The 128,270-nt window shown below is 37.7% G+C and overlaps 1 protein-coding gene across 8 annotated transcripts; it reads left to right on the top strand.

Moving 5' to 3' along the window:
* Positions 1-6,862: 6,862 nt before the first annotated feature.
* YAP1 (Yes1 associated transcriptional regulator) lies at positions 6,863-115,289 on the top strand. 8 transcript variants are annotated; one of them, XM_082844290.1, is made up of 9 exons: positions 6,863-7,607; positions 10,435-10,685; positions 56,207-56,322; positions 77,505-77,618; positions 92,972-93,153; positions 96,032-96,079; positions 106,008-106,138; positions 109,539-109,651; positions 111,482-115,289. In XM_082844290.1, exons 1-9 carry the CDS (start codon positions 7,284-7,286, stop codon positions 111,718-111,720), a joined length of 1,518 nt encoding a protein of 505 aa, XP_082700416.1. In that variant the 5' UTR covers positions 6,863-7,283; the 3' UTR covers positions 111,721-115,289. The 8 variants fall into 8 exon arrangements, with proteins under 8 accessions (XP_082700416.1, XP_082700414.1, XP_082700415.1 ...); XM_082844288.1 differs by having other exon boundaries at positions 92,972-93,165; XM_082844289.1 differs by having other exon boundaries at positions 77,505-77,624.
* The last annotated feature ends 12,981 nt before the right edge of the window (positions 115,290-128,270 follow it).

Raw genomic sequence — 128,270 nt, 5'->3', positions numbered from 1 at the left:
GATTGAGCAATTTACTCATGCCCCCAACCCTTTCTGGATGGTGTCATACCTTTGACGTATTGTTTATTAGTTTAGGCAACCAGCTCACATGGATAGGAACCGGGAGTATAATTGCTCATAAATATTTTTTCTGCTATCAGAGAAAAGTGTCCACTATACAACCAGTGTCAGAAAAACCCATTGAAATGAGTGAAAAGTTGGCATTATAAATTTTACAAAGAAGTATTGTCACATGCTGTGGCTTATCTCTTTTCTAATCCCAGCTCCCCAGCTCCCTACCCCAACTGATACTGTGTAACTAAACAGGGGTGAACATGACTTGGGTTTTTTAAGTAATTACTTGCATATAGATGTCCATTTTTAAAGTGCTTTAAGATGGCCTGTTCTCTAAAATTGGTAAACAAATGACACTTTGTCTTTCTTATTTGGTTAGGCTTATCATAGCTGAAACCTAGGGGAAAAAAACCTCAGTCTAACACCGCTTATTGTCACATACCTCAAAATAATGGGTTCCAAATTAATGAAGTTCCCCAGGCGTTGCAGCATATACCTTTAGTTGAGTATATAGCTTTGCAGTGACCTGCCTTTAAACACCTGTGTGCTAAATCCCTTTTCCAATTCTGCTTATATCTGTTCAATAATAAGATCAGTAATTTGTACTATTTAAGAAGTGGGTAGCTTACAGCTCTAAAGTAGAGGTAGGGCTACAAGATTTGGGAATCCCTTCTATCCACAACTAGACTGAAACAGTGTTCAAAACCAGCCAGGCTCCTGATCATCATCATATCCACTTATTGTTCACAGTTGTTTCTTGCTATTGTAGAAGAATCTCCTTCAAACCAGAGACTTATCTCATAATTATTGATTAGTGTCTAATGTGGAACACACATAACAATCAACAAAGGCTGTGGCGATAAACATTTTATATTTGAGTATTTAGAACATGAATTAGAATAAAAGAATAATGTCAGGACTATGTTAATTCACAAATACACACAAACTATCTTCTAAATATTAAAGTGGAGAACTCTGAAATAATGTCTCTGAGTTGAATAATGAAGTACTGTCAGGTCAAGCAGAACTTTCTTCAGCAAGCTGTTCCTTAATTTCTCTTCATGCAATTATACCAAGTCAACTGTATCTTGGGCCTTCTTAATCCTCATGATGCAATAATAAAAACTTATTCATACTTATTTAATGTTTGTTATTCTATGAAATAAGCATCATTATACCAATTACTACCAATGCCTGGCACATAATCAGCACTCTACAAGTACTTACACAAATGTTTCATCTCAATTTCATCCACTCCTATAGTTAGCAGACAGTAGGAAGATCCAGAAACAGAAGGGAATAAGCAGAAGCTTTGAGGCTATTGAAGCCATGAGTGAACAGAAATCACGAGGAAGAGTTGGAAGAAAGAGTTCTCCAGTCTTAGACAAAAGAGAAGCTGAGTCCCAGTCCTGGGACACTATGATAGGGAATTTACAAATAGACAGTGATGGATTCTGCAGGATTAGGACATCCCCACCAGTAAGGTTAGGGCTACAATGAACCCCGAGCAAGGTATAATGCTCCATGACGCCAAGCTCCAGGTGCTAGGGCTGTTTCTTTCTCCCTTAAGAATTCTTAAGTTAGACCCTCATTAACTGAGGTAACCTATGTCCCTTGCAGTATGAAAACCCCTAAAAAGTATATTGTCCAGTAAAATTTTCCCAAACATCTCCTCCTTAGGGACAAAAGACTTTGTCTCTTTACAGTTTGAATTTGACTTCCCCAAAATCAAGCCAGGTTTGTCCTTGACATTTAACACTAAGACTTCATAATCCTAAACCAACACTTATTAGTCAATAGAAATAAAATATTCCTTAGATGACAGAGTTCCTTTTCCCTCTTATCTTTCTATATGTATACATTTGTCAATAACCCTTCTGAATTATCTGAAATTATATGTAATGTACCTGATCACATGTAATGTACATTTGTCCCCAGGAGTTTGAGCTCTGGAATAGAAACTGTAGATTCAAATTCAGCTCTACCATCTACTAGCAGCACAACTTTGGGCAAGTTGTTTAACCTGTTTGTGCCTCGATTTTCTCATCTAGAAGAGGTTGCTTTCAATTTTAATTTTTAATTTTAAAGAGTTGTTATAAAGATTAAATGACCTAGCACATTGTCTGGCATAATGTTACTGTTACTTTCATTCCATCAAGAACATTTGAAAATTCAAGCAAATTCATTAGCATTTATTAAATTTTGTAAGTCTTAGAGGTATATGCTATAGAAACATCTGTCCTGTGGAGACTGAATTTTCAAAATTGGAATCGTGGCAGCAAACCCATATCTTTACTTTTGAGTTCTGGGATCCCTCCTTACCTCTCCCCCCTACTTCTTTTCTATATTTATTGAGCATCTATTGTTAAGCATTGCTGGCATAAGAATAAAGAGATGGAAGATATTGTTGTAGAAGCATCCAGAGTGGTGTTGGGGACACAGAAACATAAAAAAATTAAAACTATGGTAAACGCCATGATGGAAGTGGTGGGTGGATTCTGTGAGATTCCAGAGGAGAAGCCTCTCACCTACTGTGGGGTAGAGACCAGTAAGAAGGGGAGAGCCAAGGAGGACTTCCCATTAGAGAAGTCTTGCAATTTTAGTACCAAGGGAAATCAGGTGAAAAGAAGAGTAAAGGAGTTCCAAACAGCAAGAATAGCATCTGCAGAGGCCAAAGGGTGAGAGGGAAAACGGCTTATTCAAGGAACCACAAAGGCCTGGAAAACAGAACTTATATAAGTGAGTCTATACCATGGTAAGGGAGTCTTGAATATATCACACCATGATCAGACTTGCACATTGGAAAAGTCACTCTGAATCAGAATAGATGTCTGATGGAACCATGTAAAACTAGAAGCAGGGACATGATTTGGGAAGCTCTGCAGAAAGTGATGGGAAGTGAAGTCAAAGTGGAATAGACCTGGAGTTGGGCAGCAGACTTTCAAAGATGTGAAAGAAAATTAACACATGTTATCAACTGGTTGGATGTAAGTGATGGTGAGAGGGTGGTGATGAAGAGGACACTCAATTTTCTGGCTTGAACAAGTGGGTGGATCCTGACGCCATTAACTGAGATGGTAAATCAGAAAGAGGATGTGGCTTGGGAAGGTGTGTGTGGTAGAAGGTGGAGGAGCGTAGTGGTAAAGATTTCAGTTTTAGGTATGTTGGGTCAAAGGGTAAATGAACAAAAGGTGAAGAAGTGAAGAATAGGCATGTGGACTGCTCTTTCCAAAGATGTACCTGTGGAGGGAGGGGCTTGTGAAGTCATATACATGTTTCTGAAGGTTCGGGGAAGACTTCTAGGGCTTTTGTGTATGGTGGCCTCCATTTCTCTGTGCAATTGGAGGTGATGTGATTTTCTGAAGGGCAGGGCGATGATGAATAAACATGATGAGAAGAGTGGTAAAGTTTAGAATATCATATGAGTGAGAAGCTGACTCTGGACACAAGGAAACATGGTTAGAGACTATAAATATGGAGGGGTTACTAGCCTGTGAGATTACCTCCATTTGTCCCCAGGAACCAGGGTGTCAGCTAGGCTTTCCGGAGGCTGGGAGTGGGAGAGGGCTGGATACTTCCTCTTTTCAAGCCCCCAGTATATTCAAGCATGCTGGGATGCCAGGAGTGGGTTACAAAATCAGAGTATGTTTCAAATGCTTTCACTTAGCAAATTAATAACTTTAACACACAATCATTACAGTGCAATATAATTGTGCTATTCATTAATTACAGAATTTACTTAAAATATTAATTTATAATGCATTGCAGACAGTGTCATTTGGTAACAGGACAAAGTTTAAAGTTCTACAGCGAATGCTTTCTTGTAATCATGTAGGTATATCTGTGGGATGATAGTATAACTTCATTTGGACAAACTGTCAAAAGTTTTGATTGAAGCTTTTAATGAATGTGGGATCCAGGCCCCCATAAGCCTTAGGTGTTAGAATGGAAAAGACAGATGACTGGATTAATCCAGTTTAATAGATCCAGTTCATTCAAATACATGGGGCAATAGAATTGAGGGCACAGATGATTATGAGAGGCTGAAGCAATGAGTTATGATTTCTAAACTGAATTGGGAAGGAAGTGAAAACAGGAGTGATAGGTTCGTAGAAGAGAGAGAAGTTAATAATAAATGAGGTGTGAGTAATTAAGGGAATAGTATAACATAGTTTGATTTCACAACTGGAGTATTTCTGGATGATGATGGGGTGTGGACAGATAAAGTAGAGAAGAGGGGCCATTGTAGTTGAGAAGGCAAGTCATTGTAAGACTAGTGTTTTCAGATAGTGATCTACATGGACTTGAAAATGATCCAGGATAACCTGGGTCTTTGTATGAAGAAGGCAACTCCGTACCTCAAGGTGCCTTGGATTGATAATTGCTCTAAAAGTGGGGCTGGAGAGGAAGAGAGGGGACGAAGGATTGAATCTATGTTATCTTTATCCCTTACTAACCTGTGACTGAAATTTTGTAGATCAGGAATATTCAATTACAAAATCTTGGTTGATGCTACAGAGGTGCTTACAGAACATAACATCACTCCAGACAGCCTTTAAATCCACTTATCAAAGTAATTTTGTTCTCAGTTGAATGGCAGGTGAAACAATATTGAACAAAGCAACCTCTGCTGTACCCTAAGCCCTTTAATTATAGTGTTCATGGTAATAAATACTCTAGTGAAGGGACAGCTTCCATTACAATCCCAGGTTTTCAATAACTTTGGTTCTTAAAAAAATTTTTTTTTTCAGTTGGAAATTTTAATGCATAGTTTCTGCCCAAAGGCTTTGTTTGTGTGGATTGATTATTAGATGTGACAGGAAGGGACTGCCAACAGGGTCCCTGAGGTGGACTGCTGCAAAGGAGAGGCCATGTCACTACATGTGAAGTAATCTGTGAACACGGCAAAACAACGATAGCTGACGTTTATGTGGATCTCACCACACACCCAAAACTGCACTAAGTACTTGCTTTATGTCCATTGACTCATTTGTCTCAACATATGAAGTAGGTGTCATTACCTGACCCCAATATTAAAGAAATTAAAGAATAGGAAATAAGTAACTTGTCCGATGTCACAGAGCTAGTAAATTGTGGAACTGGGATCTGAACTCAGATCTCTGGAACTCCAGAACCTATAAATTTGTGGTTAAACGCACTTGACATTTGGAGATGGGGGTGAGGATAAATATAAAAAGCAGTCATGGGCATCATGGAGGCAGATCCCTTTCTTCAGATTAAAGTGTAATCCAGAGCAGTTGATTAGAATCTTGCCGTAAAATCTTGCGGCTCTTTCCCTGGCCTGCCCCACCACACCGAGTGATACAGATCCCTCTTCAGATTTATCCAGGGCATGTCCTGGCTGGAGGAAGAGTTTATTTTTTTGCTCAGGGGACCTTTCCTTGTTTAATCCTGTTTACACATCTGTTTCACTAGCGTTGCAGACAAAATCATTAAAACAGGAAGCTAGTTTTCTTTAGAATGAACTAATGGATTTAAAATCAGAGTGATGTTGCATAACCCTTTTAATATACGAAAAATACTGGGTTGCGTGAATGGCCGCATTGTATGGTATGGAATTATATCTCAGTAAAGCTGCTTTTTAAAAAATCAGAATGTATGAATTAAAAAACAAATTTTGGGGAATTCCCTGGCGGTCCAGTGGTTCCACTGCAGGGGGCACGGGTTCGCAAAAGGCGCCGTCAAACAAAAAAACAAAAAAAACCCAACAAATTTTCATTGCTTTTGAGCGATTTCAAGTGAACTCCTTGCGAAGATGACACTGCCACAAAGAGAACCAGGTGCCTGGGGTGAGCTCCTCACCCGTTCATTTCTTATTCGGTCAACTTTAAGAGAATCCACCCTTGTGCTAGGCACAGGGATAACAAAGAGAGGTAGGCTCCCATCCCCTCAAGGATGAAAGACAGGTACACCGAGGAATGCTTGCAACCGAAGTTAAACACTGAGTTTTTCCGTTGAGATTTTCAAGACTGTTTCAAGTCTGAGCACTAAAAAAGTTTTCACTTTTAAAAAAGGCAGTTTTTGGTTATTTAGTAAATCACACTGAGTCACAGATCTAGTCTTAAAGCTTCAAATTACAGAAATCGTTTATCCCTTTCAAGTGGGTTTTGAATATTGAGTGGAAAAAAAATCAAGTTAATGTTAAGAAAAAATGGACCCTTATTAAAATCAATGTCTGTTACGGGTACCATTTTAAATCCAACCTAGTTTGAGGATTTGAGCCCACACTGACACTCCAGTTGGTCAAGTCGGGCAAACGCGGGGAGGGTTTAAGTGGATTTATACGTCCCCTCCCAACTTCTTTCGGCCTTGGCTGTTTCGCATCTCGGGGCGAGCTGGAAACCTTTCAGCCTTTCCCGAGAACTGGCGGGGAAGGGGCCGGGCTGGGAGGGAGGACTTCCTGCGGCCAAGGGCGGCCGCGTTCGCCGCAGAGATCAGAGCTCCGACCCAGACCAGACCCAACGTTGGTCGTCGGGCCGGCCGCCCTCCCGGCGCGGATCGCCAGGCACTCTCCCCGCCGCGGCCGCCCCCAGGCCCCAGCCCCATGAAGCACTGTGGAGGCCCGGCCCGCTGGCGGGCTGGTCACGTGCGGCCGGGAGGGGCGTTGGAGGCCGGGAGTCTGCAGGAATGTAGTTAACTTGCAGGGGAAAGTTTCCCTCCGCGGCCGGCCGCGGATCCTGTGCGGGCGGGCGCGCAGAGGAAGGAAGAGCCGGGAGGAGGCGGAGCCGCGAGCGGCTCGGGCGGGCGGTTCTCTCAACTTTAGTTTTGGCGTCTGAGGCGAGTTTCTGTCTCAGTCGGGCGCAGCCGCCGCCGGGGAAAAGAAAGGGAGGAAGGAAGGAAGGAACAAGAAGAGGAAATAAGAGAGAAAGGGGGAGGGGAAAGGCAACTAGCTGTCCGGCATCCGTCAAGGGCGTGAAGGAAAAAAGTTCTCGGGCGCGCAGGTCCGGGTCTCTCGCAGCCCCTCCCGAAGCGCAGCCGCCAGACCAGTGGAGCCGGGGCGCAGGGCGGGGGCGGAGGCGCCGGGGCGGGGGATGCGGGGCCGCACCGCAGCCCCCCGGCGCTGAGAGCAAGGCGAGCGCCGCTCCCGCCGCCCAGCGCCGCCGGCCCGCCACCCTCGCCGGTTCTCCCATCTCGGCCCGTCGAGCCGGGGCGCCCGGGCGGAGCCCTTGCCCGCCTGGTTGGGGTGCGCGTCGGGGGAGGGAGAAACCATGGATCCCGGGCAGCAGCAGCCGCCGCCTCAGCCAGCCCCCCAGGGCCAAGGGCAGCCGCCCGCGCAGCCCCCCCAGGGGCAGGGCCCGCCGTCCGGGCCCGGGCAGCCGGCACCCCCGGGGTCCCAGGCGGCACCGCAGGCCCCCCCCGCCGGGCACCAGATCGTGCACGTCCGGGGGGACTCGGAGACCGACCTGGAGGCGCTTTTCAACGCCGTCATGAACCCCAAGACGGCCAACGTGCCCCAGACTGTGCCCATGAGGCTCCGGAAGCTGCCTGACTCCTTCTTCAAGCCTCCAGAGCCCAAGTCCCACTCCCGACAGGTAACCTGGCCGCCCCTCTCCCCACTTTCCCGTCGGGCGGGCCCCAGGCCCGGGGGCGCTCGGGAGCGGCGGCCGCGAGCCTTGGCCGCGGAGGGGGGTTCCGGGAGCGCTAGAGACGTGGGGATGGGGGCTCGCGGAGAGGCGGGGGGACTGGAGGCGCCCGCCGGCCGCGGCTACGGGCTCCCCACTCCTCCCGGAGTCCGGGGCCGAGATTTGTTTTTCCCCTTGTAGTTTCTCTCTGCGGTTGCAGCCCCGGGGGGCGTGCTTTTTCCTGCCTTTTCTTTCTTCCTGGGGTTCCCGGGAGGTTGGCGGGAGTGGCAGGGGAGGTGGGGAGGAAGGAAGGGGGTGGGGAGAGTCGGGCCCGGGCCGCGGTGGGCTTGCACAATGCGCGCGCCGCCGCGCTCCGCACCTTCGCTCCCTCCGCCGCCGCCGCCGCCGCCGCCGGGCCGGGGAGGGGGAGGGGGGCCTCTGGCATCTGTGTGTGGGTGAGCTGCCAGCGGCGGCCGAGTTTGTGAAGTTGAGCCCTGGGCCCCCTTTCCTTCGGGGCCTCTCGGTCCACTTCAGTCTCCTAGGGAGTCAAATAATTGTTCTCTTGTTTTCCAGTGTTGATTAGGGGTGGGGGTTGAACCAGTCCATTTAGTTTCTCGCTCTTTCTCCCCCTCCCCCTCCCAAAAGCATTTATTTTCTTCGCGGCCCCGGCGCTTTCTGAATACAGGATCCAGACTTTCCTGGAAGTTGTTTATGGAGTTAGTGCTTTCACCCCTGCCCTTACCTAGCGCCTTGGAAGTCAGGCAGGCTTACTCTTATCAAACTTAGTTGGTTCACGTGTTGGCTTCCCCGTTGGAGACTATTATTTACAGTTTGCCGAAATGCTTTTAAATTAGCCACATCTACACGTTGCGCAGGACCTGAGTTGAGCTTTACCGTGCTTTGGTTTTAACAGAAGCCTTTGATAACGCACTGCAGGTTGACTCATAGGCCGAGTCCTGCCTAGTTCAACTGTGATTAGAAGTTAATGTTTGGGAAGTGATGACTAATTCGAGGCTCGCCATTGCTCTTTAATTCTTATTGAGGATATGAACATGGCTGTTCCACATACACAACGTTCGATTACTTTGTCAACGTGATCCAACATTAAAGTGAAACTATTATGAAAGTGTTAACATTCTGACCTGTCCCAGAAGATTTGTTTAGTGTAGGTTTTTCTTCCTTTCCTTACTTTTTTAAAAAGAGCTTGCTTCAGGCTAAACTTCAGCATAGGAACTTTGTCCAGAAGTTAATTGGTTTTCCAAATACTGCGATGTAGTTAGTCCATTCGGCTGTAACTTGAGTGGGAAGAACAGTTATCGCCCCACTCCCATCGCCCCTCCTATTTGCAGCAGGCCTGTGGTGTGTTCTCCTGCCTCAGACCAAGGGGTTTTGGAACTCAGAAAAACTCACTTAACCTGCTGACAAAAACCTGGGTTAAGGAAGAGGAAGGAAAAACAATTTAGCAGCTTGCCCCAAATACTTCAATTTGTAAGAAGTAGACTTAGGTATGCTTTTTTCTCTTACCCCTGGAAATGAGTTTCTGGACTGATTATGGGTAAAAATGTGTTGGCATTGCACCCCACAGTCTACACGACTATGCTGTTAGTTAATATGTTTTGAAAGTATAATACCCATAGGAGATTGAATTCCCCATTTTGTGGCATCTATAAGCTGTAAAGAATTGCAACTAAAAGTTGCAATACTTATTTTTCTAGTAAATAATTGCACAGTAATTTATATCAGCAGTTTATGGATTCATACTATTCATAATCTATTGTAGTTTTGTTTTAATGCCTTTTTAATCCAAGTGTCGTGCATCTATAAATTTGACTTTTTATTTCTGCTAATGAGTCCTAATTCATTCTGATTGGAAACTCAGAATGTACATGATTTAACATCAAGGCATAGATGCATCTGCTGATTGCTTTTAGTCTTCCTTACTTGCCTATATGAATCTAGGAAATTCTAACTTTTTGATAAACCCTAACTCTTCAGTTAAGGAATTTAAATAACTGTACTAGATTATGAATACTACAAATGTGGGTTGTAAATACTATTGTTCACAAATTATTGGATATAAATTCATATACTCATTTTTCCATCATGAAAAAAAGCTATTTAACAAATGAGAAAACTTGAGGCTCAGAGATTATGATATTGTTCAGTGTCACACTAGACAGCTTGGACTGGAACCCAGAACTTTAGGGTCTGAGTTCAGGATTTTTTCTGCTACTACACAGTTGTAAATATGTTTGTAAATTCTTAAGTTATATTGTAATGGAATTGTTGGCATCTTTATCATCTAGGTACAAATATATGGCTGGGTTTTTATTTCATTCATTAGGAGGCTTTTAAGAATATTCGGATGTTTCTGGATCTTTTGTATTCCTCAAAAGTTGTATAAATTTTGATGGTTGCTTTATTGATGACATTTGTCCATGGTGAGAAAAAAATGACAACTGTTGTGTGTTTAGGGCTTGGCTTGGAAAAAACATTCACTATGTAAAACCTAGTTTAAAAAAAAAGAAAGAAAAAGAATCCATAGCTATATTCCTTGGGTTTTGTTTATACCTAGAACATTTTAGAACTTGGAAAAGCACCCACACTGCCTTGGCCTTCACGTAAACATTTAAAAGTATCCATCTGCAAACCTGTATTCCTCTGTGTCAAATATTAAATGTTGAAATGTGCCTTTGGATTTAGAATTTCATTGCAACCAAATATCTATCTAAGAAATCTAAAGGGACTCTCTTTGAAAACAAATTTTAAGAAATCTTTGTTTTAATATTCCTAATAGGCCAGTACTGATGCAGGCACTGCAGGGGCCCTGACTCCACAGCATGTTCGAGCTCATTCCTCTCCAGCTTCCCTGCAGCTGGGAGCCGTATCTCCTGGGACATTGACACCCACGGGAGTAGTCTCTGGCCCAGCAGCTACACCCACTGCTCAACACCTTAGACAGTCTTCTTTTGAGATACCTGATGACGTACCTCTGCCAGCGGGCTGGGAGATGGCAAAGACATCTTCTGGTCAGAGATACTTCTTAAAGTAAGTGAAAATAATGGTAGGAGATAATTTTCTGGTACAAAGATATAAAACGTCATTTATTTTTATATTGTACTTAATATTTATGTCAAGCTCAGTTATATCTTCCATAATTTTTTTTTCAGTTCAGTATGAGCTAAATACCTTCTGTAGGTAATGTTTTGAAAGCTTTATGGATTCCTGGTTCATAACCTTTTAATAATCTTTTATTTTGTGGCAATTTGGATGTTCTCCTTTTGAGTTTGTGCCAAATCTATTAACTAGCCTAGCTCAAAACTGAAAGGATACCATGAAGAATTTCAAATTGTGAGAGTTTTGGGGCTGGCATAGGTTTATGAGTATGTGCAGTACTACTTACCTTTTTCTACCATTTTACTGGTAGAAGAGAACTATAAAAATAAGGAGGAATTTCCTAGGAGTCTAATATTATAGTACTTTAGGTTGTGAGATGACAGACCCTTTAGCTGCAGTTTGATGTGATTTACCAGTTTGTTTTTCCCTCAAAGGGTAAAGAGAAATATGAATTTTCCCGCTTGATATACAAGCTCAGTGTCAAACTTCTTCGAACTAGCAGGCCTTCAAAACAGAATCTCTCTTCTCTGGGAAAACAAAAACAAAGCCATTGGGTTATTTGTTTTTATCAGCCTTATTTTTTTGTGTGTTTAAAAAAAAATGGCAAAATTTCATTGAAGCTGAAAAGATCAAAATAGAATTTCGTCCCTTCTTGTTTTGAAATTATAGGTAGGACCTTAATATTTTTATTTGGTGTGTTTGGAATAAGTATATACAAAATGTTTCCTAAAAGTAATTATTATAGACTGAAATTGATGTTTTCAAAAAGTTGCTTACTTAGTATTGTTTAATCATGTTGAGATAATAAAGTAAAAAACAGTCCAAGTTTTGATTGTGATCTGTCCTGACAGTCTACTCCTAAGGGAAATGTAACATTTATTCATTAGATCAGATAATACAATAATGATATTGTTTTGTTGTGTGTCTTAGTATTTTATATTGATTGTCTTTTGGGGCAGATTGTTACTTTGCAGTGTAAGATACAGTTTTGTGACAAGCTTATTTAGAAGAGCAGAGGAAAAAGTTTGATCTTAAAAAGTTTCTGCAGTTTTTTGCCCCTTTTCCTCCAACTTTTTCTTATATTTTAAATTCGTTTTCTGGTGTCCTGGTATCCATTTCAAAGGGTCAGGTTTCAACCAGAACAATAAAGGGCCTGAGACTGGAAAGTACACACAAGTCTGGCAGACTCATCTGCATGAGCAAGATTATTTGTTCTCAAGCAGACATCCAGAGTAAATGATTGAAAGAGCTACTAGCTGTGAGGGATGTGTCTTGAAGGGAAAGGAGTGGAAACAAACCAGGTTGTTAGGAAAAAGAAAGGCTGTACTTTTTTGAACCTCTCCCTGCTGGGTCACATGCTGACCTGGGGAGATTTTTAAACAGCTTAATAGCTGGCTTGCCTCTCTTCTTTGGTTGATGTTATAGCTAAAAGTCTATGATTAAACGGCAACATTTATGCTCCTCTTTTAGTCTTTTGTATCTTGTAATAATTGCTTCTAGGTGACATGGGCCTACATTTTTATTATTTTGAATGATCTTTTTGTTTTGACCTGAAATGTTCTATACTTTATTTTTTAGTTTTCAATGGTTCTTCCTTTGAGAAGTGTTTCTTTCAAAGATGGATTAATGAAGGGTATACACATACACACACCACACCACCCCAAGCACCCCACTCAAGTGAGCCTGTAGCAAAGGTAAACCAGGACAGAATGATACGAAAATTATGCCATATGGGTAATGATTACCATGGAAATGAAAAACTGGGAAGAAGAGAGATAAACATGATTATTCTTTAAGATTTTTGAGGGATTCTCACGTGGAAGTAAAAGTAGATTTATTATATGAGAAACATGAAGATTTTTGACACCATGGAATAATTTTCTCATATCAAACCTTCAGGAATAGAAATGTTTTCCCTGTTAGATGTGTCTTGGTCAGTAAAAGCAGGCAAAATCATTGATTATTTGGTACATGTCAGGAAATGTAGGGAAACAACTAGTTGTTGTCTTGCGACCTTAGATGAATGACTTTGAAGTCAGTTGGCCCATCCTATTGTTTCAAGGCAGCATAATTACTGAAGGATTATAGGTAGGCAACTATTGGGATTTTTAAAGCCCTGCCTAGGTCAGTGAGATTTTCCGAGGAAGACTTGTACCTTAGGTTGGCAAGTGATAAGGAGGAAGTATGGTACTGGCTACATTTATCAATGACACATATTCAAGTTCTGGTATGATTGTGAAGTATTTTTAAAAAGCTTAGTCTGTATATTGGGTATATTTGTTCTACTGAATTTACTGTTTAAAACTAATTTCTTCAACATTGTGTATTGAGCTTTATTTTAAAAGAATTCTTTTATTGCTCTGAGAATTATTGCTTTCTTCATCTGTCTTATAGTTTTCCTACAGGAAATAGTTCTTCAAGTAGTTGGTCAACAACTTCCTATTTCTTTATAAGCTGCTGAATAACTTCCTGAATTAGTATTCTATAATATTTCTTGTTACAAGGAGTGCTCTTACTTCTCAGATTTATTTTATTGACTCTGATGCCTTGCAACTATTACCACATACAAAGAACTTCTTGTGTAAAATGTACCATATAGGACCTTATAATTTGATTTTAGAAATCTCATCCAGTAATTTTAGAAGTGTGGAGATTTGTATTGTTTTAATAATCTTCTAATTTTTAAGAAGTCATTTTTGTTTCATTTCTACTATCTATCATTTTCTGAATAACTGGCCTCAGTGTTTTTAATCCTTGAAGATTCAAGGTTTCTTGTGGCTGGGATTTTATTAAAATTATTGAGTGTCTTGATTCACAGTTTAAAAAGGTATGTTTTTCAGAGATTTTTTGCATTCTGCAACATATAACTCAACCAATATTCCAACATTAAATGAACTTACCTTGCAGGTGTTATTAATTGCTACAAATGGTTTGATTCTTTTTCTATTGACCATGTATCTTGTTTCAGAAGTGAATGCTCCACTGCCCTAATTAAAGCTACTTCAGACATGTATCAATTAAAGGAGATGAATTAAACTGTTTCTTGTTATCGTAATTTGGTCTTGCTTCTTCTCCCAAACACTTGCCCAGCAGAAGACTATGAACACATACAGTGTATACATTGTTACCGTAATAAAGACTAGATGTTTTAAAAAGGAACAGTTTCATTGAGAGTAAGGCTGTTCTTTTTTTTGGTTTCTTGTTATATCAAATGTAACCCAAATGATTTCCCTTTAAGAATGAAGCGCTTGTAATATTGCCCTTAACTGTTGATTAAGCTGCCAAAAGAAAAAAATAACCATAAACAGTTGAAATTGCAATCACAAAACATTTCCCTAATATGTCAGTTATACTTCAGTTTTAAAAATCCGAAAGCAGAGTATTTCCCTATTTGAGGGAAGGACTGTCCCTTTCCATTTATCTTGCTGATTGAGGTTGAGTGGAGAAAGGAGATAAAAGTATGCCCTCAGCTTTCAGAAAAAATGCTTGCTTCTGCTTGGTGGGTGGGCACCCCGGGGAAGAATGGCCCATGGTGCCACAGTGATTTAGGTAGAAAAACGCTGGTGAAACTGTTGGATACGGTGGTAGAAAAAAAAAAAAAAAAACAGTTGGAAGATAGTGGATGTGACAGTAAATAGAACATAGAGATTATAGTTTATTTACTGGGGGAAATAATGAGTATTTTTAGAGTGAACTAAAAAAGTACTTAACCTTTATCAAACTAGATGTTTAATTTCAGCAAACTCAATTAGCTGCAAGATGGTAGGCAAATTTTCTTTAAAAAGTAACATTGAAAGCATATTTCTCCCCCAAAGCTTCATGTTAACTATAAAGAAAAAAGCCTAGGTAATATTCAAATAGTTGAAACTTTAAAAAGTTTTTGAAACCCTGAGATCAGTCTTCATTAGTAATGTAGAAAAATGTTTTACAGTATAGTTGGAAAAATAATGTAAATTAGCATCCCCAAATAGTAATGCTAGTATGACTCTGAAATGTATTTTATCTTAAGACTTTTGGGAAGAGGTAAACTCTAAATCTAACCTTTTAGTTGTCAAAATATTTAGTGAAGTTTAGGCTTAGGGCAAATCAAAGTGAAGTTGTTTTTAAAAATCAGTTAAGATTATTCAAACTTAATTTGCTACCTTCAGTAATAGCATAATTTAGCCATTAATTATGACTTCAAAGTTTAATAGTAGTTGAGTAGCATTGTGTAAAGGAGGGTCTTAAAGAGCTGTGTGGTTCAATAACTATGGTTACTAAGTGATGCACTTTTTACAAGAAAGGCTTCTGATTCGAGGATTGATCGGAACTTCAAGCCACGAAAGGGACGTTGCTGTTTTTATGAAGAATTGCTTCGTGGTTCTGCTCAAGTACTGTAGCACCAAGTTTCCTGGGAACAAGTACTGCTACTGTGGAAGCACTTCTATTTGCGTAGGGCTTCACCCCTTCTAAAAGCAAACAAAAGAAGTTTGGTATAAATCACAGTGGTCTTTTTTTATTCCCTTCTCTTTAATATTTTACACAAAAGTGGTCAGTAGTTTAATCCTTATTTGGCTTTTAGCATGAGAAGCATCATAATCTTTAACACATCAAATAATAAGATGTTGTTTCTCTGAATAATGTTGCAAATTAACAAAATAATGCAAATAGGCGTATCTAGTTAAAATATTGCTGTTTTCTTCCACCAGATATTTTCAGTGCTTTATTTGTGGTTAGTGCTGTTACTTACCTATTTTCACTTTAGTGTGCTTCTTTTTTTCTTCACAGTATAGTATTAGTCAATAGACTTTTCAGATTTTTCAGCTGGGTCTTGCTTTGCGGGTGGTGAGGGTACATTTTGTTAAAAGCTCCTTTCTTCCTCTTGCAATTTCTTACTTAACCCAAGGTGAGGAGATTTTTGATTATTTTTAAAGTAAGGTCTTTCTTTATCCAGTAAATATACGTTTTAGAGAATGAGCTTTTTGATACATGCATGAAAACTTACTATAGACTAGTTGATCTGGGCTTCAGAGTAAAAATGGCTTTCTTCAGAGTGCTACTTTGTGCTTTCACACAATTGAATGTGGATTTACGAAGTTCTTTGAAATGTAACTTCTCACATATCCTGAAGTGACTGTAGTATGAAGCAGGGTTTTGGGAAGGAGCTAAACCCTATCTAGGAGGTGGGGGTAAGAGGTGGATTTTTTTTTTCTGTACAAGCATGAATATGGGGTTCTTTTGTTTTATATTTATAAAAGTTCTTCCTTCCTTCGCTTCTTTCCCCATGTATCTGATTTTGTGGATTTTTAATAAGGTGTATTTTTTTAATTACAAAAGTAACACATGTTCATTAGAGAGAATTGGAAAATTCAGGAAAGGAGAAAGTTTGGGAGGAAGCACCTAGATTCTTCTGCCAAGGAGAGATGGTTGAACATACTTGTTTATATAGTCTTATCTATAAACATATATTTTGAAATTTAATTTTAGGGGAGTAACATATACATAGATTCAGAAAATCCCTTAGTGCTATTAGGGTTATAATGAAAAAGAGCAGTTTTAACTCACTTTTCTTTATCTATGGCTTACATTCTCCAGAGGTAAATATTTCCAGCTCCTTTGAGATTTTCCCCCCTTTTAAAAATTCCATATTTATAGAACATGTTACACTACCATTTAAATTTTTTTTTTTTTTTTGCTGTACGCGGGCCTCTCACTGTTGTGGCCTCTCCCGTTGCGGAGCACAGGCTCCAGACGCGCAGGCTCAGCGGCCATGGCTCACGGGCCCAGCCGCTCCGCGGCATGTGGGATCTTCCCAGACCGGGGCACGGACCTGTGTCCCCTGCATTGGCAGGCGGACTCTCAACCACTGCGCCACCAGGGAAGCCCTAAAATTCATTGTAAAGATTACATTGTTTGGAAACTCAGTCTTCAGTGTGAGTGGTGCCCTTTAAAGTTTTGCAGTATAGTTGCTCTAACTGTCCTTTGGTCCTAGGAAAGATTTCTTTTATTAGTTCCCGGATAATTTCTTCCAGTCTTTTTAATCTTTTCGCTGTTTCTGGAATTCCTGCTTGTCAGAATAACTCTTGAATTTTCTTATCTTTCCCGCCTTTTGTTATGCTTTCTGGGAGATTCCTTCAACTTTAGCTTTTAATTTTTCAGTTTTTTTTTTTCACCCCAAAAAGGTATTTATCGTTCTTAATTTCCAGGGAATCTTTTCTGAGTTCATTGTTCCTTTGTTATTTTTAATAACATGCTGTTCTTATTTCATGGATGTAGTAATATAATATCTCTCTAAGGATATTATAGTGGGTGTTTCTTTTTAAATTTTTTCTGCTTTCAGTGTCTTAAGTAGGCTTCACTGGAGAGTAATGTAACAGGAACCAACCAGGCCCTGAAGTTGTGGGAGGCCCTAAATGTCATTATCTTTGTTAGGTTCTCTTGTAGTGGTCAGTTTCTCCAGATAACAATCTGACAGTCCCCTCTCTAGAGAGCATTGCTGGTGGTAATGGGTGTTAAGATGGAGAGCCAGTGTTTTAGGGTTGAGAGGGTGGGGTTTCATCCTTGCTCTTGGCTGTGCCAGGTATGTGAATCCAGATCCTCTTAGTCTACTTCTCTGGAACATGAATTTCCCATTTCCTGCTTAGGCCAGGGAGGGGGTGTGCAATAGATTTTTAAAAGTTCTATGTAGGCTTGATTTTTGTGAATCCAATTTTGCAATTATTAGGTTGACTCTATAAAGTTGCCAGTTTTCTAAGCCCCAAACAGTAACTACTGCCAATTTCGTATTATTTGACTTAAATATTACAGGATCACTTTTTTTTAACTAGTTTTTTTTTTAAACATATTTATTCTTTGTTTGTTTATATATTTGGCTGCGCTGGGTCTTAGTTGTGGCGTGTGAACTCTTAGTTGCAGCGTGCCAACTCTTAGTAGAGGCATGTGGGATCTAGTTTCCTGACCAGGGATCAAACCCTGGGCCCCCTGCATTGGGAGCACAGAGTCTTAGCCAGTGGATCACCAGGGAAGTCCCTACAGGATCACTTTTAAATCAGTACTTAAATAAATGCTTTTACCAGGCAAATGATTACTTCAATGACATTGGTCTTCAGCATCGGTTTTGCTACTTTAAATCTTCATATGTTAGATTTTCTTAAAGGGGGGAACTGTGTACTTTGACACTGGGGTGCTTGGCATCCAGCAGTGTATGAATTTGTTCAGAGGGTTTGGATTCTGAAATAATGTGAAGGGGCAGAGAGACTGGAGACTTATTTCCTATTTGTACATAGAATAATGGAGCTGATCCTATCTGTTTTTATGTCATTTTCAAGTTTTTTGTCTAGTATACACAACTTTAAAAAGTTGGGCTTTAAAGTAAAATAGCCTTATGAAATCAGTACATCTGTTTTCTTTCATTCCTTCCTTTCAGCTGGTTTTCATCAATATAGATGGTAGGATAAAGAAAATATTTATGCATATCTAAGTTCATTAAATAGTTATTGGTATACTTATGTAGGTTAACCCCCAGAGGTGTATAACTTGGTTTTATCTTAGTTTAGGTTGTTGCTTTCCCTAGCAAGTGCTCTTTTGATAGCTCAGAAAAGTAACCTATGCTGTCTTCAGTAGGCCATTGTAGATGTCATAGAGTAATAGTAATAGAGTATTTTTTATATATAAACTAACCATGGCAATGTAAGTAGTTAGAATTTTATGAAAACTGGGTTTAGGTTAAAATGGATTCACTATAGGTAGTAACAGAGATGTGTTAGGACCCTTTGTTGTTGATCTCAAGTGAAATTTCTTCAGATCCACTTTTCCAGCAATCTCTTCCTTGAGTAGTTAAAAAGCAGTTACATATGGACATTTTTTTATAGAAGAGGAGGAAGCAAACCTTTTAAAATCTGCATAAAATCTTAATTGACCAATGCAAAATCAGACCAGAACACTCTAACATCAGAGAAGAGTGCTAAATGATACTGAAAAGGCGGATACCTGGGGGTTGTAAAAGGTATTAAGTTGAATGGGGTAGAGGAATGGAACAGAATTAACACAACTTAGTTAAACAAGTAAAGAAGTGTGTTAAAATAGCAAAGTACTAATGTTAGAAATGAGCTAAATGAGATTTCTGAGACCTTGCCTGGTACTAATCCTTACCAGTGATAGGGTCACAGTTAAGATTTACCAAGCTCTCCTGGCTAATTTTTTTTTTCTAAGATGGAAAAAAAAAAAATCTGTGGAAGAGTTGGCCAAAATACAGATGTTTCTGTTTTTCCGCTACACATGTTCAGACTGATACAGGTTATGTTTCTGAAATCGTGTAGTCTGGATGAGCTCCAGATGATGTAATAGGATCACTGTTAACCCCTCCCAGCCGGAGGGTGTGCAGACTTTCCTGTTAAGACTGGTACAAATCTCTTCTTGTGGGTGATACAATAATCACTGTTTCTAGACAATGATATGTGAAATTAATATTATTGTCCTCAAACACAATATTGTCCTTCAAACACAGAAGACAAAGCATGCCCTTTGTGTACCTGTCTATTCTTCAGTTTTCAGTTAATGCCCATCACACTACAGATAAGAACTTGCCCAGCTCCCTCTACTCCCTCAAACACAGGGTGATTTTGCTCAAAAAAGACCCACTTGGTTCTGGGTGGTGTGTGTTGGGTCACTTACATTAACGTGGCTGTGGTTTCTTTCACCCTGCTTATTCTTAGTTAGCTTCTTTGAATTCAGTATGTGTGCTTAGTGGTCTCTTCATTTCATAAACACTTAACCTCTTGGTTTTATGTAGCAGGCATTGTTTAAGGGTTCACTGAGTTCCCCTCTGTAGAGTTGGGACAATATTAATAATATATCAGTCTTGACAGACCAGGTGGGTCTCAAGACACCATTCATTGCAAGTCATCTTGTTTACCTTTTCATTGCTAACTATCTCTCAATGGAGAAGCTGTGGAGGCTAACTAACTATAAGCTCAATAAAGATAGATTTTGTCTTCTCTGTTCAGCCTTGTGTATGTAGCTCTTGATATATTTATTGGTAGATGATGTCCCTTAGGCTGCTCATTTATTTCAGTCTATTGGTTGATAGTCACCCTGATTGATGCCTATAGTCCCTGCTTAATTATTATTGCTGTGTAACTCCATGCTAAAAAGATGCTAGAGTATTTACTTGTGTATTTTTAAAGTTAATTTTGTAAGTTTGAGATTATTCTTAAACTCAAATAACTACAAGTATTAAAAAAGATAATTGTGGGACTTCCCTGGTGGCGCGGGGGTTAAGAATCCGCCTGCCAGTGCAGGGGACATGGGTTCGATCCCTGGTCGGAGAAGATCCCACATGCTGCAGAGCGACTAAGCCCGTGTGCCACAACTACTGAGCCTACACTCTGGAGCCGGTGAGCCACAACTACTGAGCCCGTGTGCTGCAACTACTGAAGCCCGCGTGCCTAGAGCCCGTGCTCCACAACAAGAGAAGCCACCGGAATGAGAAGCCCTCGCATCGCAACGAAGAGTAGCCCCCACTTGCCACAACTAGAGAAAGCCTGCACGCAGCAACAAAGACCCAATGCAGCCAAAAATAAATAAATTAATTTTTTAAAAAAGAAAGATAATTGCTTATTTTCAGGGTATAAATGAATAATAGTTCTACTTTAGGGTTACAGATTTGTTCCATGGACAGGGAATATTTGACTGCTTTAGAATTAAATGAATAAGAAATAAAATTATGTAGGTGTAAAAATGATACCAGTGAGTAGATTACTATGGGAATTCAGGGGAGAAGTAATGAGGTTGTGGCATTGGGACCTCGAAGAGACAGTACTCAAGTTATGCTTATAGAATTAGCATTTTCAGCTCAATGAATGTGGGGGCATAGGAGGTGGGGAAACAAAAGACAGCTGCAAAAAGATTTTCTGGTAACAGCCAAAGTGCTTGCCCTTCCCGTTTTGAATTATGTTTGCATCTAACATATTATGTAATGTTAATGTATTCTAATATAATATATTATACAATATATAAATTATATTTGCATTTACTTTCATCAAAATTAAGTTATTAATTGTGGTTAAATCTGCACTCTGACCTTGGGCATTTAAAAAAAACAATTCTAATATCAAAACACTTGAAAAACCACTAAATGGCATGGTTTTATTCACTGCTTGGGAAAAAACAAAGTTTTAAAAGTGAAGACCATCTATTACAGACCATCATTACATGAACATTGTCAAATATAGTTGTATCCCGTATGCATTTTTTAACTTTATTTTCATGTTACAGCCTATTTAAGATTTTTTTTTTTTTTGCTAATTTTTGACAGTATTATTTGTCAGGAAATGCTAGTTAAAAGGGATTGTTTTCATTTTTCTGGTACTTTTAAGTTTAGCTTAATGTTTATCTGTTTACCAAGTAAACTTTATTAGAATTCGCAAAATGAATATAAACCCTTTTCATTCCTTGATATTATTGCTGGACGAATTGAATTAATAGTAAAATATGCTGTAAAAAGGTACAATTTTTACTTTTTAAAGTTGGTAGGAAAGCTGCTGAAACATTTTCTTTCAGAGATTTAAAGAATTTTTTAAATTAAGCTTTAGAATTTGTTTTAGACAGGCAGAATCAGATAATTTAGTCCATTGTACATTACCAAAACCAAATAAACATTTGAGTGCATATTAATTTTATTAAAATAAATTGTAAAACAAATCTAATATTCTGCCTATCACTATTATAAGCTAAATTGTGTCTTTTAAAACACTCCTATTTTAAATTTATTAGTAAAACTTCTATGGGGCACAGAGCAGCCAGAATTCTTTACCTAAAACTCAGTTTAACATGGTTTTGGAAGGATGTTGGGAGTTTCAGGAATTCCAGTAATTAAGAATTGAGTATATTTGACAGCAACATATTAGACCATCAGGATTTCAGCTGTTTTATATTAAGCCACATGGAGGTCATTTGCTCTCACTGGTTGACTTACTAAACTGGGCTGCCATACAAAAAACCACGGACTGGGTTGCTTAAACTACCACCTAGTACTTCTCACAGTTGTGGAGGCTGTGGAGTCTAAGATCAAGTTAGGTTTCATTCTGAGGCTTGTCCTCTTGGCTTGTAGGTGGTTGCCCAGTTGGGCACAGAGGTTTCCTTATGTGTTGGTGGGAGCCTTCTAGGGGGATGAAGGCAGAAGCTGCAAAGCCTTCTGAGGCCATTGTATAATGTCACTTCTCCTACATTCTGTTGGTTGAAGCTAGTGACAAGGTCAGCTCAGATTCAGGGGCTTGGGAAGTAGACTGCCTCTTGATGGGAGGTACTGCAAAATATGGTGGCCATGTTTTTCAGCCTACCACACTTGGATTGGAAGTTTTTAAAAAATAATGTTCAAGATCGGTGAGTTATCACCTGAGGCCTGAAAGTCTCAGGGTAAAGCATGTCACTGGAAAACAGTTTATACCGTTAACATGTAAAATCTCATTTTTGGTGAATAATATAAGTTGGTAAGTGTTTCCTCTTGAGATGCCATCAAATCAGTCAAGTTATTTATAAACCATTCAGTAAGTTAGACAGAATATGGGCTTTTTGATTACATGTCAGCATTTATATTTAAGACCATGAATTCTAATTGACATCTAATTGTAACTCTCTTCTAAAACTTGACTCTGGTATTTTATTTTTAAAAACTGCCTTGTTTAAATTAACTTAGGCATGAACTCACATGGAAAATTGTAGCAGAAATGGAACCTGGATTTCCTGGTACCTACTTGTGTTTGATTTAAACACTACATTGCTGCTTTCTTTCCCTACTTGAATTCAAGTAAGAACAATCTTCATTGTTATTGCAAATAGATTTGAGTTTGTTAATTGACTGATCGTTGAATTTTTGTTGATTTACAGACTAGTAAGTTATCTGAATTATCAAGTTACATATATGTAAATATCTATAAACATAAGTAGTGCAGGAGGTATGAGTGCTCACAGTTACCTTAGAAGTTTATATTTATGGGGTTGCTGCTTCCCCAAAGTGTTTTCTGTGACCACACCACAAGTGTCTAGGTTTCCAGGTTGCTTATGAATGGACATGAAGGAGCACTGCTCCACTGGGAGTTAATAAAGACATTCTCAAACATTTAATTTCAAACTTAGTATATATCCCTTTTTCTAAAGGCCTATAAAAACAACAGTTCTTTTTCCTTTTCATGAAATTGCATGATTATAAAAACTGACTTAATCTCTTGTAATTTTTGTTACCTAAAAGTTGAATTTAAACAGTGGATCAGATTTCAGCACTGTGATTCATACTCCCAAAATGAGTAACCTGGTTAGCAGGATATTCCTACTTGTTCTCTTGAGGGTTGTTTTTTTTTTTTAGATGTCCATGGTTACTCCTCCATTTTTGGTAGTGGAGTTCTATTGGGTCTTTGAAGAGGCTTTACAAGAAAAAAGAGCAGCTATTTATGGAGCATTTCCTCAGGCCTGCAATTTGAAGCCATTACAGCAAAGTTGCTGAGCAAGTCGGTGATGACATGCCAGCAGTCACTAAGGCCCCCACCCTGCAGCCTGGGCAGAGTAAGAGTTCAGGACTGCTGCCGTGCGGAGTTTGCCCTCTTCAATTATTGTCAATTGCTTACTTTTTAAAGAGCAGGAAGGTTTCAAGCATTCTCAACCTACTTTCTTAACAGATTATTAAGGGACTATAGAACAGAAGCTAGTTTTTAAGTTTTCAGGAAATAGTTCAACATCCAAGAATAGAGTGACTCCTCCATCCCCCACTCCCTTTTAGTTAGTTAAAATCAGGTCACCTTATCAAATGCAGAACTTGTCCAGCAGTTTTGCTTAAGCTCACAGAAACAGATAACTATTACAGGAATTCCATGATAATGTATATAGCCTTTAGATCTGGAGTCTATGTTTGAGAGGAGTTTGATTTTCAAAGTTTAGGTAACTTTGTTGCCTACCTAACAACATTTCTCTATAGAGTTTTGTTTTTTTAATAGTGATAGAAAATAAAACAAAATGGTCTCATTGTGGGTTTTTGTCATCAAGGGATGAAATTGGATTGTCTAATTGTGGTTGGAAATTATGTTTGATTAGTTAACAGCAAATGATTAATTGAAAACCACTAAGCTTCAATCCACTCAGGGTAAAATTAGTAGCCGTTTTATCTTAAACAGGACACTTCTAATATGTGAATTTTGCAAACTTTCCACTCTTTGATGTCAAACTTTTAAAACTTAGTAGCTTGTCTGTATTATAGTCTGATGTCTTAAAATATTTAGACGTTGTTCCACAATTGTCTTCATCTTTTTAACAAAAAAAATGTATTTTCCACTGTTCTGGATTCAATTTCAGGAAAATTTTAAATGAGAAAAATCATTTTTAGCAATACCTATAATTTTAAGAAAGCATCAGTTGATAAAATCAGGAATTATGTTATAAGAATTGAAATCTGCTTTTAATTCAAATTCTTTAAAAGTACTGACATTTGGAACTATGATAATCTAGGACAGTGGACCCCAACCTTTTTGGCACCAGGGACTAGTTTCATGGAAGACAGTTTTTCCACGGACGGGGTTGGGGGCATGGTTCAGGCAGAAATGTGAGCGATGGGGAGCAATGAATGGGGAGCGGCAGATGAAGCTTCGCTTGCTCACTTGTCACTCACCTCCTGCTGTGCGGCCTGGTTCCTGACAGGCTGCAGACCAGTACCAGTACCTGGAGATTGGGGACCCCTGATCTAGGATATTTGAAATGGTTTTCTAGTCACAGACATTATCTATAAAAGGTGAGTTATTTCCTAACTTACTATGTCTCTACAACTCCCCTCAACCCCAACCCCTCCTCAAAACAACCCATGATAGTCAACAACATAGACTAAAAGGAAAAAGAGAACAGTATCGTTATAAGGTGACCTCCAAATTACTAGGCCTTTTAAAAATGGCACCCTAATCACTGAATAATCCTCTTGAATTTCACAATTAGATTGAGTGAAATAATGAGTTTCTTAATTGTGGTAGTTAAAATTGAGAGAAATTTCCTAGTTCTGTGACCTAAGTTGAGTTTTAGGACATTTCTATATTTTACTGAATGGTAGCTTTTGGGGAACTGCTTTTTGTATTTCTTTGCCCTCCGACCCCCTAGCCCTTTTCAAGGAACTTTATTTATTATTTATTTAAATATTGCCACACATTCCTTTTTTATTGATTGATTGATTGATTGGCTGCATCAGGTCTTAGTTACCGCACACGGGATCTTTTGTTGCGGTGCGCGGGCTTCTCTCTAGCTGTGGCATGCAGGCTCAGTAGTTGCTGCATGCAGGCTTAGTTGCCCCGCGACATGCGGGATCTTAGTTCCCTGACCAGAGATCAAACTGGCATCCCCTGCATTGCAAGATGGATTCTTAACCAATGGACCACCAGGGAAGTCCCCCAAGAACTATTTAAATGAAATACAAATTCCTTCAAGGTTCAGCTCAAGATGTTAATTAATTCCCCTAGAGTGTCTTCCTAGATTTTTCCTAGCCCCAAGTCTGCCTTGGAGTCCCCTCTTCTGGCCTCCCATGAACCTTTTTGCATCAGGAGTATGTTTTCACTTACAACCTGTTGATATTGTATCCCCCTGCACCTAGCATAGTGCCAGCACATACATACTAACCGCTCACCAGAAAATGTTGAGAATTGCTTTTCAGTGTCGTTCCCAGTCATTTTGGAAGCACTGACTTATTTTCATCTGTTTTGATGCCTTCAGAAAGCTTCAGCACCGTGCTTGGAGCTACGGAACATACAGATTGAGAACCAAGTGGTCCCTGTCTCATTTAGGAGGCAAGGTGTGTGAAATAAAAATGGTACAAGGAAATGTGTAGTTGACTGCTAAGCAATATGGTAAGCCCTGGGTAGTCTAGATTAGTAACCCAGAAAAAGAAGAGATTGTTGTGCTGAGTTGTTAGAGGTTTGTAGAAGAGTCTGGTCTTTGGTTGTATTTGAAGGATGGGATGGATAGGATTAGATAGAGAGGATTTTTTTCTATACTGAATATTGAGTCCTTTTTTGACTTTGCTTTATTTGTGAATGGTTTTGTAACTTGACAACATGTGATTTTAGTAAAATCCTATGTCTGGTAAAAAAAAATTTCCCTCTTGAATTTTAGTTACCTCGTTACTTGTCTCCCCCACTGGATATTACAAGGCCTAGTCGGTTCACCATCATGTCTCAAGCACTTAGCTTAGTGTCTGGCATATAATAAATGTTTAGTAATATGGCTGGGTGGCTAATTACCTACTCAGGAGCCTTGGTTTCCTCCTCTGTAAAATTACTGGATTGGAATATATGATTTCTAAGAACTTTTCCACTTCTAAGATGCTGTGAAAATCAATGAAAAAATTCACATAAATTCCCAATCTATATATAAATGTCAAATTCCTGATGTGATGTTGTATTTACAGTGCTTTACATTTAACATAAAGTATACTAAGTTTAATATATAAATACCACCATTAAGCAAAAACACTTAGTGATGTTGGCAGTAGGAGGGGTATATTTAAAGGAGGGGTTTTTGTTATTGTGACTTAACTGTAAAGGAAAATGAAAAGTAAAAGAGCTCTAACAGTGACGTTAAGGGATGTAGGTAGAAATTTAAGATGGAATTGGTATTTAGGGCCAAAGGAGTTAGAAAAGAATTAGAAAAGAGAGGGCTGACCTTTCTAGATAAAGAATCAGTGATTAGTTTGGGGGTATGGTTTTGTTAAGAACACAAACTGATTCTAAGAAATATTTTGTATGAGAAAATACTAACATCACTAATTGTTTATTATCTATTAAACTTAAAATAAATATTAGAAAAAAGAAATTCAAGATTTAAATCAGCTCTTTCTCATTTGTAACTACTCTGTAGCACAAAAACTGAGAGGCAGTCACTGTCTCTTAGAGCCAAAAAAAAAAAAGCCTTTAGCCTCTGAGAGAAGAGCCAATTTGTTTGTCAGAGTCACAGCATAGTAGTCCCAGACACTTGCCATATTTTCAGAATCTTTTCTTTATAGTCAGTTTTAATTTTCGACTGTTTTTTTTTAATTAATTAATTTTTTTTGGCTGTGTTGGGTCTTCATTTCTGTGCGAGGGCTTTCTCTAGTTGCGGCGAGTGGGGGCCACTCTTCATCGTGGTGCGCGGGCCTCTCACTGTTGCGGCCTCTCTTGTTATGGAGCACAGGCTCCAGACGCGCAGGCTCAGTAGTTGTGGCTCACCGGCCTAGTTGCCCCGCGACATGTGGGACCTTCCCAGCCCAGGGCTCGAACCCGTGTCCCCTGCATTGGCAGGCAGACTCTCAACCACTGCGCCACCAGGGAAGCCCCGGACTGTTTTGATTGTCAAATACAACTTAAAATTTTTTTTTTTAGCCCATCGTCAGCAGTGTTTTGATTTATTTGTTCCACTGTATGGAAGGATGTTAATATTTTGTGAGTAGGTTAGTGATCTATATTTATATTAAATTTCAAAGAAAAACAGTTACAGAAACTTCCTTTTGAGCATGCAAAAATTTTTTATATACTACATTTGATATTAGTGCTTTAAAGTTACATGCCTTCAGTACTTGCTGTGTGAATACTTAACAATGAATACTTACCATACTTTATCTCATTTAGTCCTCTCCATAATCCTGTAGGTGCTTCCTACTTTATAGATTGGGCCTCTGCCTTGAAGAGGTGAAGTAACTTACAGATTCACCTTTCGAGGCCTGTGTCATTCCATTGCGTGAGCTCTTTCTATTAAATCTCTTTACGATCATAAACGTTTTTTGTTTTTGTCCTACAATTTTTTTTTTGTAGACTGAGCTAAATCTACACTGTATTTATCACAGAGTTTCATTCAATATTTTATACTCATTTGGTGATGAGTAAACACTTGTTGAATTAAACTAGGATGTTTTAATTTCTTTACCATGTTCCTTAAAAGAAATGACACCAGAATGGATGAATTATCTACTCTTTCAGAAGCTTCCAGAGCGATTCTGATATATGATTCTACTTATTAAATAGTTGTTGAATTAATTGAAAAGACTTTTCAGATTGAACGTATTCTTATACACGTACAGTTGACCCTTCACATCCACAGGTTCCAGCATCCGAGGAATGAAAATTTTCAGAAAAAAATTTTTCAGAAAGTTGCAAAAACCAAATCTTGAATTTGCCATGCATCAGCAACTATTTACCTAGCATTTACATTGTGCTAGGTATTAATAAGCAATCTAGAGATGACTTAAAGTATACAGGAGGATGTGTGTAGGTTATATGCAAATATGATGCCATTTTAAATGAGACTTGAGCCTCCTCAGATTTTGGTATCTGAGGGGGTTCTGGAACCAGTCTCCTGAGGATACTGAGGGAGACTGTACTCTTTCATATCATTAAATACATACATCAATCTGTGAAATGAGTGGATCCTCATTTTACAGATGTTGAAGTTTAGCCACACTTTCTCCCCACCCCCCAGCTGCTGCTGATTTAAGGTCCCTTTATTAGTTTATGTGTTTGTGATAATGCATGCAAGAGTACTGCATAAACTGTAAAGGACCTTATAAATGTTGTCTTTTATTACCCAGCTTTGTTTATTGCTAAGAGCAGGTCACATGCTATAGATACTAAGGGAGAAGAGGTTACCTAGACACCTTGCATTATCTGAAAAACAGTGTTTTAGTTGAACAAATTACGTGTTAGTACTTACACATTGGATTAGAATTTGGTAAGGATTTGAGTTAGGCTCATGTTCCTCTGCCTTCATGTAATAACTGTGAAAAGAGTAGCAAATTCAAATTGACACTCATTTATTATAACTTTCTTAATGGAATTGTCCTAGTTGGAATTTCCCACATCTAGGGATGTTAAGCAATAGGATTCATTTCTTTTATAGTACCTGATTAAGATAAAGTGGCCTTTATTATAAAGACGTTTAAAGAATAAGCAAGTGTGTGATAGAGGGCATTCCAGCATTGGCAACCCAGTGTGAGAAGAGGCACAATGACCTTATGGATGCCTTCTGGCTCCAGACCTGTGATCAAGAGTTCATAACTAAAGCTGTTTGAATGCTGAAAATAATGATACCAGACAAACCTATTTAAATGAAAACTGAAAATTCATGGCATTATAAAAGATTATTTACACTCACACACATAGATAATTTTTTCCCAACTATGTGCAAAATTAGTTCAAGTTATATAGTTTTATCCTAGGGCTGAATTATTTACCTGGGAGTAAAATATTTGATTACATAATTTTAAGTAGGGGAAAAAATAGTTTTATTTAGGAAATTTACCTTGTGCCATATTAGGACCTCTAATGTTTAGATTAAGACACCTGGTGTATGAATTTTAAGTAAGGCTTATTGATTTTACTGGGATGCCTTTTTTTTTTTTTTTTTTTTTTTTTTGCTGTACGCGGGCCTCTCCCGTTGCGGAGCACAGGCTCCGGACGCGCAGGCTCAGTGGCCATGGCTCATGGGCCCAGCCGCTCCGCGGCATGTGGGATCTTCCCAGACCGGGGCACGAACCCGCGTCCCCGGCATCGGCACGCGGACTCTCAACCACTGCGCCACCAGGGACGCCCTGGGATGCCTGTTTTTAAAGTACAGAATAAGTTTCTGCTCTCAGGAATACAGCCTAGTGTTTCAAATGAGAGCTCATGTATTGCAACATTATTTATCTATTTTTGTAAAGGGCTGTTAATCACTTGGTGCCACCCTGTCTCAGTTGTGTGCTTGTGGATTGTCTACATGAAATAACTTGATACGGCCTCTCATTTCTGCAAAAGTTTTTCCTATATTTTTAGCCCACAACCCTAGTATAAATCTAAATTATTTAATAGAAAAATTTAAAGACCAGAAGCTTACTTTCAATAAATTTTTTATTGCAGATGTTGCCCTACCCTTTTTGGAACAGGGCAGTGTTAAAAGCAAATGTCAATATAGTTATGAAATATAATTCATTTATCCTACCTTTGACCAAAACACACGTACACACTCCCTCCCTCCCATCCTCCCTCCCTCTCTCTCCTCCTTTCCCTTTCTACTATTTCTAAGTTACAGTCTTTTGCTTAAAAGAAAGATTAGTGTGTTCATTTTATTTCCATATTATATTTCTAGATTTGAAGTTTTACTGGATACTTGGTTTTTGATGGAACTGTCATTTCGTTTAATCCCTCTTGAATTATTCTGCAGTAGTGTTAGCAAGAGTTGTAAACTGGAGTTCTTATTTGAAACGTGAAACTGTGACCTCTTGATCCAGAGGCCAGGAGTGTTGCCAACTGAACCAAACCCTGCTGTTTCCTAAGAATAGAAGTACTCTGCTTAATGATTGGAGTAGGACTCAGCGCTTACGGTGTTTTCCTATAATTGGTCAGAATCCCAAATACACATGTTGGTTTTGTATGTCTTTTGAGTGGACAAGCAAGTATTTCTTTGTAGGGAGGAGGAGAGGGAAAATGTGAGTAATTTCTTCAAAGAGTTTGGGAAGGAGTTCTAGTGTACCAGAAACACCACTGATACCTAAGACCTGTCTCAGCCGGGACCCCATAGAAGTTGTCTTCAAATGTGGAACGAAGTGTCCATTTTTATGTTAAATATAACCAACTTGAAAAGAAGCATGTAATACATGTATAATCTAAGTCTTTCACCTTGGAAAGTTAAGCCCTAGAAACCATAAATATTGAACTGAGAAAAAAAATTGAAGGTAAAGAAAGATTATTAGGAAGCATGAAGAAATAGGTTCATCTGTGAGTCATGAAATATTTGTAAACCGTTGACCATATTTGTTTGAACTGTTCAAAATCAAAGCACAGCAAGGCTTACAGGTCTTCAGTTGGTGGACAAGATTAATAATACTTCATAAATTAAGGGTTCTTACTCTCATGTCCAAGCTGCCTTATATGTATTTCTACTTTTCCTATTCTCCTGCTTACTCCTCTTGTTCTTTATGCTTTTCAAAATTTGTGGTGTTTTGATGCCTGAATATTTGGGAGTCTTTCAGGACAAAAGTGGTTGTGCAAAGCCATGGTCCACCAGAGAGACAGAGAAGAGAAGCCCTTTTCCCTGACCCAGGTAGTTAAGATAGGTCACTTAATCAAAAGTCAGTTAGGTTGAGTTAGTTGAGTCAGGTATGTCAAGGAATTAGTTTGGTTAGTTAAATTAGTTTAGTCACATATAAGTAATGCCCTTGTACAAATCAGTGGAACCACCGGCCTAGAGGTTAAGATTCATAGCCTGGCCCCAGATCTGCTTTCTAGACCCATCTCAATCTACCACCTCTTCTGCTCACCCTCTCCCCCTACCCATCACACACCACCAATCAGTAGCACTGCAGAGACCATGCTTGTTCATGCATTTGTAACTTTGCATGGCATGTTGCCACTATTTGGGCTGCTTACCCTTCTGGTCTCCCCAACTTCTCCTAATTATTATTTTATCATTTAAGACTCGGCTGCAGCTCAGATACTAGTGCAAATTTTTTGGTGTAGCTTGCATTGACAATATTTGAACCTTCCCATCTAAACTTCTGTAGCATTAACTTCACTCATTTTTATTCGTGTAGCATTCTTCAATTCTAGTATGTATATTTTTCACATTTTAACCTCTGAAATTAGGGTACTTCTTATAATTCATGGGATCCTAGGTTTGATTAAGTAAGGTACTTGTGTTCTGTTACATAGTACAGAGAATTGAGGTTCTGTGGTTGCCTCCGTTCTGAAACTTGTACCCTTTGTTGGGGCTGTATCTTTCATTTCTCTTCCAATATAACACCCAATAGTTGATGTTCAAATATTGTTCAACGAAATTGGCTTTTATCCATTCATTTGGTTTTTAATGTATTTAGGTGAATTTCAAGGCCATGATTTGTTCTAAATTATATCAGCAATAGTAACCGTAATGACTAGCATTTGTTGAGTGTTTATTATGTGCCAGGCATTGGTTGAAATCCTTTATATGGAGTAATTCAGTGAATTCTCACAACAATTCTTATTATCCCCATTTTATTAATGAGGAAACTAAGGCACACTTCAGGCAAGATTATATAGCTAATGGCTGTGTCAGCATTATAGCTCTGTCAGTCTGACACCAAAGGCCATACTCTTAACCATTACCCTATACTGAAATATAATCGAGTATTTAGCCAGGCACTATATGCTACGTGCTTTAGCTGCATTTCTCATATAATCCTCAACACAGACCCGTGAGGATTTATAATGTAATATAGTAGAACACTCCGTCTAGTCATCTCTAGATGTAAATTCTAGTCCCTGTTTTGGCACTGTAGAGAGATAAACAAGATAAAGTTATTTCTTACTGTTAAGGAGTGTACATACTAGAATACTGGCGTTAATAAAATGATCTCTCTAGGTCTCTTCACCTTTTGAAATTATTAAATTGCTGAAATAAATCCAGACCTGAAAGGAAATGAACTAACATTGAACACCTGCTACACTTAAAGAAGGTGGGCAACATTCCTATTTTACAAATGAAGAAAATACGGTTCAAAGAGATTAAGTAACTTGACCAACTGATTGAATAAGAAATACAGGCAGGGCTTCCCTGGTGGCACAGTGGTTGAGAGTCCGCCTGCCGATGCAGGGGACACGGGTTCGTGCCCCGGTCTGGGAGGATCCCACATGCCGCGGAGCGGCTGGGCCCGTGAGCCGTGGCCGCTGAGCCTGCGCGTCCGGAGCCTGTGCTCCGCAACGGGAGAGGGCACGACAGTGAGAGGCCCGCGTACTGCAAAAAAAAAAAAAAAGAAAAAAGAAATACAGGCAGAATTCAATTTTAGCATTGGATCTCTGACTCTGAGAATGACTTCTGAACAGGCAGAACATCTGTGGTGGTGTTTTATTTTTATTTTTCAGGTTTTTAGGAAGCTCTTTTTTCTCCACCATCCTTTTATTCCACCAAAGAATTATCCTAAAACTCACTCAACAGCTATTACCAAAAATTTTATAACCTGTATTTATATTTAATATTAGCCACATAGTATCTCTGCCAGCCATACCATGGACTTTAAAAACTGATTATTTAAAAAAAAAAAAAAAACTAAGAATGATAGTCATGAAAAGGAGAAGGAAAACATTTACATTTATGTTTTAGAAATTACGTGAGAATATTGTGGAATTTCAGCAAAATAAAGCTTTAGAAAAGTCTTATAAAAGCTTTTAAAGCATTCTTGTGAATTTTATAAGTCTGTACTAACTTTGGCTACCCTTGATTATTTAGAATAATTAAAATACCGTTCAGTCTGTATTGGGAAAAAATGAATTTTGAATGTTTTTAGTGTGTTTTAAACTCTAGCCCATTTCATAACATCTGAAAATAATAGAGCATGCTTAAACTTGGGAATCTTAGTATTTCTTAGTTGACTCCTAAGAGAGGGCAGCTTTGATCTCTAAAACTGCAAGTAATGTCTGACTTATCTGTAAATACCTGGTTTCAGGACTTTCTGGGAGCCTAAGAAGGCCGTTGGTTTCAAAGCTGACATAAGTGTACATTTATGACAGCCTGTGTTTCTGCAAAAGGAAAATAGGTTTAGATTTAATTTCTCTCTCTGAAAGAACTTGTATAATAGAAAAGAACTGAAAAAACAAGACCTGCAACTAAGACATGGTTTAGCAGTGGTTTATTCAGTTCAGTAAATCCCGTGTGCTCCCTGTGTACCACACACTGGCGATTTTAGAATGGCATTAATGTGCCAGGTTTAAGGATCCCATAAGAGTTAATGGTACCTACTCATTGTTGGTGTCAATTTTGGGATAGCTGTGCAACACTAGAACCATTTTAGAGTATTTAGTATTTGATATGCTTTTTAAAATACTATCTTACTGAATGTCTTTACTCATCTTCTGCCAGTTCCTGATCATTGTATAAATCCACTTTTAAAAACAAAAACAAATTACATTTTTTATTGCACAGGTAGTGGAGCTGTTTTGGAGTCAGAATTTGAAGGTGCTATAGGATGATAGAAAGAAGAGGCATGGTTTGTACAGAGAGATGGAATAAGATGAGCATGACCTGTGTGTGTGCTGGATAAGAAATTGACATTATATCTTCAAGAGAGAAAAGAAGCTGATGAGATATTGCCGGGGTGGGTTGTCAAATTAAGGGTTAAGCCAAGGGATAATGACAGGGGAAGCCAGGTTTATTGTTGTAAAAGAAGGGGAGAGAACAGATATGAATTGTGTTTAAGGGAAGCTGGCCTAGCAACTTGTATAGAAGGTGACCTGTGAGGCAGGGAGTCAAGTCTAAGTCTTTTAATTAAGATGGATGTGAAATGATTGGCCAAACTTGTTATTGCTGAGTATAGGAGGTTAAAAAGGGGAGCGGGGGCATGTAAATATTTAATATTGCTTTTGTGATCATGGAAAAGTGGGAAGAATTTGTTCGGGGAAGTTAAAATGATTGCTTTTGTTTGCAGTTATATAAAACATTAAATTTATTTCCTTCCTAACCCTTATTCTGTTGAGTATTAGGACTCTGGTTGGGGACTGAATCTTCCTTGTTCTGTACCCTATGTCACTCCCACATGATGGCTTTGCCTGTAATTGGTGCTCAGGAACCTTCATTGTCTAATTGCACAGATGAAAGAACGTATTTTACTGGGCGATATTGCAACACCAGGACAATCCTGTGGAGGGACATGAGGCTATCACTGCATACAACTTCTCAAGGCTAAATAAATAGGAAAAGCTGTCAGAAATGATGTAAGAAAATGGCCACGGGGCCAGCTGATTAGTGCCAGGGAGAACTCATGAATCTTGACACAATGAGACTGGAGAACACAAACTAGCTTTCTTTACATTTCAGTTTTTTAACTCCTGCTATTATTTGCTAAGAAAGAGATTGCAAGCAGTGTGCTCACTTCTTTCCAGAGAAATTAGAAGTGTCATTTTAGTGTCTTTTGTCTGTCATACAAGAAGTCTCAGGATGTTTTGATCTTTGGCCAACTGAAGTATTGCCAACCAGTATTTTGGGAACTTTAAAAATGATGGCTTAGTGCTCAATTATCTGTGTTGCAAATTGTTGAGATATAAAATTTAATGACAGATAACTTTAGTTATCAAGTTAAGCCTGAGTTAAACAATGTATTTGGTTATTTAATAGTTTCATCCAACTCTCTTTCTTCCTTTAGATTAACTCTTTCTCCCTTTAGATGACATCCTCGAGAGCAGAGGTTCTATCTTGCGGTATTTATTTTGTAGTTCCCACAGTGTCTATAGTTGTGCATGGCCTGCAGTAATTGAAAATACCTGTATACTGTATACTGGTCTGATGTATGCTTTAATCCTTGAAAAATTCTTACACATGCGTATTTTTTGTCCACGCTTCCTTATGAAAACATGTCTAAACAGTAGTTGTAATCAGTGTGAAATTTTGTTTTCTTCATTTTGATGAAATTATCAAACCATTTTTTCAATCTACATAGAGTATATTTATCACTTTTAATGGCTTTAGGATTCTATTAAGAGATGCTTATTACTTGATTTTGATGATTGTGTGGGAGTGTCACACACACCACTGTGTAGGGTGAGTGTACCCAGTCTTTCACCCTACACAGCTTAATATTCTACTTTGTCTTGTGCCCAAATCCACTGTTTTCAGAGTCAATTAAAATTATGCCTCTTGGGTATGAAACGAGCCTGAAACCTTTACCTGAAGGGAGCATATCTCATTGTTGATTGTCCACAAGGCTGGTCTTTCTGGTTTTGTGTCTACTTTTCTAATTTTGTGGCTAGAGCTCATTGTTTATAGCTCTACTTTAGTTCATCAAGAATTTCTGATGCCTTACTTGCTTGTCATACTTGTTTGTAGCTGTCAAAGGCTACTACCAATGCCAGTGGTATCAAGTGGATTTATGAAGTCAGTAGAGATTGCATAGAGATCTTGTTTTTCATGAATTTTTCCCTGTTTGCAAGTTTACTGAACTTCCTTTGAGGCAGTTCTTGGTAGACAGGATCGGAACTGTGGTTCATTACTACATTTAGAAGAATTTCACCAGGCCTTAGGTTGTGAAGGAAAAAGAAACGGCAAATAGTCTGCATGATTAATTTTTTACCTTAAAAATGTTTTTTTATAATTGTGGTATGTAACATACATACCATAAAATTTACCATTTTTAAGTACACAGTTCAGTGGTGTTTAAGTGCATTCACAATGTTATGCAGCCATCATCAATATCCATTTCCAGAATTTGTTCATCATCCCAAATAGAAACTCTGTACCTATTATGTTAAACAGTAGCTCTCCATTCTCCCCATGGTGGGTGGGAGTGCGGGAACCTTTACTCTGCATTCTGTCTCTATGAACTTGCCTTATAAGTAGAATAATACAATATTTGTCCTTTATTTTTTTTGTATGTTATGGCTGAATAATATTCCACTGTACGCGTACATCACATTTTGTTTATCCATTCATGTGTTGATGGACACTTGGGTTGTTTCTGCCTTTTGGCTGTTGTGAATAATGCTGCTTATGAACATTGATATACACATGTCTGCTTGAGTCCCTGCTTTCAGTTCTTTTGGGTGTATATCCAGAAGTGGAACTGCTGGATCATACGGTAATTTTATGTTTAATTATTTTTTGAGGAGCTGCCAAATGTTTTCACAGTGGTTGCACCAGTTTTACATTCACATCAGCAATGCACAAGGGTTCCTAATTGTTCCACATCCCTGCCAATACTTGTTTGCTGTTTTCTTGATAATAAGCATCATAATGGGTGTAAGGTAGTATTTCATTGTGGTTTGGGTTTGTATTTTCCTAATGGCTATGATAATGATGATGTTGAACATCTTTTCATGTGCTTATTGACCATTTGTATTTTTTCTTTGGAGAAATGTCTATTCATGTCCTTCCTTATCTTTTAAATTAAAGATAGTGTTCATGGTGAAAATTTTTGAACACTTATTTTATGTGTGTGTCATATGAGTTTAGAGCCCATAAAGATTCTTCAGGAAGTACATACTCTCATGTCTCAAACATCTGAATGGACATGTAGATACTAGCAGCGCTTTTTTGTATTTTGTATTGGGACAGGCTAGGTTATGCTGGGTAACAAATGACCCAAAAAATCTCAGTGTCTAAGGGCTTTATTTCTCACTCACAAGATATTTTTTGATTTGGTGCTTTCCAGGGTGCTTCCTTCTTAGTGGTGATTCAGGCATCCCAATATGTATCTCTCTTGTGACTGCCATTATGACGCATTGCCTTCATTGTTATCACACAAAGGGCAGAGAAACATGGAAAATTCATACATATTGCTCTATGCTTTGGCCTGAAACACGGAACTTAGCATAGCCTACTGGCAAGAACAAGTTACTAGATTGCTCCTCATTGTAAGGGGCATAGAAGCGTGGGGGAGCATTTGGGGATTTTTTTTTGGTGATCAATAAATGTATCTGCCACGTAGAGTTAATAGGGACTTATAAGTATTAAGATCATTAGTGTTTTCTAATAATCTCTCCTGCAATGGACATTGAACCATATCTGTTCTTATTAATAATATAGATGTTCTGTGTATATTCTAGAGGTATATAGCCATCCTTATCCTGGTGATTCATGTATTCCTAGATCTATTTTTAAAATTCTTCCATGTTTATGTGTATATATGTATATATGTGTATATACATGCACATATATGTATATATTTATATCCATTAGCCTAGTATTTGTTAAATGATAACATTTTAATATAACAGGTACAAAAAAGCTTAGCTGAATCAACATTATTGAACATATAAGGGACTCTTAGGAACTAGAGGTACTACAGAGTTGAATAGAACATGATCTTTATTCTTAAGTCTAGAGCAGTACTTCTCAACCAGGATAGGTTTTATCCCCTCTCTCCCATGGGGCATTTAGTAATGTCTGGAGACATATTTGATTGCTAGAGTCATGTTAAATCTTTTTCAGCCAGAGCGGTTTAACTAAAATCTACTCCAGCTCTTTTATTTAAGTGGACAAAAACCACACTTATGTGATTTAGCCTGTGTTTCCCCCCTCTTTGTGGAATGCTTTTCCAGCCTCATCAACAAGCTAGTTTTATAGATTTTTCAGCACTCAGGTCAGAGGTTATCTCCTCTGTGTGTCCTCTGTATCCCTAGGTTGGACCAAGAACCTTTCCACAAACACCATGAGCCTCCCTTTCTATCATTTTTTATTAAAATTTTATCTTAGTGGATCTTCCCCACTGAAAGGAGACTTTTCCAGGTCAGGGACCATGTCCTGTTCATTTGATGTCAGCAGTACCTTGACTTAGTAGTGTTCAGTAGGTGTTTAAAATGAACTGTAGTCCAGGCAGTATTGTTTGGCTTGGGTTTAGGTTTTGTTTGTTTTTGTTTTGTTTTGTTTTGTGGTATGAGAGAGGGTTGGGGTTGTGGAGAGAAAAGTTGCTTGACAGGAGACTTGAATTCTAGTTCTCCCTTTACCACCCACTTAGTGTCATGATCTCAGGCAGGTGGTTGAATGACCATCAGGAGTCTCAATTTTGTCATTTACAAAGTGAGGGAAAATTGGACTTACAAGAAGATCAAGAATAGTGCTCAACCTGTAAGCAGTGTATCACAGCCCACTTACCTGGAGGCCAGACAGCTGTGTGTCCAGGAGTAAACAGAAGAGGCCTTAGTGTAACTTCCAGACATTTTCCCTGTAATTTAAGGTAGGGGATTATAAATAGTAGTTAATAGTAAATTAATACCCAAAACTGAGAGTCCAAATAAAGAGGGCCTTGCACTTACCTGTGAAGTAACTTTTAGGGTACGCTTTCTTCTTTATCACTGACCTGGGTAAGGGAAGTGTATTATACTCAATCTGGTCACATTCAGTCTTCAGTAAGCACCTGGCTAATGAAGAACTCATAAGATGCTGATGAAATGGCTTTGTCCTGAATTGTTTTTCATCTTCTGAGTCATAGGCACCAAAGCAGTTGTAGATGCTTCTGCCAGTGACCTGGATGTTAGCAGTTGTTGGACAGGTAAGGCAGTGCCCACGTACCTTTCCACTCTGGCCTCTCTAGGCCAAGCTCCTTGATTTAAGAGATCAGTCTGAGTGTTGCCAAAGGAAACTATACTACTCTGTGAGTTAGAAAATCTGTGTAATAGTGCCATTGCACGCATTGAGTTAAATGACTCTCTTATCTGTCCATTTCCTCATCTATAAAATTAAACAAATTGGTCAGATGGGGCTTCCCTGGTGGCGCAGTGGTTGAGAGTCTGCCTGCCGATGCAGGGGACACGGGTTCGTGTCCCACATGCCACGGAGCGGCTGGGCCCATGAGCCATGGCCGCTGAGCCTGCGTGTCCGTAGCCTGTGCTCCGCAACGGGAGAGGCCACAACAGTGAGAGGCCCACGTACCGAAAAAAAAAAAAAATTGGTCAGATGGTCCTCAAGTTTCCTTTTCGTTCTAACATTGTCCTGTTCTATGTAAGTTTGCCCTTTGATTTCAGCAGTTCTTTTATTTGTATTGACTTAATCACCAATTTAGTGATTCAAAAGATTCTAGTTATGCCTAGAACATAACTGAATGATCTGAATATAAGTCAGGGTTTGCTTCAATTAGTAGAAGCAAGTTGTGCTGTCTTTGGGTAATTAAAAGGAAATTTTAGCAGCCAGTCTTGGGGTGTGTGTGTGTGTGTGTGTGTGTGTGTGTGTGTGTGTGTGTGTGTGTGTAAAATGAATATTCTGGATTTCTTTCCTCCCAATCAGTAACTTGAGTTTGTTATTCTCTGCCTTGATGTAGTGTACAAGAAAGGAAAATAAATGTTTTGTTTATGAACAATAAGCAAACAATTGTAAACATTTTAAACATCATCTGGTTGGTGAGTTAAAACATACCAAACACACAACGTATAGTAGACATAGAATCCCTCAGAACCATGAAACATTTCTATTCATCTATGTTTACCCTGCACCTACTACCATGCTTAGTGTTAAGAAGTTGAATGTTTAAATGATTGGATGATAAGTAACACGCTATAACTACTGTAACAATTTTGGAAAATAAAATATCATTAAGAGCTGAAGTAGTTAAGAAGGTTTTATGAGACAGAGCAGACCTAAACAGGTTATTGAAAGAACAAAAGATTTGGGATTTTCCTCCCCGGTTTTATTGAGATATAATTGACATGCAGCACTGTGTAAGTTTAAGGTGTCAGCATAATGATTTGACTTGTATATATTGTGAAATAATTACCACAATAAGTTTACTTAACGTCCATCATCTTATATAGATACGAAAAGAAAAAGAAAAACTTTTTTTCCTTATGATGAGAACTCTCAGGATTTACTCTCTTAACATTCATATGTGTCATCCAGTAGTGTTAACTGTAGTCACCATGTTGTACATTACGTCCCTAGTACTTATCTTATAACTGCAAGTTTGTACCTTTTGACCAACTTCATCCAATTCTCCCCCCCCCACCTCTGATAACCACAAGCTGATGTAATTTTCTGTGACTTTTTTCCCTTAAGATTCCACATATAAGTGAGATCATAACAATATTTGTTTTTCTCTGTCTGACTTATTTCACTTAGCATTATGCTCTTAGGGTTCATCCATGTTGTTGCAAATGGCAGGATATCCTTTCACACACACACACCACACCTTCTTTATTTGTTCACCCATCAGTGGACACTCAGGTTGTTTCCATATTTTGGTTATTATAAATAATGCTGCTATAAATATGGGAGTACATATATCTTTCTGAGTTAGCGTTTTTGCTTTCTTTGGATAAATACCCAGAAGTAGAATTGCCTGATCATATGGTAGTTCTACTTTTAATATTTTGAGGAACCTCCATAGTGTTCTCCATAGTGTCTGTATCAATTTACAATCCCACCAGCAGTGCACAAGGGTTCCCTTTTCTCCATATCCTCTCCAGCATTCTCTTGTCTTTTTAATGCTTGCCATTCTCACAGGCATGAGGTGATATCTCATCATGGTTTTGATTTGCATTTCCCTAATGTTTAGCGATGCTGAGCATCTTTTCATGTACCTTTGTATATCTTCTTTGGACAAATGTCTATTAAGGTCCTTTGCCCATTTTTATTTAGATTATCTAGGTGTTTTTTGCTATTGAGTTTTATATTTTGGACAGTAACCCCTTATCAGATATATATGGTTTGCAAATATTTTTTCCCGTTCCATAGGTGTCTTTTCATTTTGTTGCTAGTGTCTTTTGCTGTGCAGATTTGGGATCTTTTATGCTGCCTAATGTTGATGGTTTTTGCAAGGCTTTTACATGGTTTTGAAGATTGCTTGAGCTAGCAGCATTTCTTTCTTTTCCTTTTTCTCTCCTTTTCTCTTCTCTTCTTTTCTTTTGTTTGCCATTTTCCTCATCTGTAATATGAGTCTGTTGGATTAAGTAATTCTGAGATCTTGAGGAACTCTTCTAGACAAGTACTGGGTCTTCTGGCTGATGCCACTTGGTTGATCACATAAAAACTCTTGATACAGGTGTGTTTCCACTTCAATTTATGCATCTGAAATGTTCATATAATAGAATGAGAGTTTGGGCTAATGCTAATGAAACTAAACTCTTAGACTCTTAGATGTTTTCTCTGCCTTAATATAATATTTGTTATGGTAGTTTAGTACTTTTTCAAAAAAAATAAGGCCTCACACTTCATAGGGCTTCATAAATGTACAGAATTCCATGTATGTCCTCTTTTGTTCCTTAAAACATTTATGAATGTATATTACAGTGGAGATTGAAGAACATGTACGCATAATAACCCCTCTGATCAGTATAGTAGTAATTCTAAAGAAATTTCCATGAAGGCAGGAGGGGGCAGTTAGACCTGTTAAGGGGTCGAGTGGAGGCAGAGAGAGCCCAGGGAAACCTTCCTAGGAGCTGACATTTGAGCCAGCTCAAAGGCCTTTGACAGGAGAGGAGTGGGGGAGAAAAAGGAATTGAAGGCCAAGGTACTATATGAACAAAGGCATGGAGGCATGAAATAGTGATTGGTGGCTGAAATTTTCCTTTAGGTGTGAAGTGTTTTTCATATTTTGAGAACTTTGGAATTTTCCTTTCCATTTGTGATTTTAATCATATCTCCACTTGGACTTCGTCTTTATAGACTGAAGCATTCCAAATAGGCCTAGTCTGTTCCATCCTTTAAACCATTTTAATAGTTTGTCTTTGTCCAACAGCTCCGTTTTGTCAGTCTTAAGCAATAGTGACAAAAACTTTCCACAATTTCACAGATATAAGTGATTCATAATATGCAGACATTATAGCCCGTTCTACCACTCAACTGCTGCTCCTTCCCAAACTTGTAGTGGACAAAATGTTTTATGAAAACTCTTGTATAGAGGTGGAGTTTTTTTGTTTTTGTTTTTAAGATACAAAGAAACCTTTATTTTATACTTCAGGTATTTCAGTCTTACCGTAAAATCCAATAGTATGTTCTGATATTGTGTTAAAGAATCAGTTATTTTCTATATGTTCATTATATGTGAATTAGAAGTTTAACAAAATGAGTTCCACAGATAACCAAATTAAGTTCCTGCTTTGGGGACCCTTTTTCAGTTATTAATCATTTTAGTTATTGAAGGAGAATTTCAGTAAAACTCCTAATCTAGTAAGTAGTCTCTTCATTAACTTTTTAGATTCCTAGACCTTGGATTTTTTCTCAGTAAGCTGGTGGGCATTTCTCATCTTAATCAGAGTAGAGGGAGTACATAGGAACTCTCAAAGAAAAGAACAAAACAAACAAACAAAAAATACCTAAAAACTAGATACCTAAGAAACTACTGTTTGGGCATGTTTCATGAAAATGAGGATTCGACCTACGGGCATGGCTCAGATTGAGACAGTCCCTAAGTGACCATGTTACTTAGTGTTTACAGTATAACCTTTTTGTTAATTTCCTTTTAATGACTATGACTGAAACATTTTCTACAAATATCCATAAAAATCCGCTTCAAAAAGGTATTAATATATTTCATAGTATAATTGAATTTCATAGTCATTTAACTTGGAAGGTTCAAAGAAGAAAACTGTATTTGCACTGACAGGATCACATTTCAGTTGCAACTTAGAAAAACCAAGTTGAATCCCAGTTTTCAGCTTGAGCAAAAATGTTCTGATTCTGGTGAACTAGGCAATTTATAAAGTGGGGTTTTTTTTCTTCTTTTAGTAAGCCCAGAGGAGACAGAAAGGAGACATTTAATCTGTATTTATAAATTTAGTATAGATAGACTACTGAGTATTCTATGTAAGCCAGCTCTACCTAATAAGGTAAACCTGGGTTGGATGACTGTCTAGCATTTATTTTCTTTAATTAAAAAAAAAAATTAGCAGCATGGCATGACCATATAAAGAGAATTTACTGGATGCAAGAAAGGTTGGGTGTCTACTTGGCCGTGAATGAAAGAGTCCTACTTCCCTTTTGCCACATTTAAAATACGCAGGCCTGGTAAACCACCTTATTAGTACCTGCAAAAGTCCTTCACATAAAATTTATTCATTTATTTATTATTAGTTTTACCAGTAACCTTAATGTAGCTAAGTGGTTCTATCACTCCATTCAAGATAATTTTTCCAAGTTTGCCATCAGATATTTATTTACTTTGAAAATGGTCATATGGATAAAATGCTTGGGTTTTGTACAGTAGGTGTTCAAAAAGTGAAGTATTGGTTCTTATTAAATGGAGGCCTGTCATATATCACAGCTACTGAAGGTGAGGTCCAGAAAAGTTGAATGACTTGACTGAGATTGGGTACCTTAAGTCTCAAGTTAAATAATAAATGTAGCACTTTTCCACCAGTGTCCTGCTTTCTGTTCTGAGAAACCCCTGAAGGCATTACTAAAATTTCAGTTATCTGAGCAACCAGCATGCCCTAAAATGACATCTTGAAATTAAATAACAAGACATGAAATTAAAAGGTTTTATATAACATTTAATGAAATGCAGTTAAGACTAAGACTCTATGCTTACTATTTATTTGTATAGAAACCATCTCTCATTGTTCAACGTGTATTATATGTATTCATTCTGAAAATGGGGTGTAGAGTATATAAATTTAACTGCTTTAGATTTTGGGGTCCTTCCCCAAGTTATTTTGCTAATTTCAGTAAGATTCTTTTTAGATGATTGAAGACATTCTACAGTGTTATCCAACTATTGTTTAAAGCAATTTGTGGTTAAAAGAAAATACATATATAAGAATAAAATATATATATAAGATTCTTTCATTGTATCATTTCCATCAAAATGGTGGTGGTAGGAGGTCCTGGGGTTTATGTTAAAAGTCGTGCCATTTGCCTATTTTGCTTAAAAGTGTTTATTGTGGATATTGTTAACTGCTTTCCTGGTGATTTACCACTTGGGAAATGTTTCCTAGGCTGTTAGACTCATCCTGTGTTAATGTTTTGGGTGGCTGAAACCCTGTTCTGTTGATAACAGTTGAAAACTTGAATGTAGCCATAAATATGCAATGAATATGGTTCCAGCTTTGTAACTTAATGTGATTTCCTCACGGTAGACACATGAGCCAACAGACTGAACAGATCCTTATTTGGAAGCCAACTGCGTCTGATGAGATGCAGAAGGCTGATTATAGCTTTGTTTGACTGCCTAAACCTGTCTTCCTTGGTCCCTGGTTGAGGGCCTCAGGCCTAAGTCATGTCGTGGTAGATGAGGTCAGAGTTGGTACTCAACAGATTTGTTTCCTTACCTTCACAGGGTTTTGTTTTGTTTTTTTTTACCCCTAGACTGACAGTTATAAAATGAAAGGATGATACTGCCAAGGTCTTTAACATGTATAAGAAAGTTACTTCTTTTTGACATCTGACATATAGCTTCATTTGAAACAGTATTTGCTGAGGAATATCACTTTAAGGATAACAGTGGAATGTGAGAAAATTATCAACCATCTTTAGAAGAGATTGTATTCCTCATCTAGTTCTTATGGTAAATAAATGTCTTATTGTATGTAAGGATCTCAGATAATGAAAGAATATGTAAAGATGTTAGATAAATTATTCTCTAATCTTATTGTGCTTAAAAATACTGAGGAGCTAATAAGTCTTCCAGGTAATTGTGATGCAAGTGGTTTCAGGACTGTATTTTGAATAATGTTTATAGATTTTCTGTGTCTTAATATTTCTTAGAGTTTTGTTTTGTTTTTAATTTTTGGTCATAGTTCTGCCATTCAGCCATTTCTTTTTTCCTTTCTTTTTTTAAGATGACTCTTATGAAAGAATCTAGGTAGACCTTATAATTGAGAATCAAGAGACTTGAATTCTGGTCTTTGTTCTATTAACAAAATTATGAGCCTCAATTCATACTGTGATGACATCTGTCATTTTCTATAACATGAAATAAGGACGAACACTTTTTTTTGAGCTTTTGGGGAGAATGTTCTCAGTCATTATTGAAAGAATGTTGCTGAACGTAACTACAGATAAAAGCCATGTGGGATCAAGATTGAAAGAACTGTGTGTGTTTTAAGAAGCCTCCACTATAGCTTTGGCATTATTCTCATAACTGCTCCATCCTATCCCTTCCTTAGGGAATAATTTCCAAGGGGAGATGTATATAAGCATGTCACTCTTATATGGCAACATGGTTAAGTTTGTGTTTAAATTGATTTCATACTTGTGAGCAAATACTAATTTTATTCAACCTAAGGCTATAGGGTCAGATTGCAGTGTGGTTATACAATTTGTAGAGCGGAGTATAATCAATTGTCACGTTTGCTTTTATGTGTTTCTGCCTACACTTGTTCATAATTTTAACCCATCTTTAAGCCTTTAGTGATAGTCCAGTTATTTAAAGTTCAATATAAGATATTGATTTCCAGTAATTATAAAAACTGTTGTCATAGAAGCAAGGTGTGTAAGTTTTCTCATCCTTATCAAGAAATTATAGTATGTGCATATCTCTTAACTTTTGAGGGTTCTAAAAATAGTTCTTGGTAGACATATACAAATATAAAAAGCATATGGTTGTGGCTTAGGAACTGTAGCTCGTAGAAGGATTAGCTTGAATAATGTATCATTGTTCCTAGGGTCAATTAAGCGTGTAGGTTTGGCTAGCTTGGGAACAGCCTCTAGCATGTGACTCTATAAATAACACTTGCACAACAAACATGGGCTTGATAAGTGAGCAATAAATCTGGGCTGACTGCCCATGCTTCTAAATTTTAGAACCAGTCCTGCCATCATAGTATTTAGAGGGCATGACAGCAGTAACAGAAGTTTTTAAATGAAAACATTTTTCATATCTATTTTGTGTTATTCCTGGTTATCCGGTTTTATTCTTATTTTTTGTTGTTTCCTAAAAGTCAGCTTTGCTTGATAAAAAGAATTCTTTAGTTTGGTCACTTGGCTTCTCATTAGATATTTAGGTTTTGTGGTCTTACATATACTTCAGTACAAATGTTCTCACCTTCTTGAGGAATGGTGGTAATTTGGTTGCCCAGTTTTCTATAAGCATAAAAACAGGGCACACTTCTATCATTTCATCTTTGTTTAGCTTTATTGGGAAGAATTAGGAACTTCTCACAGTTCCCACAATTACAGGCCCAAGCAGCAAAAGATAAGTTCACAAAGACGCATTTTGTCAAAGGATCTATGTAAGCAAGTCACTATTGCCAAAAAAAAAATTTTTTTAATTTTGGTTTTCCCCTATTTCAACACAAGGTCTGAAAGGTGTGTTAGGGATTAAACATTTGTCAGATGTAATTTTTTAAAGTTTCTGTTGGTTTAGTTTGTAAATTATGTTAAATTCTTATGACCAGTTTGTGCCATCTGATGTCACAGAATCTTGGCAGAGTTGGAAAGAACCAATTTGTTAGGTAACTGTGAAGTACAACCAATTTAGGACTACATTGTTGGGATTTTGTGAAAAGTAGGTTTTACAGTTTAGAAGAAAAACATTTTCAAAAGTGGATTATGAAAAGGGAATAAACCATACATATTGACTCTATTTAGGATTTAGGTCACAGTAAAGAATAACCCAGTAGAATAAGCTTTCAATTCATCAGACAGGTTATTGAGCATTTATGCAAAGCACTGTGTTCATGTATGAAATGTAGAAAGGGAGGCTGAGATCGTTTACCCTCCAGAAATTCATGATCTGATGGGAAAGACATCTTAGATTTATGATATAAAAATGCTCTCTATTTATATTGATAGTTTATGGTCTCTTAATGCAGTGGCTCTTATCCCTGTCAGTCTCATCGGCCTCTTTTAGTAATAAATATTTGGGAAAGTATCCTAAAATGAAATTCATATGTAACAATTTAACTACATACATAATTTTTAAAAGTCAACATTATATCAGAATTATGCAATATGGAGGAGAAATAAAGTAATTTATGATAAAAATAACATGTATATTAATTTATAAATGCTTTGGGTATTCTATATTTGAAGCTATAATAAAGTAGTCAAGTGCCTGCATCTGTACCTAAAATTGCCATGAACATGACAGTTTTGAATAAAGATCAAGTGTGTTGAGTTGGTAACTAAAATACCAAGAGGGCATTGCTGTGATAATGTGGTTATCCAAAAAGTATATACTGTTAACAGATTTCCAAACAAAACTAAGTGTAATTGATTGCCTTCCAGAAAAATTTGGTATATAACTAAAATTGTGCAAAACATACTTTGTCTATGTATAAAATGGAGTTCTGTGTAAAATTTGGCTTTTTAGAATGTGTGGCATGACATTCAAAGTTGTGGAAGACCATCTACTGCATTGCAGGAAACCTAGCATCCAGTACCCTCTCCCCATTGTATATTTGTAAGACTGTGATAACGAAAAATGCCCTTCCCCCAATTTCTAAATTGAGAACTGTTGCTTTAAATAAAAATTATGAGTACAATACCAAATCAGTTTTTGAAAAGCTGCAGTGCTTTTTGTTTTGTTTTAAATTCAGAGTAGGCATGAAAGAGTAGAGAACTATCACCAGTGATGTAACAGTGAGAATACTGTTTCCTTGTGATGTAAATGAATACACTTACAGTGCTACAGTCAGTGGCTAGTAGATTTCAGTGTACCCTTCTGCAGTAATGATGCAAATTAAACTTTGAATTTTTACCACAGGTTATTGGTTTTGCTTTAACTGTAATATCTACACCATGTAATTCTTCATATACATATGCAGAGTATTTACCCTCCAGGCATTAGTCATACTTAAAACGCAGCATAGGTGATCAAGTAGTGTCTAAGGCAGTGTTTCTCAAACTTTTAATGTACATACAGATCTCCTATGGATCTTGTTAAGCTACAGATTCTTAATCAGTTTGTTGGGTGGAGCCTGAGGAGACCCTGACATTTTTAACAGGCTTCCTCACAGGTTTTGTCAGTTCTGCTGGCTCAAGGCCCACACTCTTTAAGGAGTAGGGATGTAGGGGAAATTGTTAGTTATCCATTCCTTGAGGTGTGTAAACTCTGTCAGTATCAATGTTAATCACTAAAATTATTTTACTAAAACTACATTACTTTAATTCTCTAATACGTTCACTAATGAGTAGCATAAGGTTATCCTAAATTTTGAGGGTAGAGATAAAGTCATCAGTAGTTTTCTATCACTACAAAACTCATTTCCCATTATGTTGCTCTGTATCCCTTAAGTAAGGGTTATGGATTTAGTATTTGATAGATGAAACATACGACAAAGAATTTGAAGAGCACCTTAGCATTTGTTGGTTTGTGCTTTGCCTGGTTCATAAGAAGTGTAGCTTTTTCTTTGCCTTGGTTTAGATGGATAGAGTTGACCATTTTATGGCTTAAGTAAAAAAAAAAAAATTTGTATGGAGTGATTTTTCACAATGAATATTTTAAGACATTTGGTTATATGAATGAGATTATTCTTTTACTCCCAAATTATTTTGCTGCTCTTTTCCTAGGAGCCAGTATGGTCGTACCTGCATGGTTCCTTCTTATTCTAAGCTGATGGCCTTGTGTAAGTTGAACTAATGGTCCAGAAACATTGTTTCCTACCCTGAAACCTATAGTGTCTACTGCATCTCTTCATCATCTATCAGGGGAAACCAGACTCTTTTTCAGAGCTCTTAAAGCCCCAGACCTGTCATTCTCACTTAACTGAAGTCATCTCATTCTTAAACATGTTCTTGACTTAACCTGTCTACCATGAAATTTTTCCTATTTTAAATACTATTGGACTAGCACAGGACTAGCACAAAAAAAAGTCTGGAGAAATATTTGAGAGCCTTTTGTGTACTGGGAGCCACAGTACTAGTTGCTTTTGTGTATGCTATTGAATTTAATTCTCAAAACCCTGGGAAGTAAGTAAATAAATCAGTCTTATTTTAACGAAGATGAAACCATTTGTCTAAACGACCTGCCTGTACAACCCAGTTTATCGTTGGCAAATTTGAGACTGGGATTTGAATCCATGTCTGCTTTCTTACTATTCCAAAGACTTCTGAAAGGAGGGATCTGGGTCTTGAAAAGGTAAGGTAGAAATTAGGTGTTTTATGGGCCAGCTGGGGAAAAGATTACCTGAGGAAGAACAGTAGTCTCAAGAAATGTAGCAGATATTTCAAAAGAATCAGATATTCATATTAAGCTTATATAGCTGTTGATTATAGCGTTGATAACACTTGATTAGCATAAAGGATTTTTTTTTTAAGTAATACATTATCTAAGCCATCTCTCCATGACCCACTTCCAAAGTGGGTTCACTGCTTTCTTAAAATGTTTATGTGCCATTGTGACAATATCTGTTGAAGTTTATAATAGGGAGAGTTACTTTTATTAGATTCTGAGGAATTACTTTCTTAGGAGATTAGACACTACATTATAACAGGAAGACAATGCCTAGATAGGGAAGCAACTTGCAGATGATCATATCTGTATATTAATTTATACCGGTGCCAATAATCTTGTTTCTAAAGTAAGAAACGAAGTAGGAAGGAGAAAAACCAGTGTAACTTTAGAGCGGCAGTCCACCAATTTAAGTGAGTAGAAATGGTAGGCATAATATCCCCATAACCAATTTGTCTCTTTACGAGTGCCATCAGGTAACTGATCGTTAACACCTCTAATGATTGTGCATTTTTATAATAAAGGCAACTTTCTGTTCTGATGGTAGAGCTCATTTGCTAGTCTTGGAATAGTCTTAATAGTTGGCGAATTAAACAAGGAAGCATTTAAAAGGATTCTGATTCTCTTTTTGAATTACATTCCCTGAAAAAATTTTATTCTGCTAATGGCAGATTATCATTTTAGAAAATCTTTTCCTCTTTAGAGACCAATAAGGTAAAGTGAAAAGAACACTGAGCCAGAAGGTAAAAAACATTTATTTTAATCCTGGCTACGTGTGACTGGGTGTGTTTGGTCTACTGAGTGTTGTTGCAGAGGAGATTTTTGTCTCCTTGTACTTCATTATTGTAGGGATTAGAGGCAGGTAAGTAGTGATGTAGAGGTTAGTCTTAAGAAATCTAAACAACATCCAAAATACTCTCACAGCATAAAAGGAAGTCTGATATAGTACAAAGAGTGCAGATTTTTGCATCAGTTCTCATTCCTGAGTTTAAATCCCATTTCTGCTGCATACTATTCTGCTGCTCTTGGGCATATCACTTAATCTTAACAAATTGTAGGAAGGGACTTCCCTGGTGGCGCAGTGGTTAAGAGTCCTCCTGCCAATGAAGGGGACACAGGTTCATGCCCTGGTCAGGGAAGATCCCACATGCCACGGAGCAACTAAGCCCGTGCGCCCCAACTGCTGAGCCTGCTCTCTAGAGCCCGCGAGCCACAACTACTGAAGCCTGAGCGCCTAGAGCCCGTGCTCCGTAACAAGAGAAGGCACCGCAATGAGAAGCCTGCGCACCGCAACGAAGAGTAGCCCCTGTTTGCTGCAACTAGAGAAAGCCCACGCACAGCAATGAAGACCCAGCGTGGCCAAAAACAAATAAATAAATTTAAAAAAAATAAAAATGTAGTAAGTGATTATTTTGTTCAACCTCTGTGAGAGACTCATGAAACAATAGCATGGTATCATCTTCCTGTTGAACATCGGTCCTGGAGAGATGAGATCTTTGGGTCTCCCCATTGTAGCTTCTTCAGGTAACATTTCATGATCTTATGGATTTCCCCATAATTTGAAGATGTGACAGTAATATTGTTATTCTTTATAAGATCAGAATTCCTTATATTCCCTGCCCACGTTTGAGTTTCATAAGGTTCACATCTCACAGGAGGATATAAAGCGCTTCAAATATTTCTATATACTGTAGCCTCAATTAACTTTTGTGGGGTTATGCAAAACGTCAGTTTACTAATGATTCACTTTAGATTTCTGCCCCTTTTTTGTTTCTACATGGATTCTGCTAAGTCATCCAATATGTAAGGCCAGATTCTGCAGTATAAAGTAAAAGACAAAAGCCAACAGGAGAGGTAGCTCTGTATACGCAGGAGAGACTGCTGCTGGACGTGGACCTTGGTCAAAGTACAGCTGCTTATGTTTCATCAGTCTAAACTTTGAAAGGTTCTTTGTTTCCCAGTCTTAGCTGCTCCAGAGTAAGATCATAGGGTTTATCTTGGTCATAAATCCAATCACCTTTTCTTTTCCAAAGTAATAGGAAAGAATAATTTATTTACATATCTTGAAGGGGCTGGAGAATTTCACACTTATCTATTTTCCTGTAGTAAGTTCAGCAGCTAGACTATTCTTAGGAACAAGATAAACTAAATTTTAAATTATTTTCTATGTTATATATAACCACTCATATTTTTAACTCTGAAAATACTGTTTATGAGTTTTGCTTAATTTTATCTCCTTGGTTTGTATATTTTGATTCTGTTATTTATAATTTGACCTTTTTTAGAATCTGTACTTTAAGTGAAAATTCTTTTCAGCCCATTCTCTGATTAGCATTTATGTGAACTCTTAATCACCTACATTCTTAAATAATGCACACTGCTCTAATATTCATTGCGTTTACTATTTATTGAGCCCTACTATGTACCAGGCACTCTCCCAGCTACACCTTCTTCAAGGAGCTTATATTCTAGTAGTAATAGAAACTCTGTTTTGTAATATTTTGTAAATTCTTTTATTGAATCTTCAATACCATGCCTTTTTATTATACTCCCTCTTTAGTATTTATGCAATTATTTGTTATTCAATGTATATTACAAAGAATTTACATTTTTGAATATTGTCCTTTTCATGTGTATGTCTAGTACAGAAATTGTTTTCAGAATTCCTGGGTACCAGATGTAGTCTTGTTGTGTACTGGATATGTGACCTTGTGCAAGTCCCTCAGTTTTTCATAGTGGAGGTACCAATAATGCCAGCCTCCTTAATCCTCTTAATGCTATATCTCTCGATAAGAGAGTAGAAGTCCTCACACCAGAATGCGATCAACTTTGACCAACCAGTGAAATTATTTGCTTCTACCCTATCCTTTCTTCCTCACCTCCTTACAGTGGAAGCAGTGTCTACATTCTGTTCCTTCTCACTCTCTAATGGATGGCTATAACTCTTCATTGATCCTTTAGCACATCTTCAGCTACTCTGTTTTCATTCACATTTAAACACTTGAGTTTCTTCCTCCGGAAAAAACCAAAAATTCATATCCATCCATTTGTGGTTTTGTACACAACTAAATCTGTCTGTTTTCTTACCTCCTATGCACTGTACCCCCATCATGCCACTGAAGCTGCTCTTGCCAGTGTCACAATAATCTCCTTATTACTATTTCTAGTGGGTCTATAATCCTTACCTGCAATTACATTTTTGGAAAAGAAGGTGGGTATTGATAAAGTCAGTAAGGTGACAAGGACTTTGGGAGAAAGTTTGATGTTCTTAGGGCAAAAAGAAAACAGCTTTTCATGAATTCATTGACAAATATTTATCAAGCACTTTATTAATCATTGAAGATACAGTAGTTAATAAAATGGATAAAAGTCCCTTTTTCCCTGGAGCTTGTTAGTTTGAGGAAATAGACAAACAAAATAAGTAAATTATGTGTCAGATAATGATAAAGGATTATCAAACAAAAATAAAGCAAAGAAGAGGGAGTAGAAGTTTAAATAGGGTGGATTTTAGATGACATGGCCACGGAAGGCCTCACTAAGAGTAAGACATTTGAGCAAAGACCAGGAGATGAGGGAAGGTCCCGTGCAAATATCTGGGGGACGAGTAGGCCTAGCAAACTATTTATTTTGTCTAAGCAAAAATAGTTCTTTGTCCTATGAAATGTTTTTGTAAAGATTTTTATTCTTATGATAAGGAAGACTGGATATTTTGGGGTATACTTCTGCAAATTGACTTTTTAGGATAAAACCGTATTCATGATTTAATCTTATAGAAAAAGTGAAGACAAAAAACTCTAAAGCTAATTTTATTTCACATTCCCTTTAGCATCTAAATGGTTGCATGCTTTTAGAGTTGGGACAGTTTAAATATGGCATATTTATTCCTTAAAAAAATGTAGATCTTTTTTGAGTAAGTGGAACATTAGCTGAAGTAACATAGGGTAGCTTTATAGGGCTCTAGACTAACTTACTGAGGTTCAACAGAAGCCTTTTCAGGAGGAGAAATTTTAGCATTTGTACACTTAGTAGTATTTCAGCAAAATAATCACTTTTATGAGAGCAGTAAAACTATACATTCTCTGCATTACATTCAAAACACTAATTTATTTAAAGGAGAAAGACGCCTTAAGAACAGACTTACAGATTGGCTCCACTATTTGGGAAGATTCATGTGCTTGTTATTGGAATATGGTCATTTAGTCATCAGAATAGGGTCCTAAACCCTCAAGTGGACTGCAAGCTAGTTATAAATGGATTAATATGATTTACATAATTGGTTAGTTTTCAGAGAAACCTGTTAGATATTTAGAAAACCTTCAACAGTCAGAATCCAGAACTTGCTTCTCTCTTCTCTTTTACCCCTCATAAAGGTAACAGATTTTAAGAAGTACTGGAGGGCTTACCTGGTGGCGCAGTGGTTGAGAGTCCACCTGCCGATGCAGGGGACATGGGTTTGTGCCCCGGTCCAGGAAGATCCCACATGCCGCAGAGCAGCTGGGCCCGTGAGCCGTGGCCGCTGAGCCTGCGCGTCTGGAGCCTGTGCTCCGCAACGGGAGAGGCCACGACAGTGAGAGGCCTGCGTACCGAAAAAAAAAAAAAAAGAAGTACTGGAGACAAGGAGTAGGCAGGTGGCACACAATTTCATTCATATTTAAGAGCCAGTAATAATGAATCACTGGCCATTTTTCCTGGTTTCTTAACATTGTAACAGGCAGTGAGAAACAGAAACATTTCCCTTAATTTTGGTTGTCTTACAGGTTTCAAGTTTCTTTCCTTCAGTATGACTGTATTAATTATCGTGTATTGCTTTATATCTGTAAGCATGAGAAGCACTGAATATCTAGGAAACATTTTAGGGTTTAATTTGTTCAGTGGCTCACATGGAGGATGGAAGAGGAATAAACTCTTAACTGAGCTTGATAAGGATGTGATCTTTTAGAATGAGGTGTTTACATATACACTTGTACAAGGTTTTGCCTGTATTGTCTAGACCTGAGCAGTGCTAGTGCAACTGCTAAAAAGCATATATGACTGGTAAAGAAGTGCTGATAAGGTGATATTTGAGAGACTATATACTCCACTAAATAAATATTCTCTCTTAGCGTTTTTAGTTGGTCTGTGATAGCCTTCAATTGTCAAGTACCATTGTCATTCCCAAGTGTACAAATCTTCCACATTTTTTACCCACCTGTTTTCATCTTCTTTCTGCTTGCTTAGGAAAAAGAATTCTCCCATCTCTAGTAGATAATATTTAAGGTCCATTCTAGCCAGAGTCTAAGATCCTTTTTTACTGTGTTATTGATATGGTAACATTATTGATGAGAGAGCATTCTGGTTCCATTTCAGGAAAATTAACGACAGGATGTCATTTCCTTTACTATTTACATGGGTATTTATCATGGGATGATTCAGGAAGAGAGAAATCAGATTTGAAATTTAAACAGCCATAGAGAAAATGATTTGAGGGTTTTTTTTGTTTGTTTTTGGTTTTTTTTTTTGCGGTGTGTGGGCCTCTCACTGTTGTGGCCTCTCCCGTTGCGGAGCACAGGCTCCGGAAGCGCAGGCTCAGCGGCCATGGCTCAACGGGCCCAGCCGCTCCGCGGCATTTGGGATCTTCCCAGATCGGGGCTCGAACCCACGTCCCCTGCATCAGCAGGCGGACTCTCAACCACTGCGCCACCAGGGAAGCCCTTGAGGGTTTTTTTTAATAACTTATTTCTAATGTCCTCCCTCCCCCATTTCAAAGATAATGAGTTCATGATTGTCTTTCTAGGTTTTCCTATTATTAAACAGTTCTGTAATTTTGCCATCTAAACACTTAAAACATTTTGATGTCTATCCTTCCCATGTGTTTTCAGTACACACACGTTTAAACAATTAGCCTCAATTGTTTTACAATCTACTTTTAAAAGCTGTATTATGAATATTTTCTATGCTATTAAATATTATTCTAAAATATTTTCAATAGCTGCAATATAGTACGTTATATGTAACAAGATTTAATTAGTCCCTCTGGTTAGATGTTGTTATCTGCTTTTAGATTTTTGCTTTTATTAATTATACAGAAGAGAACTTTGCATAAATCTTTGAATACTTCCTTGGCTATTTCTTCAAGATAAATTTTCAGGTGGTTTCACGGGTATAATATTTTCTTGTTTTTGTTTCAGCGAAACAATTACTCTTTGCTGGAGGAAGAAAACTATATTTTTTGAACGCTCATATGCCAAATACTGTGCAAGATGCCTTGTAGTCTCATATTTCATATAATTTTTAGCTGTTTTCTTCCCCATTTTTATAGATGAAGACATCTATATGCATGTGTGTAAGATATTTTGCAGTATGTTAACAGTATGTAGAAAATGTTTAAATGTTTTGTTTAGCAAATAACAAAGGCCTTCAGCGGTCACAGGAAACAATCAAGTTTGTAATTCTGTTTTGGCTTTGGAATATGTACTATAATAAGACTTCATCTTTTCATGTTTTATTTGTTCAGTGTAAAGGGTTTTAGGTCTTAAAATTATATGTTAATTGGCATTTATAGCTCTAGGAGGAAAAAAGTGGGTGATTCCCTTATGAATTTTGGGTTTTGCTCATATGACTACTGTTATAGATGATTAATTTATAAATCACATTTTATCTTTAAATTAGAAGCAGATAATAATTGTCTGCTAGGTGAAAATGGTTTCCCTTCACTTAAAACTCCAGACATAACTTTTTTAAATTTTGCACTTGCAAGATCTAAGAGGGGAAAGTTCAGCGATATAAGGATGACAGAAGGTTGCAGAGGAAGGGTGAGAGCAGTGAGGTAACAAGACTGTATGCTTTTACAGAGCTAATTTAGAATCCTTTGCCTACTACTTCATAGAGCTACCCTATGTTGATAAGTGAGGTTGTTTTTAGGGCCTCATATTTGTTGTCTAATGCAGTGGATGTTTTGTCTCAGTCACATAGATCAAACAACAACATGGCAGGACCCCAGGAAGGCCATACTCTCCCAGATGAACGTTACATCCCCTACCAGTCCACCAGTGCAGCAGAACATGATGAATTCAGCCTCAGGTGAGTGAAATGCTGTAATTAGAACACCCCAAGTAATGCTCGTGCATTGATAAAACTTTCTGTGGAAAATAGTAGTTATTCTTTTAAGGAAACTGGAACATGGATGATGGTTATTTTCTATCCACTTTCATAAGGGAAACTTATCTTATTTCAAATAACCTGCTGAAAGCCAGCAGATTTTAAAAGTTTCAGTTCTGAAGTGAATATCTCAAATTCCTAGTTTGGTTAACTTTGACATGCTTGTGTTTTATTGTGCCGCTTTCTTGCGTCTCTTAGAGTTGAAGTTTCCCTCTTCCTTTTGTGGTTTGGATGGGAAGCCAAGCTGTGGTGTTCTTAACTCACCTCTTAAAGTGGATGTTTGTTCTACCTTGAGAATAACTGGAAGGTAGCAACTTATAAAGCTCAAAGCATCTTTCTTAGGGCTGGTACATGTTATTTAACACATTTCCACCTTTTTCACAGAAGATAAACCTGAGTATAAATTTTTTTTCTGTCTCCTGTTTGGCAGTTTACTTAAATCTGCCGTTTTTTCTCATCTATATAATGGGTAGTGGTCATGCCCCTTATTATAGAGAGGAAGATATTAAAGGAAATCATATAATACATATAAAGCTTTTATATTACAGTTCTAGTACGGAGTAGATACTAAGTAAATCTTTAGTTCCTTCTTCCCTAGGTCAGTTAGATAATTGTCTGGCTTCTTCTTTGTTACATGGGCCCAAGGCCATAGCTACCCATTATGCATCTTTGTGCATATTAGGAAAAGGTACCCCTTCCTCTGGGAAGATGCAGCCCTATGCCTGGCATCAAGGATTGAGCATTTGGGCTGGATTTCTGACCATTCCCCTACCCCACCCAAACACACACAAACACACTTTATCCCCTTTACTGAGTGTCCTGGGTCAGGGCACAGATGGCAACTGTAATTGGCAGCCCTAGTGGCCTTAATGGCTTCCTCCTTCACAGCCCATCCATCTTCCCTACCCAACAAACTGATCAACATGATACTATTGGAAGCTGCACTGTAGATTTTCTTAAACAGCAGCCTTTGGAAAGGGACTGGTAGAGTTGGAGAGGGTGGTACAGTTCATTGTCACAAGGATTCCTTGACCAGGAAATGTCACAAAATTTGAAATGTCCTTCTGCCCCTAAAGATGGTGACAATGTGTGAGAATGTTTTTGCTGTTTCATTAACTCTATGTTCTTGCCTTTGGTGGGTTGAACACTTGAAAGGATTCAAGAAAATGAAAATCAAGGCAAGATACGTGACTGAGCTTCTCTTGTCATAAAGTTTCTTTATATAAACTCTTGAAGAGTTTGTATAATCTTCCATTTTATCTTCCATTTTAGCTAATTTTAATATCAGTACATTTACTTATCCTCAGAACCTGTTTTATATGTGACACTTGAGTTAAAATTTTTCAAAAGCAAAAAATTATGCAAGTATTTATTGACTGATATTTTTACTTGACAACCATTTTTTTAATTATCAAATTTCCAAATAAAAGTTCTGAAAGCTGCTTCGTATTTATAATCCGAAGTGGATGACGCACATTTTTTATTTTGTCATAATCCATCAAAAACTATACCTGGGAAACAGTAACAAATTAGTAAAAATTAGGAAATTAGTAACAAATAACTCATTAATTTAAATTTTATTTTGAAAGATTAGGCATTTTGCATCTAAAAGGTTGATTATGATTCTTTTAGAACATTGGTTTGTTTATGTTTTTCCTATTAAATTTTCTAATAGTAATGGTCTAAGGAAATGGGGAGAATTTGTGTTCAGATTTATGTTTAAAACCAAAAGTATATATCAAATTGGTTTTAATGGATTTTAGAATATTTGTGTATCTTTTATTTCAGCTCTGCGTTTTATAAAATATGAAATGTGTTTTTATGTACTGCATATAAATTAATAGACATGCTTACTGCTGTATATTAATAAAAGAGGTGACTGGCAGGAACGGTTTGAGTAAAGTGGCAAGAAGCACAATTGTAGTGGGTGGGTAGCGGGGTGGGGGGGCATTCTATGAGACAGAGAGAGTTGGAGGGAGGACCTGAAATGGGAAAAGCCACCCCCAAAGAGACTTGAGCATGTTTAAATGGTAGTAGAAGGTATTAAATAATAATAGGAAGCCCTGTTTATATGTCAGGCTTCCTGATGAGGTCATTTTATACAATCTCATTCAATTCTCATAATGGTCATTTAAGTTAGGTGCTGTTATTAGTCTCACTTCACATCTGAGAAACATTGAGTGACTATTTAAAAACAAATAGAAGACTTCTACATGGTGTTGAAATGCTTGGGAATGAATGTCACGGGAACTATAATCTTGATAACCTCATGTTCACATAAAGTTATAGCCATAATGTCATTTTAATAAGGGTTCAACCCAGGGTCTTGTCCTTATCCATCTGTAACAAACCCATGGAGTTTGGCGGCTGTGCATTCTCCACTGAAGTTACACAGCATGATTTCTCAAATAGCTTTAAGAGAAAATGATCTTATCTCTCAGTCAAGGATTTCTCCTTGAGAAAAGCAGCAAAATTGATGCTCCTCTGTGCTTGGAAAATAATCTTCTGAGTTTTTAGAGCCTGGAGCCAGTGAGCAAGAATTGTGAGGGTATATAAATAAATTTCCAGGGTATTTACTGTAACAAAGCAGCAAGCCTGTTTCCAGTTAAGCAGGGTGTCTACAGGCAATTTTCACCCTAAAGGGAATGCCTTCTGAACCTGGTAATCTGAAGCCTTTGAATAAAAGAGGAAGGTACACAGCTCTTTTGAAGCACTTTACTGGGTTAATCAAGCTAAATGCAGCTTGATTTACATTTTTACCATTAATTATTTTAACAAGAACTTTCTAGTGTTAGTCTTTTTAAAAAACTCTCCTCATTCAAATATTTGAGTCCAGCTTTGTGTTCTGTTCTAATTATTTCTAATCAGGCCACTTTCCTTTAAAATACTGTATTTTCTCCAGACTCTCCAGTTTTCTGCATAATTTTTAATGGAACTGAATAATATTTTAAGATTTCCTCCAGTTCTAAGATTTTATGAAATCCAATTTCTTTCACTCAGATTTGGTTTAGCAAAAATGATTAGTTTACTTTTGCATTTTATAAGTCCTTTTTCAAAATATGAGGTTGAAATGATGAATTTCATTGCTAGACTGGAGATGTATGATTTGTAATTGGCCAAATTTCTAAATATATGTAATTGAGAAATCACTTACAACAAAGCTGCACCTGGAAAGGGTTCCTTACTTGATCCTAGGAAGAAATTTATATTCTTTAACTGTCCATTTAATTGGCAAGACAGTGAACTTTGTGAAAGGAATTTGAAAAGTGAGGAAAAGAAAATTATAAAATTAAAGGAAATTTGAATAATTTAGTAAGATAATAGTTCTATTTTACTTTACATTAAAATATATAATACTATATACACACATATAAAAGTATACACAAACCCTGTTCTGTTAAATTACTTGATGTTGCCCTTTACAAGTTATATTAAAAATGTATTATGCTTATAGCACATTAGTAGCCTTTTGATGCATGCTTGGGATCTATATAAAATAGTTCTGCATACTAAGAGTTGGGTAAACAGTAGTGGTTTTTGTTTTAGACATTAGAAGATAAGGGCTTGGGGAGAGAAAAGTGGTAATTCTCCTTTAACCAGCTCTATTTATATGAAGATGTTAAGTTTTTTATTAGTAGCTTGTTAACAGTGACCCACAAGATTGCTGAATCTTAAAGCAGCATTAAAGTCAAGAAAATATACTCTGTGATAATCCAGAAATAACTTGGTGCCAAAGGACTGGTGACTGTTTAGGACCATTAAAAATTGTGTAAACCTTGATTTAAATTATACAAAATCAATGAGCCCAGTTGTCTGCTTTTTTAAAATTTACCTTTGCTAACAATCCAAAGTCAGATGTCTTGTTACAGGTACATTTTAAGGGATTCATTATTTTCATGTTTTAACTCTGGCATTTATTTTTGACTAATGCCCAGATCTACCAATGCAGCACTTTCTGATTTCCCCATTATAAAAACCTGCATGGAATTCCTAGGAAATATATCAAGATGGGTGGAGAAAATGCCCTCTTGATCATGGAAGGTGATGTGTGTTGGAAGAATTTGCTAAGCACCTCCATTGCAGTGGGGAAAATATTCAGAAGCAAGCAGAGTGGGTAGTACAGAGCTTCCTTGATATTTGCCTGCCGTATTACTTCTGCTTTGTGTAATCTGTGTCAGAGGACCAAAGACCAAATGGGAAAGAGAGATTGTTACCAAGGAAAATATGACATAGGACAGATGTGAAATGTGAAAATAACAGGTAGAAAGTTGATACGAGTTTCTTAACTTTAAAAAGCACAGAAGAGGTAAGGATGTATGGGAAGTTGCAAAGCTGACCACAGGTTTTAGGAGTTGATAATTCTTACTTCATGTGTTGTAGTTCACAAACTTCTAAGTTCTACTTTTCACCTTTGGAGTGAACTGAGAAGGAATTTAGAATAGGGGTTAAGATCAAGGGCTCTGGGGTCAGGTGGACATGGGTTTGAATCCCAGCTCTGTCACTTAACTGACTATGAGATCTTGGATAGGTGAGTATATCTACCTGTGCCTCATTTCTTCACTTGGAAAATGGGGTGACAATAATAATAGTAACACTGAATCTATAGGGCTATTGTGAAGATTAAATGACACAATCTATATAAAGTGATGGGTACATAGAAATTAGTATTAACAATATACCGTGCTTGGTATAATATATTGAATATATAAAAGTAAATGTGATCTGATCTGATATTTTACAGTGTAATCAGTTTACATTGCCTGGTAATTACTGTTACTTCATTTAAAATAAGTTTTTAAATCTGTTATCACACTATTTTTTAGGGTTATGTTTATCTCTGTAAGCTTTTTATCATCAAATATGCATCATTGGTTCTTACGCAAGTCATGCGTTGTCTTCTGGCTTTTAGTTTCACATAGATTCTCCAAGCGTGAGAGTGTTGATAAGAGTGTTAAATATAAATATGGTTTTCTTCTCGTGGGTCAAACCTTTTCTGATTCTTAAAGTTTTTTATTATTGTAAGATGGAAATTGTTTGTCAGTCTGAAATCGTAATATGTGGAACAACACTTAAGTATACCAAACAGGAATAAAACTGTAATAAAGCCCAAAGTCAAAGCAATGAATGAAGTATGAGACGGAGGCAGTGTACTTTATTACTCTCAATCTCTTATCCCAAATAATCTTTTTTAAACGAGAATTAGTGCTTGCTTTTTTCTCATCTGCAAATTTTGGTAAATTAAGAAAAGATGGCCACAGGAAAAGGGAAAATAGTAAAAAGCAAAAGCATAATCCAAATGAATATAATCCTTAAGAAACTGTTTGTTTTATTTAGTTTGTATCTTGATTTACTTGTTAAGTTCCTGAAAAAATGGTTAGTAATATGGAAACAAGAACCATTTTTCCTGTTTAAAAATATGGACCAGTCCATTTCATTTTAATAAAAATTATCAGTAAACAATATGTAGGGATTATGAAGGTAAAAATATTTATTTGTGAAATAGAAAAAATAATTCAGTGAGAATGTCCAAGCAAGTTGCAGATGACATAGCTTGCAATTATCATATCTTCAGTATATAGGAGTTCTTCTGAAGTCTTTGTTAAACCCCGTGATGCCCTACACATGGCATTTTAAAATCTTGATGGCTTCATGACTTTGCTGCTTGATGAAACATGCCACTTGTGTCCGAGCAGCTAATGGCCTCTACTTTACTCTGATGGCGAGAGCTTTTCGCTCCCTCTATACTGGGGATCAGTCTTTTTTTGCGGGGGGGGCTGCATTGGATCTTTGTTGCTGCACACGGGCTTTCTCTAGTTGCGGCGAGCGGGGGCTGGTCTTCAGTTGCGGTGCATGGGCTTCTCATTGCGGTAGCTTCTCGTTGTGGAGCACGAGCTCTAGGTGCATGGGCTTCAATAGTTGCAGCACGCAGGCTCAGTAATTGTGGCTCGCGTGCTCTAGAGAGCAGGCTCAGTAGTTGTGGCGCACAGGCTTAGCTGTGACGCGGCATGTGGGATCTTCCTGGACCAGGGATCAAACCCATGTCCCCTGCATTGGCAGGTGGACTCTTTACCACTGCGACACCAGGGAAGTCCCCCTGGATCACTCTTGATATTAACTGATTCCAGTCATGATTTTTAACTTAAAAGTATTTTCTAAATAATATTAAAACTCAGAATACCTGGGCAAGGCAGCAACATTTAGCAAATGGAACAATAGATGTTGGCTGATAAATTTTTATTCTGATTCTACCCAGCTACACTTCTAAAATGACTCCCAGAGCAAGACACCCTTCACCCCAAATATATCAGCAGAACTTTAAATTCAGTTATTCTGGAATCGAGGCGTGTGTTTATGTATTACTTAAGCTATTGGCATGTACGATATAGAACTATTTTAAAAGTAGTACTCATTTCTTCATTCCTTTATTAAAGAAGCCCAAAATAATCATGTTGAAAAGTTGACATATAGTTACTTGGTTTTTCAGTACCTTCAGAACAGTATTTTTTATAGTGTCAGCATTTTCCTAAGATTGTGTCCACTTGAGAATTGTGATATCCCAAATAATTATCTAAATCTCAAGTGTGTTAGGCAGTACCGTATTCATGCATTTAGTTATATGCCCTATTATTTCAGACAAGGTAATTCCTTTCTGTCTTTGCTTTACTTTAGGGGTTTTCTTCTAAAGCAAAGGGAGATATATAGAAACTCAAGATTGTTGATGTCCCTTGACCTGATCTTAGAGCATGAATAACAAATATTTTAAAAAATCTATTAGAAGTCTCTTAAGTAATCATTTGGGAAAGTAAAGTTCATTTGAATTCTGAAAGTTACTGAGATTTTATTGTAAATACTGAACCTAATGAAGAAGAAAAGGATATAAGCTTATTTCTGTTATGTTAACCAAGAGACTAACTTAGAAGAGTAGGATAATATTGTAAAGAGTATAAAGAAAAAAATTTGATACGTATCCTTGCCACCAGCTTTCTTAGTATAATGAGTTATTAGATAGTGGTGTTTAAAAATATAGGTGTCCATGTTCAACTTTTCTCCAGTGATTATTTGTAGTGATTATTTGGAAACTTTGCTCAGCTTTGGAATAGAAAGGATGAGAAAGAGATTAAATTATTTACATTTAAGAACCAAATAAATGCCTGTTTTTTCTCTTGATAAGTGTTAGAATATTATTTTTGTCTTTCCTACTGATTTCTAAATCCTTCTGGCTACTCTCTTGCTACAATAATTTTATGACTCATAAGAGAAATATTTGTGTGAAAGATTAAGATGCTAATTCTTTAAAAATGATATCCATAGACTACCATATATAGGCAGCATCAGTGAAATGAGAAAAATCCTGCAACAATAGAGTTTTCCAAAAGAATATTTTCTTTTGATGTCAATAAGGTAAAGAGGTGATAAAACTTTAGGTTAAAATTTTACCAAAAGGTCATTGCTTTATTTGAACATGTCTGAAGTCTAAATGAACTTTATAGAAAGCTAATCTTTTATAAATTTACGTACTAAAACTCTAAGCTATTAAGTTAAAATCTAAAACACTCAAGTTACGCTGAAGAAAATCTGAAGAGTTGCATATTAGAAAGTTCTCTGAACTTATACTTGGCCTTTTCCTCTAGGAAGTTCATCTAGCTATAACAGACAAAGAGACAGATGATTTTTAACAGTCTTATTATTCACCTTGAGACAATTGAATTGTTCTCTTTCCACATCATTCATTCAACAAATATCAAATGCTCTACTTTGTAGTAGACATCATTGTAATGGCCACTCAGATTATGGAGTCAAGGTAAAACAATTTTTTTCCCATATAATTATAACAATAAATGTTATGGGAGACATGCACCAAGTGCTGAGAAAGTGGAGGAGGAACAAGTGAATAAGTGGTCAGGAGGGTAGAGCAGACATCTTTAAGGAGCCAGAGGTTTGTTCGTTCCCTCAACAAAAATTGAAAATATGTGCAGGACACAATTCTAAATCATGAGAGTACAGAATAGAAACAAGTACACAATGTGTCAGGTAGTTACAAATGGAAAAAGAAAAGAAAAGTAAACCAGTTAAGGGCCAGAGAGTGACTGACTGGGGAATGGAGGAGGGAAATGATCATTTTAGGTAGTTTCTCCAGTGTAGGCCTCTATAATTGATGATTTTTGAGCAAAGATGTGAATGAACTGAGAGCCATGAAGATATCTGGGGAAAAGGGGAGGAATGTTCCATGCATAACACAACAGCTGATTTAGAGTTGCTGAGGCACATTTGAGGCACAGTAAGAAGGCCATTGCAATTGGAACAGTCACTGAAAGGTAGCACGGAAGCCCTATTATATAGGGACTTGTAGGTTTTGAACAGAGGAGTGATACGATCTGAGTAAGTTTTTTAAAAGTACGGAGATTAGTTAGGGGACAATTGCAATAACTCAGGGGAAACAGTGAACCAAGGTGGTGGAAGGGAAATGGTGAGAAGTGGTTGAATTTAGAACCTGAATTTTAGTAGATGAATGGGAGTTAAGTTTACGGAAGAAAAGGGAAGATAAAGATAGCATTATGTGAGAGATTACTGAGCCTGACACCCCCCAGCACCATATAAGTAGTGATGGAATGGTGGGGAGATGAGACTAAAGACATCTAAAGAAGGCCTTTGTGTGATCAACTAAGAAGTTTGAGCTTTATCCTGAAAAATTTGGGAGCCCATTAAAAATGACTCCTCTCTAGGGTTCTTCCACTATCTAAGGGAAAACCTTCTATGGGTTCCCTATTGTTGTTATTCAGTCATTTCCTCTTTGAGATCCAGGTTTATTTTCTCATAAACCTATCTCAATATTATACACAAGTTTTCATAAGTTAAATATGTTGTTAGAACAAAATGGCAAAACTTCCAGGAAAGAGTAGGGAACGACTTTTTTTTTTTATAAGTACCTACTATAAGCCCTTCCCTTTGTCAAGCACTTTCTCCTTTAATCCTTTCAACAATTAATTGAGAAGATCTTTGTCTCCATTTTCTGGATAAAGAAAGTGAGCATCAAGCAGATTAGTAACTTGCCCAAGGTTAGAAGGCTAATAATTAAATATTGGATTCAGGATTTGAAACCAGGTCTGTCTGAATCTAAACCTTTCACAGTTTTCTTTAAAGTATGCTGTCTCTAGAGTTTAATTTCATTTATAATGCATCAAAGATGATTGGTTTTTGTTTTTTTAACCAAGTAACATCAAATGGTACTTTTGCTATACTGGTAAAATTTGGGTTAGTGGTAGGTAGTTCTATAAAAGAGTTTTAAAGTAAGTATTGTTAGTTTTCCGTATTTTAAATCAGTGGTTCTCAATTTGTAACGTGTAAAGGAATCGCCTGGGGATTTTTTTTCAATGCAGATTCTGATTCCATAGGTCAGGGGTGAGATGTAAAATTCTGCATTTCTAACAGATTTGCAGGAGGTGCTATAATGCTGATTCATGGACTACACAGATAGAAGACTCTAGAATGGTGAACTTAAAACCATAGAAATGTTATTAAAGATCCACTTTGTTATTCCTTGTTTTATTTTATTAATATTTCTATTTTCAGTTGGGAAAAAACCTTTACTAAGTGCCTAATACAAATGGATGACTCCACCATTTCATATGAGAGCTCATTTAATATAAAAATGCTGCAGGGGCTTCCCTGGTGGCACAGTGGTTGAGAGTCCGCCTGCCGATGCAGGGGACATGGGTTCGTGCCCCGGTATGAGAAGATCCCACATGCCACGGAGCGGCTAGGCCCGTAAGCCGTGGCTGCTGAGCCTGTGCTCCGCAACGGAAGAGGCCACAACAGTGAGAGGCCCACGTGCTGCAAAAAAAAAAAAAAAAATGCTGCAAAATGTTACCAACTTATAAAAAAAGTCTGTCATCTATAAAAGCACAAACTAAGGATCGGAGAGACTGACTTGACCAAGATCAATCAATCCTTCTTTTCACAGATAAGTTCTTAATCATTTCAGCTCAACAAACTTCGGTTGTATTTGGTGGTAGTGCTAAGCTCTACGGATATAAAGAGCAAAAAAATCAAGGTGATTCCTTCAAGACTTAGAGCTTGATGGGGAGAAATGTCAGGATGTAGGCAAATGAGTAGAGTTCAGTGAGGCATCTGCTAAAACAGGACATGAGCATGGTGCTTGGGGACACAGTATATGCTAGTGAGTAGAATACAGATAAGTAACATTGCCAGAATTCCAATCTAAGCCTGCAGATGTATGGGCCAGAGTTTCCTCTTACACTGCATTGTGATCTACAGGGGGTTTGGGCTCATCAGTATGTTCTAGTAGTTGGGCAGAAGAATCTTCTAGCTACTTATGACATAGGAGAACACCTGAACTCGAGGGGGAAAAAAAAGAAATGGCTTGGCTACCACTCTTGCATTTATTTGCCTGAAGCAGATTTTCATCAGTATATTTATAATCTTTTTAGTTTCCAGCCTCTAGGTCAGTACACAAAAATGACAAAACCTGAGCTCATAACTTAGAGCTGCACACTTTAAATCAGTTTTCACCCTGAGAATAAAACAGTTACTTTGGAAGCCAGAAGAGAAATCATTTTTTTTACCAAACCTTGATTTTATAAACTGCTTTTTCTTCAACAAATGCATTTATACACGCTTGTCCCGTGTTTTGCTTATTGAAGCCACAAAAAAAGTTAGTGACAGTGATATTATAGTGTTTATTATACACGACAACCTTTTCCATTGAGTCTACCTAAAAATTTTAGTAGTGTGGACAGAATTTTGTTAAGGATTGTTTAGGACTTATGAGGTCAAGCATATGAATTTCAGATGTTAGTGGTTATGAAAGACTCCCTTAGAAGCAAAACTGCAGAAGAGTCAGGGGTGCATATATTTTAGTTCTCAAATACTTTAAAAACCACATGTCTGCAAGATCAAAGAATCACAGTCTAACCTGGTGGTAGTTTCTGATGAATGATGCCCTCCTTGTCCTGAGCAACCTTGCAAAATTGAACATACCCAGTCAAAAAAAAAAGGAAAACTCTTTTTCTGTATTCTAGGGCAGAATGATAAATTCTGAATTAAACTCAGTGTAAAAGAACAAATACAAGACAATCTTCAGTGAGCATCCAAGAAATCAAAAACAAGTGCAATTTCAGTTCACAGGTGGGGAGGACTCTTACTAGAGGGATAGGAATTGAGAAAAGCTTTGCAAAGATACAGCATGAAAATGGAGTGGAATTTCAGTGGGTAAAAATAGTGGAGGCTAGGAGGAGACAGGCTGGGGTGTGTGCATTGGGGATATATGTGGAGGTGAAAAGTGCATGACCCTGCTAAGTACTGGAAAGACAGGCCATGCAGCAGGAGGACTAACTTTGAATGGATTACTAAATTACTAATGTGATAGGATTATCACTAATGTGATAGGATCTTACCAAAGAGAGAGCACCTGGTGCAATAGTAGAGGAAACTACTGTATATGTAAGCAAAGCCCTCTTGAGGAAGGGGCATTCACATTGGGGAGGGACGAGTAAGGCGTTAGCTAAGCAAGGAGGGCAGGGAGAAAGGTGCCTGCAGGGTGGTCCTGGAGAGAGGAGAGGAGGAAGAGTTTGAAGGACAGAAAGGAGACTGGGTGAGGAGAGGTATGAATGGTAGTGGTGATGCTTTCAGAACCTGTGCACTGTGCTATGTAATGCGTGACAACAGAGGACCTTGAATAACCCAATTAAGATTTGAGAATTTTTCCTGTGGGCTTTAGGGAGCCCTGAGTCATAGAGCTACTTCCCCAGAGAAGGTGTGAGGCAAGATGCTCTTAAGGTACATATAATGTTTAATGTTGCAGTTGATTAAAACCAATGGGTAGGGCTTCCCTGGTGGCACAGTGGTTGAGAGTCCGCCTGCCGATGCAGGGGACATGGGTTCGTGCCCCGGTCCGGGAAGATCCCACATGCCGCGGAGCGGCTGGGACCGTGAGCCATGGCCGCTGAGCCTGCGCATCCGGAACCTGTGCTCCGCAATGGGAGAGGCCACAACAGTGAGAGGCCCGCGTACCGCAAAAAAAAAAGAAAAAAGAGAAAACCAATTGGTAGGCTACTGCTAAAGTTTAGTCATGGAAATACGAAAGTCTACAGTAAAGTTTGATTTGAGGAACAGGGGCAATTGAATTTTAAAGTAACGTCAACTCAAAATATGAGGACATGTTTTGTGAAGTGTTGGTGTCCAGTTGGTGGAGAAGAAAGACTAGTGTTGACCTTGTGAGAAGCATTAAAGATGTAGGAGCCATCTATGTGAATATGACTGAAGCAATGGGATTTCATGAAAGTTCTAGGAAAAGAAATTTTAAAAAACACTACTTTTCATTAATGTTTGTCATATTTGCAGTGTAGTACTTAAGAGCATGAGTTCTGGAGAGCTAGAACTATCTGGGTTTGAATCCAGGCTCTGCCAGTTACTAGTCTGGGCTAAGTGATCTGAGGCAATAGTTTCCTCATCTGTAAAGTGGGAATAATAATAGGACCTATGCCATGGAACTGTTAAATGAGTTAATTTGCTTGCAAAAAACTTACAACAATGCCTTACGTATAATAATACAGTTTGTGATTCATCATAAGTGTAAGAGACGCAGAATTTCAAAACAAATTCTTCAAAGTTAGATTCCTTTGAAAGATGTATTGCATCTACTTCTCCAGCTACTCCTCTTACATTCTAAGGAAACTACTTCTTGAGAGCCCTGTACTTTGAACCATGATAGGAGTGTGTTTAGTAAACTTTCAGTGTCCTGGGTGACATCTTTATTCCTGAATTGTGGGGCAGGTGAGAGGGAGAGGTTGTTCATCTTGTGGCGTAATCAAGACTTTCTGGCTTGATTAGACATTGCAAATGGTTTGTTAGTCATTACTAATGCAAGAAGGTCCTTAGGCAAGAGCAGGAAGTTGATGTTGAGTCACCTTCAGTATTATGACATAGAGTATTTTATTTGTTTTCAAAACATTGCAGGAAGTTAGTATTTGTTACAGTAGTTATCATTCAACCAATAGTAGTAAATCCTACATAAAAATTTATTTCCCCCAAGGGTAAGTAATTCTGATTTATGAATTACTTTAATTATAGCCTACCACTCTCTCTTGCTTGTCCTAATTCAAATTTCTCACCCTCTTTACATCTTATTAAAATGATGACCTCTTTCTGTTTACCTTCTTGATCCAGGGCTTATTTTTTATCTCCTCCTTTTTCCAAAAGACTTTGATGTGGTGGTTAGGCATGATAGCCCAGCCTTGGAAAACTCCCATATCTTTCCCATGTCAAAGGGCCTACCTCTAGTGTATGTAAGCATAATCTGGGATGAAAATGTTTATTGCCCACTCTCACATGTTTAGAGGTTGTCCATGAGTTTGGAGACGTTGTTATTATCCTTTAGTATTGGTGGTCCCCTTTAGGTATAACCCATTCAACTATTTACTGGTTAAAATGCTGAGAGGTTTTCTGATCAAGTCTGGATCATAAAAACAAAGTGAATCACCGTACCTCATTCCTTGCTTATTCTACCCCCTTCATACTGGCCTCCTCGCTGTTTCCCCGACTGGAATGCTCATGCCCCACATCACCACACGCTGGCTTGCATTGTGTTCAAGTCTCAGCTTTAAGGTCACTTTCTCAGTTTGGCCCTTCTTAGTCCACATTTTAAAAACACCATTTCCAGGTTTTTGTTTTTGTTGTTTTGGTTTTGCACTCATGCTGGTTTGTTTTTTGTTGTTTTTTTTGCACTCATTTTGTTTTTTGGTTTTTTTTCACTGCACTTATTGTTAGCCAACATTGTACTATACATATCTGCCTGTCTTCCTGGCTAGAACATAAATTCCATGAAACAGGAACTGTTTTGCTTATCTCTGTATGTCCAGGGGTCTAGATTAGAGCCTGAATATAGTAGGGACTCAATAAATACTTAACTGAATAAAAGAATTTGCTATATCCCTGTGCGTTCAATTTAAGTGATACCAAATAATGGAGAAATTGAACTTACGTGGAGAGGATGAAACAGGATATTTTTCTCTTAGAAGCATAAATAAAGAATTTTAATTGAATTTTGTTTTGATTACATTAATGTCAGCCAACATGTAAATTCCTGCCCTTGCTGAGTAGTAGGCATCCTACTCGACAGTAAAATAGAAAAATGCAAAATATACAATCCTGTGTTAGGTATTTCACAGTCTAGCCTGGAAGAAAATGCATATAAACAAATAATACTGTGTGATAAATTTTATGGCATTAGATAATAAAGAAAATATTTTGCCAGCACAGAGAGATGACTCTTCATTTGAATTGAGAAAGTGAAGAGTTCTCAGCTAAAAATGGTTTAAAGCTAAGTTACGAGTAGTAGTTCCCATGGATCACATCAGTTTACTTGCTTCCAGAGTCCTACTCTTCATTTCCATCTGGTCATTAGAGGACAAACAAGATAATGTATTTTGGTCTACTTCTCCATGATAGTTGCTTGAGCCATTTCAGTTTTTTAAAAAAAGAAGCATCGCCCTTCTTATGACTTTATTTATCCTGATAGATGTTGAGCCATTTGCCTCACCTTATTCTAGCAGATGTGGCTGTGTGCCATTCTCAGACATGCAGTGCTTGATAGTTCGGCCTCTGAACTGCCCATGATGCCTAACAGTGAATAATTATAGTTTTATACAAGTTACATAAATTCAAGAAACAGTTCTATACCAGCCAAAGAATTCTAAGTAGTTATTTTTAGGTCAGTGTTTGTCAAAAGTATGTTCCTTGGACCAGCAGCATCAGCATCATCTGGGAATTTTCAGGCCCAGCCCCAAACCTACTGAGTCAGAAATTCTAGGGGTGGGGCTCAGCTTGTATTTATCTTAAGTAAATAAAATATTGCTACTTCTGTTTGCTTCATTTTATATACTCCTTCTTGGAGAAGTTAGAATATTTATGACACTAAAATCAAGATGTAAATTGAACTCAAAGGTATTCTACATTTATTTTGATCTGTCCCTGTAGTCTCCTCTTATTATAAATCTAGTTTTGTGAGAAGCCTAGATTTCCCCTTAGACTTACTGACCTTACTCCATTCCAACTCTAGACCAAACAGATGCTTGCATCAAACTTTCAGTAGCCTGTGCAGCTTGATGATTCAGAAAATATATCACTCTTGCTTTCTCACCTTCTTATGGTTATTCGGCAGTTAGCTTAGTTTAACCATAATGACATAGAAACCTTGCATTATCAGGTCACCAAATTTCTTCTAAAGAGAGAGCATTTAACTGAAAATTCTTTTTGTGGGTGAATAAAGCCCAGATCGATTGTTGTTTATTTAGTTCACATTTAAGATTGAAGATTTGTTTCTTTTCAGTTTTCTTTTTTCTATTACTAAGAATTCGATTGTGGTGCAAAGCTGTTGAAAGGTAATCTTTCCTCCTCTACTCCTTTGCCTTTATCAGTAGTAGCTTTCTTTTTTTATAAAGCGGACATCCTATTTTATTTTATTTTTTAATTTTTTTTAAATTTCATTTATTTATTTATTTTTGGCTGTGCTGGGTCTTCTTTTCTGTGTGTGGGCTTTCTCTAGTTGCGGCGAGCGGGGGCCACTCTTCATCGCGGTGCGCGGGCCTCTCACTGCCGCGGCCTCTCTTGTTGCGGAGCACAAGCTCCAGACGCGCAGGCTCAGTAGTTGTGGCTCACGGGCCCAGCCGCTCCACAGCATGTGGGATCTTCCCGGACCGGGGCACGAACCCGTGTCCCCTGCATTGGCAGGCAGACTCTCAACCACTGCGCCACCAGGGAAGCCCGGACATCCTATTTTAGACAGTCTCTTTACACACAACATTAAATTTTTATCCAATGTTAAATGAACAACATAAGTGAATATAAAAGCATTCTTTTGTGTTTAGTATGTATATTTGGTATCAATTTGAGTGCTTATAAAATTAATTATATAGTAATTATTCTATTTCATATGTACATTATTTAATTCTTTAATTAGAAATATGATGAGAAAATAGGCAGAAATCACTACACTCTTAATTTGTATACCGGGCTTGTCTCTCCTTTATATCCTCATGTCTAAAATTAGTTAGAGCTTTGTTTTTGATTGTTTGCAAATTTAATGTATGGAAACACCTGCATAAGTTTTGGGGAAGCAGTGTGTTGTATGGTTTAAAAGCAGAAGCTCTGAAGTCAGACTGCCTGGGTTTAAATCTTTACCTTAGGGAAGTTTACTTTATTGTTTACCTTGGGCAAGTGATCTGTCTGAATGTAACTGTGTTTCATCTGTATGATATGGCTAAGAACATGGTGTGTGATGGTACTAATGGAGCTAGTTAGTGGTAGAGGTGTTGCTGCCATTGCTGCCCCCCAGAGGTTGTGCATTGCACTATTATTTATAACAGCAAAAAAAATTACAAAGAACTCTGATATGTAACACTGGGAAAAGGGATAAATGAATTCTAATATATCTGTGCAGTAAGATCTGTGAAGCCATTAAAAAGAATGAGAGAGACTTATGTGTTGTGTTAAGAAAAGATGTCTATAATATATATTAAGTGAATATAGCAAGTATGGTTCAGGTAGAGCATGACATCAGTGGTTATGCATGTGTGTCACAAACTGTGCACAAGAAAAAAATCCAGAACATATCACAAAACTAAAGTTGTTCAATTTTTCCCCCAGGGAATAGATTACAAGAAACTTTCACTTTTCCATTATGCATTTCTACAAATCTTAAACATTTTTTAAAAATTTCAGATGAACTGTAAAAGTGAAATACACTTATGAACAAAAGGTTTAAGGTGCAAAAAACACTGCATTAATAACGTCATTCACATATTCTGCTTATAAGCTTATTAATTGAAAAAAAGTTGTTTTGGGTTTTTCCGTAACATCTTGTGCCATATTTAATTCTTTTTTTTCCCTTTTTACTTAATCTAATGTTAGTGAAATTTGTCTTATGTAAAGGATATTTCAGGGAAATATTTTAAGAAATCTATTTAGAGTCTCTTTTTTTTTTTTTTTGATCTTGGGGTCTTCTTATTTATTTATTTATTTATTTTGGCTGTGTTGGGTCTTTGTTTCTGTGCGAGGGCTTTCTCTAGTTGTGGCAAGTGGGGGCCACTCTTCATTGCAGCGCACAGGCCTCTCACTATTGTGGCCTCTCTTGTTGCGGAGCACAGGCTCCAAACGCGCAGGCTCAGTAGTTGTGGCTCACGGGCCTAGTTGCTCCACGGCATGTGAGATCTTCCCAGACCAGGGCTCGAACCCGTGTCCCCTGCATTAGCAGGCAGACTCTCAACCACTGCGCCACCAGGGAAGCCCTAGAGTCTCTTTAACACAATGTCCCATTGAAATTTTAATTTTTAGAGAAGTTATGGATCACTATATCAAGAATCAGATTGGAATGACAATGAAGCCTTTATTAGGCCATGACATTAAAAGTATATATTGCTTTACTGCCTTCAATACCAGAATTACATAAATGCACGTATCAGAAACTTCACAGAAATTACATGACAACTCTTGTAGCTAAGAAAGTGATTCTGAGGTGTACATTTGTCTTGCCTTTTTAATTTTTTTTTTTTTTTTTTGGCTGCGTTGTGTCTTCGTTGCTGTGCGTGGGCTTTCTCTAGTTGTGGTGAGCGGGGCTACTCTTTGTTGTGGTGCATGGGCTTCTCATTGCGGTAGCTTCTCTTGTTGCGGAGCACAGGCTCTAGGTACATGGGCTTCAGTAGTTGTGGCACGTAGGCTCAGTAGTTTTGGCTCGCGGGTTCTAGTATACAGGCTCAGTAGTTGTGGCCCACAGGCTTAGTTGCTCCACAGCACATGGGATCTTCCCAGACCAGGGCTCAAACCCCTGTCCCCTGCATTGGCAGGCAGATTTCTTAACCACTGAGCCACCAGGGAAGCCCACCTTTTAAAATTTATAAACCTGCCCTAAAAGGAGATGCATATCTGGGAAACTGAACTGTCTGTATGCAGTTTAGCCTTCATGTACATAAAATATGCCGTTGATTTTATTGGGGGAGAAATTCCATCCAAAAATGTTGCCTACAGCTATGAGTTAAGAGTGTCTGTACAGTGTGTAGCTTTTATTTTTTAAAATCACAGATAGGGCATGTATATGAATTATAAATATATAAATACAATTTTGTATTAAAAGTTTTATAGTTTATGACAAAATCTGGTTCTGTGATAGGCTAATGAGTACAGTCGCTGTGAAGGAATGTTTGTGGCTCATGTCAGTGTGTGAATGCATAGACAATTTGAAGTTTTTGATATATTTGTGATATTTATCTTCCGTATACATCTTATGGGAAAACCCAAACCAACTTTTTGGCCAACCCCATATATGTACTATATGATTTTAAGCTTGTTTATAGAAAGTTCAAAGTATTAGAAGGCAGGATGTTCATTCTTCCATTAAATATCTAGTGAGCAATTACTCAGATACTGGACACGAGTTAAAAGATAAGTGGCCTGGTCATTGTCAGGAAGGCAGACATGTAAGCAAATAAATACAGCTCTATCTGTTAAAACATTAATACAGAGTAGAAGAGGAAGTTAATGATTTTATGTGGGGTAATCAGGGAAAGCTGAATCAAAGGGGTGACATCTGAGCTTTCTCTTTTAAGATGAATAAGAGTTTATAAGAGATGGGGCAGAAGGCTGTCTGTGATGACACGAATAGTACATACAAGGAGATGGCATGATTTTGTGAAAACTTTGGGAAGTAGAGTGAGGGTTGGGTGTGTGAGGAAGACTTATTAAGAAATGAGTCCAGCTGGCATTTTCCTTTTGATGGTAGAGAGCAAGGGAAACGTTTTTAAAATCAGTGAGTAACATATAAATGTTGATTGGGTAGTATTTTAAGAAGAAAACCCTGGTGGCTGCTTGATAGGAGACACTGGAATGAGGAGAGGAAACAAGAAGTCAGACACCAGGAACAAAGATCTGTAGTGGTTAAGAAAAAGAGCTGAAAATTATTGATGGTTGAATTCTTAGAGACGGGCTGCAACAGATCAGTCAGAGTGTTAAGTGGAGTCTACAGCATGGAGTGGGTGGAGCAGAAAGGGAAAGTTGATTTGTATCCAAGATACTGTTCTTGGTTCTAACTCAGACAACAAAGGTAGAGAGTGATATTGTTTAAAAAAAAAAAAAGTAGGGAATCCATTTACTCAGGAGGCAGGTTTGGAGGCTATAATGAGGTCTGTTAGGGCCATTGGGTTGATGCTTCCAAAGGCATCCAGTGACTTCTGTTGACTTGTTCATCATCATGATATCTTAGGAAGTTAGAATTTTAATTACTTGTTTTTCAGAAGCATTTTACAATTGAGCCATCTTCGCAATTAAAGTCAGTAACAAACCCTTAATATTCAGTTCTGGAGGTTCTGTCTTCCTAGTGGGGAAATAGAACCCAAAGTGACACTGAAGGCTGCTGAGAAAAGTGATTTGTTTGATTTACATGTGTTAAACAGATCTGCTTCCCATTCACTTTTTAGTAAACACAGGATTTCTGCAGCAAAGTTCAACTCTGGACATGGTTAGCATTGTGTGCAGAGTTCCATATTCAGGACTGGAGAAGGGTCTTCCCCCTGTGGCCTGTCTAGGACAGAACACTCCGGTTCCACATGCCTGCATTCCCTAACAGGATTTTGACCCCATCAAAGTAGATCTTTGATAATACTATAGGAGCAAATTGGTCTGTTCCTAATACAAATGAAACTGGCCTAGAATTAGGGCCTTGGGTCCCATGGGCCTGTGTGAGTGGTCTGTTTAACCAAAGTTACTCTTTCAGCATTACTCTTAAGGCTGTTGGACTGCCAGTATAGAAAGAAGGAACTTGTTCCATTTTTGCACAGGAAACATACTTAGTCTCTGATCTTGGATGTGGGAGGTGAATAAAAAGAAGTGTTGTTATGAGAAAAATGTCTCAGGAATTAGGCTGCTAAGTTTATCATCTCTGACACTAGCTTTGTGATGTACTGACTAAACCACTCTGTGCCTCAGTTTCCCCATTAGAATGGAGATAGTACTACTGCTTATGTCCTTGGTCATTGTAAGGATTAAACGAGTTAATGTACCTAATATACTTAGCACAGGGACTGGCACACAGTAAGCAGTCAATTCGTGTTGGTCCACAGATGGAAAATTTTAGGCATTTGCTCAGACTCTCCCAATTTACCTTTGCCTTTTCTGATTCCTGGTGGGAGTGGGAAGTGGAAGCCGGGGAGTGGGAGAGACAAGGAGGAAATATGCCTGAATTTAGTGGTTTATACTGGGCCTCTCTTTTCATTGCTAGTACCTCTTAAAAGCAACTATCTAGCCTCCCTTCCCTCATAAAGGTAGAATAATCTTCTTATACTTTCTATATTCTTTAGCCCTATCTCCCAGGTATTACTTCCTCACTCTGTAGCTTTGAAATTTGTACCTTTTCTCTTTTTCTTCCTGAGAAATTTGCCTTCTGGCAGTTGTGGTGTTTACTCTGCCCCCTTCCCAAGTCTCTGACAAACTTAAACTTCTAGCCACAATTCCCACCTCCTAGTAACTTCCAGGCTGCTTAAGAATAAGCTTTTTTGAACCATGTTTTCTCTATTATAGTTTTCTTGGTGTGAGTCAGTCACATAAATAATGGAAATAAATGGTACTTGGCAGTCTTAGCTAAACTGTGCTTTATATTAAGCAGAATGTTTATGATACTGTAGGTACTCTGAGAACACTTGCATATATTCCTTATTAAAGAACCTTTTGGGGTCTCTAGGAAGATACTGTCCCAAAACTGACTGGATTGGGGGATGGTCCCTGAGCTGCAGCACTCCATGTCTTATATTAACACTAATAACAGTTATTTGCGTCATGACTTCCAGAGCATTTTCTAAAAATCTGACCTTTTTTTACATCTGTGTCTTTGGGGGTATAGATTTTATTATTGGGTAATTTCCTTTTAGTGGAGAAGAATCAAGTATACAGGTTTACCTTTCTTCTCTGAGCACATTGTTAATTCTGCATTAATGAGTTGTTTTATGTCAGGATGTGTTTTCTTTTTAAATTAGCACCCCTCTCACTTTTTTTTAGATGCACCAAGTTAAAAACCAACCGTGATTTTTTTTCTGTATTTATAGGTCCTCTTCCTGATGGATGGGAACAAGCCATGACTCAGGATGGAGAAATATACTATATAAACCATAAGAACAAGACCACCTCTTGGCTAGACCCCAGGCTTGACCCTCGTTTTGGTAAAGGTTCATCTCAAAATCTTTTTAGATATTTTTGATGACTGTTTTTTGGTATGTGAATTTGGGAAGGTACATTTAAATTAAATTGCACTGCTTCATAATTTTAAAAAATGACTGCCCATCCAACTTATCCAAGTACTGTTTTTATACCTTTCACTTTAAACTTGAGAAATTCAGGTCTAAATCAGCCTTTTAGCTTGGACTTCTTGGGATGGGGTTGGAGGAATGTTGTGGTGGTTTACTAACCAGACTCGCCGTTCCTTTCACATTTTGGGGAAACGCAGTGATCGTGTTTAAAATGATCTTTCTAGCTACAGAAATAATCAGTCTGTCGCTTCATCTAAAACCTGGGATATCAACTTTTGTCAGTAACGTGGTGTCTGCTTATGCTTAACTTAAGAGAGCCATGAGTACCATCCTGTGCCTGGGTATTATAATGTTTTCTATCCTAGGGGGGGTGGGTACCCCGTCACCCTAGAGATAGACCAATGAAAGCCTTTTTTTCCTTCTCTTCGCTTCTGCCCCCCCTTTTTTAAGTAAAGAGGGTTTTTCCTTTGTTTTTCATTTAGGAAACAAACCCAAAATAAGCCATATTTCCCTCCAAATCAAATGACAAAAATCACCATTTGCACAAAGAAATACTCGCCTCCCAAATGTGCATATTTTGATAATAGTATACATTTTTTTTAGGGCCTTTTTACACATTTTTTTTCACTGTTTTCAGTTTCTTCAGTTGGGTTTCTGAGACATTTTTCCAAAGCCATGGAAAAATGTATTTAAAAAGGAGCAGATCATTGTGGTTTTAAAGCTTTCGTCTTGGACTGGATGCAGCTAAATGAAAACAATGTGCAGATCACTGAGTAGGTCAGACTGAGGGAACTCGGAACCTTTGAAGCTTTACAGGGGTTGACCTAACAACAACTGTGGGGCCCTTATGGGAAAGAGGAATTAACTCTGTGAATGCCATCAAAACACAGTCCTGGGGGAAAAAGAGAAAGAAAAACTCTACCCAGAGCTGGTTGGGTAAAATAACTTCCCCATCAGGAACGTTCTGAGCAGTTCTCCTATATCTATATGTACACCTTTTTAAACCCCCAACATTTGGGTTTGCCCCAAGCTTACTGATTGGCCAGCTTTATGAACTGATTGAATCCCCTATTCAAGTCAAGTCAAAGGTGGGATCAGGGCAGAGACTGTCATTTTGACAGATATCCGGTTTGGCTTAAATGCTAGCCTTTTGAGTTTCAAGACCTATTTGAGTGTTAAAAAAAGTAATGTGGCATGTTAATAATTTGCAACTTCAGATTCTATTTAATGCTTGAATAAGCCCTTGTGGTTGAAACAGGAAACCAAGTAAGGTAGAGAATTTAATAAATGTTGCCATTTGTATGGACTAGAACGATAACAGACATGTTTCCTTAAATCATCTTTAATGAAATGAATTCTGCTTGTCCATGTTTTGGAAATTTTAAAAAATGGTACTGTGGGATTTTTTTTCCCTCTACACGAGATTATGAAAAATGATGATTAACCCTTAGCTAACTATAGAAATCAGCAATTGGAACAAAGCTTTTTTTTTTTTAAGTATTTTCAGTTAATAAAAAGTGAAATAAAACAACTTGGCTGTGAGCTTAAGTAGATTCATTAATTACACACACAGCTTGGTCTTTTTTTTTAAATGGGAGAAAGTACCAAAAAAAAATAATGATAATCTCCCTCCCACCTTCAACGCGTATGTACACACAGCGTACAGTTAGCTATGCCAAGAAAAGTTTTCATAAAATACTCTTACTGCGTTTAGTTTCCCTTTTTGGGCCCACTGTGTATGTGTATTCCAGACAGGCTTGACAACATGCCAAAGCTTTTTATTTTGTGGCCCGACTTTTAATCTGTTCCAGACCTTTTCAGTCAGAGAGCTCAAGTGTAACTGAAGGGGAGCAGGAAAGGGAAAAAAAAAAGTGTGGGTTTCTCTGATCCAGAGTGACAGCAAATAGAGACAAGCTGTTAGCTGCTGAATTTGAAGGAGTTTTCCTTGAAATCTGAAGTTCTATGGTGGGTTGCATTTTATCTGCCAAAAAAATATAGACTTTCCCCTTTCTGACCCTTTGAACCATGCAGACACCAACAAATGATAGGTTATTGCTTTCATGGTTGTGAAATTTGTTTTCCTATATTCCCCAAATCTATATGAAAGTATTTACCATTTTTTACCTTAAGTCAAGTTGACCTATGTCTTTTGACATTTTAGAGTAGAAGATACACCTTACATCTGATAAGCTTGACTTTATCACTCACCTCCTTCAAACACCAGCCTCTTTTATATTTCTGTTCTTTATCAGATGCTTTAGAATAATTATATTTAGAATAATTCACATCCCACATGAAGTTAATAAATTATCCATGTAACATAAATTCAGGAAATTAAATAATTAGTTATGCATTGTTTCTTTTTTATCTGATTTTTTATTCTTTAACGTTTAAAAACTATGTATCATTTAAAAATTTTTATTGAAGTTTTTATTTTACGTTGACTTACAATATTAGTTTCAGGTGTATAGCAGTGATTCAACATTTTTAAAGCTTATACTCCATTTAAAGTTATTGTATGATAATGACTATTTCCCTGTGCTGTACAATGTTTTCTTGTTGTTTATTTGTTTTATACATAGTAGTTTGTGTCTCTTAATCCCATACCCTTATCTTGCCCCTCCCTAAAAACTATATATCCCTGACATATTATTTTACAGCATTGATTAGTGATTTGTAACAAATCATGAAGTGACATCCAGTGCCAATAAGAATTAGCTGATATTTACTGACTTCGAAAAAAGGAGGGCTTTTGTTTGTTTTTAAGGAATCATATTAGGAATGTTTTCACACTGTGTTAAAGAAAGTTGATGCTTGAGTATTATGCAGGTCATTAAATTATTTCTTATTAACTCTCTTTTTCCTAGAGATTTTATACTTGCAAACATGAAGAGTCTCAGGTTTAAATATTTTCTTGTATGTTGTAAAATTATTTATTGTTTTATATAATAATAGCCATTTGAATATTTTCCAGTAAAAGCCCTAATGAAAACATACACAAAAATTATAATTCCTGTTTTTCAGAATGAAAACTCTATTCCAGAATATTAATGGTCAATGAACTGATCTTTTATGTAATGTTGTTGTCCTTGTTTATATAAAAGGACATAATAAGTAGTGTTAGAATCTGTGTTTCTGGAAATAAGTGCTGATGGGACCACTGGGATTAAAAACACGTTGGGTGTAAATAAAATAACTGGAACTAGAGATTTGGATTAAAAGGTGTATCTTTTGAGACTTAAAGGAGGTAATAAACAACGTAGTTGGCGAATTCAGAATATCCTTTATAATTACTATCAGTAATTTTGTGCATAGAAATTCTGTGCATGGAAATGTCACAGCTAATTAAAACCTAGGTGTTGATTTTGGTCCTTGGTTTCAAAGTTTCCCAAAACTTGCTATTAAGTCAAAAGCCAAAAGTTGTTCACATCTTTCTTATCAAAGTTAAATATTTTGCATCAATAATTAAAGGTCTGTTAAATTTTTTAACTGTTTAGACATTCATTAACCTTTTTCCTTGAAGACTAAATATTTCTGATAGCTGTTATAAGTAATATTTTACTTTTGATGAAAATGTACCTAAAGTTACCTAAGTCTGTTCTAGTAGAGGTAGGAAAAAACACTAAAGGCTGTAGAAACTAAATCTGTAACTCCATTAATGGAGTCTTGGGTAGCTAGAATACCAACATCAAATCATTTGAATTTTATTGAAGCAAGTCTCTTTATATTCGTGCATTAAAAACAAGTTCTTTGGTTTTTTGTTTTGTTTTCCTTACCCTCTTTTTTTTTTTTTTTTTTTGCGGTACGCGGGCCTCTTACTGTTGTGGCCTCTCCCACAGGTTCAGCGGCCACGGCTCACGGGCCCAGCCGCTCCGCGACATGTGGGATCTTCCCGAACCGGGGCACGAACCCGTGTGCCCTGCCTCAGCAGGCGGACTCTCAACCACTGCGCCACCAGGGAAGCCCTCCTTACCCTCTTTTAAATCTTGCCTGATGATCCTAAAATGTCAGTATTTGGTTGTGAATTATATTATTAACTACTTAGGGTAGGGAGGAAAAGATGTTTCAGTGTGTTTTAGGTAAATAGAGCTGTTGCTAACTAAAACTTCTTAAAACAAATAAACCTCATAAAATTTGGCCCTGAAAAGGAATTTGTAATTCTTCTAATCAACATTTCTCAAAGGAGGAGGGAGGGTGTATCCTGGGCACTGAAGAATGTTCAACATCCCTGACGGTTGTCCACTAAATGCCGTAGTGCCACCCAGTCCTTGTGACTCCCCAAGCCATCAACATATATTTTTTGAAAAATAACTGGTAGAGGGCTTCCCTGGTGGCGCAGTGGTTGAGAGTCCGCCTGCCAATGCAGGGGACACGGGTTCGTGCCCTGGTCCGGGAAGATCCCACATGCTGCAGAGCGGCTGGGCCCGTGAGCCATGGCCGCTGAGCCGGCGCATCCGGAGCCTGTGCTCCGCAACGGGAGAGGCCACAACAGTGAGAGGCCCGCGTACCGCAATAAAAAAATAAAATAAAATAACTGGTAGAGGTAGGGATTTTGCCCCAAATCTGAGTTTCTCTGAGATCTAGGGAAATTGTGACTACCCACGGTTATATAGTTGAGTGACAGAACTAGAATCTGGACTTGATCTTTTGACACCCAGAATTTTAAAGAAATTTAGATTACATGCAGTTAATCTTTTCAAAAGCACACCTAAGTCACCAATACTAACACATGGAAATTTCAGAGGGAGGAAGATGACAATGGTTGAAGCATTTACTTATATACTGTATTGTGACTCATCTTGAGGAAATTACCCAAAGGTAATGAGTTTCCAATTACAGAAGTGAAGCCATCTAGATGAATTATCATGCCTCACCTCTACCATATCCTTAAGAGATTACCTTCCAACCTCACCTTTGACCTTTCCCTTTCCCTTGACTTGGAGCTTACCCCGTTACAAGGCAGTCCATTCTATTTAAGGAAGGTTCTAATGACCAGAAAATATGTGTCCCTTTATTACTCAGAAATTTACTTCCCTTCAAATTTGTGAATACATTTCTAATCCCAGAGTGTTCTCTTTTAACTGTGGTTTCTCCAGTTTTTTTATGCATTAAGAGTTCTGAGTTTTGTTTTTTTTTATGCATTTAAGACTTCCCTTCTCTGGATGCCTCTTTAAATGTGATACTCAATGTAGTTTTTAAATGCACATTATCCAGTGAGAAAAATAGTTATGACATTGCTCTGACCTGACATTTTATACGCCCTCCAAAAATCCATTAGTAGAAGTTAGCTAGCATCCTCTTTTCTACATGTGAATTCAAATGAATTAAATTGTGTCATAGAAAAATTTACCTACTCAATTGGGAATCAAGAGACCCAAGTTCTTCTGGTATCAACAGTGTAACCAACTCATTCAGAAAGATACCTGACTTCTCTTGACTTAATTGGACTCATATACTAGATGCTTTTAAGAATATTTCCAGTCCTTAATTAATTTAATATAATATGCTAGATTATGAATTCTTCAGTGACTGTTTTGGATCCTTGCTTAAGGTTACTTCTCAATAGCTTTATGGATTTGAGTGCACTGAGCTTTCAGAGATATTTTTGAACTATTTATTGCACCATTTAAGTTTAGCTTTTGGCCCTCTGGTCACAGCTGGGAATTACTTTTGAAGAGGAGACCAGGAAATCTTTCAACCTTTAAAGATAAGCCTTATCACATGGTGGGTATGCCCAGGCAAACAAATCTGATGGGGGATGGGCAGCGCTAGATGGAATAGTTAAGTTTTGTCCACGCTATCAGCTCTGACATATATAGGAGTTTAAACTGCCTTAAAGATGATGCATTTTTAGTATGCTTTGTTTCTAAAATTTAGAACTCTCATAAAGTTACCATGTTAGGAGCCTGATGTAAGCTGATTTGAAGTATACTTCTAGGCCATGTGCTTAGTGAAGTCCTATTTAAAACATCTCCATGTTGGAGATTGTTACTAATTGTTGCCCTCACTACATTTTTTTGTTGTTTTACTTAAAAAACAAACACTAGCCGAAATGAACATTTTAATACGTAAGGTTATAGAATATCAAAATTAGTTCAATATTAGAGGTTTGCAGTTTTAGGTTTTTTTTTTTTTTATGTTACAGTCAGGAGGATGGTGTCAAAATAGTTTATCAATCATGGTAAGCAGTCTCTCCTACTTGCCAAGGGTGAATAGACATACGTTAATGAAGTTAAATTAATATGTAGTTTCTACTTGATGATGGTTCAATGATACAAATAATTATACAGTGAAGAAATATTTTTCTTTGTTTACATAATGAGTTTTTCATATAGAATTTTAAAACTTAAAGTCACTGAATGATAATTTAAATTAATGGTTTATTTGTGTTACTAAAGCCCCTCACATCAAACACAAGAAAACTTAATTCATTTTTAAAAGAAAACTATGTTTCAAGTCGTATTTCTATCAACTCTGCATTAATAGCAAATATCTTATAAAATGTGCTGGAGAAGAGAGCCATTTGGTGATGTCACTTTTTGTGACAACCCAGAGACTCAGTTATAGAAAAAGAGATTATAGACTTCTTGAGGGAAAAGTCAAATAAATAGATTTCTGCTGAAATAAATTGGAATGATTTAGAAGAGGAGTGGTTCATATTCTTTGCTTTGTTTTATACTCCTGTTGTTCTGCTACCTTGGTTGCTGAGGTTGCTTCAGAACTCATTCTGGACTTGCTTCAGCTTGGAGATTCTCCTGTGTATTACTAATTAGCATCCTACTAACTAGGGATAGAAACTATTTGAGTATTTATTTACTCATTCAACTGATGAATGCCAGTTATGTACCAGGTACTATGCTAGCAGGCAGGCATGGGGTTGTCAGCTACAAAATAAATAATTATTACAAAATGTGTTAAGTACAATGAGGGATCATAAATAAGGTGCTGTGAGGGACATTAAAAGGTAAGAAAAAGCCAGTCAAGCTCTACAGTATATAAAAGGGCCAGTTTTTGTGCTTGTCAGTCAGAACTCGGATTCATCTCTTCTAAATTATAAATTCCCCTAGTGAAAGAGGATTAATAGTAATACATTATATGTAATTAGGAATAAAGCTGTTAATGGAACTATTTGCTCATTAACATGAATTCATGATGGCAGGTAGATTTTAAAATGTTATTCCCCTTCTCTTTAGACTAATAGTTTCATTATCTGTACTTTCTCTCCAAACTAGCCTTTAAACTTTATTTTCATAGTAGAGGGAAAAAACACAGTTATATCCGGGGGACAGAGAGAGCCGAAGGCTAGTTAGACCGCTTTCTCCCTTCTCCTCACCTCATTTAGCAACTCCTGTGTCCTGCCCCAAACTGCTTAATGAGGTGATGAGGAAAAAATGTTCTGTTGAATGTTTTTTAAGCTCCATTCTCAATTGTATTGTTTGAAAAATACCATTATAATAAATTTTCATGCCAGACTTTTGATAGGTGGTTGAAGGAAGACAGTGTCGAATTGACCTAAAAAAAGGTGTTATTGGTATTTTTGAACAGTTTAAAGATTAAAATACTTTAACCCAGGTTGGGGGGCCTGGAAGTTGATGTTTGGTAAGGGAGAGAAGTACAGAGTGTGGGAGGGAGAGATTATTTTGCTTATGGTAAGACCTGGGGTAGAGTTTTAGGGGAGGTTAACTGTAACCACATCATACAAAGCAAAACCACAATGAGGTGCCACTTTATTCTCAGTAAGATGGCTAAAATGAAAGACAGGCATTAACAAGTGTTGACCAGAATATGGAGCAGTTGGAACCCTCATACATTGCTGATGTGATTGAAAAATGATGCAGCCACTTTAGAAAACAGTTTGGCAGTTCCTCAAAAAGTTAAACATATAGTTACCATATGACCTAGCAATTCCATTCCTAGATATATATTGCCCAAAAAAGGAAACCACATGTCCACACAAAAACCTGCACATTTGTATGTTTGTAGCCACATGATTCATAATAAACAAAAAGTGAAAATAACACAGATATCCATCAGTTGATTAACAGACTAACAAAATGTAGTATATCTGTACAGTGGAATATTATTTGGCAATAAAAAGGAATAAAATGCTGATACATACTGTAACGTGGATGAATCTGGAAAATATATTAAGTGAAACAAGCCAGTCACAAAATTGATTCCATATATATGACATGTCATATATATTCCATATATATGACAAATCCAAAGAAACAAAGTAGATTAATGGTTACCAGGGGCTGGGGGAGGGGCAATAGGATGTGTACTGCTAAAGGATACAGGGTTTCTTTTGGGGATGATGAAAGTGTTCTGAAATTAGATAGTGGTGATGGTTATACAATTCTATGAATATATTAAAATTACTAAAGGGGTGAAATATCTCAGTATAACTTTTTTTAAAAAGTCATTCCTGGGCATGGTGTTATCATTTAGGTATAGCTTAATTGAGTGTTGGGAGATGTCTTTTGCATATTGATAATAAAAAGTTATATTCAGTCATGAGATAAGGACCCTGGCCTTTTGCTCCTTTTGTAAGAGACAGATTTTCAGTGTGAATCAAATAGTAAGTAATTTTCACTGAAAAAAACATCATTTTGTATTTAAATACATAAATTTTTGTGCCAGTTAGTAGCAACTTTTTGTAGACAATTCAATCCCCTAGGTCATATTGAAAGACTTAGCTAGCAGTGGGTGTTTTGTGTTTTGTTTTTACTGTTTTAAGACTGACAGAGTTGGCCTGTTAGTTTGTGTTTTTAGAAAAGCATTCATTTCTTTTAATTTTACAGTCTTAAGTACCCTTGTAGGTATGGGGGAAAAACCTAAAATTTGTTTCTAAATGTTATAAGCAAACTAATATAGCCATTCTAACATGTAACCATGTAATATCTGAAACTTGATAAGACAAAGTAAAAAGGTGCTTTCTTGTGTTGTGGGAGATTTGATGTGAGTTATTATTTTAAAAGCTCAAAATAATTTTCTGATTTTAAATTTACACTTAATGAGGTTACTAGGATTGAATTTATTATCTCGAAGTCTACGATTGATTACCACATCTGTAGTACTTTGTAATATTCCAAGGTTGAAGATACAAATTATGCAAATCTAAAATTTGTCTGAAGTTTGAAAATTCAGATGTTCAGAATAAAATCTGGAAAGAACCCGTGGTGATGACCTCCTTTGTTTTTGAGAAGGTCGTCTCTTCTTTTTCAGTAATTGCTGAGTGTATGATTTGCTACCATAAAGCTGTCAGGACTGATCGGTTAAGAAAAACTTGAAACAGTTACTATTTCATAGTTCAGGCAGCAAAGGCTGAATTTAAAATGTAGCATTTTTTTAAAAAATTTGTCATATTTTAGGGATTTGTTTTCTCCTTTACCTTTTAGAAATTTTGTTAAAACTGGAAACATTGAGATTTTGGTAGTTGGTCATGGAGGGGAAGAAGGTGGTAATGCAGTTCTTTTCTTTTTTAGCTGCCCTGCCCCCTTCCCCCAAGAAACAAAGCTTGTTTTGTTTCTTGCCTGCTTGTGAGGTCTCTGCTGCACCCCATGTGGGTGCACTGCTCTGTGCTTTGTTGAAATGCTTGAGATAGTCAGAAGGTAAAGAACAGGATGCTTCTGAAGAGAAGAAATCCCGGCTTCTGTAGATAAACTCGGTTGTTTGAATTGGTCATTTAAGTGAGCTCTTTATATGGAAGCTTGTAGCACTGCTTGTATCCATAGGTAACAGCATTTAGGTAAACACAACCAAAAGTGCTCACCATTATTAGCCAGAGAGACTATTTCTATTGCATATTTTGTGCAAATTTCTGTTTAATTCTGTGGAGTTCTTACTCCATCTTTTGATACCCTTATTTTTCCCTTTCTGTGGTTTTTAATAGTCAGATAAGCTTAGATTTGAAAAAGACTTTCCCAACCAATTGAGTGTGCCATCAGCAGTGGTCACTGTCATTAATGATTACTGCTAATGGTATCTAATTCTGAGAAACTGGTGGGAAGCAGAGGATATTTACCTGTTTATTTTCATACAATACTGTTATTGTCCAGTTAGTTTTCTCAAGGAATATTTACATTAACTTGTTAAATGCTATATTACTTAATAAAAATCCAGTATGGAAAGCTCAAGAGCTTTTTAAAAAATGTTTCTTAATAGATGAAATATTTAACACTGTATAGCTCTAGAATCTGTTTTGAAATCAATCATATTTTATCATTTCAACACTTACTAATGGGTTATTTCCTAGCAGTTTTTAAAATTTTTTAATTTATTTAACTGCTTGGAATGGAAAACATTTTTTCCCCAGTAGTTGTTTGCACTAGGCCTCAGTTTGTGAGATGTTCACCATATGTGATAGATACTCAGATCAGTCCCCCAATTCATATTTAACTCATATGATTGAACCTGACATAGCACAACATAAGAAAACATCTCTTTGGGAAAATAAATATGTTGAGGGAGTGCCCTATGGGAATGCCAAGAACATGTTCACCAAAAGAGAAGGATCCCTAGGGAGGTTAAGCTAAGGCTCAAACTCCCCCACCTATTTTTTTCTGTTTAGATCTTACAGGAAAGATAAATATGCATATCTTTATGAATCATAGAATACTTAGAAACAGTGAGTGGCATGGTGAAGTGGAAGGACGGGGGAGGGAAGGTATGGGAATTCAAGCCAAGATGATTATCTGCAGGACTGGTAATCTTAAAGTTTAGAAAGAACTATTCGGAAAAGGGAGGAGGCTAACATTTTTGGAGCATCTGTTGTATTCCAGGACTATAGTAGATGCTTTACATATTACTTATAAGCCCCACAGTGATCCAAAAGGGTGATGTTAATGTCCGCAGGTATAGCTGAGGAAACAGAGGATTAGATGAACCACGAACTGGTGTGCCCAACTCTAATCATGGTTTGTTTGACTCTAAAGGCCATATTTTTTATATCATACTATGAGGCCTGTCAATTGTGCATCTAATAATGTTGGTGACAGGAAAGTATAAGCAATTGTATTAAATGAGGTTATTGATTGGCAAATCTTAGCCATTAAAATTTTTTGGCTTTTTTTCTATCCATTCCCCTGTAAAATACTAACTATAAACCGTAATTATTAAGGTTTTAGCCATTTATTCTTTGTAAAGACATTTTATAAATGTGGGGTTTTTTTGTTTTTGTTTTTGGTCATAAAAGAGATTAATAAGGCTTTGAACAATATGAAGCAGCGAGTCATGTTTTTTTTGACATCCCTTCTCTGCTATGCCAGACAAAACATTTAAAAGAGATAACCAGAAAGACTTAACTGGGATCATAAATTTAAAAAAAGTCTCTGCTGGTCAGAAAACAAAACCACACAAAGCAGTGAGCAAGGGCAGGGCTAGGGACCAGTCAGCCAGTCAGGATATCAGGAACTCAAAGTGTTAAGAACAAAGACAGAGATACATGAAACACTCTCAGTGGTGAAAGCCAGGCGTGTAGCCGTCTGCCCCTGACCTGGTACAATAGCAAGGACTGACCACATGTCAAGTCACAAATTTCAAGAATCAGTATACAGACCAGATTCTTTTAACCACAAAGCAATAAAATTAGATCCCAATAATAAAAAGTTAGCTTCAAAAAAAATACGGCTTGCTCTACCAGCTATTAAACATATAGGTTATAATTAAAACTCTGGTACCTAATAGGAAATTAGTTGAATGAAATACTATGCTATTTTTAAAAGAAAATGGCGGGGGCGGGGGGAACCTCTATATACTGCTTTGGAGTAGTCTCAAGGATATGTTATTAGCAAAAAGGCAAAATGAAGTTAAGTATTAAGAGTATGCCACCATATATCTAAGAAGTATGCTACCATATCTGTGTGTTTGCTTTGATTTTTAAAAACGGAATAAACAAACTGCTAGGAGCAGTGGGGAGTGGCAAGTAAAGCCAGTGTCTGAAATTCAGAAGCACATCGCCACAAGTGAGCCTGTATGTTGAGTTGGCCGAGTCACACAGGGAAGAATTATTTCAGATGACACTTAACCACAGTGATTTGGCTGGATACACCTAATGAAATATCTTAAGGACCAAACTTTTAATAATCATTTTGTTGATCATAACTTTAATAATCGGTTGTATGTTATTTTGAAATACTTGCATATGTATAGAAGGATAGTACATATTAATGTTATTGGAAGCAAATTTTTCAGCATTAGACAGAAAATATAGTTATAAGATCTAAGAATCTAAGCAAAAATCCGAATGATACATATTGTGATTATTTATGGATGAAATGCTGTATTATTTGCTTGAAAATAATTGAGGGAAAAGTCGATGAGAATAGATGTAAAACAAAATTGGTTATGTATTGATCATTGGGAACCCGGATGATGACTACATGAGGATTCATCATCTGTATTATTTTTTCTGCTTCTCTATTTGTTTATGGAAATTATTTTTAAAAATTTAAATGTATGCTTGAGAGCATAAAAGTGTACTCCTTAGTAACTCATGAGTTAAATGGAAATCACAATAGAAATTACAGATATTTGGGGTAGAACAATCATGAATTTTATGTACTATTTCAACTGTATGACATGCAGGAAATACTGTACTTAAAGGTAAATTTATTGACTTAAATGCTCTAAGAAAAGACTTAAACTAAGTAAGTTCAACTCAAGAAATTAGAAAAAGAAATACAGAAAAAATTGAGGGGAAGAGTAAGAACAAAAATACCATCACCTTATATAAATATCTCAGTAGGTTGAATTGAACCAAGGCATGCTAGGAGAGAGTTGGTCTGTAATTTTCCTTTCTTCTAATATCCTTGGTTCTATATCAATGTTATGCAGTCTCATGGAAGAGTTGGTCAGTCTAAGGGGAAATTGGTAGGATTTCTATATTATCATATATTAAATAGTTAAATATCTGCATCAGTGAATACTTAACTGACTTAGAAACATTACAGTGTTTTTTTTCAGCACAAGTTTTGTGCAAAGATGCTGGACTAGGCACTGAGAATATATACACAATTAGGATACTCTCCCCACTCCTGTGGCACTCCAGTCTAAGAGCAGATACAAATTTGTAAATAAAAAATTACAGTCGTGTGAGAAATGTCAGTAAACAAATGTCCCAGGGCAGTGCCCTGAAGGAAGATGATTCTTAATGCACATGGCAGACTCTGGGGAAGGCTGGGGAGGTTTGGTCAAGTAGCCTCCAAGAAGAGTTGGCATTTACCAAGCAGCCTCTGTGCCTTCAACAGAGGACACGTGAAAAATCACCAGAAGGAGTTTGCCACTTGGCTGGGAGCCAGTATGTCATGAGAGCTGTCAGTGAATGTCATTTCAGATTTTGGTAGCAAGGGTCATTAGAGAACGTGATCTGTAATTTTTCTTTGTTTTAATGTCCTTGTAAGGTATTAGGGTTATGCTGGTCTCAAAGGTGTTGTGGAGTTTCCTTCTTTGCTGTTCTCTGGAAAAGGTTTTAATAAGATTAGTATTATTTCTTCCTCGAGTGTTTGTGAAGTCATTTGGGCCAGAGGTTTTCTTTGGTCAGTATGTATTAAACATTTAGTAGAAACAGTGACCTGAAATTTCACCTTAAAATGTTGAATATGTGTCTGAAAAGGTGATACATCATTCTTATTGCCATTTTCACATAATAAAACTTCCATCTGTTCACCAAGGTTACCACAATCCACAGTTTGGTCAATGTTGTATCAGTGACAGAAATTCAGTAGTGTAGGAATCCAGTCTGTTTCTAATTGTCAAATGGTATATTCTATGTTCAACTAAAAAAATAACAATGACTACCTGAGCTGTTGAATGAGACCAATCTATGCCATCCAGATTCTTTTTTTTTAAATAAATTTATTTGTTTGTTTATTTATTTATTTTTGGCTGCATTGGGTCTTCCTTGCTGTGTGCAGGCTTTCTCTAGTTGCAGTGAGCAGGGGCTACTCTTCATTGCAGTGCGCAGGCTTCTCATTGCGGTGGCTTCTCTTGTTGCAGAACACAGGCTCGAGACGCGCGAGATTCAGTAGTTGTGGCTCGCGGGCTCTAGAGCGCAGGCTCAGTAGTTGTGGCGCACGGGCTTAGTTACTCCACAGCATGTGGGATCTTCCCAGACCAGGGATCAAACCCATGTTCCTGCATTGTCAGGCCGATTCTTTTTTTTTTTTTTAATTTATTGATTGATTGATTGCTGCATTGGGTCCTCGTTGCTGTGCTCAGGCTTTCTCTAGTTGCAGCGAGCGGGGGCTACTCTTCGTTGTGGTGCACGGACATCTCCTTGCAGTGGCTTCTCTTGTTGCAGAGCATGGGCTCTAGGCACGTGGCTTCAGCAGTTGTGGCTCACGGGCTCAGTAGTTGTGGCTCGTGGGCTCTAGAGCGCAGGCTCAGTAGTTGTGGCACACGGGCTTAGTTGCTGTGCGGCATGTGGGATCTTCCCGGACCAGGGCTCGAACCTGTGTTCCCTGCATTGGCAGGCGGATTCTTAACCACTGCGCCACCAGAGAAGTCCAGCAGGCGGATTCTTAACCACTGCACCATCAGGGAAGTCCCATCCAGATTCTTGTAGGCTTAATTTATTATGAGCATGCATCAGATCATTTAATCTACTTGATTTATTAGAGTTATATTTAAAGATTAATAATCTTGATGAGCTTTAATGCTTAGGATGCTTTGTCTCAGTTACTTTGAGAGATTTATTTTAAATTAAATATATATTATATTTTATAATAAGCAATATATTCACATTATTCAAACTTGAAAAGTTATAAAAAATGTCTCTCTTGAACTCGGTCCTCTAGTCATCTAGTTCCCCAGAAAAGTTATAAAAAATGTCTCTCTTGAACTCGGTCCTCTAGTCATCTAGTTCCCCAGGTCCAGAACCAACAGATGTTAATTGCTTCTTGGCTGTCCTTCAGTTCAGATTCTCTGGATATGCGTGTAATATATGTTCCACCTGCCCCCTTTTTTTTTAATACTATCTATTCTGTACTATGCTTTTAACTTAGTATGTCTTAGACTGTTCCATGTCACTGCCTATTAGAGTTACTTGTTTCTTTTCTCTTATGGCTGCCTTACATCCTAGGATAATGATGAAGATGACTACAATAATAATAAATTAATGTAACCATTGTACTATTGGTGGATTTTTAGGTTATTTCTAGTCTTACTACAGAAAAGGCTATGTTGAATATCCCCAGTTGCTTTTGAATAACTAAATATCCTTTTTCTTGCTAGTATTTTAGGATAGATCTTCTGTTTCATTTCAGCCATGAACCAGAGAATCAGTCAGAGTGCTCCAGTGAAACAGCCACCACCCCTGGCCCCCCAGAGCCCTCAGGGAGGAGTCATGGGTGGTGGCAATTCCAACCAGCAGCAACAGATGCGGCTGCAGCAGTTGCAGATGGAGAAAGAGAGACTGCGACTGAAGCAGCAAGAACTGCTTCGGCAGGTGAGGCCACAGGTTAGAGACCAGCCTTCCACTCTTGGGGTTTTGTTTTCCTACATAAAGTTGGGTGTGTTTCATTTTGACATTTATTAGTTACAGAAGAATGTTGTTTCTCTGAAACTAGAGTGACACAGAAACATTCTGTCCAGCTTTCATCTTAGTTTCTAGTTTCTTAACTGGCCTTTGATCACATAGGCTGTAACTTGTAAACCTCTATCACAAAGAGATGTTTTGGTCGTATTCATTGCAGTCAAGCAAAAATCGAAGGAAGCAAGGATGCTTTTCCTCAAATATACAGGCATACCTCGGAGATATTGCCGGTCAGTTCCAGACCACCACAATAAAGCAAGTATTACAATAAAGTGAATCACATGAATTTTTTGTTTTCCCGTTGCATATGAAAGTTAATGTTTACACCGTACTGTAGTCTATTAAGTGTGCAATAGCATTGTCTTAAAATAAACAATGTAAATTGTTTATTGTAAAATTTAATGTAAACTTAAATAAATTTAATGTAAAATTAAATACCTTAATTTTAAAATACTTGATTGTTAAACAATATTAACCATCATGTGAGCCTTCAGTGAGTCATTTTTTGTAATAGTAACATCAAAGATCCCTGATCACAGATTACCATAACAAATATAATAACAATGAAAAAGACTGAAATATTGTGAGAATTACCAAAATGTGACACCGAGGCATGAAGTGAGCAAATGTTGTTGGAAAAATGGCTCTGATAGACTTGCTAGACACAGGGTTGCCACAAACCTTCAGTATGTTTAAAAACAAAAATTGCAGTGTCTGCAAAGTGCAATAAGATGAGGTATGTCTGTACATGGAATTGCAGACTACTATATATCTGAGGATTTCACTAAGGGGGAAACCCTGGGACATCACTTGGGGAGAAACATCTTTTACTTTAAATGAATTATTTGTCTAGGGGAATACACAATATGATATTTCTCAAATGATAAATGTTTCAGTATTGCTGAATCTAAGATGTTTTATTTAAAACAATACAGGCTATCCCAAGTTTAGAAGATCCCACAGTGCTTTAAAATTATCTACTTATGGATATTTTTTCATGTTGGGATGGGTAGTTTCTAACGTTAGCTGGAAAACTTTACGACCATTTTTATCAGTTTTCTTTCAGAAATACTGTTGGTCTTTATGTGCCATAAGAATATATAATCCCTCATCTCAAAATGAATTTTTACTTTATCTTATTTCAGAGTGATAAAATCTAAGTTCAGATTTTGGGAGTGTGATCTTCTCAAAGCAGTATATTTTAAAATTTTTATGTAAATATTTTGGATAATAAACATGATGTGATTTTGAAAGTGTACAAAAGGTAAACATACAGTGAAAATGAAATCTCCTTTTCCATTTCTCTAGTTCTCTTTTCTGGTTGTAAGTAGCTATCAGTTTCTTGTATTTTTTTTTTTTCCCCCAGAGACATTCCCTCTGTTTGCGAACGTGAAATATACATATCTGTACTATTTTTCCTCACCTAAGTCATAGCATACTAAATATAGGCATTAAAAATATCATTATACTCTCCATTTTTGTAGTCAGGATGTAGACATTTGAGCAAGGTACTTTTTTTTCATGAGTGTTATATTTTAATAGTGTCACGTGTTAATGGAAATACATGAACTTGATACAGTCTTTGAACTCAGATTTGGGATTTGACGAACTAGTACCTAAGAATTAAACTAAGCCATGGAATCCCAGACAGGCACACCTTTAAACTGTTTGTGCTATCAGTAACCTGCCAGTGTAATTCTAGTGTGGTTGGCACCAAAGTGAGTAAGAAAGATGATGCCAGCATATGATGTCAAGAAGTGGTCTTGAAAGAAATATTCCCTCATCCGCCTTTAAGAAGGTAGAGAAAGGAAGCACATTAACAAGATTAATGTATCTCTGATGGACTTTTTAACATATTACTATAAAGGAAAGATATTTTTCATTTAAATAAAACTTTATCATCGGAACAAGGTAGCACCATCAAAATTATAGTTATATAGCTCTTAGAAGAAATAAAGCAATTTAAGGGTATGTTTTACGCAGACTGTTTTCATTTTGTTGTTACTGAGTACTAGATGGCGTATGCGTATATAATTTCACATATGAATTAAAGACTACCAAAAAAAAAGAAACCTTATTAATAAGAAAGGTTAAAGTCTGGGAATGGGCCATCCATCATTTTGTTGTTGCCGTAGATCAGCTCTCCCCCACCCCCTTCCCGCCCAATGGGCAAAATGCTGCTACTTATAAAATTCTTCATTCTAAAGAATTTTTCTAAATCTTATTCTCACTCTTACTCTGGGTGATGGGTCCTAGACAGAATAGTTTCCTTTAAAGGTAACTTCTTTATTTCTTCTTTACCACCTACTGTGTTGTCTTTTCTTTTGTTGAAGTGACAGACCTGCTCTATTCTTATACTAATGGTGTGTTTTCTAAGATTTTTTGGTTTTGTTTTTTAGCAATCAGTGTAAATTCAGTATATCTTAAGCCTTTTGGCTTCCTGTGAACTTCTTCCATTGATAGTTTCTCTTATCACTGAAGCATCAAATTATATTTTTCCTGCTTCATCTAATATTCAGAAGTAAAGAACCTACCTGACCAATATCCAGTTTTATTTGAACGCTGACACCTAAAGTCTTACTGTCCTATCCTCAATACTGTTTAACACTTCTGAGGTTTCCGTTTGTTATGTGGCGACTCCGTTGGCTCCTGTCCTCAGTCTGCTTCTTCTTGGGCTAGCTTGGGAATTCTGTGCTATGGTGATATGTCTGGATACAATTTGTAAGTCAGCCTACACAGCCAAACCATGTGGCTTAAAGTAATTTTTATCCATCTTATTTTTCACTCTTAGGCAATGCGGAATATCAATCCCAGCACAGCAAATTCTCCAAAATGTCAGGTAGGCTCTTATCTGATGTTTTAGCATTGAAAACAGATATTAAATTAGGAAAGAGAAAAACTTGTGCTCCAGGGGCCTGTCCTCACTGAAGATTAGCCCAGAGTAACTTTGAGGCATCTTTCTACCATGATACTTAAGTTAACATTGCTGTTCCCAGAAAGTTTACACTATCTGCTCCCTCCCCACTCCTCCCAGAGTAGTATTCAAAACTCCGTCGAGGTCTTTTTTTTCCCCACATTTGATATGTAGTATATACACCCTGTCAGCCTTGAAGTGTGCCTGATTTTTTATTTGCATAGCCTAAAATAGTACTTACAATGATTTATAGAGGTTAATAATTTGAACAGTAACAAAGGTAGTTCAGGTTATTTACTTGGGTAGGCTACTTTAGGAAATCTTATTAAGAATTATAATCATACTACTAGGAAAGGAAAAGGTTCTTTTAGTGAACACTCCAAAGAAAGAATATTAAAATTATCAGAAGAGCAAAGGATCTACCTGAGTACTGTTTTGGGTTTCTTTGTTGGCTTTTATCAGCATTCCTCCCTGGTGAACCCAAAGGAACACTGGTTGTGAAGATACCTTATTTAGATGGAAAGATTGTGGCCATTTTTTCCTTCTATAACATAGGCACTTACATGACTCATGGAAAGAATCTCATTCTTGAAACCAAAGAGATTCTGTTTGTTCAGGGTTCACAGATTTGAAGGAATTAGGAGCTGGGGGATTATTGCACTTTTCTCAGATTGCCAGAAGCAACCATGAAACACCTCATATTCTGTGGAGCTCTTCTGCACTAGGCTAACAAGTGCATTGTGTTAGAATGAGCTGTGGAAGTGTGGGAATTGGCAGAACTCCACTCATTTTAGATACTGTTAACTGGTCCATTTGGAGCACCAGATAGAATCTTCATAGAGACCAGTTTACTTTGTGAGAGGAAAAACTCTATTCATTGTCTCTCTCATAAATGCCTCCTTTAATCAAGAAATCCAGGGAATAACTAATGAACGTCATCTTTGCTAAAGCAGAGCAGACATTCTTACAATGAGGACCTCTAATACCACATTTGACTGGGAAGAGCACTGTAGCATTGGATCTTTATATAAAGTGAAGACATTTTTCCTTGCTTTTTCTCCGAAGTGTTTCTTTTATTTGTAATAAATGAAGTAGAAACATAGGAGCAAAAATTAATTCAAATGAGATTCGGAATCAAGCAAAAGGTTCTCCATGTTAAAGTGTTTTGAAATTGTTTCCTTTTTATTTTTTCCTACTAAGATCTTAAACTTTAAATTTGATAAGTAATTAAATACCTTCAGGTCTTTATTTCTTACATCAGTATAAGTGTAAACAGTTGCTCATTAAAATTATCAGGAGTTTTTAGATACTTCTTTTAGTAGTAAAGCTTCAGAAAAGTTAAGGTTTGTAAATTGAATTTCTATTAAATTTGTATGGTATTAAAATTACAGAGTTGATTCCTTAGATTTGTCTAAGCCAGAGCAGGAAACCTGAAAGAGATAGGTTTTATAAAAGGTTTTTAAAATTTAACTTTGCATATGTGGATAATAAAATAACTGCCTTGTCATATAAGATTCAGTTGTCAATGTATTTACCTGGCACAATTGTGAAAATGTATGAAATTCCAGTATAGGGCTAAATTTGGAGTTGCTCAAATACCCAGAATATGGTTGTATTTGTATCAAGCAAGTATCTGTGTTTTTCTCATCCTACATATTTTCTAGATTATCTTAAGGTAGGTGCCAGGAAAGATTCCACAAAGAAGGGTCATACCTTAAGTGAAGATGCCTCTAAATAAGGTTACCAGGATAATCAAGAAAGCCAGAAAGAGCTTTCCAGTCTCAAAAAACAGGAATAATGAAGAAAAAGGGATGGATCCATTCGATACTTGAGCGCAAGGCACTCCTGTTCAGTGCTGTGGGGGGGTTGGGTTCTGTTTGTTGTTTGTTTTTACTTTTCTAATAGAAATCAATGCAGATAAGTTAACAAGCAACATGAAACCAGTGGCACTGTTTTGTAATTATATACCACATTTGCTGTGGGAAGGTACCAGACTTCAGAATGTTCGCAAATTACTTGTTTCAAAAGCTATCCTTAAGTACTTCTGCATAGGATTAACAAAACCTGTCTGTTGTAGAATTTCCTGGTCTTATAAACTACTGTCAGTATGGGTGAGGTTAATACAAAATTCTGAAAAATTGAGACAACTTTAAAGGGGTTAGTATATTTTCTTAGTTAAAAATGGAAATTATTGCCTTAATTTGTTAGGGTTTGTTGGCAGAATTTTGGAAAAATTTGTCCTCATAGAGCTTTAAATTTTTAAATTTCATTTTGATTATTCACTATTTTTCTTTCTAAAGCAATTTCTGGTCTCAGGAAAAAAAAAAAACTTTTTAAAAGTATAAACATCGTCTTTGCTCCATGAGATTGAACATGTATGGAATGCTCAATTTTCTCTGTATAACTCTTACTAATACATCAGTTTCTCCTCTGTGACTGGAGGGAGACCTTTGAGAGAGTGGGTTAGGAATGCATCCCAGCTTCTGTTTCAAAGTCTTTTGAAACTAACACTTTGAGGAAAGATAGTTCCCCCTGAGTGTGAATGTTTTTACCTTCTCTTATGCTTAAGAATGTGGTTCTTAGTACCTGCGGTTCCCTAATACCTATGAGATCAAGCCTAAACTCTGCAACCTAGCTCATTTGTGGTCTGTGGTCAGTAGCCTTCTTTCTCTCTCTCAATTCTGGTTAAGCCAATTACCTTCCTTCAGCCAAGTGCACTCCTCTGTCTTGTTGCCATGATTCCACTCATGAGCTTTTCCCCATAAGGAGTACCTGACTTTTCCCCTTCCCTTTTACTGATTAAGATTCTCCATTTCCTTCATAAGGCCTAGGTCAAAACGCATCTCCAAGTGCCCTCATCAGAATGCTTGAAACGACCCAGAAAATAGAAACAAGACTGCTGTGTATAGATAGCTTATCTCTGAGCAAATAATTGCTTTACTCTTCATAGAAATTATAGCTATAAATTTTTTGCAACTAATGAATATTGTGTAGTCGCCATTCCTTATGGACAGTAATAAATACACACCAGGGTCAGTTACTGGGTTAATGCTGGATAAAACCCACAGTATTAATGTTGAGGATATTGTACTACACTGTTAGCCCGAAATGGTGAAGAGATTCAGATGTCCATAGTTTTAGTCAAATAGAGCAAAATAGTACAGGACCCCTGTTCAGAGCCATGTGAAAATAATCACCACAGGTTTTTTTTTTCTGAATTTAATAATAGCAAAGTTTTGGCTTTTTTTTTCCCTCCAAACTCTCTTTTATGTTAGCAGATACTAGAAAAGCTTTTTCAGAATCCAATTAATACCTTTTCCAAGTTTATCTCTCTTCTTTTAGAAGTCCTAATATTGAATAAATCATAGATTCTAATGATTCTGTGAATCATTCTATGAATTTGAATCATAGATACACATCTTTTTAGTCAAAAAGGTTGTTCTGAAGTTGAAGATACTTTGGTAAATGGCACAAATATTAAAAAACAAAAAGCATTCTAAACATTGGCTAAATGTTTTAATAACTTCCAACATAATTAAATATTCTGTGAATGTTTAAAGCTGTGTTGGAAAATGGGGTATGGCAAGACCTATCTTGAACAGTTGGAAGAAATGGCTTTTTGTTTGTTTGTTTTTAAAATTGTTGACATAAACTGCTGTTACTAAGACAAACTGTTTAAAAGATGAGTATTTTCAGAGTTATTCTTCATTTCTAAATTTGGATTTCTAGTTCGCTAAACTAACCTACCTTAAATAAATTGATTAGGTTGGAGAGAGGGGACCTTCATTAGTGTGCCATATATTATCCAGAAATGAAACACTCTTACATAGTATTTGCTGAAGATAAAATTGCTTTAAGAAAGTAAAGTTGACATTAGCTTTACAGAATTTTCTAGAAATGGAATCATAACTTTTTCACCTTAGCATGATTATTTTGAGATTCATTCATGTTGTATTTATAGTTCGTTCCTTTTTATTGCTAAGTAGTATTCCATTGTAGGGATATACTACAGTTGTTTATCTGTTCACCTACTGATAGATATTTGACTTGTTTCTAAATTTTGACTTGTGTAGACATGCTTCCATGTCTCTTGGATACTCTAAAGAATTTAATAACCTAGAGATATTCTAAATGTTTCCAGACTACTGACTTCTTCTACTGCCTTTCTCCTTATTTTTCTAAATGATGTGAACCAAAGCATCAGTTTTATATGGAGCCAAAATACTTTACTACCAGATATATATTATCTTAAAGTATCTTTTTTACCCTATGAGAAATGATACTCCTATTTAAATGAGAGAAGGGAAATACAAAAAGGACCAATGGCTCATGGCTGGATCCTGAGTCCATAAAAGTCCACTATGTGAACCAGGCAAATCATGTTTTCCTTTATAAACCATCCTGGAAAGTTCCCTCCAGACCAAGCTGGGACCATCAGTTTTACTTATAGTTGCAGATAGCTCTGACTCCACATGCGTCCCAGATTAGCTAAGATTTACAAGCTCAATGGGAAAAGCCACCACATTTTTGTATTATTACAGAAGAAAATGAGCTAAAAATATTTGCTTCCTTTAGAAAAAGTCAAATACTCTAAAAGAACTGTTTGACCTTTGAAATACAGAAGCATGATAAATTTTGGCTGAATTTCCTATAACTTGCTTACTTCTCCATTTTTGAAAGTCTGTCAAACTGTTTATTCTGACTACCTTTGGGAAAAAGAGAAGCTTAACGAACTTGTATTTTTAGCTCAGTATTCTAATATTAGACATTTGTTCAGGATAAAAAACTCCTTAGAGATAGACATAACTTTCAACATGAAGTGTTTCAACTGAAATCAGTTTTTGTAGACAATCCAATTATGTCCCAAGGCTGATTTTTAAAACAGCTATGCCAGATTTACTCAATTACAAAATGATGTTCATATTCATCCAAAATGTGTTTTGACAAAATTAATTTATTGCAACAGAATGGGTTTATTCTACATAGGTACATGTAGATATATACAGGATTTTTTTTTTTTTTTTTTTTTTGTGGTACATGGGCCTCTCACCATTGTGGCCTCTTCCGTTGCGGAGCGCAGGCTCACGGGCCATGGCTCACGGGCCTAGCCGCTCCGTGGCATGTGGGATCTTCCCGGACCAGGGCACGACCCCGTGTCCCGTGCATCGGCAGGCGGACACTCACCCACTGCGCCACCAGGGAAGCCCAGGAATTATTTTTAAATGCATATAATGGAGAAAGTTTATATGAAATATTTTTGATTAAAAAATTCAGATTATTTAAATTCATTTCATACTTATCCATATTAATTATTTTTCTCTAAAATCACTGGCCAAAACTCTGTACAACTCTGAAACAAATTTTAAATATTTTACTTCTAAAATTATTAATTTTATGCAGTGTGTTCACTTTCACATTTACAATCCTTGGCTAAGGATACAAGGAATTACAAAGCTTACTCACAATGAAACCCATGATTTAACTATTCCTCACTGGCAGCAGGACAGCTTAGGGAGGAGCTCTTTCAGTTAGTTCTGACTCCACATTCACTCTCCTTCAAAGTCTGACTAGGTAAAGCATGGAGTAGGATACTTTCGCAGATTTCCACATCTCTATGTGGGGGTGTGTGTGCGTGCATGCATGTGTGTGTGTTTATGTGGAAGTGGATGTTACTGTTTTTATATTCAGTTGAACTCTGAACTTATTGATATATGTTAAGGGGAGGGGGAAGTTGGCCTGTTTTCCTACAAAATACATATGGTTTTCCTCCCCAATTTTTGACAATTTCCTTAAAATATCAACAGAAATGTTTCATCTTATTGAACCCAGTGAAATAAATTATGTTCACAGATGAAAATATTAACAAAAGAATTAATTGGGATTGACATATATACACTGATGTGTATAAAATGGATGACTAATAAGAAAAGAAAGGAAGGAAGGAAAGAAAGAAGGAAAGAAAAGAAAGAGATGGAGGAAGGGAGGGAGGGAGGGAGGGAGGGAGGAAGAAGAAAGGAAGGAAGGAAGGACGAACGAACGAATGCCCTGGGGAGGGGGCTACCAAGTAGTCAAGTTTAGTTAAAGTAATTTTGTTTCTAGCAAATACTGAGCTATGTAAGAATATATACCCATTTTTGGATGATGTATGTGTAAGTTATTATATATCAATTATACCTCAATAATACTTCAAAAATTACTTCTAATCAACCCTGGTTGGTTGGTGTTGGGGTTTTGTTTGTTTGTTTTTCCTGTAACTAGAAGTTTCAAACCTGAGCTGAATATCCATACCTGGTATATGGGTTCTATAATCTATGTATATGTTATTTATATCATTGGCCTTACCACATTACATTTGTTTTCATGCCGTATTCTTCACTATTTGGTTGATAATGCTAACACCGTCCTACCACCACCACCAGTAAATAAAGTGGCACTTTTTTCCCCTTATTCCTTTCAAGTTCAGTTTACATGAATCTCTAGGTTAGTTACTCTTAGTCCTGGCTCAAATATGGATTTGATGAGAAGTATTTCCATAGCCTTTCAGGGGATTGGCTGTCTTCTTAGGCAACTTGTAAACATTGGCCTTCTTATTCACATCTCTGAATTACCTTTCACTGTAAATGTGGATGGTTGGTTCTTTACTGTCTGCTGACAGTAGAAATTCAGTTGTTAAACGCAGCAAAAAGTAAAAATCTGATAGCTTCAAACAAGCAATGTGGCAGAATTCCAAGTAGCGAGAACATGGAGATTTTGCACATAACAATTAGCTTTAACTTCATAAAACCTTGAAAAAGTGGAAACCATCAAAAGGGGTAAAATAAAAGTTGTAAAAACAATATGAAAATTATAGCCAATTTATTAAGTTATTTCAGTAATGATGTATTTGCTTTGTGCTGCAAGGTTCAAAACTAGGTACACAGAAACATGAGCATACATTCCCTAGGCATCAGCCTCATCCAGAGCCTATAATTTTATTCACTTTAAAATTTATTGCTTTTGGGGCTTCCTTGGTGGATAGGACTCCATGCTCCCAATGCAGGGGGCCTGAGTTTGATCCCTGGTCAGGGAACTAGATCCCACACGCATGCTGCAACTAAGACCCAGCGCAACCAACCAACCAACCAAATAAATAAATATTTTAAAGTAAAATAAAATTTATTGCTTTTAACATCCTTATATTTTAATAGCAACATAAATTCTTCAAAGTATTTAGAAGCTCTTGTTTTGTGCTCCAAAATAGTCATTCATTTATTCATTTTGTGCCCTTAAGGAACAGAGAAGAAATAATTACAATATCATGTGGTAAGTGCTAAGATCATGTTACATACATATGCTCAGGGTGTGAAAGACATATTGTCTATCTGTCTAATCTAATCCAATCCGAAGATGGAAATGGGATCATTCTGGAGAATTAACCTAGAGAAGGTTAAAGGTTAAGGTGTCTTAAATAATAAGAAAGAAAAGTGTTCTAGTCAAGAGTATATGGAAAGACATGGTACCAAGAGAAAACATTTCATATTAAAGACCTGCAGGGAGTGCACTTTGTTTTAAAGTCACTTCTCACTTTGTAAGGTGAAAATGGGGGCAAGGGGCACATCAAAGATAGAAGATAGAGAAAACAAGTAAAATGGATCCCCAGAAGCTGCTAGGAGTGTGGGTTGGCCTAGAACAGGAGACAGCGGGAGGGAATCCATTTTCTGAGACTGGAAGAAAAGTTATAAAGGTGATGAATGAAGATGGCTTTGGGGGAGCAGGAAGAGATGACAGGAGGATCCAGAAAACAACAGATTGTTCCTGATGACCTCAGTGTTCTTAATTAAATGCGAGAGAGCTTGAAAAAGGAAAAACACTTAAGTCAACAGGGTCTTGAGAGAGTGTGCCAGATTTGGAGTAGTAATCATGAGAATGTGAGAAAAAAGTAACCAAGGACCCAAGAAAAAACAAAAAAACAATGAGTGGTACTAAGGAGGGCCCAGCCAAGGCCAAAGACTATTAGTTTATAACAGTCTGGATAGTTATATGATTTTTCTGTAGCATTTCTTAGCAGTCTCAGTATAGAAATGAAGCAAGCACATTTTTAATATTGATTCATGGTTGGAATTTGCTGTGTTGAAATAAAATTATGTGTGTATCAGGAATCTGAAAGGTAATCATGTGTATTTAAAATGATCAGCCCTGCATTTAAACTTGTAGGGAAGGAGAGCCAATAGATTGGAATAGTAGGAGGCAGAAGAAACTGGATGGAAAGAAAAAATATGGTTCCAGAAAGCGGGATGAGTACATGTAAGATTTCTGGGGAAGAAGTTTCTAAACCAGCTCAGGGTGTGACCGAGGAAGTTAATGACTGAAATACAATGGTAAAGTGGTCAATATCATTGCAATTTAGAGAGCCAGGAATTTCAGCATTAGATTACTGTATAGATTTTGTGCATGGATGTTGACAGTTCCCGGGTGATAGATGCAGTTGCAGTGAAGTGAAACAATGATCATTGTCCCAAACATGAGTAAAGATTGTAGAGGTAGGTTTGGTTTTGGAATAACAAGGTCTTGGCTGTGTAAGTGGGTGATTGAGGTAGGTAGGGATGAAGATCACTGGAATACAGAAATTCAAGGAACTCATGTTGAGTGAATCATCTATGTAATGTATAAGTAATAAGATACAGTGGCATGTCTTAAAATTAATATAATATTGAAATAGTAATGAATATAAATGGTATTTTGATACATTTGCAACAACTAGAGCATGATATTAAAATGTTTTCTATTGATGAAAAGTCAAAGGTATAGTAAATACTACTGTTTGTTGCCTATATTTATAATTGAAGAAAATGCTAGATTTTAGTTATAGGTTAATGAAAATAAAGATGTAAATTTTTTTCTCCATCCAAGTTCACATACCCTCTGCATTCTGTCATGATCCTCCGGTTAAGAAACCCATTTAAAGGATGGGGTATCTAGGAGGCAGAAACCTGAGTAAAAAGAAGTGGTTGTTGCATAGTCTAGAAGTGGTGGTGCAGAGCTCAGAGAATATCTCCACTGCTTCTGGACCCAGTGGTGACTGGGAGTGAGGATGCTGGAGATGGTGTGTGCCTCAGCGAGCAGGCTTGGCTCAGGAAGGCTGCAGGGGGTGAGGTATGAAGGTGTAAGAGTTGGCCAGAGTGAGGTGAACTAGCCTTGAAGCCCCAGGCAAATATAAAGCTGAGGCCTGGAATGTTTGGAAGCACGTTGAGGCAGCCCTTCTGAAATGATCAGGGTAGTAATGGCCCATAGCTTTTGCTCAGTTTCCAGGTAGAATCTTGCTGAGAAATTGTTGGATGCCCCCGAAGACAGTTCAAGATTGAAAAACCTGAAGTCAGAATGAGTTACTTGATACCAAAGTGTAAAACAATGCAGGAGGGCAGTGAGGAGTGTTGGTGTCTTGGTAAATCACCAAATTTTGTTCTTTTGACTTTATTTTTATTACTGGTGCCAAACATATAAAACCATATGAGGGTTGGTGAGTAAAAATAAACTGTAAGAAGAATTCTCTTTTGTAAAGATCAGACTTGCCATCCTACCCCAAAGGAGGGATTTAGGAGTGTCTGCCAGAAAAGGAAAATACCAAAAGGAAGCTAAGTAGTTAAGTATATATGTTTTGTGGTTAATAAGACTAATTAAACTTTCAGTTTATATAATTTAATGTTTAATCACTTGAAATGGATAGAAGAACCTGGTCCTTCTGATTGGGAAACTCATTAACTTTTAGATGTTAATACTTCAGCTTTATACGTACAAGTTTATTACTTTAAACCTAACGATAACTTTGTTAATCAATAGATTGATTCTGTTTATTTGTGTTGATTTTTTTTTCTAGGAATTAGCTCTCCGTAGCCAGTTACCAACACTGGAGCAGGATGGTGGGACTCAAAATCCAGTATCTTCTCCTGGGATGTCTCAGGAATTGAGAACAATGACGACCAATAGCTCAGATCCCTTTCTTAACAGGTTGGTAAGAGTTGCTACTGGCCAACATCTGAAAAAGATCATAGTTTTAAGGTGATTCTCCTTAGTACTTGTAATAAGCTGTTTGAACATCTTTGTGGGCCAAAAACCATAGCTGTAAATGAATCTCTCCATAAATGGCTAGTACAATAAAACTTGAGGATTAAAAGCTGGCTCATGTGAGAGGAAATGAGCTGTTCAGACTTGTAGAGGGGATACTTATTCACAGTCACGTGTTTGCTTGTGCCTATACTGTTGAAAAACAGTTACTTGCAGAATCATGAAGGAACATGTGAATGCCTTTCTATAAAAGCAAATGAACTGCATCTTAAACCTACTTAGGGCTGCATTGTAAGGATCATTAGAAGGAATTTTCCACGTAAGTGTTCAGCCTGAGAAGTTTCACTGCAGGAGCACTGTAAGCCCTCATGTTCTTAAGGGCTATAGGTCAAGGAGATAAAAAGTAAGGTTGTGCCTCTTTCAAATAATGTATTAATATTAAAGAGTATTGAAAATAACATAGTTTAAGGATGATTTTTAGTGAGTTACCACAAATCTTGGGTTTCAGGCATATTGCAAAGATGTTATTATATGTAGGGAGGGCTATGTTGAAAACTGCAAGCTGAGACAGAACATATTCTTTGCCTAGAAGGCCGTTTAAAATTAAGATTTGACTACAATTCTTTCTTCTAGATTGTCAAATATTTATGGAGTTTCAGCTTTTAAAGTAAGGAACAAATGCTTTCTGGTCTTTGCTTTTGTTTTTTTTAACCAATTTTAAACAGTGTACTTTTTAAAACATTTAAAGGTATTTTTGTTTAAGAAGGCTATAATGCTACCCTTTCAATTCTCACCAATTGAATTGAAAACATCCTGATCCTAAGAAAAACAAAATACCTTGTCATACCAAAATATTTAGTACAATAGAATTTTCTGTCATTTGCTCTGTCTTAAGGTTAGTTAGTGCTGGTGCCCTAATTGGTAAGTTTGGTTTCAAAGGCCATCTAAAGGGTATTTAAGTTTGTATTTACTCTTCTGATATATGCAGTTTAAAGTTCTGTCAAAAATTGAGTATATTTATATAAGACTGTAGTTCTAAGCTTAAACTGAGGTTAATTAGGAAAGGTCCATAGCCACAGAACTTTCTTTTCCACAGAGGAAATTTCAGATCAATATAATTCCAGTACCCGTCTTATTGAAGGCCTGTATTGATCCAGGGATAAAATTAGACCATTTGGAAAAAAATGGATAGACTGCATATCCTCCTGATAGTCATTTGTACAGATTGTTTCTTAACACTTTTGATAAGAGCTGAGCTACAGTTTAAGATTCTATTTTCTGGTAAAGATCACAGAGTGGAACATTACCGGTGTTGTTAGTCTCAGGGCAAAATTCCATGTCTACTGTCTGTAGTACCCCCAGGTTCTAAAACACACATCTGACTATAACATTTTTCTTTTCAGAAACTCTTGATGGTTTCCCCACTGCCCATCATTTGATTTATACATATTCCTTAAGCCCTAAACACTTGTTCCCCTAACTTGCCATGGTGCTGACTCTTAGTAGTGGTGGAACATCCCCTCATCTCCCTTTTACTCTGAGGTCTTTCAAGGCCAGCTCCCACATTCCCTTACATGAAACCTTTCCCCTGTACGTTTCAAGCTTACTCCTCTTTGTTCTGAAAGCACTTTGCTCACGTAGCCCTTGTATATGATTCATTAACGTATTTGTGCACCTCCCTCCCTGAAGTTGTGAGCCTCTCAGAAAGCATCAGTTGTAGATTTTTGTTGTATCCTCAGACTATTCTAATCCCTATCACGTAGTAGCAGATGCTCAGTGAATGTTTATTGAAGGGAGGTTGGGGGGCTGCAGGGAGCAGTCCCTAACCAGGGAAATGACCTTGTGAACTCGGTCCTCAGGAGTGCCCATGTGCTTCCCCTGGGGCTTGGAAAGAACTCTGAACAACTTTGTACATTCAGCTATTCTGTAACAGAGTCTTGAGTGTCTTGATATGTGCTCTGTTCTCAGCAGTGGGAATAGAGTGATGACTAGGACCAGGCCCTTGTCCCAGATCAAGACAGGCAAAATAAAAACAAACCACATCCTGAGACCTTCTCCAAAGTAGCTGCATTGTATACAAATGGTCTCAGAGGCAAATTTGTGTTTTCTTGGATCTGTGTGAGGCTTTTGAATCTTGCCAAAATCTGACAGAAGCATTAAACTAGTGGTTGCAATATACAGAGTGAAGGGGAGGGAGAACAAGGCAAGTGCATTGAGTAATTTAGGAAAGAAATTTAGGGGACTGAGCTTTCGACCTTGAGCAACTATTAAATCTTGTTTTTAAAGCTTAGTTATTTTTTGTTTAACTTTTGTGTAAGCTAAACAGCTGTTTAAGTGTCCAAGCTGTGGAGAAAGTTAGAGTTTGCCCTGTAATCAGAGACCATTACGAACAATTGCCTTTATTTCACACTTTGCCATAGTTTTTCTACAATTAGCAGAACCCCCAATTCTACAGGCGATGCCACCTGGTGTCTGCGTGCTACTAGGTTAGGAGAGTGTCGTATTTATGAAAGTAATAGTCCTAGGATATTTACCATACTTGTATGTAAATCTGTGATACTTTTCATTTAGCCTAAAGTAAAAATCTGTCTTGGCTCATAGTTTTCTGTTTTTCTCAATGTATGTGCCTTGTAGTTTTTTTGTTTTTTGTTTTTAATCTTTCCTTCATCTGGGACTCTCAGGACTCCTATCTCATGCTAAGGTGTTTGTTTGCAGCTCCCCGCCTTTCCCAAACAGAAACAAGGAGATCAAGCTAGGGAGTTCAGTTCTTATCGGCAGTGACTCATGTTTTGGCCCAGTCGAAAAAGAAATTCTGGTTCTTTATTTTGGTTTGATTTTTCTGGCTTAAACTCTCTGCATGAGAGCTAGGAATTTAGCACGAATCTAGTGCAGACCTGTCTCACCACCCACCTGGAGGTTGTGTTTTGACCTATGCCTGTGACCACTGCCACTTGGGGAATTGAGACCTTGAAACAGATGAGCCATGTGGAGCCCCTAGATTCAAATGATACTAGAGAATATCTACACAGAGAATTTTCTGTCACCTAGGAAAACTGGAAATATCTTTCTTTTCCCTTATTGCCACCAAGCCCCAGAACCTTAGGAAAATTTTGGCCCCCTAAAGTTGCCAGTTTCAATTAGGATTAACTTGTCTGTTTCACCTCATAGCAAAAGAGCTTTGTATGGGCCCTGAAGGGAGGGTGCTTGTTTCAGATGCTGCAGGGCAAGAATTTTCACTAATCCTCTTTGAGAATCATGTTGGTACTCAGCAGGTGTTTATATTTTTACCTTGAAATCATTTCTTAAATTTTTTGTGTTGGTCTTTAACTCTCATTCTTTGTAGTGGCACCTATCACTCTCGAGATGAGAGCACAGACAGCGGACTAAGCATGAGCAGCTACAGTGTCCCTCGGACCCCAGACGACTTCTTGAACAGTGTTGATGAAATGGATACAGGTTGGTATTCTTTATTCCTCTAGCTTTCAGTGAGAAGTAGTCATTGTATTACCAGGTCTAATTAAACTATTGTGAGCAAAGATTATTCAGAAGAAAACCAATTGAGATCCTGTAAACTTCAATTCAAATTAAGTTTGCTTTGTGGGGTTATTTTGTTTTGTTGGCATCTTGTAATTTCAGTCTCTTCCCAGTTTTTAAATGTCATGAATATCTCAGCTCTATTTGACATGACTTATTTTATATTTTAGCATTTAAAACATTGAGTTAATTGACAGAGCAGTTGAGGACCCTATTAGAAGTCTCTGTTATATGGATTTGTATTCTTTTTTCTTTTTTTTAAAATAAATTTTATTTTATTTTATTTGGCTGTGTTGGATCTTTATTGCTGCTCGCGGGCTTTCTCTAGTTGCAGAGAGCAGGGACTACTCTTCGTTGCAGTGCACAGGCTTCTGATTGTGGTGGCTTTTCTTGTTGCGGAACACGGGCTTCAGTAGTTGTGGCTCGCAGGCTGTAGAGTGCAGGCTCAGTAGTTGTGGTGCACGGGTTTAGTTGCTCCGTGGCATGTGGGATCTTCCTGAGCCAGGGCTCGAACCCGTGTCCCCTGCATTGTCAGGCGGATTCTTAACCACTGCACCACCAGGGAAGCCCCTGGATTTGTGTTCTTAATTTTGGAGAAGATCTCTATATATGATTCATATGTCTCTATATGTGATTCATTGTCTGCTTCCCTCTTTTTTGTGAGGGTCTTTCGTACAACTTAGGTGATATGGGGCTCAGGAAGCCAGGTAGGAAAGGCTAGGTGGTGGGGCTTACCTACATTATTGTTAGAATAGTTTCAGGGATCTTGCAGAAGCTAAGAAATACCTGCGTCACAGGGTAATTATAGAACCCTTTTTCCTGTGGCTTACCCGGTGACCCTGGCCTTGGCAGCTCTCAGAGGGCACGAATTGGCGGGGAAATGAAGCAGTTCTCCAGCTAGCTAGTTCTTTAGCCGGCAGCTTCTAAAAGTGTTTGGCAAGTCTTCTGTACCTGTGCTCATCCAGCTTATGGCTTTGATGCTTCTGGGAATCCACGGCGCCCTCTCTTCATCTAAATCTTAAATCATCCATAGGAGTTGCTTCAGACCCATCTCATTCATAACACCTTTCCTGACTCCTCTGTCCCCCCATTTCTCTCTTTAACACTTAATGGTTTATATTAGTTTTTCTGAAAGCATGTTCCATTGAAGTGTTAAGGAATGTTAACATTGTCATGGACAAAAAGGTTTCTTGGCAAGGTAAGTTTGGGAAACCTAGAAGCAAAGCTAGGAAGACTTACCTATCCAAGGACTTTTTGGGAGGCTTGTTTTTACTGTTGTGAATGTGAATCTCCTAAGGGTGGAATAGTTTTGTGCAGTTCTTTTATTCTGTTCCCCAGTGTGTACTTCAGAGAAAGACAGGTCTATACCATTCATTTTTATATTTTATCTTATTATGGTGGTGCATACCTGGAAGAGAGTCAAGTAGTGATGCTGTTGTGTCATACTTGTTCTTTCTCTCTTGCTGTATATAATTTTTTAAGGAATTTCTTTTCAGGACCCCCTTCACTGCTCAGCACATAGTAGTAAGCAATCAAGCTTGTTCAATATCTGAACAATTTTGAAGCAAAAGGAAACTTGCGTTGTTACTTTGCTATCTGTGAGTTGTTTGACCTTAAGTAAACTGTGGGCCAGTGGAGGAGGTCGGTCAGGAATGCGTTTCTTTCCCTGTGCATTTATGTATACTCACATGATACGGCTCTGATGTTAGCTTTTCAAAAAGGACCTATTCTCTTTCTCCCTGTTCCATCTAGGTGACACTATCAACCAAAGCACCCTACCCTCACAGCAGAACCGTTTCCCAGACTATCTTGAAGCCATTCCTGGGACAAATGTGGACCTTGGAACACTGGAAGGAGATGGAATGAACATAGAAGGAGAGGAGTTGATGCCAAGTCTACAAGAAGCTTTGAGTTCTGACATCCTTAATGACATGGAGTCTGTTTTGGCCGCCACCAAGCTAGATAAAGAAAGCTTTCTTACATGGTTATAGAGCCCTCAGGTAGACTGAATTCTAAATCTGTGAAGGATCTAAGGAGATATACCTGAAATTTCCAAATAAGCCGGTTGTGATCTTCTGGCTAATACAGAAAAAGATGAACAAACGTCCAGCAAGATTCTTTCATCCACTATTTTGCTCTTCCTTGTCCATTGCTGCTGTTAATATTTTGCTGACCTCTTCCATGTTTGGCTCTAAAGAATCAAAAAAAACTTTTTTTGTTTCTTTTGCTATTATAACTACTGTTTGTTTTGGGGGCTGGGGGAAGTGAGCCTGTTTGGATGATGGATGCCATTCCTTTTGCCCAGTTAGACGTTCACCAGTCATTTTAACTAAATACTCAGACTTGGAAGTCAAATGCTTCACGTCACAGCATTTAGTTTGTTCAAGCAATTGTTTCTTCAGCTGCCTTTGGCCAGTGGAAAAACATGACTTACTGGTCTGACAAGCCAAAAATGTTGTATCTGATATTAAGTACTTATGCTGATTTGAAGAGATAGCTGAAACCAAGGCTGAAGACTGTTTTACTTTCAGTGGGTTTTTTTCCCTCCTAGTGCTATCATTAGTCACATAGTGACCTTGATTTTATTTTAGGAGCTTATAAGGCTTGAGATAATTTCCATAGAAATATATTAATTATTGCCACATACTCTAGTATAGGTTTTGGTGGGGTTTATTTTGGTTTTTTGTTGTTGTTGTTTTTGGTTTCTTTTTTGTTTGTTTTTTGTCTTGGTTGGGGTTTTTATTGTTTTGGGGTTTCTTTTTTTTCTTTTTTTTTTTTTTTTTTTGGTTGTTGTTGTTGTTGTTTCTCAGAACTTAGGCAAATTACCATTATAGTGAATCTGTTTATACTTGTAGCTTGGGACAGTTATTGTAGTTCCTTTGGTAAATCTACATGTCCTGGTTTTTTTTACCATCTTATTTAAATCTTGGTAATCTGCTCTCTCTATATATACCCACACACACACTTATAATGTTTATGATAGTGTGATAGCAGAATATATCTTTTTTTTTTTTAAGTTTTCCCTACTTTCCAATTTATTTTAAAATGGTAGCTTTGAATGTATGCATTTAGAATACATGACTAGTAGTTTATATTTCACAGGTAGTTTAAATCTGGTTGGGGCAGTCTGCAAATGTTGGTGGTAGTTTAGTGTTCTAGAAAGGACTGTTATTATGGGTAGTGCCTAGCGGAGTCCTATATGCCCTCTGGGCACACAATGGATATTATCTGATGAATTTGAAAGAAGCAAACAAGAAATGGCTTTATTATCCCCTGGTTAGTCCCTCAGACTAATTTACGTCTTGATGGGAAATCACTGAGTTAGGTTCATAGTGTACATGACAGAAGTAAGCTTTATATAGTGGTTTACCTTCCTTTAGCTTTGAAAGTTTACCTTTGCCTTAGTTTTGGAAGTAAATTCTAGTACTCTAGTTCTCTTTTGTAATGAACACATTAAGGACTACATTGAAATATTACCTACAAAATCGTTCTTCTAAGACTTGCTTCTGCTTCTGTATGCTGAGAATTGACCCTGGATAGTATATAGAATACTGTAAGGTCATAAGTTAGCTGGTAAAGTGATCAGATTAATGTATATTGGTAGTTGAATTTAGCAAAGAAATAGAGATAATCATGATTATACTTTTATTTTTACTGGAAGAGATATAACTAGAGTATGTGTCTACAGGAGTAATAATGTTTTCCAAAGAGTATTTTTAAAGGAACAAAATGAGCATGAATCAAACCTTCAGTATAAGCTATGAAGTAATACTTGGTTGTGAATTATAGTGGTATCAGCTAGCACCTCTATGATTAAGGGTCTTTCAGTGTTTCTAGAGTAAGCCCTTATTTTCAAGGGTTTATAAGACATAAAATCTCTTTTCCTGGCTAAAACTGCTATGAAAAGCCTCAGCTTAGGAAGACAAGTGTTGTTTTTTTTTCTTTCTGATTACAGAATCTAAGCATTTTGACCCTTCAATTTAGAGGAGTGCAAAAGTTGGAAGTAAGAAGTTTTATATTAAGTAATTTCAGTGCTCAAAATGCAATCACTGTGTTGTATATAATGATTCATAGGTTGATCATTCATAATAATTGACTCTAAGGCTATTATTAAGAAAACAGAAGAAAGATTAAATCTTGAATTAAGTCTGGGGGGAAATGGCCACTGTGCAGATGTATTGATTTTTTTAGAGGAATAATGAAATTCTGCCTAGAATGCATAATTGAGTTTATGGATGGATGATACAGCATGTTGGCTTTTTTATGTGCAGAAGATCAAAGCTACTTGGAAGGAGTGCTTACAATTTGCCATTAAGCCACAAATTAAGATCGCATTTTATATATCAGCAGAGTAGCTTTAGATTAGGGGAGAGGGTGGGAAGGTGGGAGGGGAGTTGTGAAGACTTAGTGGGACCTTGATAGAGAACTTTATAAGCTTCTTTTTCTTCAATAAAGACTTGTCTTGCATCTTGCTGTCATTAAAGTCAGTTGTTCCTAAAATTTTAATCACTCAAGTACACCCACAAAACAAAACTACGGAGTTCTTCATTTCCTCTCACCTTTAATTTACCCAGTTATACCTCAGTGTTGAAGCAGCACCGTGGTACCTAACAGACATGGTGCTTTGATCTTATCGTACCCTCTGTACTCACCTGAAGGAGACCTAAGCCTTTCTCTTTCTGAGTTTGAATCACAGCCTTGACGTGCTCTTCCTTGTTTTATGTCCTTATTCCTAATGTAACGTGTTTAACTGCTTCTTGGTTGTATTGGGTGGCATTGGGATAAGATTTTAACTGGGTATTCTTGAATTGCTTTTACAATAAACCAATTTTATAATCTTTAAATTTATCAGCTTTTTACAGTCGTGTTCTTTTTAGTTAGTGCTTCTTAGATCTACTTATGGTTGATGGAGCACATTGATTTGGAGTTTCAGATTTTCCAGAGCACTATTTGTTATAATTACTATTTTCTAAATATAGTGCCTTTTTAAAAAAGGAAAAAATATAAGGAAGTGACTTTTATACAAACGATGTTGCTGTTTTAAGTATTCATACTAAATAGATGCATTCTATATGGAACCTTGGCAGAAACACTGAAAAACTACTTAATTGTGTAATTCATACCAATCAGTGTTGAAATTCAAACAGTGCAAAAGTGGGAGGCAATATCAAATGATTTACAATTTCAGAGCTTCTGCACATCTGAGAAGGAATGCTCGGATCAATTTTATCTTCCATAAGCACGGTTTTAAAAGAGTTGTGGGTGTGCCTATCTTAACAATTGTTTTCTGTATCTTGAAAAAGTATTCTCCACATTTTAAATGTTTTATATTAGAGAATTCTTTAATGCACACTTGTCAAATATATATATATAGTACCAATGTTACCTTTTTATTTTTTGTTTTAGATGTTAAGAGCATGCTCATATGTTAGGTACTTACATAAATTGTTACATTATTTTTTCTTATTGTAATACTTTTTTGTTTATATGGTTCAAATATATTCTTTCTTTAAACTGTTCTTTGTTGTTTTTAACGATTAATATATTTAAAACTTTTTTGGCTTCTTAATGGTCTTCCAATAGAACAAGTATTAGTAATAAAAGGTGATTACAGTGGTAACTGGTAGACAGATTAAACTTAAGGTTGGTTTGGCATTTGGAACTTTTGTAGTATGGATATAATTCTTTGAACTTTATGTTCTGTACTCTTCCTGTAGACCATCCTCATCAATAATAGTGTGTGTGTGTAAGCTGAATTGTATCAGCTTCATTCTTAAATGATTTTACTTCATGTAACAGCACAGAAGAAACTGCGGTTTCTTTCAAAATAGCCTTTGGTTTTATTTCTCCAAAATATTCTCTTAATGATCTCCAAAATATAATACTTATATTAGTGAAAATTATCAGTTATTAATTTATAAATAAAAACACAAATTTAAATGGTAGGTCCTAAACTTTGAATAAGAGGTAGATTTGATTGTCTTTGAAAATGGTTTACTTCTGTGTTTGTGTATATAATATCTTCAATTATTGACACATCATTTTTGGTGAGGCAAATCTGAAAACAGTGTTTTATTATGTATAATTTCTTTATGATAGTAGAACACTAATTTTGTGGAGCTTGAAATTTATCGTTCCCCTTGTGCAAAATGTAGTGGTTGTAGATTTTAGCTCAAAACCATACCTTGTATCTATAGACATTGCACCTCTTACTAGGGAGTTGCTCTAAGAGGTGGTGTGCTTTATGTTGGATGACTTGAAGTCATTCTGGAGCCTGTGAACCAGAATTGTACAACCTTTTAGGTAACTGATTTAGTCAGTCTGAGTCAGTAAAATACTCAGGAGAAATAGCCTCTAGAGAGAACAAGGACTGGTAACAAAAGGAAACATTGGTGATAACTGCAGGGGGTGGTCTGCAGACCAGGGAGTTGCATTTAATCTCCCTTGATTTCCATCTTGTCAGCTGAGGTTGTAAAAGAAGAGCAGCCCCAAGGACCCCCATCACATTTTCTTACCTCCTGTAATGGCAACTAGACCATCCCTGGTCTTGGCAACTGTCAATTATATTGAAAATCTGGCTTTATTTGGTATTTATGGGTAAATTCACATACTGCTTTCCCCTGGGCTTCAGGGTTGCATGTGCACTGTTGCTTCTGGAATCAACCATGTCTTTGGCAGGGTGTCTCCATGTTGTCCCTGTCCTGCTTTAAACTGTTGGCATTTAATTGCTTTATTTAAGTAATCCTGAAAAACTTGAACAGTCTTCTTCAATTAAAAATTTACTGAATTAGATATCAGATGAGAATTCTGTGACATTTAGTACTACAGTTTTTCCAAATCAAACATGGAATATTTTTTCCAATATTTGGATACAAAAAGCTCTGATATCAGTAAAATTAATATTTTTCTAACCATAAACATAGCCTTAAGCTGGCAAACTTAATACTACCACAAATGAAAACAGTTGCAGAATCAAGACACTAGCAAATAAGATGATATTGAAAAGATACTCTGAATTTTTTAATCTGTCATATTTTAACCAAAAACAAAATTCCTGAACTAGGTGACTTGACATCTAAGCTGTGAGGACCCTGTTAGAAGTTCGAAACAAAACTGGATCTGTGTGTGTGCTATTTGGAGATAATCTGAGCAAAGAGTCTAATTATGTAAAATTCCTAAGCAGCTAACCTGGCACTTGGAATTTTTTTTTTTAAGTGAAACTATTAAATACTAGAGTTACTGTAACTTTGTGAAGTTGATACTGGTTTATATGCAAAGTAAATGAATGGACAGTGCTTAATTCTTACTAAAGGAAACCTCTCTAAGAAACAACAAAAGAAAAAAATAGCATCTAAATCAGAAAGATGTCCTGTTACTTAACGTGACGTTTAAGGCTGTTAAATTATTTCTTAGGGTTAGGACACAACTTTACCCATATTTCCTTATGTCTCAAGTATATTTTATGTTGAGACTATAGTTCCTATGACCTTCACAGAGTCCCTATAAAGTAGTCTGTGAGCTAAACATCACCTTTTTTTTTTTTCCTCTTGGTACGCGGGCCTCTCACTGTTGTGGCCTCTCCCGTTGCGGAGCACAGGCTCCGGACGCGCAGGCTCAGCGGCCATGGCTCACGGGCCCAGCCGCTCCGCGGCATGTGGGATCTTCCCGGACCGGGGCACGAACCCACGTCCCCTGCATCGGCAGGCAGACTCTCAAGCACTGCGCCACCAGGGAGGCCCCTAAACATCACCCTTTGAGTATAATTTTCATTGTAGGATATTATTAGAAATCACACCTCAGTTCCATTTAAGGATGTTTTTATCAGTTACAAATCAAGTTCTTGTGTATAGTGGATTTACACAGGATTAAAATGATACTCTATGTAGCCAGTTAGAAGAGAAATTCATTTTCTCAAAGCTGTGGATTAAGTGGCAGAATCTGAGGAAAACGCACTGCTGCATTTCAGTAGTATCTCTATGAGCTACCAAAGCCAACATAGTGATAAATGGACTAGGAAGCTGGGCTGAAGATCATTTCTCCTTAAGTGAGCTTTGTAGCAACTTGTTTTTAAGCACCACTTTCTACCAATTAAGAGGTAAGCGTATCTATAGCCAGGGTTCAACAGAGGCATCTCATTGGCTCAGTGATGAATATCTGAATGATGATCAGAATATCACAGCTGTATGAGATTCCAGTCACTGGGGTGACCATGAATCAGGACCTTAGATTTTTATGAAAGATACAAAGAATCATATTCATGAACTGCCAGCCTACTGAGTAGCTTGAAGTCACACTGTGCAAAGCTACATGTGCAGTATCTTCTGAAGGAGGCCATCTGCTGAAGTGTTTCTTCTGGACACCAACAAGTCTCTTGAGCCCTATAATACAACCTCAACAAGACTGGCCAGAGTAGAATATGGACTTGAGATTTAGTTGTCTTTTACAATCCAAACCTTACACAGCATGAGCCCATGTACTGTCCAATCGAAAAACAGCTGATGCCTCATGGGACATGTGTATGTTAAACAGCTCCGAACTCCCCTTTGAGGGCACATCTTTGATCTGGAATGGAGTGGAAATCCCTGGCTACATCTGGAATGTTGTTTAGGAAATTTAACATTGATTTGAACTAAAAATTAGCTATTGACCGAATCCCGATCAGTCTTCTAAAATCATCAAAGTTCTCAAGGCCTGAACATTTCCAACAGTTTCATCGTTGTACCGTGCTAAATATGGCAGATTTCAAAAGCAGGTTCTTCCCCATCAAGCTGACATCCCACTGCCATCACTTACTGTGGGGCTTGAAGACTCTGAAACTTTTGCTATCAAGGGTAAAATGAAAATACTGTAATTTATACAGCCTCTGACACTGGTTATACGGACCAAAACAAAATGTTATAGGGATAACTGGTAAACTATTGACATTCTTTAAAAGCAATATTGTTTTTCAACATGAATACGATCTTTCTCATCATCTTGTTTAGATGGCAACAACAATATGTTGTTATTGGATAATTCAAAATGGTCCTTCAAACTTAGTCTACTCAGGGTACTTGCATAGGTGCATGAACCTCTGCCTGCTCTCGTTAGTATACACAGCAAGTAACCTACCCCTTCCCATTTTTATGTAAGTATGCTGTTTGTTTTCAACAATAATGAAGAATATTCTATAATAATTATCAAAACATTTGTACATGTTACCTTATTTGATCACTCCAAGTCCTATAGGATATGTTATAGGTATTATTACTGCTATTCCTAATTAAGTGCCTCAAACCTAGGTCCAAATCCCACACTATGTGAAGTGACTGGTAGAAGTTGAGGGCATAACCCATAACTGGGAAACTGTGTGTACAGGCTAACCATACTCATGGGGCCTCTTCCCTATCCCTTGCCCCACTGCAGACGGGACTGTGCCTTCCACACAGAGGTAATCCTAGAAAGATTGCCACAACAATGGCAATGCTCTAATAGGTTATTAAGTCTTCTGTCCATTTTTAAGAATCATGTATACGTAGATTCAGCAAACACACTACCAGGTAATATTCTAGTCTTGAGCAATAAATGGTATGGTAACTTCCTCAAGTTGCTCACAAAATTAGAAGAGAGAAGACTGCTAAGTGCTGAAGAGTAGTTCACACAATGTACCATGAGAGTATTGTCTAGGGAAAGATTACTTCCTCCTGGGACTACTCTCTTATGGTAGACACAAATCCCTGCTGTCATGGAGTTTACCACACTCCGTGGCCAGGACCAGATGATAACAGTATGTATTGAGTGCTCACTGTAGGCCAAGCACTTTCCATGTATTAACTCATTTAATCCTGGCAACAACCCAGTGAGGTAGGTCCTATCCTAGTTCTGCAGATAAGAAAACTAGCATAGAGTTCCCATACCTTTGAGTAGAGGATTTGGGCAGTCTGGCTCCAAAACCTGACTTCTTACCACCATGTGCTGTGTATGGCTTGAGTTCCTGGGTGAAAATTTTTAATATTCAATGAACAATGGAGGCCTTTGAAGGTCTTACGGTACCATGAAAAATTATTTAAAGTACAGGCTATCCAATCATAATTTAAGGACATTATGATTGAACTTATCCAAAGGGTAACAAAATGGGCTGAACACAAGAGAGAAAAAAATATAGATACCTGCATATACAGTCCCAGAGATTAACAGTGAACTCAGGGTACCTTTGATCCACTCCCATAATACTATGGGTCAGTTTTTTTCTACATGGCAAATGGAAGACAGGAGGGGAAGTTATTTCAAAGGCAACTGGATTAGTTTCTCCAATGGTATAATCAGACTTTGCTCAGACAGTGAAGTACTGTAGATGGTAATAATTCTATTTATCATACAGAGATAGAAATTAGGAAATCTGGTGTCTGAGCAGATTCCTAACTTGTGAAACTTACCTCAAGCAAAGAAAAACTATGGAAAATCTAACCTCATGAGTCCACCAAGAGTAGCTACTCATAGGCTAAAAGGCCATGACCCCATTGTGGCAGGGGGAGGGGTGTGGGTCTTTGAACAGAAATGGACCAACTAAAAGGCCTGAAGAAAACTGAAGTCACAAACTTACTGTCAACAAGAGGCAGTAGTGCTTCCATATGTGCTAAAGCAAAAATCCAGTCGAAACTCTTCAGCACTGCCCATGAGTTGAGATATGATGTCGGCACTTCAGTGACGGCACAAGCAACTCAGCTGGTGTGCAGCAATCACAAGCCAGTATGAGCAGAGATGACACTTGAAAAGTATCTTAAAGTACTACCTCAGTTTAACCTCATTTCTGTGTGGCTCCCTGAAGACCCGTGGCAACCGACGAGTGCAGCTGTGCCACCAGAGAACGGGTGATGGGTGATAGGTGGTTCCAGAAGCTCTCCAAGGTGGCTGCCTATAAGAGGAGTCACAACAAGACCTCGGTGGCTCGGTGTTGATGAGTTCCTAGTACCCTTCACAGTTCACTCCTCCAGAGAGGGATAAGTCCTGAAGGAATTGTCTCCGGCCTTTCCATTCAAGAGAAGACTGAATCGTGTCCGGGAAACAGATAAATGAATTTGTAGAGTAAAACAAATGCCAGAGAGTAAGCAACCCACATAGGAGAAACTATTCAGTCAATGGATAGAGAGAGCACCTGCTAGGTGATGAACAGGGCAACATCCCTGCGCTCATGGAGCTGACCATCTCAAGGGAGAGGCCGACCTGAATTTCACAGTTATCTAACTATGATTGTGATCGTTGTTAACCCATAAAGATTTGGGGAGCCATGAGAGATGTGTTGGCTAAATGGAGATAAAAAATAGAGGTTGCTGCTCTGTTAATCCTGTTTTGTTATGAAGAACAACTGATTTAGGTGATGAATTTAATGGGCAACTCTAGAGTATGTTTGATCTCATTAAACTCTAACATGACACCCAGGAAACTCCACAAATAAGCTCAATCCACAACCCCTTTAAAATCAAGAGCAAAACCGAAAGAAACCCAAACTAACATACAACAGTTCCAAATGCACAACATGGATCTAAAAGATTTGTCACTTCACAGTTTTTAAGTTCAGGTCAAATCCCGTTAGAACATATCTGTACATAGTTAAAATAAAAATCCCTGGTCCTACCCAAAGCCTCTCATTTAGATTTTTAAGTACAAGAGAATGTTGGCAATTCTGTTATTTCATCCCTAACAGGAATTGACCTCATTTCTCCAATTGGCTTTGTGTATTTTAAAATTGACCAGAATGCCATGTGTGTTTGATTAGCACTTCACACCTTGTTTACAGTGTATGGCATTTGGGGGGGTGGGAGGGCTGCTGTTGGCATCTGTCCAGCTGTTCCTGATGAGGCCGCCAGGCTGAGAAACCTCCCTTGATCGGGACAAGTAGGGCAAAGGCCAAGCTGACTGAGTAAAACATCAAATGGTCCTGTTTTTTCCTTTTTCTTTTTTAAAGAAATGCCCTAAAGCCTGAGCTGGACTCCTAGAGCTCTCTTTATTCCCCAGAACCAGCATCTAGAAAAGAAGAGACTTGTTTATGGTACTGCCCTTTCCCCTTGGCCACAGCAGAGTGTTTTTCCTTCGGGCTAAAGGTGTAAATGGCAACTAGTTTCCAAGACTATTCAACTCACATGGCTGCTGAACTAGTCAGGACTGATACGAACAACTTCCCTTGCACCACCCCAGGTGTGGGGAGGCCTCGTGGGGCATTAGTGGGGAGAGAGCCTTGCCGGGCAAGTGGGTAGGGTAGCCGGGAGTGAGGTCAACACAGTCATGACTGGGGAGCCTGATTCATCAGACTCACAGAGGCAGACAAGATGGTATAAGACAGGGTTCATCCAGGTTTCAAAATCAGAGAATGGAGGAACTCGGGAGAGAAGAACGAGGCCCAGAAGTTTGGAGAAACTTGCTCAAAGCCATACAGCTAATAAGTGGCAGAGCCAGGAACAGAACCTTAGACTTTTGACTCCCAATGAATTTATCCTGTTAACTACATTGGTAAAAATCACATAGAGTCAAAATTACCCTCAAAAACTCCTTAAATTGCCCATATATAGGACAACAAGATGCTCATTTGGAAAGCAGGCACTCAGGACTACGACCGAGGGAAGGAAAAGCCGGCCCAGATCACCAGTTGCATGATTACTCTAGCACCTATTTTTATAGAGTGGAAGGGGCCATGGAATCACCCAGCCTTCTAAAACATTATTTTTTTCGTGCTCTCTTCTCTTTGTCTTCAGAATATATAGTTTGTGTGAGTTCAGTGGGTGGTAAGGCACCCACTATGCATCAGGAACCCTACTGGCCAGTGGGGAGTTACTGCTACTGCTACTGCCAGTATTACTGCTGATAATAATAATAATATAACCAAGGTATTAAGAGCTGAGTATATGCCACCACTATTCTAAGAGATTTATTAACTCCTCTAATACCATTGATGAATAAGCAAGTGCCCGCTTTCAAAGAACTCATTGTTCAGGGAAGTGGCTGAATATTAGAATCCCTTGGGGAGCTTTGAGAACACCCTAATGTGTGGGCTCTAGCTCCAGAGATTGTGCTTTAATCGGATAGGGGGATAGCCTGAGCACCAGGATTTTTTGAAGCTCTCCAGAAAATTCTAATGTGCAGCCATGATTGAGAACCACTGAGCCAAGGTAAAGCACACAGATGTGTAAACCTGCAGTGACAGGTGAGTGTGCCACAGTCTGGGTCATCCCTGTGTGCTAAGAGAGCCCATAGGTGGGACACCTGACCCAGATACCGAGAGTCAGGAAGAGATTCCCAGAGGATGTGAAATGTGAGAAAGCATCACTCCAGGCCTATCTCACCAAGGTGTGTCCAAGGGGAGTCTGTTCCCATCATGCCGCTTTCACTCACAGCTACCCAGTTGGCCCTGTCCCAGATGGAACCTTTTAGTTTTAAAGAGCCTGAGCCAGTTAAGGTCAAACCAGCACTTGTGAGGGTAAGAGGTCCCCCCACAAAGCCAGGTACTGGCTTTCACACCAACAGGAGGTGCCTATCTTCTGCCTGTGTTTGTCAGCAGCAGAGCCTCTGTGCCCAGGAGCGACTGAACAGGACTGGGCATCTGGCTTGTTTGAGGAACTTCCCTTCTTGGCGTAACCCGAGTTGGGGTCTTGACCACAGAACTCCTGATTAATATGACAGCCGCACTATAAATGAGATGGATTTTATGTGCTAATTTAGGGACTGAGAACCATTCATAACATTGCTTTTGATGGGTAAACATTCTAGTTCCAAACAATCAACAGGCAAAGAATTCTTAGAATATGTTCTAGCTACGGAAATTGAGTCTGTATGGTATACATTACATTCCGAGATATTAATCAGAACTGATAAAGTGGGTATAAGATGTAAAATATTGTATTGTATTTTATTTTTTGGTCCCACCACGAGGCTTGCGGGATCTTTGTTCCCCGACCAGGGTTTGAACCCAGGCCCTCAGTGGTGAAAGCACAGAGTCCTAACCACTGGACCACCAGGGAATTCCCAAAATATTGTATTTAAAAATCCACATTTGGCCTAACTACATCAATGTGCCATACACCAAATTGTTTAACACATAGAACAAAACGGGAGGCTGGTTAAAAATTTACTTGAAAACATTTTGCAAATTGACTAAAATTTTCAGACTTTCTGTTGATACATTTTGAATTTTTGAAAGCAAGTTATACACAAATGACAGTGGATGAAATGAAACCTGCTGGCCTTACTGTAAGTGACCTTCAGTCCTGGAGGTGAGAGACATGGGACGTGCAGATCTTCTCCGAGGCAGTGGTGCGTGTGAGCAGGCCGTTCATCTGCATCACCGCAGGGAACTCAGCAGCCCAGGGGCCCAGGGAACAAAGATGAGTGATGGGAGATCCGATTTGAAGTTGTCTAACAAGATTACCAGTAGTTTCTGCTTCTAGCACCTTATCCCAAGAAACGAATTGAAGATGTGTGTAAAGATTTAGCAAAACAAGAGCCAAAACTCTGGGAATAATTTAGTTTTCCAAAATGGGAGATTTGTAATTACAAATTTGTGATTACAAAATTAATTATGTAATATCCATAAAATAAAATACTATGCAACCATCAGGAATGATGTTAAAGAAGCATATTGATTGACATGAAAAGACGTTTATAATATTGAATACTCTTTGACGAAAAGACAGGGTACAAAGTTATATTCCTAGGACCAACCTCATGACTAACACAAAGCAGTATTGAGTAACGAAACAATAATATTAAACATTTATTATCTCCATTTTTGTTTAAAAAATAGCTAAATACATTTTTAAAAGAGAATTATAGACATTAAAGTGTTTACAGAGATTACCTCTGAGTGGTAGGATTATATGTGATTTTATTCCTTTTTATTTATCTCTCTCTGCTCATTTTTCTACAATGAGTGTGTGTTACTTTTGTTAAGTTAAAGAATAAAAATAAAAAAGCTTCAGACTTGTGACTTATAAATCTCTATGTCTGTCTTTGAGTAGATGATATTCCTTCACGGGATTTATATTTCTGAAGACCTTGTAAAGTGATGCATCTCCAATCTGAAACTTTGCTCATCACTTGCTTTAAATAAGTACAGTTACTACATGTGATTTATATCTCATAAAACCGTTTTTAAAATGTTACCTCTAGATTTTTTGGGGTACGAATTCTGTATGATACTGTAATAGTGCATACATGACACTGAACTTGTCAAAACCCATATAACTTTACAACACAAAGAGTTATCCTTAAAGTACTCAAATATTTAGAAGATCGTTTAGGAGGTAAGGGAGCCCAGGATGGAATACAGAAAGTGACAAAGAATCTAAAAGTGATACAAGTCTATGAAACAACCTCACTGAAAGGAATGGGGAAAAAGTTGCTGACCTATGTAACCTTGGAAATGAAGGGAGTCTGTAAGACTAAAGGAAAAAGGAACTGCACACAAACCTTGTAGTCTGATTGATAAAGTTGTTTCCCACAGTCGTATGTGTTAACAATTCTGATACCACCGTGAATGTCTGCTGAAACTAAATAATTAACTAAATTGATGAGGGACCGTGAGAGCCAGGTTTCTCACTGTTAGAGCAGGGGTTACAGAGAAGCAAGGGGAGGAGGCTAAAGTGATCCACGTGGTAATGGGTTAGAATTGGAGACACTGGTATGAACTCATGTTTAGTTTAATTTAGACACAAGTGATTATGTATTAAAATATTTATAGATATGTGTATATACATGGGTGAGTATACACACATGTATTTCCTTGTTCTGTCAGCTAAGAGGGGTTTTAAGCCCTCTTAAGCAACAGCAACAAATATTCTTAATCCCCCTCACCTTACTTACATAAATAGTAGCATATTATACACACTGCTCTGCACCTTGCTTTTTCACTTAATATATCCTACATATCTCCTATATCAATATATAAAACTCACAATTTTTTTCACAGCTGCACAGAATTGGGTTGTGTGGATATAACATAACAGCTTCCTATTAGTAACATGTATTATTTCCAATCTTTTGCCATTTCAAATAATGCTGCAATAAATCCCCTCATACATGCATCATTTTGTACATACACAAGTATATCTATAGGTTAGAGTCCTAGAAGTGAGAATGCTGAATTAAAGGAAAGTGTACAAGCATTTGTAATTTGATGAATGAATACAAACAAATTTTAGAGCTTAGAGGTTGTTCCATTTTCATATTCCCGCCAGTAAATTATAAGAGTGCCAGTTCTACCTTACCAACAGAGTGCGATGTCCTGCTTTTGGCATTTTGCCAATTCAACCGGTAAGCAATGATACCTCTGCACGTTTAATTTGCATGTCACTTATTATAAGTCAAACTGAGCATCTTTCATAAATTTAAGGCTCATTTGTATCTCTTTTAATTTTCCATTCAGGTCATTTTCCCATTTTATTCTTGAGTTGCTGGATTTTTTTCTCATGAATACTAAACAGTTCTTTATGGGAAATTTGTTCTCGATCTGTGATACAAGATGTAGAAACGTTTCCCAGTTTGTCCCTAGTCTTTTGACTTTGCTTAAGACATTACGTTGGCTGGGAATTCCCTAAGATGGCGGAAGACTAAGATGCGGAGATCAGCTTCCTCCCCACATATACATCAGAAATACATCTACACACGGAACCGCTCCTATAGAGCACCCACTGAACGCTGGCAGAAGACCTCAGACCTCCCAAAAGGCAAGAAACTACCCACGTACCTGGGTAGGGCAAAAGAAAAAAGAATAAACAGAGACAAAAGAATAGGGACGGACCCTGCACCAGTGGGAGGGAGCTGTCAAGGAGGAAAGGTTTCCACACACTAGGAAGCCCCTTCGCGGGCGGACACTGCGGGTGGCGGAGGGGGGAAGCTTCGGAGCCACGGAGGAGAGCACAGCAACAGGGGTGCAGAGGGCAAAGCAGAGAGATTCCCGCACAGAGGATCAGGGCCGACCGGCACTCACCAGCCCGAGAGGCTTGTTTGCTCACCCGCCGGGGCGGGCGGGGCTGGGAGCTGAGGCTCGGGCTTCCGTCGGAGCACAGGGAGAGGACTGGGGTTGGCGGCGTGAACACAGCCTGAAGGGGTTAGTGCACCACTGCTAGCCAGGAGAGAGTCCGGGGAAAAGTCTGGACCTGCCGAAGAGGCAAGAGACTTCTTCTTCCCTCTTTGTTTCCTGGTGCGCGAGGAGAGGGAATTAAGAGCGCTGCTTAAAGGAGCTCCAGAGATGGGCGTGAGCCGCGGCTAACAGTGCGGACCCCAGAGACGGGCATGAGGCACTAAAGCTGCTGCCGCCGCCACCAAGAAGCCTGTGTGTGAGCACAGGTCACTATCCATACCCCCCTTCCGGGGAGCCTGTGCAACCCGCCACTGCCAGGGTCCCGGGATCCACGGACAACTTACCCAGGAGAACGCACGGCGCGCCTCAGGCTGGTGCAAAGTCCTGCCAGCCTCTGCCGCTGCAGCCTCGCCCCGCATCATGTCCCTCCCTCCCCCCGGCCTGAGTGAGCCAGAGCCCCCGAATCAGCAGCTCCTTTAACCCCGTCCTGTCTGAGCGAAGAACAGACGCCCTCAGGTGACCTACACGCAGAGGCGGGGCCAAATCCAAAGCTGAGCCCTGGGAGATGTGTGAACAAAGAAGAGAAAGGGAAATCTCTCCCAGCAGCCTCAGGAGCAGCGAATTAAATCTCCACAATCAACTTGTTGTACCCTGCATCTGTGGAATACCTGAATAGATAACGTATTATCCCAAATTGAGGAGGTGAACTTTGAGAGCAAGATTTATTATTTTTTCCCTGTTTCCTCTTTTGGTGAGTGTGTATGTGTATGCTTCCATGTGAGATTTTGTCTGTATAGCTTTGCTTTCACCATTTGTCCTAGGGTTCTATCCGTCCGTGTGTGTTTTTTTTTTTTTTTTACTTAAAAAAATTTTTTTTCTTAATAATTATTTTTTATTTTAATAAAATTTTATCTTATTTATCTTATTTATCTTACTTTATTTTACTTCTTTTAATCCCCTTTCTTTCTTTCTTTCTTTCTTTCTTTCTTTCTTATTTTTTCTCCCTTTTATTCAGAGCCATGTGGAGGAAAGGCTCTTGGTGCTACAGCCTGGAGCCAGTGCTGTGCCTCTGAGGTGGGAGAGCCAACTTCAGGATACTGGTCCACAAGAGACCTCCCAGCTCCAAGTAATATCAAATGATGAAAATCTCCCAGAGATCTCCATCTCAACACCAATACCCAGCTTCACTCAATGACCAGCAAGCTACAGTGTTGGACACCCTATGCCAAACAACTAGCAAGAGAGGAACACAATCCGACCCATTAGCAGAGAGGCTGCCTAAAATAATAAGGCCACAGGCACCCCAAAACACACCACCAGACATGGACCTGTCCACCAGAAAGACAAGATCCAGCCTCATCCACCAGAACACAAGCACTAGTCCCCTCAACCAGGAAGGCTACACAACCCACTGAACCAACTTTAGCCACTGGGGACAGACACAAAAAACAATGGGAACTACGAACCTGCGGCCTGCAAAAAGGAGACCCC

Source organism: Leucopleurus acutus, assembly GCF_964270905.1.
Source record: "Leucopleurus acutus genome assembly, chromosome: 8".
Lineage (NCBI taxonomy): Eukaryota > Metazoa > Chordata > Mammalia > Artiodactyla > Delphinidae > Leucopleurus > Leucopleurus acutus.
The sequence above is the reverse complement of the archived record's forward strand: the minus strand, read 5'-3'. Positions and strand labels throughout refer to the sequence as shown.

What these genes read in the sequence shown, in the direction of transcription:
- YAP1 (XM_082844287.1), top strand. Translation starts at nt 7,284, where the DNA reads ATGGATCCCGGGCAGCAGCAGCCGCCGCCTCAGCCAGCCCCCCAGGGC. An exon ending in TGACCCTCGTTTTGGTAAAG is followed by an intron (nt 77,625 to 92,971) that starts GTTCATCTCAAA and finishes GTTTCATTTCAG; the next exon opens with CCATGAACCAGAGAATCAGT. An exon ending in CAAATTCTCCAAAATGTCAG is followed by an intron (nt 96,080 to 106,007) that starts GTAGGCTCTTAT and finishes TTTTTTTTCTAG; the next exon opens with GAATTAGCTCTCCGTAGCCA.